The sequence below is a fragment of the Ranitomeya imitator genome, chromosome 9 (assembly GCF_032444005.1).
Source record: "Ranitomeya imitator isolate aRanImi1 chromosome 9, aRanImi1.pri, whole genome shotgun sequence".
Classification (NCBI taxonomy): Eukaryota; Metazoa; Chordata; class Amphibia; order Anura; family Dendrobatidae; genus Ranitomeya; species Ranitomeya imitator.
Genome location: NC_091290.1, coordinates 23,167,149 through 23,294,951, shown reverse-complemented (window position 1 = coordinate 23,294,951; position 127,803 = coordinate 23,167,149). Strand labels below are relative to the sequence as shown.

Below are 127,803 nucleotides of genomic sequence, written 5' to 3'. Positions count from 1 at the left end.
ATTATTTTACAATTGAATGTTATGTTTGTGTCAAGATGCAAATACTTGTGATGTGATATGATATATATACATATATACTATAGAAATCTACAGTAAGATCTGAACCACCGATTTATTTTAATTTGCTTGCTATAAAAAATACACATAAAAATGATTTATGACTATTGATTTCTGTTATTTAATACTGCTTCTCATGTGCTAATGAAAGACTTGGTTGTTAAGGGAGTTGTCAGACACTGGAGATTCCTGGGATGCTGACAGAGGTAGATTACGGAAAAAATTACGGACGGGGTAACCTGGGTCTAGAGGCCAACATTCGATCTATGCCTCTGCTGCATCAATGCTGAACAAGGATCGCATTGTGATCTGCAAGATTCCGCGACAAGCAGCAAAAAGTCTGAATCGGGTTGATTTTTTTTTTTTCACTGCTTTTTTTAATTGCAGGCCACTTGGTCTGCAAAAAAAAACAAAACAGGGATATGTAAACAGAGCAATAGTTTATAAAGGGTACGCATTCTATACTTGAGCGCACGGATAGAGCTAAAAAATGAACAGTGGATAAGGCACCAAGAAAAGGAGTTGGAGTAGGTGCCCCAAATTACACGTAATGGCAAGACCACTGGAAATTAATGATCTACATCAATATTACCCAAACATTTTTGCAATAGAAGGAGATCAATATAAGTAGTAACTACTATTGAGAGAATGTGCTCTGTTAAGGTGTTATCTGAGCATGCTCGAGTGCTACCAGTGTCTTCGGTGTGCTCGAATAACATGTTCGAGTCCCCGCGGCTGCATATCTTGCGGCTGTTTGACAGCTGTGACACATGCAGAGATTCCCTAACAACCAGGTCATCCTTGCATGTGTTGCGGCTGTCGAACAGCAGCGAGACATGCAGCCGCGGGGACTCGAACATAGTTTTCCAGCACGCCGTAGTCACTCGGTTAGCACCCGAGCATGCGGATAACACATTCCACCACGATATGTTTATAGCATAATGAGTTGAGAGATATTGTAGTTGCCCTCTCTCCAAGGTATAAGACCACCCTGCTCCTGGGCCTGTGAGGTTTGGTAGAAGTGTATTAATTCTTGCAGCTCTCATCCATTTTAATGACTGCACGTAATATTTAATTTCCTCTTATTAGTTCCAATTATTTAGTTTATAAGCGTCATCTTACATCTCAATAAGGCCGGGTTTGCGTATCTGTGCGCAGCATTTGATCCGCATGCGTCATGAGTACATATCTTTAACATGGTGTACGCAGGGACATGCGTTTGAATGCGGATGCATACGCATGCGTCGTTTTGCTGTGTGCGGCGGTGTCAGGCGAATGCAACATGTTGCATTGTTTTGAGGCGTCAATTATGCGCAGCCATTCCCATGATTGCAGATTGAGTGTGTAAAAAAATGCATTACTGTCTGAGGGAACGCATTGGTACGCAAGGACATGCGTTCGATGCGCTTGCGTACTTCAGACTGCGCACATCCAGGAACTGTTTTGCAAAAACGCATACAAACGCATGCACACGCAGCGGTTTTATTTTTTTTTTTTGCCGTCATGCATAAGCTGATGCGGATAAAAAAAACACTGCGTAAACATGCGTTTTGCCATGTGTTTGCGCATGCAGATGATACATTGCGCACATATACGCAAATGTGAACTTATCCTTACAAATGCGTGGTGGTCAAGGTACATGATTTACTTTCTCCGTTGCTTGTTTCCGGCCATCACCTGTCTGCAGCAGCCCTCTGATCAGTTTTTCTTGAGTCGTTACAATGGCAGAGTAGAAGCCGATTGCACATTATACATTTTTATTGAAAATATACAATAGATAATAAAAAGGTGAAATTGGATGGTAAGCAATTTTTTTTTCTATTATTATTATTATTATTACATTGTTGCCCCTTTTACATGCATTACTACAAAATAGACACCAGGGTGCGATCTAACTGCAGGGCAGATGTCATAATGATCTGTGCTGCTGAAATGTAACCACAAGGGGGCACCTGCCATGTAATGAGCTGGAGGCGACCGCTCAAGTCTTCTCCATTGCAGCTGAAGATTTTATTTTTCTTGCTTTTTTTTATTTTACAGTCTCTTTAAGGAAATCTTTTTTTTTTTTTTTTTCTCCAGCGTGGCCGCTGAATGGCAGAACAGTGAACCCCATTTTACCAACCAGTATCCGTGGCTTTGCCTTCTGCTCTATAGGTATCATTGTACATCTACACTCTTAAATAATTACATTGCAGCACCAAGGATGAAAAGTGATGGAAGATAGAAATCTCAGGATGGAGATGTTACTGATCTGCAAATGATGGAAAAATGCAAACAAAATTTTCAAAACCTCTGGATTTCTTCAGTCTGGGGTACGAGCCATGTGCAGTAATCTCTGGACTTCTAGCCTCGGCTGCTATCAGTGAGGTTATTAATGGTCGTCTGAGGAAGGTTCTGCCACTGAATGCACTTGGACAAATCATCAAGATCCTCTGCTGGCAGCTCCTGTGTTATCACTGACCAATGACGTCCCCGATGTGCTCGATGGGAGACAAGTCCAGATACGCTGCAGCCATGGGAGCACATTTAGGCCACGCAGGCGGATCACAGTACACAAGCAACATGCAGCCTGGGGTTTTGTTGATAACGACTCCTGAGACACTAGAGAAATGGCCGCACCACAGGTTCCACGACCAAATCAATATTACGCTGAGCTGTTAGCAGGGCCAGTTTTAGACAAAGTGGGGCCCCAAATGCTGACATATTGCACCGTCACACAGAAATACACTGCTCAAAAAAATAAAGTGAACACTTAAACAACAGAAGCTGCATGTTTTGCTTCTGTGTCACAGCACATGCATGGAGAGCCTCATTTTTGGGCTCTCCATGCATGGTTTGTGACATGAGGGGCAGCCAGTCAGGGGCTATACAGGGAGAGGGGCTCAATATGTCAGGGGTGATAGGAGAAATAAGGGAATGGGACCTTCGTTCATCCCTAAGTGACTAAGTCCTCCTCTATCGCCCATGGCTAAGTCCCCCTCCATTTTTAGTCACTTACTGTTAAGGTACCATTACACTAAACGATTTACCAACGATCACGACCAGCGATACGACCTGGCCGTGATCCTTGGTAAGTCGTTGTGTGGTCGCTGGAGAGCTGTCACACAGACAGCTCTCCAGCGACCAATGATGCCGAAGTCCCCGGGTAACCAGGGTAAACATCGGGTTACTAAGCGCAGGGCTGCGCTTAGTAACCCGATGTTTACCCTGGTTACCATTGTAAATGTAAAAAAAAACAAAAACAGTACATACTCACATTCCGGTGTCTGTCACGTCCCCCGCTGTCAGCTTCCCGCACTGACTCTGTCAGCGCCGGCCGGCGCCGTGACATCACCGCTGTGCTTTACGGCCGGCGCTCACAGTCAGTGCGGGAAGCTGAAGGCGGGGGTCGTGACAGACACCGGAATGTGAGTATGTACTGTTTTTTTTTTTTTTTACATTTACAATGGTAACCAGGGTAAATATCAGGTTACTAAACGCAGCACTGCGCTTAGTAACCCGATATTTTCCCTGGTTACCAGTGAACACATAGCTGGATCGGCGTCACACACGCCGATTCAGCGATGACAGCGGGTGATCAGCGACCAAAAAAAAGGTCCTGATCATTCCCAGCGACCATCGATCTCCCAGCAGGGGCCTGATCATTGGTCGCTGTCACACATAACAATTTCGTTAACGATATCGTTATGTGTGACGGTACCTTTAGGTTTGGCAGGGGCCTCCGTTATATGCACTGCTCTCCCTGCTGGTTCAGCGCAGGAGGGACGAGCACTGAGCAGGGACGTGGAGACATCAGGACGGACAGCGCTCTGTATACACAGAGGATGAGCGCAGTCTGCAGCATGGTCCTCCTTAAGATTGGGTGCACAGTCACTATACTTAATTCATTCATAGACTGGCAGAGACCCCCAGAGCCACAAGACCCCTGCAGCCCAGTGCTAAGACTATCGGAGACTCCTGGAGCCACAAGGCCCCTGCAGCCCAGTGCTAAGACTGGCAGAGACCCACAGAGCCACAAACCACTGCAGCCCAGTGCAGAGATTGGCAGAGACCCCCGGAGCCACAAGACCACTGCATCCCAGTGCTGAGACTATCGGAGACCCCTGGAGCCACAAGGCCCCTGCAGCCCAGTGCTAAGACTGGCAGAGACCCACGGAGCCACAAACCACTGCAGCCCAGTGCAGAGACTGGCAGACACCCCCAGAGCCATAAGACCCCTGCAGCCCAGTGCTAAGACTGGCGGAGACCCCCAGAGCATCAGTGCTGGAGCCGCAGGGGATTTATCATTTCATACTAATTATTTTTACATTCTCAGAAAATCCCTTTACACACTGTTCACCATTTTTGCTGCGGATTGATCTACAGTGTTGGCAGGAAATATTCTGCTTTTTTGCAGCCTTTTCACTAGAATTTTTGTGTCCCGTTCATTTGAATAGGGAAAAAAAACGCTGCAGAAATGCTGAAAGACGACACCAACAGATCTATATTAAAAAAAGCATCTCCTGGCCGGTGTCCGTGTCTGGCTGCTGTACTGTGATAGCGTGGAATAGTATAGTAGGAATAGTATCATAGGCTGCAGTATTCCACACAATAGTATATTAAACCCTGTTCAAACTGCGCCTCTGAAGTGCGTCCGGGGGAGGGGGCTCTGCCTGAATCCCCCTAAAATAGGATTCACTTAAATCCCTGACAGGGCCACAGACTGCACTGACACAAGCAGAGGTCAAATGGATTTGTTTTTTTTTTCTTTCTGAAATTGACCGTCTGATTTATTTTCTTAGGATAGGTGTACCCGATCAGTAATTGGCAGCAGCACATGTCCGCTGGGTCAAAAGCGCTGCCAACTATTGAACGCAGGTGATTCCGCATGTGTTCATTGAACCGTGCAGAATCACTGCGTCCAACACATTGTATGGGTGAAATGTATCTTGCGGAGGCTCGCATCTCCACAAGATAAAATGACGTGCTGCGGTCTGGAGAGATGCGCCGCATGTCTGTCTCTGCGGGTGATCCGCAGGCGTATGTGCACGCATAGTGGACATAGGATTTCTTGAAATCCCATCCACTATGCTGTAACATCTTAACATCTGGCCGCTGCACAAGTACACAGCGTCCAACCTGCAGCGATTACTGCACCTACCCTCAGAGTCTGTTTGTGGTTTTTCTTCTAGTCCCCACTTTTCTGTGGCTGTTGGGACAGACGGACAAGTTCAGAAGAAAAAAAACATCACATGTGGAATTCAGGTGAACTGCATTCCTGTCATTGCAATCTATGTTCTATGGGGGATTCAGGCAGAACCCACCAGGCACAGTAAAAGATAGTGTGAACAGGCCCTAAAGGAAAACACAGGTGTTAGACATTAACTGCTGACCCTATTATGGTGACACAATTACAGAACTATACATGCAGCACATATACACAGATATACACTATACATGTATACTTTATAAATATAGAAACACTATATACGGTATATACAGTATGCAGACACATACAGTGTGTACAAGCACATATAAAGTGTATACACACAGAAACATTGAGTTTATATACAGTATTTACAGTATGCTCACATACATATACAGTTTACACATATATTTACACAATTAGTGCACACATGCAGTATACACATATAATATACACAGACACACATACTATATACTGTATGTACATGTATATATATATATTTACACACATATGCACCACAGATATACATAATCATACTATATACTGTATATATGTACACGCATACTATATACTGTATATATATATATATATATATATATATACAGTATATATATATATACACACACACATATATATGTACTTACCAGGTTCTGCGGCTTCACTTATACAGATCCCAGGACAGTGGTGTAGGTGCAGCCATGATGAGGAGGAGAGGACACAGACGCGCAGACAGGGCTGCAGACATCTTCCTGCCCGGCTCTGACCTCTGCTGTACTGTGAGACGCCCCTCACCTCACTCAACCTGACACTGCAGGGAGAGAGGGGGTTTGGGAAAGATGATCAATGACTGCAGAGGATGCACAGCATTATTCACTGAAACTAATGCTGTACACTTCATAAAGGGGCTGCAGACACAGGGAGCCCCCATTGTGGGTGGGGGCCCTAGGCAGCTGCCTTGTCTGTCTGCCCCAAATTCTGGCCATGGGGACTAAAGGCCCCGTCACACATAGCGACGCTTAAGCGATCCCGACAACGATACGACCCGTCAGGGATCGTTGCTGCGTCGCTATGTGGTCGCTGGTGAGATGTCACACAGTGCGATCTCCCCAACGACGCAGCAGCGATGCGGCGACCTGTAAAACGATGCTATTTCATGATGATTCAATGGGACGTCCTGTCAACGAGGTCGTTGGTAAGGTGTCAAACACAGCGATGTGTGCTACCCAGCGGGACCTCAACGATCAAAAAATGGTCCAGGCCATTCCGACACGACCAGCGATCTCACAGCAGGGGCCTGGTCGCTGCTACGTGTCACACATAGCGAGATCGCTACTGAGGTCGCTGTTGCGTCACAAAACTTGTGACTCAGCAGCGATCTTGCTAGTGATCTTGCTATGTGAGACGGGGGCTTAAGGCTGCCGTCACACTATCAGTATTTGGTCAGTATTTTACATCAGTATTTGTAGCCAAAACCAGGAGTGGAACAATTAGAGGAAAAGTATAATAGAAACATATGCACCACTTCTGTATTTATCACCCACTCCTGGTTTTGGCTTATAAATACTGATGTAAAATACTGACCAAATACTGATAGTGTGACGGCAGCCTAATACAGTAGTGCGAGGACGCAGCGTTGACTACAAGTGCCACAGCGAGGTGCGCGACGGACTGATAGTGGAATATTTTGGCCCGACTAGTAGAAGTTTTTAGGAGATCCTGTCAGGTGGTTTTTGCTGCCCACGTTTTACACTTTCGTAGATTGAATGTTTCTGAGTGTGATAATACTTCGTGTGCTTTTTTACATTTCTTTTTTTTTAAAAAAATTAGGAAAATGGAGGTGATTCAAATATTTTTCCTATTATTTTTGAAAACTTTTTTTCCACGTGATTTTTTTTTTTTACTCTCCATTTGGGACTGAATTTCGTAGCTCTATGTCATTCACTGTGGTACCTCAGTGTTGAAATGTAGAGTGAAAATCACGGTCTCCCAGGAGCTCAGTCTGTTGCCGGGCTCCGCAGGAGGACCAAGATGGCGGCTTAGGCTTAAAGAGGAGCAAGATGGCGGCCTGCTGCAGGCCCCGGATGCTATGACAACCCAGCGTATAGCGGGGCGGGGCCACCGTCTCACTGATGCCTGGTGTACAGTGTACACGGCCGTGTAAGCGCAGAGAACCGTGACGGTACCGGCCAGCGCTGTGTGCGCGGCGGACGGGACAGGCAGGAATCGATCACACCAGAATCCGAGCCTGAATCTACAGCAGCGATCACATGACCGGACACACGACAGTGACGTCATCAAAGGTCCTTTACAGCGCTAGTCATAACAAATCTGATGCTGGTGGGCGGGGCCTCGATTTGCCAGAACCCAAGATGGCGCAGCACAGAGAGGCGTGTGAGTAGCCAGGATGTCACTATGGTATTGAGGGGGATATAGGATGCCGTGCTGAGACTTGTTGTTCTACAGCACATGATTCAGAAACTCTAATATATATATACATATATACAGTAGATTGCGTCACTCCTGGGTTGTGTGTACAGATCCCTGTCACTCCGGGGTTGTCAGGCACATAATACACAGCCGCACTCTGTGAGGGTTCCATCTAAATATATACTTTTTTTTATTATTCTGCACAAGTTCACCACAGTGATAAATGACAGAACAGTGAAAAAAGAAAAACATTTTTATCTAAGCGATTTCATAACGTTTCGACCCGAGCCCAGGTCTTTCTCAAATTCGCAGTGCGCTTCCAATGAGACGGTAAGTATATAAGCTAATACATTGGTCGCCTGGTAGCATTAATGGGGCCTGTGTCACCAGGCTATTTGTCTGATGCCCACACAGCGTGCCCTGCGGTCACCGTGGAAGGAGAAAGGCTCGGGTCGAAAAATTAAGACATTTCTTGGATAACATTTTTTCCTTCTTTCACTCATCTGTGTCATTTATCACTGTGGTGAACTTGTGTGCAGAGTAATAAAAAAATCGATGAATCCAGCAGCAGGAATGTAGTAAAAATCAGTAAATTTATTTCTTCATTTTTAAAAAAAGGAAAGGGTTGTATCCTATGGTACACCACTTGTAAATAAGTAATAATTTCTTACAGCATTATGCACACATGGCAGCGTTCTCCCGACGCGTTTAAATCATGATTAAGACGTTAGTCGAAACGCGTCGGGAGAACGCTGCCATGTGTGCATAATGCTGTAAGAAATTATTACTTATTTACAAGTGGTGCACCATAGGATACAACCCTTTCCTTTTTTAAAAAATGAAGAAATAAATTTACTGATTTTACTACATTCTTGCTGCTGGATTCATCGATTTTTTTTTTTTTTTTTCTGTGGACTCAGTGCTCAACTTTTCCGTGCAGGAACAGGTGTGGAATAGCCGATATTCAGGTGAGCTGACTATCTTTTGTTTTTTTGTAGAATAATAAAAAAGTATATATTTTGATGGAACCCTCACGAGTGCGACTGTGTATTATATGCCTTAGTACTTGGGTCTGATCCCAGTCTATCCAGCACCGCAACCTAATTTTTGAGTGCGCATCTTTAAGATTATCCATTATTACTACGGGGTTGTGTGCGCAGAGGTGAGATCCCCCACAGTGCCGGGGTTGTGTGCACAGAGGGGAGATCCCCCACCGTGCCGGGGTTGTGTCCGCGGAGGGGAGATCCCCCTCCCCCCCCCCCCCACCGTGCCGGGGTTGTGTGCGCAGAGGGGAGATCCCCCCCCCCACCACCACCATGCCTGGGTTGTGAGCACAGAGGGGAGAACCCCCACCGTGTCGGGTTGTGTGCGCAGAGGGGAGATCCCCCCCCCCACCACCACCACCACCATGCCTGGGTTGTGAGCACAGAGGGGAGAACCCCCACCGTGTCGGGTTGTGTGCGCAGAGGGGAGATCCCCCCCCCCACCACCACCACCACCATGCCTGGGTTGTGAGCACAGAGGGGAGAACCCCCACCGTGTCGGGTTGTGTGCGCAGAGGGGAGATCCCCCCCCCCACCACCACCACCATGCCTGGGTTGTGAGCACAGAGGGGAGAACCCCCACCGTGTCGGGTTGTGTGCGCAGAGGGGAGATCCCCCACCGTGCCGGGGTTGTGTGCACAGAGGGGAGATCCCCCACCGTGCCGGGGTTGTGTGCGCGGAGGGGAGATCTCCCCCACCGTGCCGGGGTTGTGTGCGCGGAGGGGAGATCTCCCCCACCGTGCCGGGGTTGTGTGCGCGGAGGGGAGATCTCCCCCACCGTGTCGGGGTTGTGTGCACAGAGGGGAGATCCCCCACCGTGCCGGGGTTGTGTGCGCGGAGGGGAGATCTCCCCCACCGTGTCGGGGTTGTGTGCACAGAGGGGAGATCCCCCACCGTGCCGGGGTTGTGTGTGCAGAGGGGAGATCCACCCCCCCCCCCCCCGCACCGTGCCGGGGTTGTGTGCGCAGAGGGGAGATCCCCACCGTGACGGGGTTGTGTGCGCGGAGGGGAGATCCCCTTGCCCGATCTGTTTCTGATCTGTAGTTTCTTGTCTCAGCTCTGAATGATGTTGAGTTCGAGGACGTCCCGGATCTGTCGGACGGTGATGATGATGGCGCATGGGATGATGGGGGCACTGGTGTTGAGGTCCGGTGTCTGTTCTGTGACGGGTACGTACAGTACAGAGGTCGCCTGTGTATTCCCACATGTGCTTGATATTCGGGGTGATCAGCAGCTTTTCTTCTCCGCAGGAGACACTCGTCACCAGAAGAGACCTTCTCCCACTGCCGCTCCCAGCATCGGTTTGACATCCATCAGATGGTGTCCTTGCACGGTACGCAACCTGTGCTCCGCTATTAATTTCCACTAGGGGGCATCTTTTCTGACAGTTTCTGAGAAGCCCCAGTGATGGTGAAACCATGAAACCATAAACACCTCTGTTGCAGATCTGTATACTGTGCTGTCACAATGTAAATTATAAATACGATGACATAACTTTGGCATTACCTGCCATAAACACTGTAAAAACAAACCTCAAAAGCCAAAAACTTATTTGCATTTTTTTCCATATTTTTTTGTTCCAATGCATAATAGTTCTTGTCCTGCAAAAAACAAAACAAAAACAAGCCCTCATACGACCATGCCAACAGAAAAATAAGGTTTAGCTCTTTGAAGAGGGGGTTAAAAAAAAACTGCACGGGCATAAAGCGATGGCCTATTGCTCAGGTATTTCTTTATTTTGTGAGCGGTGGGGGATGATCTCTGGGAACTGCACTGGTCGTGGCCCTGGACTAGTTTTGCATAGACCTTTAGTGTCTTTAATGTTTTACCTTCCGAATAGCCACTAAGTTGTGCAGGGAACTGCAACTTGTCACATTCACACGGATCAAGGTAAAGCATGGTTACAAGCTCTTCAATATTGAAATTAGTGAGGAGAAAACCCTTTATTATTTTATTACTATCGCTTCATTGGGGGACACCGGTAACCATGGGGTCTATGCTGCTGCCACTATGAGGCTGACACAAAAAGTTATCTACTCCCCAGCAGGGTACACCCACCAACTGGCATGAAGCCATCAGTTTTAGAGTTTTAGCTTAGAGTCAGTAGGAGGCAGACACGCTCCGCTCCCAGGCCTGCTTCCACCTTAAGTTTCATTGTGTTTTATTAATCTTTTTACTCTTTTTTTTTTTTTTTTTTTTATTCTTTTCTGATTCTTCTACTTCAGGGCAACAGAGTGTAACTGCTCACCATTTCTTCCCACCTAAGAGACTGAGAGAATAGTGTGGTCTGATCCACATCGTACCCCCTCTGGTTTGCAAGACAGGCCCCTACCCCACTAACACAGCAAGTGTCTAGGGGCGGCCAAGCCAGATGGTCCTTACCACCCCCCAACCCGCTCATCCAGTGAGATGGTGCCGTTAGGAAGACTAACATTGTTTCTAAGTGACCCTCTCCATCCGGGCCGTCTGATGCCGTCTTCTCCACTACACTGTGTGTGGAGCAAGATGTACCTATCCCAGCAATACCTTCACCTGGGCTTTTGATGCCATCTTCTGGACTGTGAAGATGGAATCTGGACCAGGTATCCCTTCATTTCACAGTTTCTTCACAGCGGTGGGGGCTCCAGGAACAGAAATCTCCAGGGAGTGCACCTCTCTAGCGCACATACCTGTCTTGACTCCTCCCCTCCCAGAACATTCACCCCTCTAATTTTGCCCACGGCTTTCCCAAGGCCTTCTTTTTTTTGACCAAGTCCCACCTTGTGTGCCCCAACCAATCAGCGTCACGAAGTCTCCTCCGGAGCTTTTCGTCTTATTGGAGCGTCCCTTGATGATTGTTCAGCACTGGCTCTCAACACACCTCTCATTGACGCCTTTTCCCCCTTGACATCGTGGTCATCACAGCTCCTAACCGCGGCTCAAGTTCGATGCACAGACTTCCTGCACAAACCAGGGACATCCTCTCCGGACCGGTTAGGCTTTGTCCAAGCCTTTTTATTTTTTTTATTTTGCCCAGGCTCTGTTCTCAACAGCAGTCCACCTCTTGTTCAAGGTTGTCTACCTATGCATAATTCCAGGTAGTGTTTCTCACGCCCCACCCCCATTATCCTTCACTACACATGTTCTTCTTGCAAGAAGAAATTGCCCACAGGTCAGGTTTTGTCCCTATGCTTCAATGGAGCCTCCTGGGATGAGAGCTCACCCGTTCTCCCGTAGTGGCCTGCTGCTCTATCACAATCAGTAGTGGGCTTTCTTCTTTTCTGGGGTGTGGCTGTCCATAGTCTACGACATTTGGGTCAGGGAGATCTTAACCACCGGTTACAAAATTGTTTTCTTCTGTCTGCCAGCGCTTCGAGTCATGTCCCCCAAGGGTCCCGGATTCTCTCAGACCATCTCTTCCCTTCTCCATCCAGACATACTTCATCATACTCATCCCTCACGTTTCTATTCAAACTTTTTTGTGGTAATAAAGAAGGACGGCTTAGTCTGCCCGATCCAGGCACCCAAAGCTCTTAAACCGGCAGGTTCATCTCCATCACTTCAAAATGCAGTCCCTGCGTTCGGTGATTGCCTATAACCCGAGGAATTCCTCTGCTCGGAGGACATTCAAGATACCTACCTCCACATTCCGATTTGCTCCGCGCATCAGAGATTTCTCCGTTTTGCGGTCCAGGGTTCCCACTACCAATTCACAGCTGCTTTCGATCTAGCCTCAGCGCCCAGAATGTCCATGAAGGTCATGGCGGCTTTCATTGCTATTCTACGCCCCAAAGGGATAGTAGTCAGATGGTTGTGGCAGTGGAAGCCGTCCATTATGCATAATTTCACACGCGCCCCTTCCAGCTGGCACTCCTGTCAGCATGGCACAAGAGAATCTCCTCCCTGCACCGTCCCACTATCCTGCCTCTTCGAGCGAGGCAGTCTCTGGCCTGGTGGAGTCTCCCTTCTTCCCTTTGGCATGGGAGATTATTCCTCCCTCTCCACTGACAGATTCTAATGACTGATGCCAGCCTCCTCGGATGGGGGCCTGTCTTCCTTCGACACAGTGTCCAGGGTTGCAGAATCTCCCATGAGACGTCTCTCTCCATTAACATTCTGGAATTCGGAGCAATCTACCTCTCCTTCACTGGCAGGACCTGCTAGTGGATCACCCAGTATGCAGTCAATCCAACAATGCCACGGCTGTGGCATACATGGGCCATCAGAGCAGAATACGGAGCAACTCCGTCATGTCAGAAGTCTCTCGGATTCTGTCTTTGGCTGAAACACGTGTCGGCAATCTCAGCGGTACACGTTCCAGTTGTGGATAACAGGGCCGCCAACTTCCTAAGTTGTTAGGGCCTTGCCTTAGGCCTTGCCTTAGGCGAGTGGTCCCTCAATACATCCGTGTTCAACCAAATCTGTCGGAGGTGAATCAACCCCAACATCCACATCTCAGATGAACCAAAAAGTTCCTCTTTTCGTGTTCCGGTCTCGCCACCCCTTGGAAGTTGGATCCGATGCCCTGGTCCTTCCCTGGTCTCAGTTCCACCTTTCGAACTTGTTCCCACCACTTTCTCTAATTTCCAAAGTCATCAAGAGGATCAAAGCGGAAAGAGATGGGGTACCAGTCATTGTCGTGGATCTAGACTGTCCACCAATTCTCAGTCTATCAACTTAACTGCATGGCTGTTGAAGGCACAGTGTTGAGAGAGGCAGGTTTCTCTTATCAGTTAATCTAGACCATGATCAAGGCAAGAAAGCCCTCTTTCTCTCGCATTTATCATCGGACATGGAAAACCTTTCGCTCGTACGAGGGCAGTCAGACTGCCCCCGTGCCCATTTCTATGCCTTCTCTCCTGGCCTTCCTACAGTCAGGCTTAGAGTCTGGGTTGTCTCAGTTCTCTCAAGGGTCAGGTCTCTACACTCTCAATCCTGTTCCAGTGGAACTTGGCCTCATTTCCCCAGGTCAAGGAAGTTGCTCGCTTGGTTCATCCCACGAGGGATCTTTAACCTTGTCTTAAGTGTCCTTCACCTCCCTTCGAATTCATTCGAGACATCTCCCTCCCTCTCTCTACTTTCCTGGAAAGTTTTGTTACTGGTTGCTATCACCTCTATCAGGTGGGTCTCAGAACTAGTGGCCCTCTCATGCCTCTCTCTCCCTTTATCGCCCTTCACTAGGACAAGTGGTTCTACGACCAGTCCCTTCCTTCCTCCCCAAGGTGGTTTCTCAGCAAGGACATAGCTCTTCCATCCTATCCATCCCCACAAGCTGGACCTGGTCAGACCCTTACGTCTGTACCTCTCAAAAACCACATCCTTCAGAAGCTACAATTCCTTGTTTTGTGATTCCCGAAGGTCGTTGCAAGGGACTTCCATCCTCCAGGTCTGCTATTGCTCGCTGGATTCGCTCTGCCATATTGGAGGCATAGCGAGTAAAGAATTGACCAACCCCACCGGTAGTGAGGGCTCACTCTGCCAGTGCGGTGGTGGATTCCTCGGCTGTTCACCACCAGGCCTCTTTAACCCAGATATGCAAAGCTGCTACCTGGTCTTCCCGTCATAACCTTTTCCAAATTCATCAGGGTGCATACCTACGCCTTGGCTGTTGCGAGCCAAGATAGCAAGGTTCTGCAGGCGGTGGTCGTCTGTCACGATACCTGATCTGGGGATGTTCTTCTGTTCCCTCCCTTGGACTACTTTTGAATGTCCCATGGTTTCCTGTGACCACAATGAAGTGATGGAGAAAAAGAGGGTTTTGGGTACTCACCGTAAAATCTTTGAGAGCCTTCATCAGCACCCTTTCTTTGCCTGAGTCACTGAGCTGACTGATTGGCTGCATCGCTATCGACGTGATGTCAGTGCTGCAGAGAATAACAACAGACACCGGCAGCAGCAATGGAAGGTGAGTAAAGCTCAGTTTGTTTGTTTTTGTAACTGGGAATAGCTTTCCAAAATCATGCCCTTTAAGCTCACAGAGGATTGTTTAGCAGCAAATTGTAAATTGATTGTCAGCAAGCATTGCTCCTAAAAGGTCAAAAATGATACTCAATGTATATATCATAAAATTGAAGAGCCTACTTCAATCAAATGAGGTTTAACAATGATAAATGTAAGGTTATACACATGGGAAGAAGGAATCAATATCACCATTACACACTGAATGGGAAACCACTGGGTAAATCTGACAGGGAGAAGGACTTGGGGATCCTAGTTAATGATAAACTTACCTGGAGCAGCCAGTGCCAGGCAGCAGCTGCCAAGGCAAACAGGATCATGGGGTGCATTAAAAGAGGTCTGGATACACATGATGAGAGCATTATACTGCCTCTGTACAAATCCCTAGTTAGACCGCACATGGAGTACTGTGTCCAGTTTTGGGCACCGGTGCTCAGGAAGGATATAATGGAACTAGAGAGAGTACAAAGGAGGGCAACAAAATTAATAAAGGGGATGGGAGAACTACAATACCCAGATAGATTAGCGAAATTAGGATTATTTAGTCTAGAAAAAAGACGACTGAGGGGCGATCTAATAACCATGTATAAGTATATAAGGGGACAATACAAATATCTCGCTGAGGATCTGTTTATACCAAGGAAGGTGACGGGCACAAGGGGGCATTCTTTGCGTCTGGAGGAGAGAAGGTTTTTCCACCAACATAGAAGAGGATTTTTTACTGTTAGGACAGTGAGAATCTGGAATTGCTTGCCTGAGGAGGTGGTGATGGCGAACTCAGTCAAGGGGTTCAAGAGAGGCCTGGATGTCTTCCTGGAGCAGAACAATATTGTATCATACAATTAGGTTCTGTAGAAGGACGTAGATCTGGGGATTTATTATGATGGAATATAGGCTGAACTGGATGGACAAATGTCTTTTTTCGGCCTTACTAACTATGTTACTATGTTACTATGTTACTTAAATATTACTTTATTTGATTGGGTGCATTTGTGTTACAACATAAGGACGTTGCGGACCCCCTCTATACTTTCCTGTGTATGGACGACCCATTGAGACCCCTGGTTTCATTTGTATTACATGTATTATTGCATTGTTTATTGTGTTGTTTTTAGGTCTCGATTTCTATGGATTCGTTAAACTCATCAACTTCATCAGATCAACGGTAAGTGTTGCCTCCAGCTTCGCGGGACTATGATGGTCCCTTTACATTTTGGGGCTTGGACTGTTCTTCAGTTGTGAGTTGTGACCAGCTTGATGGTCTTAGAGGAGTGTAAGGGGGTTTTTACTTGGCTGTCTCAGAAAGTGAAGATGTGTTTTTGGGTGCTTCCTTAGCTGCACCCTCGCACTTTTGGTTTTTCTACCGGTGATTTGCTTGATGTTTTTGTCCAGAGCTGCACTGCGGAGAGCCTCGCCAACGTAACTGGCCCTAAACCCTGGGACAAGGAAGAATTCTTCAAACCAGTCATCCCGGACGACGGATTACTTCAGTATGGTAAGTGTCTGGTACAAATACTGCATCATCATTCCCATTATCCGCCATCTAATAATCCAGAATCTCTGATATTCTGGAAAGTGGAGATAAATGCTGCGATTATGTGGGATTGTGCCATGTGATACTGGGTCAGTAAAACCATGAGTTATCATTCCTGACTGCTTGCTCTTACACTGAAGAACTAGAAATCTTTTTGAGGAGGCACAACTGTATGCCGAGCATCTGTGTCGACATCTCATTGTCAGTGGTGCATGCTCCGTCTTAGCTTAAACAGGTTGTGCAGTCCCATGTAAATATAGCGTAATCCGTATATAACACAAATATGCACCATCTTCCCCACATAACATATTAACATTTCACCTTGTGAACATTGTTTGCGTTCAGAAGCCGAAAACTTGTCCTGACGAGATTCCGCTCTGGCCGTTGCTGGCGAGATTCCGCTCTGGCCGTTGCTGGCGAGATCCTGCTCTCGATGTTGATCGTTTGCCCTGTTGTGTTGCCAACTTCTATAAACTTAAGGACAAATGGGTTTCCTCCATTTTATGTTGTCGGTCTTCTAATGTCCTTTTTACAGCCCATCATTTTCTCTCTTTTATTTTTTGTCTCTGGTCAGATTTTGAAGAAATGGAACATGAACAACAAACCCTCAACACAAGTGAGGCCACCGACCCATCGGTCCACGAACGGTTAAAGCAGATGGAAATCCGGGCAGAGGAAGCGGAGGCCAACGTGGCAAATGTCCTTCAAGAGCTCGATAGAATGAGGTTTATCCTTATGTTGAGTGGTGTTTAAAGGGGATGTCTACCCAGAATGCAGAGGGTCAAACCTGAGGCCGGGAGACCTTTACCTGAGCTGTTCTGGCATTTAAGAGGCAGTGAAATTAAATCTGTCTACGGAATAACTTGTCCCCCATGAGCTCAGTCCTGTAGGTGCTGTTTAGTGCGAGCAGTTTTTGCCTTATAAAGATCAGAATTTACAGGGGGTCTGCCCAATATTCGGTACCTGGTAGAGGGGAACTGTCGCCAACTTTATCCTCCTGAAATAAGGTATGTAAAGATGCTGCAGGCAATACTGAGGGTTGTTACTCCGCCCCATGTGGAGATCTCAGCGTTAGTGATGAGCAAATGTGCTGGGATAAGGTGTTATCTGAGCATGCTCATGTGCTAACCGAGTGTCTTTGGAGTGTTCAGATAGTATGATTGAGACCCCGTGGCTGTATGTCTCATGGCTGTTTGACAGCCGCAACATATGCAAGGATTGCAGCTGTTTGTTTGGAAATTCCTGCATGTGTTGCAGCTGTCTAACACCCGTGAGAAATGCAGCCGCCGTGATTCGAACATATTATGCGAGCATGCCAAAGTCACTCAGCACCCGAGGATGCTCAGATAACACCTTATTCAGCACGTTTACTCATCACTACACAGCGTCCACAATCTTACAAGTGTCCTATTCTGCTGGCAAATGATCACCCGGGGAGACTTCTGTCTGCCTTGATCTACTGTCCCATTCACATGGCAAAGTTTCTCACGTTTATATTCTTCAGGTACATTGTCCTTCTCCATCTCATCCTCATTCTCATCCATCTCCTTCTCATCCATCTCCTCCTCCTCCATCTCGTCCTCCTCCATCTCGATCTCCTTCTCGTCCATCTCCTCCTTCTCGTCCATCTCCTCCTTCTTCTCATCCATCTCCTTTTGATCCATCTCCTTTTGATCCATCTCCTTCTTCTGATCCATCTCCTTCTTCTGATCCATCTCCTTCTTCTCATCCATCTCCTTCTTCTCATCCATCTCCTTCTTCTGATCCATCTCCTTCTTCTCATCCATCTCCTTCTTCTCATCCATCTCCTTCTTCTCATCCATCTCCTTCTTCTCATCCATCTCCTTCTTCTCATCCATCTCCTTCTTCTCATCCATCTCCTTCTTCTCATCCATCTCCTTCTTCTCATCCATCTCCTTCTTCTCATCCATCTCCTTCTTCTCATCCATCTCCTTCTTCTCATCCATCTCCTTCTTCTCATCCATCTCCTTCTTCTCATCCATCTCCTTCTTCTCATCCATCTCCTTCTTCTCATCCATCTCCTTCTTCTCATCCATCTCCTCCTCCATCTCCATCTTCTTCTCCTTCTCCTCCTCCTCCTCCATCTCCTTCTTCTTCTTCTCCTCCTCCTCCTCCTCCTCCTCCCTCCTCCTCCTCCTCCTCCTCCTCCTCCTCCTCCTCCTCCTCCCTCCTCCTCCTCCCTCCTCCTCCTCCCTCCTCCTCCTCCCTCCTCCTCCTCCCTCATCCCTCCTCCTCCCTCCTTCCTCCCTCCTCCTCCCTCCTTCCTCCCTCCTCCTCCCTCCTCCCTCCTCCATCTCCATCTTTTCCAGGGTCTAAAAGGGATAAAAAGATGTAAACAAGGGGGCGTTTACTATTAGGCCCTTAGCTGCCATGTAATCCCATTGACCTGTTGCAGCTGTACCCCTGGGCTCATGTGCCTGCTCTGCTAGATTGATCATCCATCTATACAACTGCTTAAGGGGTCAAATACCAGGATCTGAGTTATCTCTCATCCAAACCATTACAGCTGACACCCAGGGCAGACTGTCCAGCTCCTGCTCCCTGGAGCAAGTACTGTAAGTGTACAGTAGAAGGCGCCAGGGGGTTAATGGAAAAGCTGCTCAAATATGTGGCGTAAAATGGTTGCTGTCAGAAACAGCGCCACACCTAACCGCAGGTGGTGACTGGTATTACAACTTTGCTCCATTGAATTGAGCTGAGCTGCACTACTGTGCACAACCTGCAGTCTCAGATGGCGCTTGCTTTTTACTTTTATAGAAAGAAACCAATTTTAGAAATCCACCATTTTTTCTAGAGATTATTTAATGTTCACAGTTGACTTTCTAATGTCTTGGAGTTCAGAAACGCTGAAATAAAGAACATTTTCTCCTCCCTTTATTTCATGGGGGTAAAACCAGTGACAGGTCGATAGGAGTAGTAATAGTTCACCCTCTGGCCAGCAGGGGGCGGCAGCGCTTGCACCCGTTATCCTATGGAGTCGTCCCATCTGCAGCGCTGTTTTGTCCTCATCTCTTCATTTCCACGGTTCAGTAATCTTGTCTCGGGGGGATGTTTGAAATTGATTACAGACAAGTTGCGCAGGATTTTGTGATGAACGCAGATGTCAGATGTGGTTCGTCTTCCGCTGGGGCCATCGCAGACCTGGATGAGAATGAGGACGGCGCGTACTTCGGCTCCTACGGGCACTTCGGGATACACGAAGACATGTTAAAGGTTAGAAAAGAACACGGGCGCTGGGACTTTTTTATTCCAAGAGGGTTAATCATACAACACGATGGCGCCGCTTACCCATGTGACGGGAATAATAATTCCATACCGTGCACTTAGAAAATGCGCTCCCGACAGAGGAGATGTCTGGTGTTCTCTACCTACCTGTATCTCTATCCAGTTATATCTGTGTCAGGGAAAGCTGGGTGACAACCAGTGAGGCTGAATTAGGTCTTGCAATGGTTGTCGCCCTCCGTGACCAAATCCTGCAGCGATCCGAGATGACGTATATGTCGCCAAATAATCTAGCAGGTTATTTTTTTTTTTTGCGCCATCTTTTTCTTGGAAAGTTGGGTGGCAACCATTTTGGCTGCCACTACTAGGGTTGAGCGAAACGGATCGTTCATTTTCAAAAGTCGCCGACTTTTGGCAAAGTCGGGTTTCATGAAACCCGACCCGATCCCTGTGTGGGGTCGGCCATGCGGTACGCGACTTTCGCGCCAAAGTCGCGTTTCGTATGACGCGCTTGGCGCCATTTTTTTCAACCAATGAAGGGGCGTGGGCAGAGTGATGACATAGGTCTTAGGGGCGTGGACGCCTATCGCCATGTTGTCGCTTGTGCGCTGTAGCGATTTGCACTGTGTAACACCAACTTTTCGTGTTTCGGTCGGTCCTCGACTTTTCGCCATAATCGGCCGATTTCACTCGACTCGACTTTTGAGATAGTCGGGTTTCGCGAAACACGGCTCGACCCTAAGAAAGTCAAGGTCGCTCAACCCTAGCCACTACAATTAAATTGTCACTTAAAGGGGTTCTCCGCCTCCACTCACTTCCAGATCATGACATTGCTGGATCGTGTCAGCGAGCGCAAGTATTGTATGCCCATCTTAATATGCGTAGCGTGATATGTGCCACTCGCACATGTGCCGTCATTCACCTGTAATCAAGGCATAAATGAACAGATTTGCCATTCGGGAGTCTCGGGAAAGCTGGGTTACCACCACCACAGTGGGAGCAGTAGTGAAAAGTTGGGTGGCAAATAATATGGCTGCCATTGCTGCATCTCAACATTTTAGTACAGTTGTGATGCATCTCAGAAGCTGGAAAAGCTGGGTGGTCACATCTTAGTTACAATTTTGATCGCTGAGGGTCCGACTTCTGAGACAGCCATATATTCCCTCCCCAGCAGCGCTCCCGACCATATTGCAGCGGGGCCCCATTGACTTTCTTATAATGCTCCTAAGCAGAGGAGGAACTGTGAAAGGGCTTCAGTGCTGTCCCCCGATCTTCAGGATTGGTGGGCGTCTCAGATTGGACCCCCAGCAATCATAAAGTGATGTATCCTAGAGATTAGCCATCGTCTACTGCTATGATTATACCCCTTTAATGTTGCATGTCGGACTGGCAGGAATAAGACGGTCAGGCTCTGGATAAATATGGAATTGCTATTTATGCAATTTCCTAAAACAATGCCGACACAATCCTAAAGTGGCGACGTATAATCGGCACATGAATTTCACAGCAGAGATTCCCGAAATTATCAATTATTACGTGGGCCTCGTCTCATATTCAGCAGCTTCCCTCCCGTCTCGTCAATGTGGCCGTTATCTGCACAGGAACAATAAGGAACACGGCCGATGGGATGCGCTGAAATTCCCTGTGTCGCAGCGCCGCTCCCCCTGTAGGTACAGCCCAGTGTTCTTTGTTTTCTGTCCTAGGGGGCGATAAATAACCCAAAATGTATGATCTACGGGAGCTGCAATAAGACAATTGCTCATAAATCAGGGAAAACCTTGAGCGGCGTCCTCTATCTACAGAACTCCGCTCTGAGCATTTATCCCCCCTCCCCAACAGGATCCGCAGAGCGCGGTGCAGGCGGTGCAGAAAAAGAGAACGCAACGGAATCTTCACACCCCTACAGTGTAACGGAGCGGTGCGAGAATGTAAATGTGAGGATCCGAGCTGCGGGTCATTGAGAGCCCGAATTACACTTTCCACTGCTACATCTTAATATATGTGCAGGGGGGGAGATGTATTACCGCGCCACAGAATAGTGAACATTGCCGGGTAAAATAGAAAGAAAAAAAATATATATATATATATTCCTATTTAATGTTCACTATTCTGTGGTGCGGTAATACATCTCCCTTCCCCCTGCACATATATTAAAATGTGGCAGTGGAAAAAATAAAATAATAGGTTGAATAAAAATGATAAAGATAACTAACCATAATAAATATATATATATTATAGACCTGTCTCTAATCTTCCCTTCATCTCTAAACTCCTCGAACGCCTGGTCCACTCCCGTCTTACCCGCTATCTCTCAGATAACTCTCTTCTCGACCCTCTTCAATCTGGCTTCCGCTCTTTACACTCTACTGAAACTGCCCTCATTAAAGTCTCTAATGACCTACTAACAGCTAAATCTAATGGTCACTACTCCATGCTAATTCTCTTGGATCTCTCTGCAGCATTCGACACTGTGGATCATCAGCTCCTCCTCACTATGCTCCGCTCCATCGGCCTCAAGGACACCGTTCTCTCCTGGTTCTCCTCCTATCTCTCTGACCGATCCTTCACTGTATGTTTTGCTGGTTCCTCCTCCTCTCACCTTCCCCTTACTGTTGGGGTTCCTCAAGGAGCAGTCCTAGGCCCCCTCCTCTTCTCGTTGTATACTGCCCCTATTGGACAAACAATCAGTAGATTTGGTTTCCAGTACCATCTCTATGCTGACGACACCCAATTATACACTTCTGCTCCCGATATCACACCAACCTTTTTAGAAAACACCAGTGATTGTCTTACCGCTGTCTCTAACATCATGTCCTCCCTCTATCTGAAACTAAACCTGTCAAAAACTGAACTCCTCGTGTTCTCTCCCTCTACTAACCTACCTTTGCCTGACATTGCCATCTCCGTGTGCGGTTCCACCATTACTCCAAAGCAACATGCCCGCTGCCTTGGGGTCATCCTTGATTCTGACCTTTCATTCACCCCCTACATCCGATCACTGGCTCGCTCTTCTTACCTGCATCTCAAAAACATTTCTAGAATTCGCCCTTTTCTTAATTTCGACTCTGCAAAAACTCTGACTGTTTCACTTATTCATTCTCGTCTGGACTATTGTAACTCTCTACTAATCGGCCTCCCTCTTGCAAAACTCTCCCCGCTCCAATCTGTCCTGAATGCTGCAGCCAGGATCATATTCCTCACCAACCGTTACACCGATGCCTCTACCCTGTGCCAGTCATTACACTGGCTACCCATCCACTCCAGAATCCAGTACAAAACTACTACCCTCATCCACAAAGCACTCCATGGCTCAGCACCACCCTACATCTCCTCCCTGGTCTCAGTCTACCACCCTACCCGTGCCCTCCGCTCCGCTAATGACCTCAGGTTAGCATCCTCAATAATCAGAACCTCCCACTCCCGTCTCCAAGACTTTACACGTGCTGCGCCGATTCTTTGGAATGCACTACCTAGGTTAATACGATTAATCCCCAATCCCCACAGTTTTAAGCGTGCCCTAAAAACTCATTTGTTCAGACTGGCCTACCGCCTCAATGCATTAACCTAACGATCCCTGTGTGGCCTATTTATAAAAAAAAAAAAAAAAGGTTCCTCGCATCATGTTCTCATACGCTTTGTGCAGTTATTAGCCCTCTGTGTCTGTACTGCTACATACTTAGGCAGATAACTGGTTCATGCAGCTTTACATGAACACCTGAGCCTTACACTATAGCTGGTCCGAATAACTAAAGCAATTGTTACCATCCACCTCTCGTGTCTCCCCTTTTCCCCATAGTTTGTAAGCTTGCGAGCAGGGCCCTCACTCCTCCTGGTATCTGTTTTGAACTGTATTTCTGTTATGCTGTAATGTTTATTGTCTGTACAAGTCCCCTCTATAATTTGTAAAGCGCTGCGGAATATGTTGGCGCTATATAAATAAAATTATTATTATTATTATATATATATATATATATATATATATATATATATATATATATTTATTTATTATTTTTATCATTTTTATTCAACCTTGTATTTTTTTTAATCAATGGAGCAAAAAGAAAAAACACTTGCAAATCCACTGTAACTCATGTTTTGTTTTGTTTTTTCCTTTTTGCTGCAGTTTTCCGAAATCCTGGCAAAAATGTTGCAAGGCTTTGCTATCGTTTTGAAAGGCCACTGTTGCAAAAAAAACAAAAACAAAACCCAGTGCATCTCCAAAAATTGTGACTTGATTTGTGGCTCACCCGATGCATCCATGATTCCTATTTTTGAAAAAAAAAAAAAAAAACGGAAAAAATCAACACGTTTTGCTGCAGCTATTGTAAAACCTCTGCAAGAAAATGCTTCATAGATGCGACTAAGCCTTTATAAAAATGAAATTAATAGGAACAAAAAAAGAGTAAAAAAAATTGTGAAATGCAAATTTGACTTTCTATGAATCATTCAGATGGGGGATGCAGCACAAATTGACCAGGGCAGAGGAGTGCAGGATAGCTGGGTGACACCTCCTTGTGCGTGCTGTAATGGGGGTTGGCATATTTCTTGGGGTGTTTCTCTATACAGTGTTTCTAATGCATTTATGATTGAGCATCAATCCGAACATAGATGGATATTAAAAAATTACTAAAAAAAATATACTTAATTTTATATATATATATATATATATATATATATATATACATGTTTTAAAATATATATATTTTATATATATATGTATGATGTAAAGAAGCGTGTGTGTATATATATATATATATATGTATGTATGTGTGTGTGTGTGTGTGTGTGTGTGTGTGTGTGTGTGTGTGTTTCCTTTCAACCAGTTTTATGTTTCTTTTTACATACCAACCTCTTTTTCCCCATGACCTTTGAAGACCTTGAAACTGCAGTTATTGGTGACATGTTATAGGCTGTGTTCACATGTGGTTTTGCCACAATTTTTACTTGCAAAAATCCCACAGAAAACTCCCATCAATACATGTGAGTGAAGCCTAATAACTCTGATTTTTCATTTTTTTTTTTTTTACAGATCAGAGATTTTAATTTCTTTGCACCGGGTTAAATGCTGTTTTGTAAATCCGACCAATTTGCTGACGCCATGAAAAAAAAATAGCAAAGGTTTAGGTGTCAATCGAGAAATCGTTGTAGCAGAAAATATTTGGATTTCTTCATGAACTGCGCTCCTGGCCACAGATAATCAATTAAATGCTCGCGGTTCAGCTCTCTGGTCCTGCCCACGTGGCTGGACGGGTCGTGACTATTAATTTGCCACCTCCATGTCTATTATGTGGCTCCCCTGGAGCCAGCGGGGCCATGTGCCATTGGCTGAGAGACGCTGTCTGTGTCCGAGCATTTCTACAGCACGATCGCCATAGTAAATCACATAGATGTACTGAAGGGCTCATTGAGGTCACCCAGCTTTCCTGTAGCCCTGAATGGCAGATTCTGAGTAGTGCTTCTCCACTTGTGTAACTGCGGCATAACAAGGCGCAGTTGGGCTACATCGTACATTGTGGCCATGTTGCGTTTTTTTTTTTGTGCAGTCACAATAGAACTGCAATTCTTATGCCAAAGTTTAAAAAAAAATTGCAGCAAAATGATGCAACAAAGAAAACCGCACTGTATAAACGAACCTTTACGGATCAGAAGTCTGGTGGCCGCCATATTGCTTGCACCAAGCTTCTTTAATAAACAGACTTTGAATTGTAGTGGGCTTTTTCTTTTGTAATGGGTTTTGCTACTTTTTTAACATTTTTAATTCTCTTTATTGCATGTTTAATTGGAGGTAAAAATAATTTCATTAAAATGTTGCACCATTTTTATTGCATTAAAAACAGTTGCCGTCTATATTCTCTGTTGTACTTTTAATTTCTGAGTTAACTGAGAAACTGTCAGAGAGATATGACAGTCTGAAGGGGAATCTGTAACTCCTTTATCTGTAATGTTATTAATTTAATTTTGTACTTTATTTTTTGTTTATTTAGTATTTTGTATTGTATTTTTAATTGTTGTGCATTTTCTGGGTCCGCTAAGTAGTGTGAGATTTTGCTGTTATTTCCTTTAAAGTACACTACAGTGAACCTCACCGGTGGCTGATACCAGAGAAATAGTGGTGTTTTTCTAGTTAAAAAAAACAAAAAAAACAAGTAAATTAAGCCATAAGTCTACTGACACATACTGTGGAGTACAAGATTGTTGCAGTCCCTCCATACACTTGTGATGTGACCCTGCGCTGAGAACCTATGTAATGGAGACGGGATTAAAAACACAACAATAAAATGTATTTACAACGATCGTGAAAGACGAAAAAAGTGGGAAAAAGAAAAAAAAAGAAAAAAAAGACTTTCTTAGTAGATGTGATTTCAGGCGTTTCCTTGTCATTTTTATTGATCACCTTTTGCCGAGCTTCATGCTTGAGATAGCAAACCCAATTTGCATTATATTAGTTGTAATTACCGTAGAAGATCACTTCTCGGAGGAGGAAAACCTAACAATATCGCCGGCAACAGCCGCGCTCTGGTGGGGGAAAATCATTGCAAATTAATGCAATTCATTTAGAGATTTTTTTATTTTTTTTTTGCAAATAATTCTAATTACGGTATTTCTGACACATAAAATGTTTTTTTTATAGACCTTTTACTATTTTTTTTCTGTTTTTATTTTACATATTTTTATTTTTTGGCTTTTTACAATTTTTCTATTTTTACTTACTATTTTTATTTGTTTTACTTTTATCTTTTTAGTTTTTTATTGTACTATTTTTTGTTACTATTTTTATATTGTATGTACTTGTATTAAATTTTTTTTTAAATTATAATATAACATATTATATATATATATATATATATATATATATATATATATAATTTTATTTTTTTTATTTTTTTTAATGTTATATTATAATTTAAAACATTTGTCACTCCTCCCCAAACCAAAAATATATAATATACATGCAATTACACTCATAATAAAAAATAAATTTAAAAAATTCCTTTATGCTAAGTTTTATTTTTTATTTAATTTTTTTCCCATTTTCTCAGGACGCAGTGCGGACCGAAAGCTACAGGAACTTCATGTACCAGAATCCTGATATATTTAAGGACAAGGTGAGGAACGGCAGCTCTCGGAGAGATGGAAGCTGTGACGGAGCAGGCGCTGGTCACGGCAGAGCAGGATGGCGGTGACAGCCGGTGATTTAATATGCCGGAGCAGTATAACTCCGAGGATGTTCGTCAAGTGCTGGAGACTGCTGAGTACAGATAACGCCGGATTGCTTTTATTTTCCGCCTTTTATTTATGAACAGGCGGATGAGCGTGTGCTCCGTGTATGTGAGGTAAGGCGGTCGTTTCTTGGGGGGAGAAAAAAAGCGATTAAAAAAAAAAAAAACCTTACCCCAAAATGATTACAAAATACATTGGGCTATGAATTACAAAAAAAATATAAAAAAAACAAACATTTTTGTTTAAGATACATAAAAATATGAGTATATACTCCCGTCATACCTGCTACACTTAGAACAATTAATATTGCAGTTCTGGTCATAGGAGCTGGCAATCTGTGCACCGATCGTCATCAGTCCCATTGTTTGACATCTCCATATTAAAGGATGGCTTCCTGTAAATGGATTTAACCTTTATTACATGTTTTTATTAAATTCATGTATTTGAGGCTAAAAAAAAACACTTTTAGAATTGGGTTCCATTTACAAATTAGCACCAGTCTCGCTTTTATAGTCTTTTTTTGTTACTTTGTAAGTTCTACTTTGGTGCGGTCTGTGGTCATAAATCAGCTGCAAAGCTCAGAAAAAGACATAAGAATTAGAAACTCTACATCCGGCCATAATAATGAGCTCACTGATGGATTCTCAGTTACCTCATTCTGCAGCCAGCGACAGAGCGGCTGTAGAAGGCAAACTGTGCATTGTTTTTAATGAAAGTCAACTTCAAAGAATTTGTTTTCTTAGCCTCAAATACATGTACTTAATAAAACAAATTGTCTCCATAAGGTAGACAGGCCAATAACTACATTGATAGGATTTAAAATGATTCTTCTATATATTGCCCTCTCATAATGTCCGCCAGGGTTCGGTGTTCGTATGAAATCTGTACACTTTACCCTTCGGATGCACTTGTGCCGTCCCTGTTGTCACCCTACTTTCCTATGGGACAGACAAACCCTTCCCTGCAGAGCTGACACTACACGTTGCCTTGCTGTGTGCGTGGTATAGAAGTTGTCGCGGTTCATCCCCATCTTCTGATCGGTCGCAGAGCTCAGTAGTACATTTTCTGTAAGTAATGTTCACCACCTCTGTCCGATGCATTCGCCCGGGCACGTGTCGCCAGGCCGTGCTGTGCCGTCATCTGCCGCCCTCCAGTCGCTGCCGCAGTTGGCTTGCTGCAATCCTCAATTATAAGGGGACGTTTTGCACTGCAGAGGCCGTGTCTCTGTGTCTCTCGCCCTCTGTCTCTTGGATCTTTATCCTGTGGATGCTGCCCACCCGAATGTAAAGAGCAGGCATCATTAACCCCTTCAGTTACCAGCAGGAAACCTCACAGCTTGTCTAGATGGGCCGCATGTGTTTTGATTACATTTATGACAATCGATGTAAACCGTGCGGCTACAGACTAGAAGCTCGTGTGTGTGTGTGTGTATATATATATATATATATATATATATATATAATCTTTTTCTCTTTTTATTTTTATATAGCGCTAACATATTCCGCAGCGCTTTACAGTTTTGCACACATTATCATCACTGTCCCCGATGGGGCTCACAATCTGGAATCCCTATCAGTATGTCTTTGGAATGTGGGAGGAAACCAGAGTGCCCAGAGGAAACCCACGCAAACACGGAGAGAACATACAAACTCTTTGCAGATGTTGTCCTGGGTGGGATTAGAACCCAGGACTCCAGCGCTGCAAGGCTGCAGTGCTAACCACTGCGCCACCGTGCTGCCCATTATATATATATATATAATGTGCCTATATCCTGCAAACCTTCAGTAATCGGACATGATTTCTATCAGTTTGGCTCCAGACGGGTTTGCTTCACCCTTTTGGTACAGCTGCTATTAAATCGGGCTACATGAGATTAGAAGTGGCTGCTTCTACCTATAACATCACTGTTTTTTTCTGCCATGCAGACCTTATTATGTACCCAGCGGAAAAAAAACTGCGTGAAATCCGCTGCAGGTTTTATTGCAGATTTGTCTTTGCATTGCACAAAGTGAATTGAGATCTGCAACAGCAAAGTGACCGACTGCAGAATTAAAATTTCCAGTTACTGATGCTCTCTCCAGCTTTCAGTGCTGGTACTGTAATCAGCAGCGCATTTTCCATATGCAAATCCATTCAAATTGCTCTTAAAGGTAACCTGGCAGCTACCCCAGGCTTCTCATATGATCACCATGTATTTATGGATCCCTTTATATACTTACTTATGAGACCCTTTAAGTGGCTTATTGATTTTTTTTTTTTATTTTATAACTGGGCATGTTATATGCTAATTAATGGGTGACTAGTCGAGGATGCGTATTCCCCAGACTAAAATCAGGACGCCTTATTGTTATCTCCGATGACATCGAGGGACCCCCAGACACATTACATTGATGGTCAAGTCCACCGTTAATGTGTATAGAGGCCTTATGAATCTTTGGAGATTTGCTGCTGTCATCCAGGGAAGCTGTGTTGCGGGGGTCCACGCGTGGCCATCTTCTCCGCCGTGGTCCTCATAGTTTATAACTATCCGGAGTTGTCCAGATTGTGAAGGTCTTTTTCTGTCTTTTGAGGTTACATAGAGTTGGTGCCTCTGAGCGTTTTTCCTCTTCACCTCCTTGACTCTGGAGGTAAGAGCCCCATGATGTGAAAGCTATGATATTGACATCCGATCTCTTGCACAGGTCGTACTTGACGTTGGCTGCGGTACTGGAATTCTATCAATGTTTGCAGCAAAGGCCGGCGCCAAGAAAGTGTACGGCGTGGATCAATCAGAGATCATCTACCAGGCCATGGGCATTATCCGGTGAGTGATTGTGGAGCAGCGCCCTCCACCGGACCCTAATGCCTTGTGCAATCAATATATCTATACAGCAAGTTGTGCAAAAGGTTTAAAAATGATTCCTCAGCCATGTTTATTTTCTTAGACATCAGGTTGTCTTTTGATTGCCATTTTGTGTTGTTCACTTTTATATTTTTTACTTTAAATGTATTTATTGTGGGCTAAAATAATTTTTGTAATTGGGTTTCATGAAATACTTTGCACCTTTTGGCTGCTATAGCCTCTGTGTTGTTATGTCTAATGCAGAATGAGTTAAATGCAAATCCGTCAGTGAGCTCATTCTGATGGAGAGTTTATAATTCTTCTATCTGTCTTTTTCTGAGCTCTTTAGGGTTAACAAGGAGCCTGTAGAAGCAAAATTTTGAACATTTTTTTTAAATGAAACTTGTCACAGATGACACTGGGGAGAGCCAAGAAGACGCAACTCTGCTGCCTCTAATCATCAGGACAATCACGTGATTGACCGATGAGTGATGGACGAGGCAACGGCTGCTTTCACTACTAGGCCGGGTATTGGGGAATTTACAGTTAGCGTATGGTATATATGTGTATATACCCCAGTACGGTCACTGCCAACTCCACAATAACTAAAGGAACTACTAACTGTCACTACCGATCGTTTATAGAGGCTGTTTGGACACCCGTTACAGGTAGCGTATGGCTTCCGGGTGTGGTTTACAGGACAAGAGGAATGGCACTATAAAAATGTACAGTATATACCGCATGTAATCTGGAAAGATAGGCAATGGTTATAAAAAATATACAAAGATGATAGAAAATGGAAACCAAACAATACTGCGTGTACAATCACACATCCGCATTTTTCAGTCTATAAGACGCTTCGGACCACAAGACGCACCCCAAATTTTCAGAAGAAAAATAGGGAAAAAAATTAATGCTTCAAATGAGGGTCCATCTTACAGTCTGAATTCAGCATACCGGGGGATAGGGTGTGATGTGGAGCGTGGTCACAGGAGGTGTTCGGTGGTCTGGCAGTGATCTGACTCATCCCAGGCTGGTGCGACAGGTTCGGTGGTGCAGGGTCTCTGCCATTTTGTGAAAGCCCCGAGCTCCCACACATCAATCCCAGGATGGTGCGTGGCAGTTTCACAGATTCGGTGGTGCGGGGGGTCCGCCGACATTTTGTGGAAGCCCGGAGCCCCCATACTTCCATTGCTGTAATGCTGTGGTCTCCAGGAAAATGGCTGCTGGAGGTGACTCATGCGCAGAATGAAATCTTGGCACCAAGATCTCGTCTCCTGAGATCTCAATCTCCACATGCGCCGCTGGAGACCACAGCATTATAGCAATGTAAGTGCCTGGGATGGATGTGTGGGAGCTCTGGGATTTTCCAAAATGTCGGCGGAGCCCCCGCACCACCGAGCATCTCCGACACTGCCACGCATCAGCCTGGGATGAGACTCCTGGTAAATTCATCCTGAGTTTAAGACGCACCCCCATTTTCCTCCAAAATTTTAGAGGAAAAAAGTGCATCTTATAGTCCAAAAAATATGATAATTAAAGGGATAACAAAAGTAGTGTACTAAACCTGATGTCACGGAAATGGATTAGAGCTTAGCGGAGGGAGATACTCTTTAGGAAAACGGGCAGAACCCACAGCAAGCTGTATCTTCCAAGGACTGACAAAATGCAAAAACCCAAATTCTGCTTTTTATTAGATAAGTTATGCCCACATACCTCCCCTTGGTGAGCTCATACTGGGGGCTGGCTGTGGTCTTTTTTAGAAGTTTCAGATCCCCAGCTTTCAGGATATCTTTGCCCCGGGAAGTCCCAGGTGATAGATATTGTCATCATGTTTCCTATTGCGATTTTACCTTTCTATAAAGATGAAACATGGCATGGATAGCATCATCCATCTGTCTGATTTTAAGTTGGAGCAGTTCTAATGTCCTTATTGTAATGTGAGCGAATGCATTATGTTCGTCCCTTCACTGCGACGCTGAAAATATATCTCCCATAAATATCGGATCGATGCAAACCCCAATATTCATCATTGACCACTGGCTTCAAAGTGTCTCAGACAAGCCCTTTGAACAGAGGATGCTCTTGCCTCGTAAGTGCGCTTTTCCCCTTCTGCGCAAACGAATCCTGGGCTTAAAGTCTAGTTTTCAGAGCTCATCTCCTGGTGTAATTACCTGGTCACTGCAGGAGGTCCCCACTTCAATGGAAGATAAAGTGTCAGCTCTTACTTCCCCAGTTATAATTAATCCCATATATTCAACTTGAAGGTGATATGTCCCCTCTCCGGAGATGTATTTATTAATTTAAATTTTTCTCTATTACAAAACTCCATTCATGAAATGATTTTTAACCCCACACACATGCATTGGGTAAAAAAATAAGTGTCCAATGGTGGACAACCTCTTTTAAAGGTGAATCTCCTTGTTCCTCTTTCTTTTTTTGTGAATCGCCTCTTCCATTTACGTACAGCATTTTTTTTTTCGTGATTTAGTACTCATTACTTTAAAGGGTCATTCCCTAAAAATCAAATTTTTTCCATAGCATAAGGGATAACTTGCTGATCGACGAAGTTCTGACCGCAGGGACCCCCAACAATACCAAAATCGGGGCTCTGCAGCCCCCTCTGGAATGGATTGGGGGTGCACATCCTCTGGATACTTTCCAGCTTTCAGCGGCTGATAACAGGGAGTAGTAGATTGCACTCGTCTGCACAGGAGGGATTGCTAAGCTTGTTACCCTGCGTTTATTTGCAGACGCCGGCTTTTTGCAGAGCTCTTGGTCGGTGCGGTGCCTGGAGTCGTGCAGGTGTTCGGGGGGCTGACACCAGAGTCCTTCGCGCTATTGATTTTGGATGGGAGGCAGAACGCTCTGCTGGACTGTGCGCGGAGCGGCTTGGCTTGCAGCCTGACTTGGAACAGACCCTGGTCATGCATGGTGTCCTGAGCTGAGCTGGCGCGGTCAGCCTCCCCGTCCATCCCTCTACACTGCCAGTGTCTGCTGAAACGACGCAGGGTAGATTTTGTTCCTTCAGGGTTTAAGGAGCGGCTCCATCTGTTTTCCAGTCTGATGTCCTCGCAGGTGCTCGGTGTTGTAAGCTGACATTGGTTTTCTTTGTCTTCTGTGTCTGCCTCGTGTCTCGGCAGATCCAGGAGCACCAGTCCCTCCTAGTCAAAGCAGGAGATGCCTGAAAACAATGGGGTGGTGTAGCTGGTCATATAGGGCCATGTAGGGGTTAACCGCCAGCAATCATCAATACGCCTCCTTAGGGCTTTATTCTGCTGCACCGTGTTCTTCCAGCACTTTATGTGCTGATTTTTCACTGCCGAAATGGCCGGTAGTGAAGGAATCTCCGATCACGGCCGGTTAATTCTCAAGATCAGTGGGGTCGCCCTCCCCTAAAACCAGATCACTGGGGGTGCCAGCAGATTAGGGGCAGGTTCTGCACGGCTCTGGACTACTAATGTGGCTTTAGGATGATTAACTCTTCATATCCCCTCCAGCACTGTGGAGTAGGTGCCATGAGTGACTCCAGCTTGGCCGCATTGTCTGTTGGAGTCTGTGGTTGTCTGGAATCCACTACCTGTCTCATCCAAGGCTCAGGTTGTTTCTGCTCCTTTTATTCTCCCCAGTGCTTTACACTGCAGCTCTGCTTGTTCTGCTTGTGGGTACTGTAATTCCACCCATCATTCTTGCATCCCGTTATTTAAACATTCATGGAAGCCAAATGTCGTGTGTAGTAACACTGCGGCTTCCTTTTCCCTCAGCCGTGACGTTCGCTCCATTTTAGGATCCAGTTTTTACTGCGGTCATCAAAAATGGCTGAAATTGATCTTTAAAGGGAAACTTAAAGGGCTTGTTCAAACAAAAATTAGTTACCCAGGAAGTTGGATCTTTAAAAAAGTATATTAGAATGGGTACCCCCCAACTGGAACCAGCACATTCTGCTTCGTGACCGGTTTTGGAAAAAAAAAATGGAGAAGTCAGCAGTTCACCAGCCTCAGAACTGTTGCGGTTTATGATTGGCTGCAGCGGTCAAATGACTTTTTAAAGAAAAATATCTGTTCATATCACCTGACCGCTGCAGACAAACACATCACTGTGGTCTTGGCACAGCAGCGACTCCTCCACTTCCTGTTCCGACACAGAACGCAGCACCGCATGCGATGCATCGAGGTGGGTAATATTTTTGGAAGTCCAAGCCCTGGGTACATTTTTTTTGCCGGATAACCCCTTTTAGGAAAAAAATGAAGTACAGTTCATGTAGTTTAATAAACAAGCAATCTCTGCATGTGTTGCGGCTATCACACATCCGCGAGACATGCAGCCGCAGGAACTCGGGCATATTTTTCGAGCACGCCAAAGACCGTTGGCACTCGAGCATGCTTAGATAACACCTTATCCCAGCACATTTGCTCATCGCTATCCATAGGATATTGAATAATTTACTGGTCACTGGGGGTCGGAATGGTGGGATGCCCAGAGATCCCTAGAGCAAGGGGCCCATCAGAATGGAGCGGAGATCAAGCACGCCCACACTGCTCCATTCACTTTCTATGGGACTGCTGGGTGTAATGCTCGGGTATCTCAGTGCCGAGACCCCTATTCTCAGGGTAGGTGGGGGTCCGAGGCCTTCAGACCCTCAGATGATATTAAAACTTGCCACAAACAAGTGTAGTATAACAGTGTAGTAATAATCCATTGCACAAAGTGTTTCGATGATCTTGCAACTCATCATTCTCCAATCGTATCCTATAATAGTTATTTCCATATAATCACTATAAAATATAATCTTTTTTTTTTTATTGTCGTAATTGATATTTTATTCTCTCTGTCCAGTTCAAGAGTTCACAGCCCCCCCGCACCCTGAGCGGTTTCTCATCCTTTTTGTTTTGCGAGGTCGTCTTTTTCAATTACGCCTTTAATGAGATTCCCGGGTTGCAGCGGCTGCCGGCAGGCAGAGATAGCGCGGAGAGGACGGAGATAAGGGCAGGGGCTTCGGCGCAGGGCATAATTCTAGTGCTGGCAGTAACGTTAGCTTTCATGTTGATGGGACGCGGACGGAGATGGATACTCTGCGGTGCAACGAGGGCGAAATCTCAGCCCCGTCGGCTGCATTTATCTAACTTTTTGTGTGTTTTTGTAATATAAGTGCCCCCCACATGGACAGATGCCTGAATTCACCCAACCAGCACTAAAGTGCCCAGCTGCACCTTGCACAAAAATGGAAAAATGTGCAATAAAAAGATGAAAAATTTAGTTATTGGTCAAAATTTTTGCCAAAATACGCACGGTCGCCTCCCACGTCAAGGGTCATTATACAGTGATATTCTGACCTGGTGTTTGATAAGGCTTATTCTTTTTCTTTGATGTTTTTTTGACATAGTGGAGTAGATCCGAAGTGTCATGGTAGTGATGTAGTTGAGCTGGGTTTGTCAGGAGGCGCATAGTCACAGTGCAGCAGAGCACGGTGATGGAGCATAACCGGGTATGTCAGGAGACACACCATGACAATATAGTAGAGCTGGTTATGTGACGAAGCAGAGATTGACAGTGTTAAATAGCGGAGTATCTCGGGAGATGCTCAGTGACTATGTAGAAGAGCCCAGTGATGTAGCAGAGCTGGGTGTGTTAGGAAACACAGCCTATACAGAGTGGTAAAGGTTCGAAATAGTGGCATGGATGCCAACTACTTGAAATCTCAGGCAGCATCTCGCCACCTGCGCTGGACTAAATGGCCTTGGTGATTATATTCACGGGCGCGCAGAGGGAGGACGGAGCAACCTGCACTGGATCCAGGAGAGGCGAGTATCATTGCTGATGTGCAGAACCATAATATACTCTGTACTGGATCACTGCAGAGCGTTGCGGCACTTTATGAAAGTTGGGTGACATGCCCGGAGGGGGTCTGTCATGCGGACCCCATTGCTTGTCTCCCATATTTCCAAACAAATGATTACTTAATTTTTATATATCTGGGATGGAAGGTGATTTAATGTTTCTGGTGAATGTCCTGAATTCCGTCACTCCAGAAATCCGGTAGTCTCCGCAGACCCCGGGGATTGTTGGATGTAGTAGTGCAGGGATGAAACGCGTCGGTACAAGATGCTGGCGTGTGATTGTACGTTGTGTCTGGACGCGTCGCACTTTACAATGTTCGTCTCTCGCTTTCAGCCTGAATAAGTTGGAAGATAGAATCTCGCTGATTAAAGGAAGAATAGAAGAGATTGATTTACCGGTGGAGAAAGTGGATATAATTATATCTGAATGGATGGTAAGTCGCAGGCCGCTGGGGATGGCGGCATTATTCATGCCGAGAAATAAATGACATTTCCTTACTTGAGATTATTTAAAGGAACAATGTCAGTAAGAGACATTTAGTTTTTTGTTGCTTTTCACATCATTATTAAAGGGACAGTAAATATGAAATTTATCGATTTGCATCAGAGTTAAATGCAGTTCTTTGTTATCTGTTATTAGCCAACTCATTATGGGATGTGGTTATTAGGAAGACAGATGAATATATGTCACTGATATCTGGCGCTCCTCTTATATCACTGCTGGACTGTAAGAGGTCACTGATATCAGTCGCTCCTATCACTGCTGGACTGTAATAAGAGGTCACTGATATCAGCCGCTCCTATCACTGCTGGACTGTAACAAGAGGTCACTGATATCTGGCGCTCCTCTTATATCACTGCTGGACTGTAATAAGAGGTCACGGATATAAGTCGCTCCTCTTATATCACTGCTGGACTGTAATAAGAGGTCACTGATATCGGCTGCACCTCTTATCTCACTGCTGGACTGTTAAGGTTCCTTCACACATAACGATTTCGTTAACGATATCGTTGCTTTTTGTGACGTAGCAACGATATCGTTAACTAAATCGTTATGCGTGACAGCGACCAGCGATCAGGCCCCTGCTGGGAGATCGTTGGTCGCTGGGAATGATCAGGACCTTTTTTTTGGTCGCTGATCACCCGCTGTCATCGCTGAATCGGCGTGTGTGACGCCGATCCAGCGATGTTTTCACTGGTAACCAGGGTAAATATCGGGTTACTAAGCGCAGGGCCGCGCTTAGTAACCCGATATTTACCCTGGTTACCATTGTAAAAGTAAAAAAAAAAAAAAAACAGTACATACTCACATTCCTGTCACGTCCCCCGGCGTCAGCTTCCCGCACTGACTGTGTCAGCGCCGGCCGGCCGTAAAGCAGAGCACAGCGGTGACGTCACCGAAGTCTTTCCCCTGATCGTTAGTCGCTGGAGAGAGCTGTCTGTGTGACAGCTCTCCAGCGACCACACAACGACTTACCAACGATGACGGACAGGTCGTATCGCTGGTCGTGATCGTTGGTAAATCGTTTAGTGTAACGGTACCTTAATAAGAGGTCACTGATGTCAGAAGTCCTGAATAAGCCCCTCTATATTCTATTCAGGGTCCTACTATGATCTAATAGGGGCAGCAGTTGTTGATGGGGGGCCTCAGCACTTTCACCCTCTAATTTCTATTGGTAAGTTACTTCCCGGTCTCCATAATTTCTGCCTCCTGAGATGAGCACCGGTTTACAGTCTGTCTTCTAGGTTACATTGTAGCCGTATCAATGGGCTTCAAACATGATCTCCCTACCAAACCATTGCCTTTTTCAGCCATTTTCCCGGTTAAATACTTCCTTCCTGACCTTTCTATCCATTGTTCTCGATGATTATTCTTCTCGAGGCTTCTTCCAGCTCCCCGTCTATTCTGCAGTGAGTCTTTTTTTTTTGCTGAGGCCATTAATCTTCTTATCATGGGGATATCTGATACCTTGTTGTGTCAAGGTCTGCACTCGCTGTGGATAGATTTGCATTTTCCTGCACCTTTGATCATTGCAGTAAAGTCGGCCGGCTCTGTAGTGCGAGTCTCGGTCCTCATCCCGCTCCCTGTCTGCCCGTTATCGCCCGCTCTGCTGCATTACTTAGCGGAATCTGCATTTATAAGATGCTTGGAAGAAAAGACGTCCGAGCTAAATACTTTCATCTGAAGATCTTACAGCCGACAGTAAAGGACGTTTGCAGTCCCATGTAAATAAATCTTAAGTTAAGAAACTTTCTAATCTTTTTTTTTTTTTCTTTCAATTTCAAGATCTCCGATTGCTGTCAGCTGTTAAATCCATTCTGATTTAATCCTGCTGAGGGTTTGTCACAGTGTATCAGTCCTTCAGCATTTCCATTGCTCTTAATTAAAACTCCAAACATGCCCTGACTGCCTGTGGTGATCTGGCAATGCTGGGAGTTGTAGTTTTTAGAACTTCTGAAGGTTGCCGATACTTGTGCAAAGCACAGCCGCACCTCAAACTTCTCTCCTGTCCTGGACTGTAACAATGGATGAAAAATGCTGAATGATTCTATAGCTGTTTTATATTCACTGTGTTTTTTTTTAAATGGTGAAGTATTTCTACCAAAAGGTTTATCTAAAATCCAAAGAACCTTTTGCCATGCAATAGTTAAACTTTTAAGACTGTGGCTTCCAGCATCTCAACGAGCTCCTCGCCTGCAGAATTCGACCTAGTACGGGACTTATGAGACGTCTTTAGAGGACATGCGGGGAAGTCTGCCTCCCCTGCAGAATACAGGCTGCCACACCAGAGAGATCTGCACTCCAGTAACAGTAAAGACTCCACAAACCCAGTAGAGAATGATTCGCCAACATAATAAGTGTGTAGATCACTTTAAGAAGGAGAGATCTGTACTTTTGTATCAGTGAAAAATGCATCTTTGTTTCGTCATGTCCATATTGCTAATTGCGTTTATTTTGGTGATTCACCGCTGCTTCTCCGCCACAGATTGCACATTTCATGTTCCGTTTTTTTTTTTTTGGGGGGAAGGGGATTAAAGCTGAAATTAGATCCTCCGTCTATGTGCTGGCAGCTGTTAATGTGAAGCGGTGCAGTTTTAACTCTTTCCTGCCCCCCCAATCCAAAAATTAGTGATCAAATGTTTGTATGTTTTTATGCAGTTTTTATTTGGACTAAGGGTTTGGACCACAACAAAAATACAAGGCGATCACCTAAGTGTTATGTTAATTAATTAATTAGCCTGATTAATAATAAATTAACCTGGTAAAGCAGCATGTATAGGAACAGTAAAGAGAGGGGTGCAGGAGAGTTGGGGATGGCTATGTATCATCCCGACATCTTGTCAGTCCACATCTGGAGCGGGGAAACGGGCAATGGGTAATTGTTGCCCTTCTTTAATGTCAGCACTGTAACTATATAGTTACATATTAAACAGCAGAGTCCTGTTTTAGGTTAGTAGGTATACATTGTAGCCGTTTTCAGTTTATAGGGATACTTTGTAAAGGGTAATTGTTGCCCTTCTCCAATGTCAGCGCTGTAACTATATAGCTACATACTAAACAGCAGAGTCCTGTATCTCTATGGGGGAGGTAGAGATGCATTGTAAAAGTTTCTGGGTAGTAGGGATACATTGTGGCCGTTTCGGGTTAGTAGGGATACATTGTGGCTGTTTTGGGTTAGTAGGGATACATTGTAGGCGTTTCGGGTTAGTAGGGATACATTGTGGCTGTTTTGGGTTAGTAGGGATAAATTGTAGCCGTTTTGGGTTAGTAGGGATACATTGTAGTCGTTTTAGGTTAGTAGGTATACATTGTAGCCGTTTTCAGTTAGTAGGGATACATTGTAACCGTTTTAGGTTAGTAGGTATACATTGTAGCCGTTTTCAGTTAGTAGGGATACATTGTAACAGTTTCAGGCTAGTAGGGATACTTTTTAACCGTTTCGGGTTAGTAGTGATACATTGTAGCCGTTTCGGGTCAGTAGGGATCCATTATAGCCGTTTCGGGTTAGTAGGGATACTTTGTAACCGTTTCGGGTTAGTAGGGATACATTGTAGCCGTTTCGGGTTAGTAGGGATACATTGTAGCCATTTTAGGTTAGTAGGGATACATTGTAGCCGTTTCGGGTTAGTAGGGATACATTGTAGTCGTTTCTGGGTAGTAGGGATACATTGTAGTCGTTTCTGGGTAGTAGGGATACATTGTAACAGTTTCGGGTTAGTAGGGATACATTGTAACAGTTTCGGGTTAGTAGGGATACATTGTAACAGTTTCGGGTTAGTAGGGATACATTGTAGTCGTTTCTGGGTAGTAGGGATACATTGTAGCCATTTCGGGTTAGTTTGGATACATTGTAGCCATTTTAGGTTAGTAAGGATACATTGTAGCCGTTTCTGGGTAGCAGGGATACATTGTAGCTGTTTCAGGTTAGTAGGGATACATTGTAGCCATTTTAGGTTAGTAGGGATACATTGTAGCCGTTTCGGGGTAGTAGGGATACATTGTAGCCTTTTCGGGGTAGTAGGGATACATTGTAACCGTTTCTGGGTAGCAGGGATACATTGTAGCCGTTTCGGGTTAGTAGGGATACATTGTAGCCGTTTCGGGTTAGTAGGGATACATTGTAGCCATTTTAGGTTAGTAGGGATACATTGTAGCCATTTTAGGTTAGTAGGGATACATTGTAGCTGTTTCGGGGTAGTAGGTATACATTGTAGCCGTTTTGGGGTAGTAGGGATACATTATAGCAGGAATACATCGGAGCAGAATTATTGGGGTTATCAGACGACTCAAAAAAAAGGATTCAGTCAAAACTGAGAAAAAATAGATGTAAATGCATATCAACATTTTCATCAGATGACAAATCCGCTTAAAGAAAACAAATGTAAAGGAGGGTCTCCAGTTTGCTTTTCGTTTCCATCGGATTATTTAAAATTTGTGTGGTTTCCTCGTATTCACATAGCCTTTTGGTACATGGACACAGGCTGATCAGGAGCAGTTGTTCCCCTTGTGTCCCTATAATTAGTCTAAAAAGGGCCGGCGATCATCCGATTCCAATCATCAGGTGAAATGACTTTCTGCGGCACATGATCCTGTGTAAACCAGAGATGTACTGCCGAGAACAATTATATTCAGTGCTAATAGATCGATCGTTCTGTACACATGGTAGCACGGTCGGCGTGTCTAAACAAACTATTGGCTTACATGCAGCCATCTGACAGCCATGGCCGGCCAGTATAAATAGACATTTACAGTGAATCAAAAAGTTCTTTACATCTAGACTGGGTATATTTGTTACAAACCGTCAGCTGTTAGAAATGACCCCGATTCCAGTGATGTATCATTTACTAGGCTGTGTTTTTGCTTCATCAATACAATTAGTGTTTTATCAGCAGGAGATTATCAATAGAGGACTAAGTGTCCTGTGCCATCTGGTCCAACGATGTCCCCACCAATGATTGGCAGCTTTTTAAGCAGTATTTAGAGCTCTGCTAGATCTGTAGCAGAATAAACAGGGATACTATCACAACTGCTGCACCCAGTAACCTTAGTGACACATCGCTAGAATCAGGGTCTCTACCCCTACCTCATGCTACTCCTAGATTACATAGCAAAAACTACTGACCGATTCCATTTTAGCTTCTAGATATAATCAAGAATACACTCGAGCAAGGAGGGTTTCCGGAAATGATAACATTAAGCAAAGTATGTTGCAATGTTACTAGTCAATTAATCTTTTAAGGGGTTAGTAATTAAAGGGGTTATCCAGTTCTGTCTAGCACTGTATTCTTCGGGGTCGGAAGTGAGTGGTGCCGATGACATTACGACCCCACGCTAGTGCGCAGGACATCCGCATGATACTTGCCACACGTGCAGATGTCATGACATGAATACAGGGTCGTGATATCGTCAGGGTCGTGATATCGTCAGCACCGCTCCCTCTCACCGCGCAGGATAACCCTGTTTTCTTCCCTGCGTTATTGTGGTGCAGGGGCTCATGGAGCAGCTCTTTGCGTGCCGCCCCGATGCCCCCCGTGTGTCACCGCCATGAGTCCCGCTTCACTTTAGAATCCTCTCTGGATATTTTCATTGACGATTAAGTTGTTACATTTGTTTGAATTGTTTCATGTGACGCTGATGTGCTACATTGTCGCTCGGCTGACTCCTGCACGCCGGGTGACGCTGGGCTCTTTTGCAGTAATTAATTTTGAAGGTGGTGACTGGGGGCTAAAGGAAAAAAAAATCCAGAATGTTGTCCATGAGCGTTGTGGGGAAGGTGTCAGGTATAATTCTCCTCCAGATGGCTCCCCTACAGGTGGAGCAGCCGACCGGGAAATTACATTCTAAATGGCCCTGCATGGGAATAATAAGACAGGACCATGGACAGCGCCGGCCGCCCTCATTGTGGAGAGCTGCAGGCTCCTACTGTCATCTGTAAAACTACAACTCCCAGCATGCCATGAGAGCCCCTGCTGTGGAGTATCAAAGGCTCCAGTGTCGAAAGACGGCGACTGCACCTGTATGTATAATGACAATAGGGCACACAGTGTTCGCAAATAGTTTTAAATAAATATCTCGTACAATTTTGTGCATCCAGCTCCCGTGCAGAGCAATGTGTCTCCATCGTTACAGACTGCAAACCTCTGCTTTATCACATGAGGATCAGAAACAGTTTGTCCTCCATCGAAGTACAGAATATATGTTTCTACAACATAAATCACGCGAGCAACTACTATGGAGGCACTGATCAAGCGGAGTATACCGAGAGATTTCAGCTCTGAAGCTGCAAAATATTGAGTACAGATGCAAAATATAACACTGGCTGTAACTGGCTGTGTAATGTATGTACACAATGACTTGACCAGTAGAATAGTGAGTGCAGCTCTGGAGTATAATACAGGATGTAACTCAGGATCAGTAATGTAATGTATGTACACAGTGACTGCACCAGCAGAATGAGTGCAGCTCTGGGGTATAATACAGGATGTAACTCAGGATCAGTAATGTAATGTATGCACACAGTGACTGCACCAGCAGAATAATGAGTGCAGCTCTTGGGTATAATACAGGATGTAACTCAGGATCAGTAATGTAATGTATGCACACAGTGACTGCACCAGCAGAATAGTGAGTGCAGCTCTCGAGTATAATACAGGATGTAACTCAGGATCAGTAATGTAATGTATGTACACAGTGACTGCACCAGCAGAATAGTGAGTGCAGCTCTGGAGTATAATACAGGATGTAACTAAGGATCAGTAATGTAATGTATGTACACAGTGACTGCACCAGCAGAATAGTGAGTGCAGCTCTGGAGTATAATACAGGAGATTACTCAGGATCAGTACAGGATCTGTAATGTATGTAGACAGTGACTGCAGCTCTGGAGTATAATACAGGATGTAACTCCGGTTCAGTAATGTACAGGTCCTTCTCAAAAAATTAGCATATAGTGTTAAATTTCATTATTTACCATAATGTAATGATTACAATTAAACTTTCATATATTATAGATTCATTATCCACCAACTGAAATTTGTCAGGTCTTTTATTGTTTTAATACTGATGATTTTGGCATACAACTCCTGATAACCCAAAAAACCTGTCTCAATAAATTAGCATATTTCACCCATCCAATCAAATAAAAGTGTTTTTTAATAACAAACAAAAAAACCAACAAATAATAATGTTCAGTTATGCACTCAATACTTGGTCGGGAATCCTTTGGCAGAAATGACTGCTTCAATGCGGCGTGGCATGGAGGCAATCAGCCTGTGACACTGCTGAGATGTTATGGAGGCCCAGGATGCTTCAATAGCGGCCTTAAGCTCATCCAGAGTGTTGGGTCTTGCGTCTCTCAACTTTCTCTTCACAATATCCCACAGATTCTCTATGGGGTTCAGGTCAGGAGAGTTGGCAGGCCAATTGAGCACAGTAATACCATGGTCAGTAAACCATTTACCAGTGGTTTTGGCACTGTGAGCAGGTGCCAGGTCGTGCTGAAAAATGAAATCTTCATCTCCATAAAGCATTTCAGCCGATGGAAGCATGAAGTGCTCCAAAATCTCCTGATAGCTAGCTGCATTGACCCTGCCCTTGATGAAACACAGTGGACCAACACCAGCAGCTGACATGGCACCCCACACCATCACTGACTGTGGGTACTTGACACTGGACTTCAGGCATTTTGGCATTTCCTTCTCCCCAGTCTTCCTCCAGACTCTGGCACCTTGATTTCCGAATGACATGCAAAATTTGCTTTCATCAGAAAAAAGTACTTGGGACCACTTAGCAACAGTCCAGTGCTGCTTCTCTGTAGCTCAAAAGTGGCTTTACCTGGGGAATGCGGCACCTGTAGCCCATTTCCTGCACACGCCTGTGCACGGTGGCTCTGGATGTTTCCACACCAGACTCAGTCCACTGCTTCCTCAGGTTCCCCAAGGTCTGGAATCGGTCCTTCTCCACAATCTTCCTCAGGGTCCGGTCTCCTCTTCTCGTTGTACAGCGTTTTCTGCCACATTGTTTCCTTCCAACAGACTTACCATTGAGGTGCCTTGATACAGCACTCTGGGAACAGCCTATTTGTTGAGAAATTTCTTTCTGGGTCTTACCCTCTTGCTTGAGGGTGTCAATGATGGCCTTCTTGACATCTGTCAGGTCGCTAGTCTTACCCATGATGGGGGTTTTGAGTAATGAACCAGGCAGGGAGTTTATAAAAGCCTCAGGTATCTTTTGCATGTGTTTAGAGTTAATTAGTTGATTCAGAAGATTAGGGTAATAGGTCGTTTAGAGAACCTTTTCTTGATATGCTAATTTATTGAGACAGGTTTTTTGGGTTATCAGGAGTTGTATGCCAAAATCATCAGTATTAAAGCAATAAAAGACCTGACAAATTTCAGTTGGTGGATAATGAATCTATAATATATGAAAGTTTAATTGTAATCATTACATTATGGTAAATAATGAAATTTAACACTATATGCTAATTTTTTGAGAAGGACCTGTATGTACACAGTGACTGCACCAGCAGAATAGTGAGTGCAGCTCTGGAGTATAATACAGGATGTAACTCCGGTTCAGTAATGTATGTACACAGTGACTGCACCAGCAGAATAGTGAGTGCAGCTCTGGGGTATTATAGAGGATGTAGCTTAGGATCAGTAATGTAATGTATGTACACAGTGACTACACCAGCAGAATAGTGAGTACAGCTCTGGGGTATAATACAGGATGTAACTCAGGATCAGTAATGTAATGTATGTACACAGTGACTGCACCAGCAGAATAGTGAGTGCAGCTCTGGGGTATAATACAGGATGTAACTCAGGATCAGTAATGTAATGTATGTACACAGTGACTCCACCAGCAGAATAGTGAGTGCAGCTCTGGACTATAATACAGGATGTAACTCCGGTTCAGTTCAGGGTCAGTAATGTAATATATGTACATTGTGACTGCACCAGCAGAATAGTGAGTGCAGCTCTGGAGTATAATACAGGATGTAACTCAGGATCAGTAATGTATGTAGATCGTGACTGCACCAGAAGAATAGTGAGTGTAGCTCTGGGGTATAATACAGGATGTAACTCAGGATCAATACAGGATCAGTAATGTAATGTATGTACACAGTGACTGCACCAGCAGAATAGTGAGTGCAGCTCTGGAGTATAATACAGGATGTAACTCAGGATCAGTAATGTAATGTATGTGCACAGTGACTGCACCAGCAGAATAGTGAGTGCAGCTCTGGAGTATAATACAGGATGTAACTCAGGATCAGTAATGTAATATATGTGCACAGTGACTGCATCAGCAGAATAGTGAGTGCAGCTCTGGAGTATAATACAGGATGTAACTGAGGATCAGTAATGTAATGTATGTGCACAGTGACTGCACCAGCAGAATAGTGAGTGCAGCTCTGGAGTATAATACAGGATGTAACTGAGGATCAGTAATGTAATGTATGTGCACAGTGACTGCACCAGCAGAATAGTGAGTGCAGCTCTGGAGTATAATACAGGATGTAACTCAGGATCAGTAATGTAATATATGTGCACAGTGACTGCATCAGCAGAATAGTGAGCGCAGCTCTGGAGTATAATACAGGATGTAACTCAGGATCAATACAGGATCAGTAATGTAATGTATGTACACAGTGACTGCATCAGCAGAATAGTGAGTGCAGCTCTGGGGTATAATACAGGATGTAACTCAGGATCAGTAAGGTAATATATGTACACAGTGACTGCACCAGTGGAATAGTGAGTGCAGCTCCGGAGTATAGTACAGGATGCTCTTGCCTCCCTGGCCTTTACATATACTGCAGCTGTTATACAGAGTATCTCTCTCATTGCCCGTCCCCTACTCTTGGTGCTGATACAGCTTCATGTTTGCTGCATAGAAAGGTGAAATATAAAATTATTCTGTTCTGGCTGAATTATATTGCAAAGTTTAATGGGTAATATGAAATTATCCTTGTGGAGATGGCATTTATTTTTTTCTTGTGCCATGAACAGATTGCCTGGAGCCGTTGATATTTCTGCAGTGAGCCAGCGCCTTATGCTGTGGCCTTGATGCCATAGGATGAATGGTGCACAATTCACACCGACACTTGATCTTGAAATTGGATTCAGAAATGTCAAACTTTGTTGCAGGTTCCTATAAATGTAGATGTCTGCAGGACGGGCGACACGTGAAATCTGTTTTGCAGCAAACATAATGGAAAGCGATAAAACTCGAACCAGCCAGAGGTTTTGTGTGGGGAGCAGCTATTACCTTGCGGAAATCTATTACAGTGCCCCCTGCTGGGGCTGATAATGAGGATGATCTGCGGCGTCAGCCACCGAGAAGGTTATAGAGACCGAAAATAAAATCACCAGGAAATAGAGATTCTCAAGTACTTCTTGGTTCTTTTTCTGGAAAAGTGTGGATTGTGTCTGCTATTCCTACTCTGCTCCATTTAGATTAATGACCTGTAATACCCAACACAACCTGTATGTCGGTGTGGCGCTGTTTCCGATTGATGACAGCCGTGTTTTTGCAACCCTTTTAAGGGCTTATATTATAGGATGTTTTGATGGAATACATTAAAAGATGTAACAAGATTCGTTTACCACAAGACAGGGCACAACTTAAAGGGTTATTCCCATCTCCATAGATGACAAAAATGCTTCTATATACAAGCACTTTCCATTTACTGCTTAAATTGTCAGCCGTTCTTGAGATATTAACTTACTATTTACAGCTCGTTGCCTAGGAAACCGACCATCGCTGCTCTCTACCCTTTAAGCACTGCACCAAAGCTGGCCAGGATTTGGAGGTAACGTGGTGGGGGCTCCAGTGATCCTGGAAGCTTCAAAACCGTGCTTACAGGCTCAATAGAGAAGAGCTTGTAAGCACTGTACTTGTACTGCTGTCTGGTTTTTGTGGTCGGTCTCCAAGGCAACGATCTGTAAACAAAAGAAAAGTGTAAATATCTCAAGAACTGCTGAACATATAAATAAGTATTAAATTGCAAAAACACCTATGCGATAATATCCATATAGAAAGACTGGAATACCCCTTTAATGGTTTGCTTCGGGCCAACTGGATGGACACCCACTGATCGCGAGAATGGGGTTCTACAGAGCCGCTCGGACCTACAGATGTCAGAAAGTTTTCCTCTTTCCTATGTATTGCAGACCACATAGATAATGAGAAGTTGCTGCGTATTTCTCGGGCCCCGTCTCGGCTCTTTCCGTGCATCTTGATGCCATCTTACCCTTTGTTTTCTGCTCTTTCCTCAGGGTTACTTCCTGCTGTTTGAGTCTATGCTGGATTCCGTTATTTATGCAAAGGACAAGTATCTGGACGCCGGCGGAGCAGGTTTGTATGGAAATTTCCATAGTTTACGGGAACATTGCGGGGACTGTGTGAACCCTCAGCTGTAGATAGAGTTCCGCTCGGCTGGGAATGTTCCCTCCACAGATGAGCGATGGTGCCATTAGTACTCGCTGCAAGGCGTTCATTCTGAGCACTTGTATTCTGCTGGCCTTAAATGGGTTATTTAAATCTAGGGTGTAACCCCTTCAGGTCCTGATCTCCCCAGTGATATGTGTAGAAAGTGTAAGAGTGGTGCCGGGCACAGGAACCGTACCCATTGTCCTCATTGCAGATTGGGTGCAGTGCCCGATGCAGAGGGCGCTGACAGGGTAAAGGTGTCTGGCAGCGGCTTATTACCCTCTTTGCATTCACAAACCTGTTTCTAAGGTTGAAGGGAGACTTAAGCAGACACTAATCGCTCCATATCGGGGGAAAAATCCCTTCCTGACCCCACTTTTGGCAATCCGATAAGATCTCCGGATCAACGCCCCAACACAGAATCTAGTACCCATAACCTGTAATTTTATATTTTTAAAGAAAGGCATCCAGACTTTTCTTGAGTTTTAGTAGAGAATCAACCATTACAACATGATGTGGCAGATTCCATAATCTCACTGCTCTTACAGTAAAGAATCTGCGTTTGTGATTATGATTAAACCTTCTTTCCTCTACACGAAGAAGATGCCCCTTGTCCCCATCGCAGGCCTAGATGTAAAAAGATCAGTAGAAAGATCTCTGTACTGTCCTTTCATATATTTGTAGATTGTAATAAGATCGCCCCTTTGTTTTTCCAAATTGAATAGCACAAAGTTTAATATCCGGTCTGGATTTTGTAGTCCACGCGTTCCCTCAATAACCTTGGTTGCTTTTATCTGCACCCGCTCTAGTCCAGCTTTGTCCTTCTTATACACTGGAGCCAAAATTGTACATAATGTTGTAAGTACGGTCACACCAGTGACTTGTATAGAGGCGAAACTATGTTCTCATCATGAGCATCTTTGCCTCTTTTCATGTATCCCATTATTTTAGTAGCCTTGGCTGCAGCTGCCTGACACAGGTCATTAAAGTGGAGTTTGCCGACCACTCATACACCTGTCTGTTTCATTGATCGTGTTGCCCAGTGTTTTACAATTTAGTACGTAATTGTACATTTTGTTTCCTCTGCCCAAGTGCATGACCTTTATCAAAATTAAACTTCAATTGCCATTTTTAGCCGAAGCCTTAAGCTTTTATAAATCCCTCTGTAATAGTAAATTATCTTCTGTGTTGAGTACCTTGCAGACATTAGTATCATTTGCAGATATTGAAATGTTACTCTGTATGGCTCCTACAAGGTCATTTATGGTAATAAATATCTTGAAAAGAGGGCCCAATGCTGACCCCTGTAGTACCCCTCTGATAATTGTAACCCAATCTAAGTGTGTCATTATTAGCCAATCTCTGATTTCTATCCCTAGATCAGTTTGTTAACCTATGATAAACTTGCATACTGAATAATGAGCGTAAGGGAGAAACAAATCCTATAGACAATAATAAAACGTGTAAGGCTATGTGCACACGTTCAGGATTTCTCGCAGAAAATTCCTGAGGAAAAACGGACATTTTCTGCAAGAAATCCGCAAGAAATCTGCATGCGGTTTTGCCGTGTATTTTTCTGGACACTTTCCAATGCATTTTGTAGTGGGAAATCCGCAAAAAAAAACGCAAAATTAATGAACATGCTGTGGTTTTTACCGTGATGCGTTTTTTTCGCGGAAAAAAACGCATCATGTGCACAAAACATGCGGAATTCATTCTAAATGATGCGATGCTTATTGTATGCGTTTTTTTTGCGGTTTTATAGCATTTTTATCGGGAAAAACCACGAAAAAACCACAACGTGTGCACACAGCCGAAGACAGCTGATGAATAGACCTGAAATATAGACTCCATGAGACAGATTTTTAGAATAAGTCAATAAACAAGGTACAGTTAGATATAATAAATACAATAGTATAGTATGCAATATATAGTCCTAATATTACAGACAGATACCAGTGCATAGAGAATATCATGAAAAAACAAAGTCGTAAAACCCATAAATATGGAATGTAAACAAGCACAGTGGCATAGAGAAATCTCAACAGTCCATGAAAGAACTGTACCCGACTCACGTTTTGCACCTATCTTCGTCAAGGGGTGGCGAAGGTTTCGCACTCTTGACGAAGCTAGTCGCGAAACGCACAATCCCTCATAAACCCGTGTTGTGGTTGCATCATGAGGTTATTCTTATTGAGATACTCCAGGATAGCATCTTTTTGGAAACCCTCCAGGATTTTACTCACAGCCGAGGTTAAACTTATCGGCCTATAAGTTCCGGGTTCAGAATTTGTCCCCTTTTTTGAATGTTGGCACCACATTTGCTGTGCACTGGTCCTGTGGTAGAGACCCTGATAAATTATAATTAAATCTGTGGAAACGTGGGTTGGGCATGTTCTTTTTTTTTTTTTTAAATAAACCCTTCACCCCACCCCATTTAAGATGGATGAGGAATGATGATTTTTACGTTAAAATGGTTGTTGGCTGTCGCCAAATTTACACCCTTTAAAGCGTAAACTTATCAAAGATTGAAAATCTTAGATTGTGTGGTTTCCACTGAGAGGCAGAACAGTCTTATGACCAGGAAGACCTGAATGGCCGCTGCTTTGCAGATATCGGAGAGTGAGGAACATCAGACCCCATTCTGACCAACAGTAGATGTTCCAGTGGGGGGATCCACATACAGATCTGTGATCACCTAACCATTGAGAAACTAATAGTTTGTCAAGGTTCCATCCCCTCTAAGAATCCATCATTGTAAATAAAGTAGGTGTGGAGGTGATCTATATATATTCTGACCGCTGCTTTGCTTGGCTGTTTACATCACTCCCATGAATAGATGATAAATGGTTTTTAGCCGGTATACCCTTTAATTCCAACCTTTTCTTACCTTACGCTGTTAAGCTGCAGGTCGACCCTAAAGTTTTAGTGGACATGACTGGGTTCTCTTTTAATAGTTTTTTTAAATTTTTTATCAATTACCAAACTGCTAAGTGGTGAACGAAAGAGAAATCAATATCAAATTCATATTTGGTGTGATCACCCTTTACCTTCAAAACTGCATCAATTCTTCTAGGTACACTTGCAGACAGTCAGGGATTTTGTAGGATTGTGGTAAGGTGGATGAGTAAACCGATACACCAAACAGGTGATAATATTCATTTTCATATGTAGGTTGAAACAGAAACATCTGTGTAAGAGGCTGAAAACTGGGTGAGGAACTCTTAAGCTCTGTTACAAAGGTGAGGTTGTGGGAGACAGTTCCATGTTACAGGTTATACGCTCTATGAAGACTTGAGCACCGCAACAAGACACAGGGTAGTTATACTGCATCAGCAAGGTCTCTCCCAGGCAAAGATTTCAGAGCAGGCTGAGCTTTCAAGAGCTTAGCATAAGGTTTTTTGAAAATCTACAAATAAATGGGCAACATTATAGATGCCATGGTTATCTAAGGAAACTTGCAGCAGACGATCGATGGATAGAACATACTTCCTTTTCAAAATCAGAAGATGTCCAGCAGTGCCATCAGCTTAGAAATGACAGCAGCCATATGGGACGCAGCTAATCCCATCTACTGTTCCGACAAATTGGGCCAGCAGTGGTTTTCATGGAAGAATTATGGCCGAAAACTATACCTGCGACGTGCAAACAAGGCCAAGCGACTCGACTATGCACGAAAACCTAGAAACCTGGGTTGCAGAAAAATAGCAGCAGGTACTCTGGACTGATAAGTAAAATGTGAAATATTTGCCTGTGACATAGAAATTTGTTCACTGAAGGGTTGCAGAGCTGCACAATAATGAGGGTCCGCAGTAACAGTAAGGCATGGTGGAGGATCCTGTAAGTTTGGGGATTTGGTCAAGATTAATGGTGTCTTTAATGCTGAGAAACACAAGCAGATACTTATCCATCATGTAATACCATCTGGGAGGCGTCTGATTGGCTCCAAATTTATTCTGCAGCCGGACAACGACCCCAAACATCCAGCCAATGTCGTTAAGAGTGAGGAGTCCGGGAAGTGATTATCCTGCCCCCGCAGAGCCCCGATCTCATCCATTGTGTCTGGAATCACATGAAGAGACAGAAGAATTTGCACAAGCCTCATATCCAGGAGATCTGTGGTCAGTTCTCCAAGATGTTTGGAACAACCTCCTGCCGAGATAATTTACAGACTGTGTGCAAGTGACAACTGTATGTAGAAGAATTCATGAAGGCAAAGGGCTCTCGCCAAATATTGATGGGATTTAATTTCTCATTTATTTATTCACTTTGCATTTTCGTAATTAAAAATAAACTATTAACACTTCTATCTGTGAAAACATTCTTACATTTGCAGCATTAATGCAACAACTAATTATAAAACTTTTTCACACGACTATAGGTTTAGAAAATATATTATTTACCCATAATGTGAAAAAGTTTTAGGCAGATGTTGAAAAAATGCTGCAAAGTTTTTTTTATATGGACCCCCTCCCTGTCCTCTGCCGTACACGAGTCCAACTTCTATAATGAATTCTCTGCTAGAAGGTCGTTAAATAATCCTAATTACTACTGAGCGTTCTCTATAATTACTGTGATTGCTATGTTTCCCATCTTTACAAGCTGGAATCGATACAATGTAAATGCAGAGTGAATTCTCAATCCAGAACCATCACCTCCCCCATCCCTCTATCCCGGCGCATGTTCCATTTCTGCCGGTTGGGCGTCTTTACGAGGCGGAGGGGCTGGCTGTCTTTCATTTAATGCTGACACGTCTCAATGCAGTTCTTCCATTCCCTCAGCACGGCTCCCAGTCCATTGTACCACGTTCCACTGCATTGCTTTAATGACTCTCGGTGCTCGCTCATCACTGCAGCGCCATTGTGCTGTAATGTGCTCCCAGGCAACGTCAGAACAAAGGCAGCCGACTGGAATTATGTGAGAAATTCAATTAAAGCCGTGAACAATCACACACAAGCTCGTAATTGGCCATTGTGATTCTCCGTTCTATCAGTCAGCACCATGTGGAAGGTCTGAGACGAGGAGCGGCGCTCAGGTGTGGGCTCCGCCGGCTGCAAACTGCACGCACAATGGTGCTCATGTATAAAAACCGCTCAGTGGGCGAGAGTGGAGGCTGCAAAAATGTCTCCGGATTCAGGAATAATGATCCGAAATCCGACATGGGTCGTTCTGTGGTTGGTAACACATTCTTCTGCGTAACAATGGCACTGGCACTTTACTTTTATCTAGATTTTTTGCAGAGTCACAGATCTCAGATGCTTGTCCCTTTCAAAAAATAATAGTAAAAATCCTTTAATTTTAAGGCTGAATCAGTGTACTGTCATAGTACTCTTTTAGTGCCCCTATAATGAGTCCTCTTGACCAGTCAGGGCTCCGGCGAAGCAAACATGTCCTCTGTTCCCCTCATTACTACTATTGGGCATTTCTGAGTCTTCCTGTGATTAACTAATCAGCTGAAAGCTCTGTGTAGAAACAAGAGGTCAATTTTCCCTGTAGGAGTCCTAATTCACTGCAAAAGTCTATGACAGGGGAAGGATTGAGCAGCTGGGTCAGGAGTTGAAGAGGGGGATGATAAATATAGGGACAAGAGACTTCCTGTTTCTACATAGATCAGAGAAAAGAGAAGAATTAAATGGGTAGAAAGGCCAAATGAGCAATTGTAAGTACACAGTGTAATATAGTAAGAGGATAAAAACTTTGATGGGAGGAGGAGGAGTCCTATCAGAAGTGGCAGTACCGGTCTGTCTCCTGCCATCAACTTCCGGGCTGAAAGCACTTATTCTCATTAATGCAAATCTGAATATAGAGACAAGTGTTGGCATTCACTGACAGCTATCGGACGTATTGAAAATATTGTAACAGAATAGGCATCATATCCAAATAGCGGAGTGTCATATAGATACAATAGCTACATAATATCTAACTATAATAATATCCTTCCGTGACTGTTACATTATAAAAATAATTTCCAGTTGTTCTAATATCCAGTAATTGTAGTATCTGCTATATAGAACATATAATAATATGTTCTATAATCTCCGGCTGCTACATAGCGCACACATGATGACAATAGGTCACTTCGTTACATACACATTGTCTCCAGGATGGAGGTCCAGCTTTGTGTTGGGAGAGGTTTTTTCTGGATGTCCTCTTAGCCTTTTTTTATGGCTGGGGATTTGTAATCGGCTGGGCCTCGTCCTGGGTCTTCCTCCACGTGAGTTGTTACCGGTGACAAATGATTCCGGAGCAGTGAATCGAGAAGGACACAGATGTCAGAGCCATGAATCCTCTGATGGACGATGACGAGCGATTTCTGTCCAATCAGCAGTTTGTTAATTTTACCTGCGAGGGAGAATAATTATTCATCTTTTCTCATCGGTTTCTGCAGTCGTTCTAATTGAATCACAGATACGGGACACGGACATCCGGCTACGAGCCCCGAGAAATTCAGCGACCTACTCCGAACATACAAGCCTAGGACTGATCTCCCATTCACTAGAATGAGACTAGTGCCCCCTGTTATCAGCCATTACAGGGAGGGACGAGGCCGACCGTGGGACAGGTGGAAACAGTCTATTGCTCATTGTTTTCAGCCATTTGATCTATGTGCAGATTGTTTTCACCTCTTCTATAGACAATATTATTCTCTGTTATCAGCCACTTTGTGTGTATAGATTATACTTCCCAGAATTGAAATAATCAGAATGAGCTCTATGCAAAAATTAAGCAAGCAAGAAGTATTGAGCGATTTCAGCTGTGAAGCAGAAGTGCAGCTCTGGAGTATAATACTGGATGTAACTCAGGATCAGTAATGTAATGTATGTACAGTACAGACCAAAAGTTTGGACACACCTTCTCATTTAAAGATTTTTCTGTATTTTCATCGCTATGAAAATTGTACATTCACACTGAAGGCATCAAAACTATGAATTAACACATGTGGAATTATAAACTTAACAAAAAAGTGTGAAACAACTGCAAATATGTCTTATATTTTAGGATCTTCAAAGTAGTCACCTTTTGCTTTGATGACTGCTTTGCACACTCTTGGCATTCTCTTGATGAGCTTCAAGAGGTAGTCACCGGGAATGGTTTTCACTTCACAGGTGTGCCCTGTCAGGTTTAATAAGTGAAATTTCTTGCCTTATAAATGGTGTTATAAAAGTAAAGAAAAACGAGTGGCCATCATTACTTTAAGAAATGAAGGTCAGTCTGTCCGAAAAATTGGGAAAACTTTGAAAGTGTCCCCAAGTGCAGCTGCGAAAACCATCAAGCGCTACAAAGAAACAGACTTACATGAGGACCGCCCCAGGAAAGGAAGACCAAGAGTCACCTCTGCTTCTGAGGATAAGTTTATCCGAGTCACCAGCCTCAGAAATCGCAGGTTAACAGCAGCTCAGATTAGAGACCAGGTCAATGCCACACAGAGTTCTAGCAGCAGACACATCTCTATAACAACTGTTAAGACGAGACTTTGTGCAGCAGGCCTTCATGGTAAAATAGCTGCTAGGAAACCACTGCTAAGGACAGGCAACAAGCAGAAGAGACTTGTTTGGGCTAAAGAACACAAGGAATGGACATTAGACCAGTGGAAATCTGTGCTTTCGTCTGATGAGTCCAAATATGAGATCTTTGGTTCCAACCACTGTGTCTTTGTGTGATGCAGAAAAGGTGAACGGATGGACTCTACATGCCTGGTTCCCACCGTGATGCATGGAGGAGGAGGTGTGATGGTGTGGGGGTGCTTTGCTGGTGACACTGTTGGGGATTTATTCAAAATTGAAGGCATATTGAACCAGCATGGCTACCACAACATCTTACAGCGGCATGCTATTCCATCCGGTTTGCGTTTAGTTGGACCATCATTTATTTTTCAACAGGACAATGACCCCAAACACACCTCCAGGCTGACCAAGAAGGAGAGTGATGGGGTGCTACGCCAGATGACCTGGCCTCCACAGTCACCAGACCTGAACCCAATCGAGATGGTTTGGGGTGAGCTGGACCGCAGAGTGAAGGCAAAAGGGCCAACAAGTGCTAAGCATCTCTGGGAACTCCTTCAAGATTGTTGGAAGACTATTCTCGGTGACTACCTCTTGAAGCTCATCAAGAGAATGCCAAGAGTGTGCAAAGCAGTCATCAAAGCAAAAGGTGGCTACTATGAAGAACCTAGAATATAAGACATAATTTCAGTTGTTTCACACTTTTTTGTTAAGTATATAATTCCACATGTGTTAATTCATAGTTTTGATGCCTTCAGTGTGAATGTACAATTTTTATAGTCATGAAAATACACAAAAATCTTTAAATGAGAAGTTGTGTCCAAACTTTTGGTCTGTACTGTACACAGTGACTGCACCAGCAGGAAAGTGAGTGCAGCTCTGGAGTATAATACAGGATGTAGCTCAGGATCAGTAATGTATATACACAGTGACTGCACCAGCAGAATAGTGAGTGCAGCTCTGGAGTATAATACAGGATGTTACTCAGGATCAGTAATGTAATGTGACACAGTGACAGCAGAATAGTGAGTGCAGCTCTGTGGTATAATACAGGAGGAGGTAACTCGGGATAAGTACAGAAAAAAATATAATGTAGATTAATTCTATATAGTAAGTGAACTAGTGGCAGACTTTGGGCCTCACTGCCTGACGAGAATACAACCCTTTTTGTAGCTGCCTGTTTTTTGTTAGAGCCACAGGTTAAGATTTTTTTCCACTTCTTTCATTTTATTGCTCCCAGTAAATTCAGTTATAAAAGTTTATTGAAGCATTTTTAGATGTGTAATTGCTGAGCAGCCACACGTTGGTTGACCTGTGATTTATAGAAGCAGAACCCGCCTTACCTTATGCTTTCTATATATTGACCTATTCTACTGCCATTTTCTCAGATTTGACATTAAGGATTTGATCTTTTAGTTCAGAGGTCCCCAACCTTTTTTGCCCCAGGGACCGGCTTTAAGCAAGACCAGTTTTCCATGGCCCGGTGGGGTGGGGGTGGGGCAGGGGTGGGGCTCTGGTCATATGGGGGTGGAGTTATGGAGGGGTGGAGCTTAGTGCATACTTATCATGTAATTATGACATTTATAATGAGAATTTGATTCACACATTCACACACACACACACATTCTCACACACACACACACACATTCACACACACATTCACACACACACTCTCACACACACACATTCACATTCTCACACACACACATTCACACACACATTCACACACCCCTCTCACCTCTCCTCGCACTCTACCACAGCATCTCATTGCCTTCCTCTGACACAGCCGGCCGCTGAATGATGACGTCATCCAGCGGCGTGTCTGTGTGAGAGGAAGCAGGAAGACAGATCGCTGGGCAGCGGAGCTGCAGGGATTTCTCCCTGCCTGCCGCAGCCACCCTGCAGGGGCTCCCCTCCACCTCTGCACACATTGGGATCCGGCGCTCTGCAGCTTCTCTGTGCCGGCTGTCAGCTTGACAGTCGGCACAGAGAACAGCTGACTCCCTGACCGGGGACGGCAGAATGCAGCCGCCGGGGGGAGACACTGCGGACCGCCGAATGAGGCGGCCCGACTGCGCCCCTCCCTGCCGGCTGCACCCGGGGCAAATGCCCTGGCTGCCCCCCCCCTAGATACGCCACTGGGCGTGTCAGTGAGGAGAGCCTGCCGCCCCACCCCATCAGGAACACACCATGCTGCGCAGGAGGGCTGCCCCCTCGTCCTGCATAATGTTCTCTGCCGGGAGCTGCGAGCTGTCACAGAGCGTGCTCTGACCAGGCGCAGGGCCGCGAAGCTAGCTGTCAGCGGCGCCGCGGACCGGCTGAAAAACCTCAACGGCCCGGTCCTGGTCCGCGGACCGGCGGTTGGGGACCTCTGTTTTAGTTGATATAAAGTCTGTTTTGACTTTTCTTCGTCTTTGCATTTTTACGATCTTTCACTCTAGAACAATCAGGAGTTACAAATGTGATAATAAAGTGTTTATGGAGCAGAAAATACAAAATATTACAGACTGAGACTAGTGCAGAACGCGATTCCTCACTCGTTACTCTGAGAACCATCTGCCAGGTGTCCTTCCCTTGTGAGAATGACAGATATCTCTGTAAGCAACTCAACATTACCTGCAGAGATAACGACCACCTGACCGTAGAAGAAGCCGTAACCTCCGACCACCAGGTTATATACAGAATTAATATAACATCAGCAGTAGGTGACATTACTTATAATATAGGATGTAACTCAGGATCAGTAATGTAATGTATGCACACACTGACTGCACCAGCAGAATAGTGAGTGCAGCTCTGGAGTATAATACAGGATGTAACTCAGGATCAGTAATGTAATATATGTACACAGTGACTCCACCAGCAGAATAGTGAGTGCAGCTCTGGAGTATAATACAGGATGTAACTCTGGATCAGTAATGTAATGTATGTACACAGTGACTGCACCAGCAGAATAGTGAGTGCAGCTCTGGAGTATAATACAGGATGTAACTCAGGATCAGTAATGTAATGTATGTACACAGTGACTCCACCAGCAGAATAGTGAGTGCAGCTCTGGAGTATAATACAGGATGTAACTCAGGATCAGTAATGTATGTACACAGTGACTGCACCAGCAGAATAGTGAGTGCAGCTCTGGGGTATAATACAGGATGTAACTCAGGATCAGTAATGTAATGTATGTACACAGTGACTGCACCAGCAGAATAGTGTGTGCAGCTCTGGGGTATAATACAGGATGTAACTCAGGATCAGTAATGTAATGTATGTACACAGTGACTGCACCAGCAGAATAGTGAGTGCTGCTCTGGAGTATAATACAGGATGTGACTCAGGATCAGTAATGTAATGTAATGTACACAGTGACTGCACCAGCAGAATAGTGAGCGCAGCTCTGGAGTATAATACAGGATGTAACTCGGGATCAGTACAGGATCAGTAATGTAATGTATGTACACAGTGACTGCACCAGCAGAATAGTGAGTGCAGCTCTGGTGTATAATACAGGATGTGACTCAGGATCAGTAATGTAATGTAATGTACACAGTGACTGCACCAGCAGAATAGTGAGCGCAGCTCTGGAGTATAATACAGGATGTAACTCAGGATCAGTACAGGATCAGTAATGTAATGTATGTACACAGTGACTGCACCAGCAGAATAGTGAGTGCAGCTCTGGTGTATAATACAGGATGTAACTCAGGATCAGTAATGTAATGTATGTACACAGTGACTGCACCAGCAGAATAGTGAGTGCAGCTCTGGAGTATAATACAGGATGTAACTCAGGATCAGTAATGTAATGTATGTACACCATGACTGGACCAGCAGAATAGTGAGTGCAGCTCTGGAGTATAATACAGGATGTAACTCAGGATCAGTAATGTAATGTATGTACACAGTGACTCCACCAGCAGAATAGTGAGTGCTGCTCTGGAGTATAATACAGGATGTGACTCAGGATCAGTAATGTAATGTACACAGTGACTGCACCAGCAGAATAGTGAGCGCAGCTCTGGAGTATAATACAGGATGTAACTCGGGATCAGTACAGGATCAGTAATGTAATGTATGTACACAGTGACTGCACCAGCAGAATAGTGAGTGCAGCTCTGGTGTATAATACAGGATGTAACTCAGGATCAGTAATGTAATGTATGTACACAGTGACTGCACCAGCAGAATAGTGAGTGCAGCTCTGGAGTATAATACAGGATGTAACTCAGGATCAGTAATGTAATGTATGTACACCATGACTGGACCAGCAGAATAATGAGTGCAGCTCTGGGGTATAATATAGGATATAACTCAGGATCATTAATGTAATGTATGTACACAGTGACTGCACCAGCAGAATAGTGAGTGCAGCTCTGGAGTATAATACAGGATGTAATTCAGGATCAGTAATGTGATGTATGTACACAGTGACTGCACCAGCAGAATAGTGAGTGCAGCTCTGGAGTATAATACTGGATATATTTACACTGTAAAATACTTTTTATGTAGATTCTGTTCATATATAAATGATGCTCACGGATGTTATAAATCAATCATTTTCCCCTGAAATCCCAGAGAGTTCTCAGTACCTATTAGTTCTTTCCGTCTCATCATCTTTTGCTAAACTTTGTTAGACATTACTCTGATCTGTTTCTTAGCTATGTGTTCTGAGAAAGCTGCAGTCTCCTGTAGATCGCTATTACACTACTTGTTTTTTTTTTAAATTTCTCTACATGAATCTGGAAAAGTGAATTCTCCTTAGTTATGTCATACTTGTAGGGCGAATGTATTACTTTGATATCGAGCAGATTTTCCTCTTAATATGTTTGTGCTAATGTTTTTTTTCTAATCTTTGTGTCCTTCAGTTTATCCAGATCGGTGTAACCTCAGCATTGTGGCTCTGTGTGATCCGGAGAAGCACAGCGGAAAGCTGGCGTTCTGGGACGATGTCTATGGGTTTAACATGTCGTGCATGAAGAAAGCCGTCCTACCTGAAGCCATAGTGGAGGTTGTCAGTGCAGATACTGTGATCTCCGAACCGTCCATTATCAAGGTAATAATCACCAGTATCTAATCATTAAAACGTGGGAACAAACAAATATACTTTGTAGACTTGCTGATTATTTTGCTTAACACTTTTAAGATCTCTGCTTGCTGTCAATGAAAGGAAACATTCTGCGGAAGCTCCTTATTACACTTGCTCCAATTATAAGCAGCCTAGAAAATCCTCTGTATAATTCCTTAAACATGTGTTATACCTTTATTCTATGTTATATAATAATATGAAAGGGAGAGAGATTTGTGCTGGGGTGAATGTGCAGTGCCCAGAGGGTTGTTTAGATGGGAGAGAGTGTACCAAACCCTCAGCTGTGGGTGGTATTAAGTCTGGACAGGTTTTAAGTAATGATGAGCGAATATACTCGTTACTTGAGATTTCTCGAGCACGCTCGGGGGTCCTCCGAGTATTTTTTAGTGCTCGGAAATTTAGTTTTTCTTGCCGCAGCTGAATGATTTACGTCTGTTAGCCAGCATAAGTACATGTGGGGGTTGCCTGGTTGCTAGGGAATCCCCACATGTACTTATGCTGTCCTAACAGATGTAAATCATTCAGCTACGGCAATAACAACTAAATCTCCGAGCACTAAAAAATACTCGGAGGACCCCTGAGCGAGCTCGGGAAGTCTCGAGTAACGAGTATATTCGCTCATCACTAGTTTTAAGCAATTCAATTTAAAAAAAATATATATATGTATATTTTGTCTTTCAGTGACAGCAAGCAGAGATCTTAATTACCAGAATATGTAATACAAAGTATTTTAGAAAATTATAAAACTTTTCATGATACATTGATTAAACTAATTGGTATAAAACCCAATAACATCTGTCCCTAATTAATGAAAAAAAATTGAAAATCTGATCTTTCTTCCTGCTCTGCTTTTTCTTTTAATTGGAGCTAGTCTGCACTTCTTTTACTTTTTTATTTCATTTATTTTTTTTACATAAGGCAGTGGTTGTACGTTTGTATAGATGCTTGTCCCCCAATAAAAAATATACCTTTATTGTAGAGATCCGATGTGCTAGTCATGAGAAATCTAGTGTAGACGCAATAAGAAAATCAGACGAAGTACAGTTCTTTGGGGGCATGTCAGGTACATTGTTCCGCCCCCAAGGAACTGCTGTTCCAGCCCCATTTGCATATGGCTTCTACTCCAGATTTCTCATGACTGGCACATCGGATCTCGACCATTAGAGTATAATTTTTATTAGGGGACAAGCACATCCTTACCATTAGTCTAATTACTTGATTTTATCAAAACAGCCAGCAGCCTATTAAGTGACACCGCTCGAATCAGGGTCTCTGCCCCTACATTATGCCCCTCTCAGATTACATAGCAAAAAATCCTGCTGACAAATTTCCTTTAATAAATCTGGATCAGAGATTTCTCTGATCCCAATTCTTACAGTGGGATCCTGGATGCCCATCCCCTAATAAGCGATTGTGACCACTGCATGTACATCCGTTGCCTGAAAAAGGCAAAGTGTGACGTGTGTACCAATCAACATGGCATATATACCTTGTATACTCGAGTATAAGCCAATATTTTTTTAGGCTGAAAGTGCCCCTCTTGGCTTATACTCGAGTCATTGTCCCAGGGGGTCGGCGGGGAGGGGGCGCGGCGGCTGTCACATACTCACCTGCTCCTGGCACGGTCCCTACATCTCCGATGGTCTCCGGGCGCCGGCAGCTCTTCCTGTGTTCAGCGGTCACGTGGTACCGCTCATTAAAGGAATGAATATGGACGCGACTCCACTCCCATAGGGGTGGAGCGCATATTAATTACTTTAATGAGCGGTACCAGTGACCGCTGAACCCCGGGACAAGCTGCCGTCTCCGAGACCATCTGTCAGTGAGAAACAGGGACCGCGCCAGGAGCAGGTGAGTATAACGGGGGAGGTGAGCATTGCACGATATTCACATTTCCCCGTTCCACCGCCGTGCGCTGCTCCGTCTTCCGCGTCCTCTGCCTGTGACGTTCAGGTCAGAGAGTGCGATGACGTGGTTAGTGCGCGCCCTCTGCCTGAACGGTCACTGCAGAGGATGCGGAAGACGCAGCGGCGCACGGCAGTTGAACTGGGACTGGTGAATATATATATATATATATATATATATATATATATATATATATATATATATATATATATATATATATATATATATTTGTTGGGATTTTGCTTTTTTTGGCTGCGTAACTAGCTACATATCAGGAGCGTCTGTGACCACAATGATGCCTCCCGCGACGCACGTCGTAGCCTCTCGCAGGCTGCAGGTTGCGTCTTATCTTCTCCATCCAGGACATGGACTCTACTTCTGTACATTAAGTTTTTCCTATTATTTCCCCCACCCCATTTTAGGACATTATCTGCCGGACGACCACAGTGAAAGATTTGGATTTCTGCGCAGACTTCTCGCTGCCGATCACCAGGGACGGGGCGTGCACGGTGAGTGGTGGGGTCTGCGTAACTGGGATCGTGACCGAGCTGCAAGGGCGTCTGATATTCCTTCTCCGCAGACCTTCAGCCACACTGACAAGTGTGACACCGGGAAATGTCAGTGCTGTAAAGAAAGAGTTTAAAGGGGTTTTCTGAAACTCAACCAATGTGTCATGAACAATTCTGTAACTTTCTAGAATACTGGTTGTTTCACTTCATTGCCAATTACTGAATTCAGCGGCTGATCTACAGGTTGGAAGGGTAGAATCGAATCTTTTATCTTCACTGTAAGTGACGCAGAAGTTAGGAGTCTGCACTGAGCTTGGCCGCGGACTTGTTTTTTTGTGTCGTCTTTACACCTAGTGATAAAAAGTCATCTGATAAAGGAAAAACTAACTTTTCCTCTCTGGTGGAGAAGGCTAGTTAAGCTATTTGGAGTCTACTCACATGCTTGCAATTTCCAAAGAATAAGAAGCAGAACAGTGAGTGCAGCTCTGGGGTGTAATACAGGATGTAACTGGGGTTCACTACAGGATAAGTAATGTAATGTATGTACACAGTGACAGCACCAGCAGAATAGTGAGTGCAGCTCTGGGGTATAATACAGGATGTAACTCAGGATCAGTAATGTAATGTATGTACACAGTGACAGCACCAGCAGAATAGTGAGTGCAGCTCTGGGGTATAATACAGGATGTAACTCAGGATCAGTAATGTAATGTATGTACACAGTGACTGCACCAGCAGAATAGTGAGTGCAGCTCTGGGGTATAATACAGGATGTAACTCAGGATCAGTAATGTAATGTATGTACACAGTGACAGCACCAGCAGAATAGTGAGTGCAGCTCTGGGGTATAATACAGGATGTAACTCAGGATCAGTAATGTAATGTATGTACACAGTGACTGCACCAGCAGAATAGTGAGTGCAGCTCTGGGGTATAATACAGGATGTAACTCAGGATCAGTAATGTAATGTATGTACACAGTGACTGCACCAGCAGAATAGTGCTTGCAGCTCTGGAGTATAATACGGGCAGTAATTTAAGTACAGGATTATATTGATTATATCCTTATTTAAGCCTTACTTTTGTGCTCAGAGGTCGGCCTAGCCTTTTGTTTCATATGAAATTCCTCTCTTGTTGGAAGGATTGAGTTACCTTGCAAAATAGTCCTATGGATCAGAACCAGAACTGAATATAAGATGGTGCAATTAGTGGTGATACTTTCTCATGTCTCATTTATATATAGGTGGTGGTTTTCTGTGGAGTTGCCATTTAATTACAAAGCAATGCATTCTAGAAAAAGACGGAGAGGATCTTGGTGTTTGTCTTCACACATATGTAGAATTTATGGTCTCCTACCAAGAAAAAAGCCTCTGCTCAGTGGGGATAATGTGGTTTATTGTTCATTTACTGCAAGGTTGGGCAGCAGGAGATGATAAATGAAGTGTCAGACACTAACTAAACCTATCCCCTCCATCACCCCCCTCGCCAGTAATAGCCGGGATCTAGTACAATAGATTTCTATGTATCTTGTAGTCATGCTCGGGCGTTTTATTATAATAACCGCGGCCCAGTGCTAATTCCATGACTGTTGTCTGTAAAACATTTTTCGGTGTTGCCGTTCCGTTTTGCGTCCCCTTCTCATTATGGGGGTCCTGCCGGGAACTGATGGAATGAGAATTGATCTGGCGTTGTGTAATTTCAGGGCAGAAAAAGATTTATATTACTTGTAGACCGAGAGCAGGACTCTGCAGACAATGGAAAAATCAAAATATCGTTGCCTGGAATACAAGGAGAATAATAATTCATTCCATGTCCTCTAAACATTCATGGGGTGGGGATATTTAAGAGGGGGCCCTCAGCGTGTGCATGATTGGTCGGTAAACATGGGGGAGACTAGACCTTATTTTGCCTTGTCCCCCATAATTAAAGTCTTATCCAAACCCCAATATTTTGATAATTGATTAGGCCAATATGTCTTAATGGTAGACGTCCCACTAATCAATAACCCATACCACTGCTGGTGGACAATAGCATGGTGTGTCTGCTCTGGTATATAACACCATGTATATGCTCTGGTATAACACCATGTATATGCTCTGGTATAACACCATGTATATGCTCTGGTATATAACACCATGTATATGCTCTGGTATAACACCATGTATATGCTCTGGTATATAACACCATGTATATGCTCTGGTATATAACACCATGTATATGCTCTGGTATATAGCACCATGTATATGCTCTGGTATATAACACCATGTCTATGCTCTGGTATATTACACCATGTCTATGCCCTGGTATATAGCACCATGTATATGCTCTGGTATATAACACCATGTATATGCTCTGGTATATAACACCATGTATATGCTCTGGTATATAACACCATGTATATGCTCTGGTATATAACACCATGTATATGCTCTGGTATATAACACCATGTATATGCTCTGGTATATAACACCATGTATATGCTCTGGTATAACACCATGTATATGCTCTGGTATATAACACCATGTATATGCTCTGGTATATAACACCATGTATATGCTCTGGTATATAACACCATGTATATGCTCTGGTATATAACACCATGTATATGCTCTGGTATATAACACCATGTATATGCTCTGGTATATAACACCATGTATATGCTCTGGTATATAACACCATGTATATGCTCTGGTATATAGCACCATGTATATGCTCTGGTATATAACACCATGTATATGCTCTGGTATATAACACCATGTATATGCTCTGGTATATAACACCATGTATATGCTCTGGTATATAACACCATGTATATGCTCTGGTATATAACACCATGTATATGCTCTGGTATATAACACCATGTATATGCTCTGGTATAACACCATGTATATGCTCTGGTATATAACACCATGTATATGCTCTGGTATATAACACCATGTATATGCTCTGGTATATAACACCATGTATATGCTCTGGTATATAACACCATGTATATGCTCTGGTATATAACACCATGTATATGCTCTGGTATATAACACCATGTATATGCTCTGGTATATAACACCATGTATATGCTCTGGTATATAACACCATGTATATGCTCTGGTATATAACACCATGTATATGCTCTGGTATATAACACCATGTATATGCTCTGGTATATAACACCATGTCTATGCTCTGGTATATAACACCATGTCTATGCTCTGGTATATAACACCATGTCTATGCTCTGGTATATAACACCATGTATATGCTCTGGTATATAGCACCATGTCTATTCTCTGGTATATAGCACCATGTCTATGCTCTGGTATATAACACCATGTATATGCTCTGGTATATAGCACCATGTCTATTCTCTGGTATATAGCACCATGTCTATGCTCTGGTATATAGCACCATGTATATGCTCTGGTATAACACCATGTATATGCTCTGGTATATACAGTTAGGGCCAGAAATATTTGGACAGTGACACAAGTTTTGTTATTTTAGCTGTTTACAATAACATGTTCAGAAATACAATTATATATATATATATATAATATGGGCTGAAAGTGCACACTCCCAGCTGCAATATGATAGTTTCCACATCCAAATCGGAGAAAGGGTTTCGGAATCATAGCTCTGTAATGCATAGCGTCCTCTTTTTCAAGGGACCAAAAGTAATTGGACAATGGACTCTAAGGGCTGCAATTAACTCTGAAGGCGTCTCCCTCGTTAACCTGTAATCAATGAAGTAGTTAAAAGGTCAGGGGTGGATTCCAGGTGTGTGGTTTTGCATTTGGAAGCTGTTGCTGTGAGCAGACAACATGCGGTCAAAGGAACTCTCAATTGAGGTGAAGCAGAACATCCTGAGGCTGAAAAAAAAGAAAAAATCCATCAGAGAGATAGCAGACATGCTTGGAGTAGCAAAATCAACAGTTGGGTACATTCTGAGAAAAAAGGAATTGACTGGTGAGCTTGGGAACTCAAAAAGGCCTGGGCGTCCACGGATGACAACAGTGGTGGATGATCGCCGCATACTTAATTTGGTGAAGAAGAACCCGTTCACAACATCAACTAAAGTCCAGAACACTCTCAGTGAAGTAGGTGTATCTGTCTCTAAGTCAACAGTAAAGAGAAGACTCCATGACAGTAAATACAAAGGGTTCACATCTAGATGCAAACCATTCATCAATACCAAAAATAGACAGGCCAGAGTTAAATTTGCAGAAAAACACCTCAAGAAGCCAGCTCAGTTCTGGAAAAGTATTCTATGGACAGATGAGACAAAGATCAACCTGTACCAGAATGATGGGAAGAAAAAAGTTTGGAGAAGAAAGGGAACGGCACATGATCCAAGGCACACCACATCCTCTGTAAAACATGGTGGAGGCAACGTGATGGCATGGGCATGCATGGCTTTCAATGGCACTGGGTCACTTGTGTTTATTGATGACATAAGAGCAGACAAGAGTAGCCGGATGAATTCTGAAGTGTACCGGGATATACTTTCAGCCCAGATTCAGCCAAATGCTGCAAAGTTGATTGGACGGCGCTTCATAGTACAGATGGACAATGACCCCAAGCATACAGCCAAAGCTACCCAGGAGTTCATGAGTGCCAAAAAGTGGCACATTCTGCAATGGCCAAGTCAATCTCCAGATCTAAACCCAATTGAGCATGCATTTCACTTGCTCAAATCCAGACTTAAGATGGAAAGACCCACAAACAAGCAAGACCTGAAGGCTGCGGCTGTAAAGGCCTGGCAAAGCATTAAGAAGGAGGAAACCCAGCGTTTGGTGATGTCCATGGGTTCCAGACTTAAGGCAGTGATTGCCTCCAAAGGATTTGCAACAAAATATTGAAAATAAAAATATTTTGTTTGGGTTATGTTTATTTGTCCAATTACTTTTGACCTCCTAAAATGTGGAGTGTTTGTAAAGAAATGTGTACAATTCCTACATTTTCTATCAGATATTTTTGTTCAACCCTTCAAATTAAACGTTACAATCTGCACTTGAATTCTGTTGTAGAGGTTTCATTTCAAATCCAATGTGGTGGCATGCAGAGCCCAACTCGCGAAAATTGTGTCACTGTCCAAATATTTCTGGCCCTAACTGTAGCACCATGTATATGCTCTGGTATATAACACCATGTATATGCTCTGGTATATAACACCATGTATATGCTCTGGTATATAACACCATGTATATGCTCTGGTATATAACACCATGTATATGCTCTGGTATATAACACCATGTATATGCTCTGGTATAACACCATGTATATGCTCTGGTATATAGCACCATGTATATGCTCTGGTATATAGCACCATGTATATGCTCTGGTATATAACACCATGTATATGCTCTGGTATAACACCATGTATATGCTCTGGTATATAGCACCATGTATATGCTCTGGTATATAATACCATGTATATGCTCTGGTATATAGCACCATGTATATGCTCTGGTATATAACACCATGTACAGTGGGGCAAAAAAGTATTTAGTCAGTCAGCAATAGTGCAAGTTCCACCACTTAAAAAGATGAGAGGCGTCTGTAATTTACATCATAGGTAGACCTCAACTATGGGAGACAAACTGAGAAAAAAAAATCCAGAAAATCACATTGTCTGTTTTTTTAACAATTTATTTGCATATTATGGTGGAAAATAAGTATTTGGTCAGAAACAAAATTTCATCTCAATACTTTGTAATATATCCTTTGTTGGCAATGACAGAGGTCAAACGTTTTCAGTAAGTCTTCACAAGGTTGCCACACACTGTTGTTGATATGTTGGCCCATTCCTCCATGCAGATCTCCTCTAGAGCAGTGATGTTTTTGGCTTTTCGCTTGGCAACACGGACTTTCAACTCCCTCCAAAGGTTTTCTATAGGGTTGAGATCTGGAGACTGGCTAGGCCACTCCAGGACCTTGAAATGCTTCTTACGAAGCCACTCCTTCGTTGCCCTGGCGGTGTGCTTTGGATCATTGTCATGTTGAAAGACCCAGCCACGTTTCATCTTCAATGCCCTTGCTGATGGAAGGAGGTTTGCACTCAAAATCTCACGATACATGGCCCATTCATTCTTTCATGTACCCGGATCAGTCGTCCTGGCCCCTTTGCAGAGAAACAGCCCCAAAGCATGATGTTTCCACCACCATGCTTTACATTAGGTATGGTGTTTGATGGATGCAACTCAGTATTCTTTTTCCTCCAAACACGACAAGTTGTGTTTCTACCAAACAGTTCCAGTTTGGTTTCATCAGACCATAGGGCATTCTCCCAAAACTCCTCTGGATCATCCAAATGCTCTCTAGCAAACTTCAGACGGGCCCGGACATGTACTGGCTTAAGCAGTGGGACACGTCTGGCACTGCAGGATCTGAGTCCATGGTGGCGTAGTGTGTTACTTATGGTAGGCCTTGTTACATTGGTCCCAGCTCTCTGCATTTCATTCACTAGGTCCCCCCGCGTGGTTCTGGGATTTTTGCTCACCGTTCTTGTGATCATTCTGACCCCACGGGGTGGAATTTTGCGTGGAGCCCCAGATCGAGGGAGATTATCAGTGGTCTTGTATGTCTTCCATTTTCTAATTATTGCTCCCTCTGTTGATTTCTTCACTCCAAGCTGGTTGGCTATTGCAGATTCAGTCTTCCCAGCCTGGTGCAGGGCTACAATTTTGTTTCTGGTGTCCTTTGACAGCTCTTTGGTCTTCACCATAGTGGAGTTTGGAGTCAGACTGTTTGAGGGTGTGCACAGGTGTCTTTTTATACTGATAACAAGTTTAAACAGGTGCCATTACTACAGGTAATGAGTGGAGGAAAGAGGAGACTCTTAAAGAAGAAGTTACAGGTCTGTGAGAGCCAGAAATCTTGATTGTTTGTTTCTGACCAAATACTTATTTTCCACCATAATATGCAAAAAAAATGATAAAAAAACAGACAATGTGATTTTCTGGATTTTTTTTTCTCAGTTTGTCTCCCATAGTTGAGGTCTACCTATGATGTAAATTACAGACGCCTCTCATCTTTTTAAGTGGTGGAACTTGCACTATTGCTGACTGACTAAATACTTTTTTGCCCCACTGTATATGCTCTGGTATATAACACCATGTATATGCTCTGGTATATAACACCATGTATATGCTCTGGTATATAACACCATGTATATGCTCTGGTATAACACCATGTATATGCTCTGGTATATAACACCATGTATATGCTCTGGTATATAGCACCATGTATATGCTCTGGTATATAATACCATGTATATGCTCTGGTATATAGCACCATGTATATGCTCTGGTATATAACACCATGTATGTGCTCTGGTATATAACACCATGTATATGCTCTGGTATATAGCACCATGTATATGCTCTGGTATATGACACCATGTATATGCTCTGGTATATAACACCATGTCTATGCTCTGGTATATAACACCATGTACAGGTGCTTCTCACAAAATTAGAATACATGTTAAGGAGCTGAAACTCCTAAACCCTTCATCCAATTTTAATGTGGATACCCTCAAATGAAAGCTGAAAGTCTGAACTTCAACTGCATCTGAATTGTTTTATTTAAAATTCATTGTGGTAATGTCTATAACCAAAATTAGAAAAATGTTGTCGCTGTCCAAATATATATGGACCTAACTGTATATGCTCTGGTATAACACCATGTATAAGCTCTGGTATATAGCACCATGCATATGCTCTGGTATATAACACCATGTATATGCTCTGGTATAACACCATGTATATGCTCTGGTATATAGCACCATGTATATGCTCTGGTATAACACCATGTATATGCTCTGGTATATAACACCATGTATATGCTCTGGTATATAACACCATGTATATGCTCTGGTATATAATACAATGTATATGCTCTGGTATATAACACCATGTATATGCTCTGGTATATAACACCATGTCTATGCTCTGGTATATAACACCATGTCTATGCTCTGGTATATAACACCATGTCTATGCTCTGGTATATAACACCATGTCTATGCTCTGGTATATAACACCATGTCTATTCTCTGGTATATAGCACCATGTCTATTCTCTGGTATATAGCACCATGTCTATGCTCTGGTATATAGCACCATGTCTATGCTCTGGTATATAGCACCATGTCTATGCTCTGGTATATAGCACCATGTCTATGCTCTGGTATATAGCACCATGTCTATGCTCTGGTATATAACACCATGAACAGTTAGGTCCATATATATTTGGACAAGGACAACATTTTTCTAATTTTGGTTATAGACATTAACACAATGAATTTTAAACAAAACAATTCAGATGCAGTTGAAGTTCAGACTTTCAGCTTTCATTTGAGGGTCTCCACATTAAAATTGGATGAAGGGTTCAGGAGTTTCAGCTCCTTAACGTGTGCCACCCTGTTTTTAAAGGGACCAAAAGTAATTGGACAATTGACTCAAGGCTATTTCATGGAGTGGTGTAGGCAATCCCTTCGTTATGTCATTCTCAATTAAGCAGATAAAAGGCCTGGAGTTGATTTGAGGTGTGGTGTTTGCATTTGGAAGGTTTTGCTGTGAAGTAAACATTCGGTCAAAGGAGCTCTCCATGCAGGTGAAACAAGCCATCCTTAAGCTGCGAAAACAGAAAAAACCCATCCGAGAGATTGCTACAATATTAGGAGTGGCAAAATCTACAGTTTGGTACATCCTGAGAAAGAAACAAAGCACGGGTGAACAGTGGTGGATGATCGCAGAATAATCTCCGTAGTGAAGAGAAACCCCTTCACAACAGCCAACCAAGTGACCAACACTCTCCAGGAGGTCAGCGCATCAATATCCAAATCTACCATAAAGAGAAGACTGCATGAAAGTAACTACAGAGGGTTCACTGCACGGTGCGAGCCACTCATAAGCATCAAGAATAAAAAGGCTAAAAAACATCTACAAAAGCCAGCACAGTTCTGGAAGAACATTCTTTGGACAGATGAAACCAAGATCAAACTCTACCAGAATGATGGAAAGAGAAAAGTATGGAGAAGGCGCGGTACAGCTCATGATCCAAAGCATACCACACCATCTGTAAAACACGGTGGAGGCAGTGTGATGGCCTGGGCATGCATGGCCGCCAGTGGCACTGGGTCACTAGTGTTTATTGATGATGTGACACAGGACAGAAGCAGTTGAATGAATTCTGAGGTCTTCAGAGCCGCAATACTGTGTGCTCAGATCCAGCAACATGCAGCCAAACTGATTGGTCGTCGTTTCATACTATAGATGGACAATGACCCAAAACATAAAGCGAAAGCAACCCAGGAGTTTATTAAAGCAAAGAAGTGGAATATTCTGGAATGGCCAAGTCAGTCCCCTGATCTCAACCCAACTGAGCAGCATTTCACTTGTTAAAGACTAAACTTCAGACAGAACGACCCACAAACAAACAGCAACTGAAAACCACCGCAGTGAAGGCCTGGCCGAGCATCAAAAAGGAGGAAACTCAGCGTCTGGTGATGTCCATGAGTTCAAGACTTCAGGCAGTCATTGCCAACAAAGGGTTTTCAACCAAGTACTAAAAATGAACATTTTATTTAAAATTATTGAATCTGTCCAATTACTTTTGGTCCCTTTAAAAACAGGGTGGCACATGTTAAGGAGCTGAAACTCCTAAACCCTTCATCCAATTTTAATGTGGATACCCTCAAATGAAAGCTGAAAGTCTGAACTTCAACTGCATCTGAATTGTTTTATTTAAAATTCATTGTGGTAATGTCTATAACCAAAATTAGAAAAATGTTGTCGCTGTCCAAATATATATGGACCTAACTGTATATGCTCTGGTATATAACACCATGTATATGCTCTGGTATATAGCACCATGTATATGCTCTGGTATATAGCACCATGTATATGCTCTGGTATATAGCACCATGTATATGCTCTGGTATATAACACCATGTCTATGCTCTGGTATATAACAGCATGTACAGGTGCTTCTCACAAAATTAGAATATAATCAAAAGGTTAATTTATTTCAGTTCTTCAATACAAAAGTAAAACTCATATATTATATAGAGACATTACAAACCGAGTGATCTATTTCAAGTGTTTATTTCTGTTAATGTTGATGATTATGGCTTACAGCCAATGAAAACCCAAAAGTCATTATCTCGGTAAATTAGAATAATTGACAAAAAAACACCTGCAACGGCTTCCTAAGCATTTAAAAAGGTCCCTTAGTCTGTTTCAGTAGCTCCACAATCATGGGGAAGACTGCTGACTTGACAGATGTCCAGAAGGCAGTCACTGACACACTCCACAAGGAAAGTACATTTTGCATTTCATTTGTAAATCAAGGTCCCAGAGTCTGGAGGAAGAGTGGATGGGCGAACCCCCTGATGATCGGGATCGGCGGGTTCGCCCAAGTTTTTCTGTAAAGTTCGAGATTGGGGCCTGAGATGACGCGAACTTGCGTCCGAACCCCGAACTTGGACTTTACAGATATGGGATGGGAGGGGGGGGGTCTGCAAAAGAAAGCATAAAATTAATAATAAACATTATAATTATACTTACCTGTCCAACGACGCATCCTCCCGTCCTGCTGTTTCCCGGCCGCATCTGCTTTCGGGGCCGTTCATTACCTTCCGGAGGTATTCTCTGCACTCCGTAGTCTTCAGCTTTCTCCGACATTGTTCGTGCTGAAAAAAGCCTACGATTTATGGGTCAGGAGTGAACCAGCTAACTAATTAAAATCACCTGTGGCTCTTGGGACTGGGAGTGCACATGTCCAGAAAGGCTTAATACAAATAGAGAACAAGACCAGCACATCCAAGCTAGTGTGAACAGACGCTAAAAAATCATATAAGTTGAAAAACGATAAAGGTTGCACCATTATTTACCAAGAATGATTACTCTAGCATATGGAAAATGCATTACTGCCATAGAAAATAGGGAAAAAAGCGCTATATAATGTACACATGAAATATTTATCTGCAAAAATTGCTATGAAAAAAGGAAGGTACTTCACGCATAAATTGGCCAATGTATGTGTGTATAACATGTATCGGTGCTGGTGTATAATAACCCCATGTATCAGTGCTGATATATAGCAGGTGTCTGTATATAACATGTATCGGTGCTGGTATTTAATAACCCCGTGTAGCGGTGCTGATATATAGCAGGTCTCTGTGTATAACATGTGTCGGTGCTGGTATATAATAACCCCGTGTAGCGGTGCTGATATATAGCAGGTGTGTGTATATAATAACCCCGTGTATCAGTGCTGATATATAGCAGGTGTCTGTGTATAACATGTATCGGTGCTGGTATATAATAACCTAGTGTATCGGTGCTGATATATAGCAGGTGCCTGTATATAACATGTATCGGTGCTGATATATAGCAGGTGTCTGTATATAACATCTATCGTGCTGGTATATAATAATCCCGTGTATCGGTGCTGATATATAGCAGGTGTCTGTATATAACATGTATCGGTGCTGGTATATAATAACCCCATGTATCGGTGCTGATATATAGCAGGTGTGTGTATATAACATGTATCGGTGCTGGTATATAATAACCCCTTGTATCGGTGCTGATATATAGCAGGTCTCTGTATATAACATGTATCGGTGCTGGTATATAATAACCCCTTGTATCGGTGCTGATATATAGCAGGTCTCTGTATATAACATGTATCGGTGCTGGTATATAATAACTCCGTGTAGCGGTGCTGATATATAGCAGGTCTCTGTATATAACATGTATCGGTGCTGGTATATAATAACTTCGTGTAGCGGTGCTGATATATAGCAGGTGTCTGTATATAACATGTATCGGTGCTGGTATATAATAACCCCTTGTATCGGTGCTGATATATAGCAGTTGTCTGTATATAGCATTTATCGGTGCTGGTATATAATAACCCCGTGTAGCGGTGCTGATATATAGCAGGTGTCTGTATATAGCATTTATCGGTGCTGGTATATAATAACCCGTGTAGCGGCGCTGATATATAGCAGGTGTCTGTATATAACATGTATCTGTGCCTGTATATAATAACTCTGTGTAGCGGTGCTGATATATAGCAGGTGTCTGTATATAACATGTATCTGTGCCTGTATATAATAACTCTGTGTAGCGGTGCTGATATATAGCAGGTGTCTGTATATAACATGTATCGGTGCTGATATATAGCAGGTGTCTGTATATAACATCTATCGTGCTGGTATATAATTATCCCGTGTATCGGTGCTGATATATAGCAGGTGTCTGTATATAACATGTATCGGTGCTGGTGTATAATAACCCCATGTATCAGTGCTGATATATAGCAGGTGTCTGTATATAACATGTATCGGTGCTGGTATTTAATAACCCCATGTATCAGTGCTGATATATAGCAGGTGTCTGTATATAACATGTATCGGTGCTGGTATATAATAACCCCGTGTAGCGGTGCTGATATATAGCAGGTGTGTGTATATAACATGTATCGGTGCTGGTATATAATGACCTAGTGTATCGGTGCTGATATATAGCAGGTCTCTGTGTATAACATCTATCGGTGCTGGTATATAATAACCCCGTGTATCGGTGCTGATATATAGCAGGTGTCTGTATATAACATGTATCGGTGCTGATATATAGCAGGTGTCTGTATATAACATCTATCGTGCTGGTATATAATAATCCCGTGTATCGGAGCTGATATATAGCAGGTGTCTGTATATAGCATTTATCGGTGCTGGTATATAATAACCCCGTGTAGCGGTGCTGATATATAGCAGGTGTCTGTATATAGCATTTATCGGTGCTGGTATATAATAACCCCGTGTAGCGGTGCTGATATATAGCAGGTGTCTGTGTATAACATGTATCGGTGCTGGTATATAATAACCCCGTGTATCGGTGCTGATATATAGCAGTTGTCTGTATATAACATGTATCGGTGCTGGTATATAATAACCCCGTGTAGCGGTGCTGATATATAGCAGGTGTGTGTATATAACATGTATCGGTGCTGGTATATAATAACCCTGTGTATCGGTGCTGATATATAGCATGTGTCTGTATATAACATGTATCGGTGCTGGTATATAATAACCCCTTGTATCGGTGCTGATATATAGCAGGTCTCTGTGTATAACATGTATCGGTGCTGGTATATAATATCTCCGTGTAGCGGTGCTGATATATAGCAGGTCTCTGTATATAACATGTATCGGTGCTGGTATATAATAACTCCGTGTAGCGGTGCTGATATATAGCAGGTGTCTGTATATAACATGTATCGGTGCTGGTATATAATAACCCCGTGTATCAGTGCTGATATATAGCAGGTGTCTGTATATAACATGTATCGGTGCTGGTATATAATAACTCCGTGTAGCGGTGCTGATATATAGCAGGTGTCTGTATATAACATGTATCGGTGCTGGTATATAATAACCCCTTGTATCGGTGCTGATATATAGCAGGTGTCTGTGTATAACATGTATCGGTGCTGGTATATAATAACCCCTTGTATCGGTGCTGATATATAGCAGGTGTCTGTATATAGCATTTATCGGTGCTGGTATATAATAACCCCGTGTAGCGGTGCTGATATATAGCAGGTGTCTGTATATAGCATTTATCGGTGCTGGTATATAATAACCCCGTGTAGCGGTGCTGATATATAGCAGGTGTCTGTGTATAACATGTATCGGTGCTGGTATATAATAACCCCGTGTATCGGTGCTGATATATAGCAGTTGTCTGTATATAACATGTATCGGTGCTGGTATATAATAACCCCGTGTAGCGGTGCTGATATATAGCAGGTGTCTGTATATAGCATTTATCGGTGCTGGTATATAATAACCCCGTGTAGCGGCGCTGATATATAGCAGGTGTCTGTATATAACATGTATCTGTGCCTGTATGTAATAACTCTGTGTAGCGGCGCTGATATATAGCAGGTGTCTGTATATAACATGTATCTGTGCCTGTATGTAATAACTCTGTGTAGCGGCGCTGATATATAGCAGGTGTCTGTATATAACATGTATCTGTGCCTATATGTAATAACTCTGTGTAGCGGTGCTGATATATAGCAGGTGTCTGTATATAACATGTATCTGTGCCTGTATGTAATAACTCTGTGTAGCGGTGCTGATATATAGCAGGTGTCTGTATATAACATGTATCGGTGCTGATATATAGCAGGTGTCTGTATATAACATGTATCGGTGCTGGTATATAATAACCCCATGTATCAGTGCTGATATATAGCAGGTGTGTGTATATAACATGTATCGGTGCTGGTATATAATAACCCTGTGTATCGGTGCTGATATATAGCATGTGTCTGTATATAACATGTATCGGTGCTGGTATATAATAACCCCTTGTATCGGTGCTGATATATAGCAGGTGTCTGTATATAACATGTATCTGTGCCTGTATGTAATAACTCTGTGTAGCGGTGCTGATATATAGCAGGTGTCTGTATATAACATGTATCTGTGCCTGTATGTAATAACTCTGTGTAGCGGCGCTGATATATAGCAGGTGTCTGTATATAACATGTATCTGTGCCTATATGTAATAACTCTGTGTAGCGGTGCTGATATATAGCAGGTGTCTGTATATAACATGTATCTGTGCCTGTATGTAATAACTCTGTGTAGCGGTGCTGATATATAGCAGGTGTCTGTATATAACATGTATCTGTGCCTGTATGTAATAACTCTGTGTAGCGGTGCTGATATATAGCAGGTGTCTGTATATAACATGTATCTGTGCCTATATGTAATAACTCTGTGTAGCGGTGCTGATATATAGCAGGTGTCTGTATATAACATGTATCTGTGCCTGTATGTAATAACTCTGTGTAGCGGTGCTGATATATAGCAGGTGTCTGTATATAACATGTATCTGTGCCTGTATGTAATAACTCTGTGTAGCGGTGCTGATATATAGCAGGTGTCTGTATATAACATGTATCTGTGCCTATATGTAATAACTCTGTGTAGCGGTGCTGATATATAGCAGGTGTCTGTATATAACATGTATCTGTGCCTGTATGTAATAACTCTGTGTAGCGGTGCTGATATATAGCAGGTGTCTGTATATAACATGTATCTGTGCCTGTATGTAATAACTCTGTGTAGCGGTGCTGATATATAGCAGGTGTCTGTATATAACATGTATCGGTGCTGATATATAGCAGGTGTCTGTATATAACATGTATCGGTGCTGGTATATAATAACCCCATGTATCAGTGCTGATATATAGCAGGTGTGTGTATATAACATGTATCGGTGCTGGTATATAATAACCCTGTGTATCGGTGCTGATATATAGCATGTGTCTGTATATAACATGTATCGGTGCTGGTATATAATAACCCCTTGTATCGGTGCTGATATATAGCAGGTGTCTGTATATAACATGTATCGGTGCTGGTATATAATAACTCCGTGTAGCGGTGCTGATATATAGCAGGTCTCTGTATATAACATGTATCGGTGCTGGTATATAATAACTCCGTGTAGCGGTGCTGATATATAGCAGGTGTCTGTATATAACATGTATCGGTGCTGGTGTATAATAACCCCTTGTATCGGTGCTGATATATAGCAGGTGTCTGTATATAGCATTTATCGGTGCTGGTATATAATAACCCCGTGTAGCGGTGCTGATATATAGCAGGTGTCTGTATATAGCATTTATCGGTGCTGGTATATAATAACCCCTTGTATCGGTGCTGATATATAGCAGGTGTCTGTGTATAACATGTATCTGTGCTGGTATATAATAACCCCTTGTATCGGTGCTGATATATAGCAGGGGTCTGTATATAGCATTTATCGGTGCTGGTGTATAATAACCCCATGTATCGGTGCTGATATATAGCAGGTCTCTGTATATAACATGTATTGGTGCTGGTATATAATAACCCCTTGTATCGGTGCTGATATATAGCAGGTGTCTGTATATAGCATTTATCGGTGCTGGTATATAATAACCCCGTGTAGCGGTGCTGATATATAGCAGGTGTCTGTATATAGCATTTATCGGTGCTGGTATATAATAACCCCGTGTAGCGGTGCTGATATATAGCAGGTGTCTGTATATAGCATTTATCGGTGCTGGTATATAATAACCCCTTGTATCGGTGCTGATATATAGCAGGTGTCTGTGTATAACATGTATCTGTGCTGGTATATAATAACCCCTTGTATCGGTGCTGATATATAGCAGGGGTCTGTATATAGCATTTATCGGTGCTGGTGTATAATAACCCCATGTATCGGTGCTGATATATAGCAGGTCTCTGTATATAACATGTATTGGTGCTGGTGTATAATAACCCCGTGTATCGGTGCTGATATATAGCAGGTCTCTGTATATAGCATTTATCGGTGCTGGTATATAATAACCCCGTGTAGCGGTGCTGATATATAGCAGGTGTCTGTATATAACATGTATCGGTGCTGGTGTATAATAACCCCATGTATCGGTGCTGATATATAGCAGGTCTCTGTATATAACATGTATTGGTGCTGGTGTATAATAACCCCGTGTATCGGTGGTGATATATAGCAGGTCTCTGTATATAACATGTATCGGTGCTGGTGTATAATAACCCGGTGTATCGGTGCTGATATATAGCAGGTGTCTGTATATAGCATTTATCGGTGCTGGTATATAATAACCCCGTGTAGCGGTGCTGATATATAGCAGGTGTCTGTATATAGCATTTATCGGTGCTGGTATATAATAACCCCTTGTATCGGTGCTGATATATAGCAGGTGTCTGTGTATAACATGTATCTGTGCTGGTATATAATAACCCCTTGTATCGGTGCTGATATATAGCAGGGGTCTGTATATAGCATTTATCGGTGCTGGTGTATAATAACCCCATGTATCGGTGCTGATATATAGCAGGTCTCTGTATATAACATGTATTGGTGCTGGTGTATAATAACCCCGTGTATCGGTGCTGATATATAGCAGGTCTCTGTATATAGCATTTATCGGTGCTGGTATATAATAACCCCGTGTATCGGTGCTGATATATAGCAGGTGTCTGTATATAACATGTATCGGTGCTGGTGTATAATAACCCCATGTATCGGTGCTGATATATAGCAGGTCTCTGTATATAACATGTATTGGTGCTGGTGTATAATAACCCCGTGTATCGGTGCTGATATATAGCAGGTCTCTGTATATAACATGTATCGGTGCTGGTGTATAATAACCCGGTGTATCGGTGCTGATATATAGCAGGTCTCTGTATATAACATGTATCGGTGCTGGTATATAATAACCTAGTGTATCGGTGCTGATATATAGCAGGTCTCTGTGTATAACATGTATCTGTGCCTGTATATAATAACCCCGTGTAGCGGTGCTGGTATATAGCAGGTGTCTGTATATAATGCATCGCTGCCGGTTCCTCCTTCTTCACGTGTCTGATGAGCTCCGGTGAGGACACCGCTGGTTGTCTACATACAGAAACATTAGTTCTCCTGATTAATGGAACCCTCCTGCGTAAAGTAAATTGCTCCGGAGTTCCGGGCGGCTCGGGATTACATTTCCTCCATTTCTTCCTAGAGAATTTCCAACTAATCTGCAGCCATATAGAGGTGTGACCCATGTGGACAAATTAAAGGTACAGTACATGGACAGTGGCTACCCGCCTCGGGCGCTCCTCTGCTGTGAAGGTGTCGGAAGTTCGGCTCCGCCATTTCTTAGCTCTGTGTTCAGTAAAGTATGGTGATGATTAATGTATTAACTATTCGAGGTTCACCCTACTTTCCCAGACTCTGATCTTCATATACCGGTGACGTACAGTGGAGTCCAATGCACGAGAGTCCAATGTGATTATAGCAGTCCGGTAAAACGTAGTGACGTCGATCACTGCAGATGTGACAGTGGCCATATCGGATGGCTCCCAGGCTGCCCAGAGATTATCTAAGAAGCTCCAATTGATTTGGGCAACTAAAATTTCCGTGAATATCTTCTCCCTCCGTCATCTGCGCCCAGAACGGGCCACCGTATTGTGAGCGCTGCGTCCTGTACCGTCCAGCCCATAAATCTGTGCCCCCCACACTGTAGCGGTGATCCTCCGTCAGGTCTGCGGCCTCGCCTCTGTATTCCAGGCGCGTCCTCGCACTTCATCCCGTCCTCCATCATCCCTGCTGTTCTCATTACCCACAGAGCTCATTCTCGCAGGAAAATGGCTTTCTTGTTTCTGTCAATGGAATTATACAGAGCGCACCGCGCACAGCTTGGGCATGAAATGTGCCAATCGTGCCGCACTTTCTGAGGGTCTTTAGTCGCATTGACCTGGTTTTCACCCTGTAAATTGAATCCACTAAACTAACCGGCCCTAAAATTGCTTCTTTTCACGGAAATGACAAGTTTTCTATTGAAATAAAATACGTCAGGGCTGAATGTGATTAAAAAGTCCAACTCCAAGATTTGTCTTCATTACAAGAGAACCGATTGTTACAGACGGAGATCCGATTGTTCGGAAACATGATGGAAACATGAAATCCTTCCCTCATGCAAGAAATCGACTTAAGTGTAACACTTTGTAAATGTATGACTTATACAGTGTATTCTTATACACTATACAATATATATATATTTATATATATATATGTATGTGTGTGTATATATATATATATATATATATATATATATATATATATATATATATATATATATATATATCTATACTGTCGGTATACATTACATTACTGATCCTGAGTTACATCCTGCATTATACTCCAGAGCCGCACTCACTATTCTGCTGGTGCAGTCACTGTGTATATACATTACATTACTGTTCCTGAGTTACATCCTGTATTATATCCCAGAGCTGCACTCACTATTCTGCTGATGCAGTCACTGTGTATATACATTACATTACTGATCCTGAGTTACATCCTGTATTATATATACTCCAGAGCTGCACTCACTATTCTGCTGGTGCAGTCACCGTGTACATACATTACATTACTAATCCTGTATTGATCCTGAGTTACATCCTGTATTATACTCCAGAGTTGCACTCACTATTCTGCTGGTGCAGTCACTGTGTACATACATTACATTACTGATCCTGAGTTACATCCTGTATTATACTCCAGAGCTGCGCTCACTATTCTGCTGGTGCAGTCACTGTGTACATACATTACATTACTGATCCTGAGTTACATCCTGTATTATACTCCAGAGCTGCGCTCACTATTCTGCTGGTGCAGTCACTGTGTACATACATTACATTACTGATCCTGAGTTACATCCTGTATTATACTCAAGAGCTCGACTCACTATTCTGCTGGTGCAGTCACTGTGTACATACATTACTGATCCTGAGTTACATCCTGTATTATTCTCCAGACCTGCACTCACTATTCTGCTGGTGCGTGCAGTCACTGTGTACATACATTACATTACTGATCCTGAGTTACATCCTGTATTATACCCCAGAGCTGCACTCACTATTCTGCTGGTGCAGTCACTGTGTACATACATTACATTACTGATCCTGAGTTACATCCTGTATTATACTCCAGAGCTGCACTCACTATTCTGCTGGTGCAGTCACTGTGTACATACATTACATTACTGATCCTGAGTTACATCCTGTATTATACTCCAGAGCTGCACTCACTATTCTGCTGGTGCAGTCACTGTGTACATACATTTCTTGCCTTCTCCTACGTGGCTTATGATTAGTGTGGATGATACCTCACAGCAGGAAGCCATGATTGGGCATCGCTATGTAGGGGTCGTCCCGCAGAACCCTTCAGGACCCCATTTATTACCACCACTGATTGTATTGTGCAGGTCTTTGCGGTGAAGTGTTGGGGGAATAATGCCGGTGATATGAGATCACCTGGTCCAGGTTGACAATCAGAAATCTTTTTGAGTCCATCATGAGCATGGCTGACATAAATCACTCTCGGATGAGAGTCCCCGCTGTGCCAGAAAATCCCATCAGCTTTCCTGCAGAACATGTGAGGATTGATGGCCGGACCTCGGGTCTTCAGCTTCCCTGAGAATCCCATCTTTCTAGGCTCCTCACGAGTGATAACGCTCTATCGCGCTTTGGTCCCGCTGTTCCTTTCCCACTGAGCTGACAATCATTGATTTCTTTTACTGGTTACAGCGGTGATCATTCAGTGCAGGACCCCCGCACCCGAGTGCAGACCCCGGCCCCCTCACCCTGTCACGTCTATAATATTCGTTTCCCTTCACATCATGTTATGTGCTTATATCTATATATTGATTTGAGCCATTGCACTTAATTATTCGTCGTGATGACTTGTTCTGCAGGTTGGATTTCACAATATTTGTGATTTCTTATTTTCTGATACATTGTATTATGTATCACTCTCTGGAGACCGTTTCTAAAGCAGAACTCTGTATAAATCTCATTTTACACCTTTCTCCGTGTAACATTGAACAACATCAAAGACACTTTATATTTCCCTGATGTTCTATTACATCACGTCTTCTAATCCAGGAAAATCTGCCTTGAGTTGTCTATTAATGACACCATTTTTTGGGTACATAAAACGTCTGTAAAAAAATGTATTAGTTTTTTAGTGGTGAGGATGGGAAAAAAAAAACAGCAATTCTGCAATTTTATTTTTTTTAATTGATATTTTGTGACTGTAACATGACAAGTATGGATAAGACTTTATTCTGTGGTTTTGTATGTTTTTGGCCTGTTTTTGTGGGATCAGCTGTTCTTTTCATTGTAACTCTTTTGGATATATTTGGGGTTTTATCACTTTTCGTTTACATTATTTGAGGGTGGCTGAACGAAAACAGAAATGTTGGCTTTTTTTTATTTATTTATTTTTTTAACGTTTTTCCGGATTGGTTGTATTATGTGATATTTTTGTAGATTGGGTCATTATAAACAAGTTGATACTATTAGAGCATTTTATTAATTAACAGTTATTTTACATAAAAAAGCAACTTATGAACGGGAAAAAGTTTTTGGTGTGTTAATTTATTTTTTTCAATTTTCTAAAACTTTCTTCACGTTTTATTTTATACCCACAATGGGACTATAGAACATGGTTGACTCATATTGGTTATTATAATATTTTTTTTTACTTTACTCAGTTTTATAGCACCATTATTTCCCCAGCACTATACCAACCTCATCACTGGAATATTTGACAGGTACCTGTGTATTCCTGCCTCTGGACCTAATAGGAGGACCAAGATGGTAGCTTTGGTTGGGGCCATTGTTGGGCCACTGGTTTCCCTAATAATGCATCACCACCCAGTGACCATCTCCCATTTTTGGCAATGAGTAAGCAGATTCCACAGTCGCTATTGACTTAGACAACTGAGGATTAAAACTGTGAGGATTGAAGTTCCCACTAATCCACGTGTTTATGTGTTGAAATGTAGCTCCTACCGGTGATCTTGTGGCTACAGCAGCAGAACTTGTGAGATCAGCATGACATAGATATTTGTTATGGGGCTGGCATGAATGCCTGGTCATTGCAGATGTCATTGTCATAGAGCCCACTGACATAGTATTAGCTGTATCTGCATCACCAAAAGGAAGGGGCAGACCCATCTGGACTTCCGTCACCAACAGGGAGAGGCAGCGCCATCTGGACCTGCGTCACCAACAGTGAGAGGCAGCACCATCTGGACCTGCATCACCAACAGGGAGTGGCCGCACCATCTGGACCTGCGTCACCAACAGGGAGTGGCCGCACCATCTGGACCTGCGTCACCAACAGGGAGGCAGCACCATCTGGACCTGCGTCACCAACAGGGAAAGGCAGCGCCATCTGGACCTGCGTCACCAACAGGGAGAGGCAGCACCATCTGGACCTGCGTCACCAACAGGGAGAGGCAGCGTCATCTGGACCGACGTCACCAACAGGGAGAGGCAGCGCTATCTGGACCGACGTCACCAACAGGGAGAAGCAGCGCTATCTGGACCGATGTCACCAACAGGAAGATGCAGCGCTATCTAGACCGGCATCACCAACAGGGAGAGGCGGCGCTCTCTGGACCGGCGTCACCAACAGGGAGAGACGGCGCTATCTGGACCGGCGTCACCAACAGGGAGAGGCAGCACCATCTGGACCTGCATCACCAACAGGGAGAGACTGCACTATCTGGACCGACATCACCAACAGGGAGAGACTGCGCTATCTGGACCAGCGTCACCAACAGGGAGAGGCAGCACCATCTGGACCTGCTTCACCAACAGGGAGAGACTGCGCTATCTGGGCCGACCTCACCAACAGGGAGAGGCAGCACCATCTGGACCTGCTTCACCAACAGGGAGAGACCGCTATCTGGGCCGACATCACCAACAGGGAGAGGCAGCGCTATCTGAACCGACGTCACCAACAGGGAGAGGCAGCGCCATCTGGACCGGCGTCACCAACAGGGAGAGGCAGCGCTCTCTGGACTGGCATCACCAACAGGGAGAGGCAGCACCATCTGGACCGACGTCACCAACAGGGAGAGACGGCGCTATCTGGACCGGCGTCACCAATGGAGAGGCTGCACCATCTGGACCTGCGTCACCAACAGGGAGAGACGGCGCTATCTGGGCCTGCGTCACCAACAGGGAGATGCAGCGCTATCTGGACCGACGTCACCAACAGGGAGAGGCAGCGCTATCTGGACCGACGTCACCAACAGGGAGAAGCAGCGCTATCTGGACAGACGTCACCAAAAGGGAGAGGCAGCGTCATCTGGACCGACGTCACCAACAGGGAGAGGCAGCGCTATCTGGACAGACGTCACCAACAGGGAGAGACTGCGCTATCTGGACCTGCTTCACCAACAGGGAGAGACTGCGCAATCTGGGCCAACATCACCAACAGGGAGAGACGGGGCTATCTGGACTGGCATCACCAACAGGGAGAGGCAGCACCATCTGGACCTGCATCACCAACGGAGAGACTGCACTATCTGGACCGACATCACCAACAGGGAGAGACTGCGCTATCTGGACCAGCGTCACCAACAGGGAGAGGCAGCACCATCTGGACCTGCTTCACCAACAGGGAGAGACTACGCTATCTGGGCCGACATCACCAACAGGGAGAGGCAGCACCATCTGGACCTGCTTCACCAACAGGGAGAGACTGCGCTATCTGGGCCGACATCACCAACAGGGAGAGGCAGCGCCATCTGGACCGGCGTCACCAACAGGGAGAGGCAGCGCTCTCTGGACTGGCATCACCAACAGGGAGAGGCAGCGCTCTCTGGACCGGCGTCACCAACAGGGAGAGACTGCGCTATCTGGACCGGCGTCACCAACAGGGAGAGGCAGCACCATCTGGACCTGCGTCACCAACAGGGAGAGGCAGCACCTTCTGGACCTGCGTCACCAATAGGGAGAGGCAGCATCATCTGGACCGACGTCACCAACAGGGAGAGGCAGCGCTCTCTGGACCGGCGTCACCAACAGGGAGAGACGGCGCTATCTGGACCGGCGTCACCAATGGAGAGGCTGCACCATCTGGACCTGCGTCACCAACAGGGAGAGACGGCGCTATCTGGGCCGACATCACCAACAGGAAGAGGCAGCGCTATCTGGACCTGCGTCACCAACAGGGAGAAGCAGCGCTATCTGGACCGACGTCACCAAAAGGGAGAGGCAGCGTCATCTGGACCGACGTCACCAACAGGGAGAGGCAGCGCTATCTGGACCGACGTCACCAACAGGGAGAAGCAGCGCTATCTGGACCGATGTCACCAAAAGGGAGAGGCAGCACCATCTGGACCTGCGTCACCAACAGGGAGAGGCAGCGCTCTCTGGACTGGCGTCACCAACAGGGAGAGGCAGCGCTATCTGGACCGACGTCACCAACAGGGAGAGACTGCGCTATCTGGACCGGCGTCACCAACAGAGAGAGGCAGCGCTATCTGGACCGACGTCACCAACAGGGAGAGACTGCGCTATCTGGGCCGACATCACCAACAGGGAGAGGCAGTGCCATCTGGACTGGCGTCACCAACAGGGAGAGGCAGCGCTCTCTGGACTGGCATCACCAACAGGGAGAGGCAGCGCTCTCTGGACTGGCGTCACCAACAGGGAGAGGCAGTGCTATCTGGACCGTCGTCACCAACAGGGAGAGGCAGTACATTTGTACCTTCATCACCAATAGGAAGTGATGGGGAGGCAGTAAAGTGTGCACCTACTTCTTTTGTAGGGGAAAAAACAAGGAGGTAGCGCTATATATACCGCACTTACATAATTGACAGTACACGGAGAGTCGGGATATAGTTACATCTAATACTACATCCGGGTAAGGGAGAGACAGAGGCACAGTACTTTCTGCACCCACACGTGAATAGGATTAATATGTACATTTATTATATGGCTGGATAAAGGTGAAACTGACTCCCTCCATATTTTACATGTAGAACAATGGATGCATGCATTGTACAAGGAGACAGTATTATTTGTGTCCACATTGTTTACATGGAGAGGCAGTAATACCTGACCCTTTGTAATTTGGTGGGAGAGACAGGGAGGCAGTACTATCTGTGCATGCATCATGATGCACGGTCATCCTCAGCAAGGTGACTCCCACCCTGCCCTCTTACATGAGCGGTGGCTGTGCAGGGGTTCCCAGCTGGATGCACAGATTGCGGGACAATAAGTGAGGCCGATTATTGGCTCCATCCTTCAATTTGCCAGATCCTAGGGTCCTTTTAAAAGTGACAGTCCAGAAGTTTTGAGTGCGAGGTCTAGGAGCTGAGACTTTAATCACTAAAAGGAAAAGAGCGATTCTGAGGATTTAGTGGTGGATTATCCTCCGGCCTCGTGCGTCCCGCTGCAGGGTGTGGGACCGATGCTCCTTCATGCCTGGCTAAACCCCATCACAAGAACATTATCCTCCTGCTTTGTGTTCCCAACTGGTCCATTGTATCTTCAGTGATACGCACGAGGCCGGCACTATCACAATGATAAATGACCCCCTCCGGATAAAAACCGCCATGACAACATTTAATTTCCTTTCTTCTTATTGAATAGATCATTTTCCTGTTGTGTATTTTTCCTTTTCTATGAACGGCTTGTAAAGTTTGTGTTCACGGTCACCAAGAAAGAGGCAGAACAGTCGTCGTTATTATCAAGGCTGCATGTCTACTGGAATTTTATTCAATCAAGGTCAACAGGCGATATCACAATAATTCTTGTTTATGGTTCAATTGGAAGAACATTGCATCCTTGTTTTAGAAAAAAGACGACTGAGGGGCGATCTAATAACCATGTATAAGTATATAAGGGGACAATACAAATATCTCGCTGAGGATCTGTTTATACCAAGGAAGGTGACGGGCACAAGGGGGCATTCTTTGCGTCTGGAGGAGAGAAGGTTTTTCCACCAACATAGAAGAGGATTCTTTACTGTTAGGGCGGTGAGAATCTGGAATTGCTTGCCTGAGGAGGTGGTGATGGCGAACTCAGTCGAGGGGTTCAAGAGAGGCCTGGATGTCTTCCTGGAGCAGAACAATATTGTATCATACAATTATTAGGTTCTGTAGAAGGACGTAGATCTGGGGATTTATTATGATGGAATATAGGCTGAACTGGATGGACAAATGTCTTTTTTCGGCCTTACTAACTATGTTACTATGTTTTGTGTAACCGCAGCAGCAGTATCTTATTTTTACCTATATATATATATATATATATATATATATATATATATATATATATATATATATATATATATATATATATATATATATATTTATTTATTTATTTGTACATAGGAACAGTATTATAGTGCTTATATTCTTATGTAAAGGAGCAGTAATATAGTAGTTATATTCTTATATGGAGGGGCAGTATTATAATATTTATAATACTGCCGCTCTGTACAAGAACATAACTGCTATAATACTGCCCTATGTACAGGAATATAACTACTATAATACTGCTCTTATGTACAAGAATATAACTACAATAATACTGCCCCTATGTACAGGAATATAACTACTATAATACTGCTCTGATGTACAAGAATATAACTACTATAATACTGACCCCTATATACAAGAATATAACTATTATAATAGTGCTCTTATGTACAAGAATATAACTACTATTATACTGCCCTATGTACAAGAATATAACTACTATTATACTGCCCTATGTACAAGAATATAACTACTATAATACTGCTCCTATGTGCTAGAATATAACTACTATAATACTGCTCTTATGTACAAGAATATAACTACTATAATACTGACCCCTATATACAAGAATATAACTACTATAATACTGCTCCTATGTACAAGAATATAGCTACTATAATACTGCCCCTTAAGTACAAGAATATAACTACTATAATACTGCTCCTATGTACAAGAATATAACTACTATTATACTGCCCTATGTACAGGAATATAACTACTATAATACTGCTCTTATGTACAAGAATATAACTACTATAATACTGACCCCTGTATACAAGAATATAACTACTATAATACTGCCCCTATGTACAAGAATATAACTACTATAATACTGCCCCTATGTACAGGAATATAACTACTATAATACTGCCCCTATGTACAAGAATATAACTACTATAATACTGCCCCCTGTGTACAAGAATATAACTACTATAATACTGCCCCTATGTACAAGAATATAACTACTATAATACTGCCCCTATGTACAGGAATATAACTACTATAATACTGCCCCTATGTACAAGAATATAACTACTGTAATACTGCCCCCTGTGTACAAGAATATAACTACTATAATACTGCCCCCTGTGTACAAGAATATAACTACTATAATACTGCTCCTATGTACAAGAGTATAACTACTATAATACTGCTTCTATGTACAAGAATATAACTACTATAATACGGCCCCTATGTACAGGAACATAACTACTATAATACTGCCTGTCGCTATGCTTGTATGGAAATGACCATCTCATATTTCAGCTTTTGTTTTTTTTTCCCCCATTTATTTTTTTTGTTTTGTCTCCTGAGGATTTTCCATCTCATGTAAATTTTCTCCTAGAGAAATAAATAAAACCTGTGAAGTCCATTTCTATGACAATCGATGTTGATGGACCTTGATTGTGTTTTATGCTGGTAGGAAACCGCTCTTGTGGCTGACTGAAAATCAATCCAGCAAGTCAACCATAGCTGAGCCAAGCATAATCTATTACTGGTTTTGGGAGAACATCCTGACGTAAAGCAAATAGCTAATTTCTTTGCAATGGGAATCCATAGGGGGTTGGGCAATCGGTGGCCTTTGTGACACCGTCCTGAACTTTCTGGCTTTCTTTAGAACCCTTTATAAAGTCATTCTGCAGAGATCTTGGTGTATGTAGATGGACTCTCACTTTTGAACATATTTTTAGTTTTACTGGCTTTTTTTCCGGAACAATGGTTCTTGGTGGGTTTTTTCTTTTGTGTCCTGACTAATTTTTGATGTGCATCCATCTTTACAATTCTTGTTGGTTCTATTTTTTTCAGAGAAAGAAAAAAAAATTATCGTAGCTTCTATTTCTTCGTAAAATGCAAACGTTGATGTGCTGTTTATTTTATTATTTTTTTATTTATATTTTTTATTTTTTCACAAGTTAATGACTTGCATTCTCGAAATTGATCTGGAACACGGAACAAATAGTCATGTCAACTTTTTTTTCTTTCTTTTTTTTAACAATCTGCAAAAAAGAATGAAAAAAAGCCACATTTTTGGCAATGGGTCTGTGATGTATCCGTAAAATAGCGGATAGCGAATGTACCAAAGAAAAACTAATGCGTAAAAACATCCTTAAAGGAATATATCCTAAATACACTTGTGTCTTCAAAAGCCTTTAGTAACCTCCATTACTGAGTTAGTGATCTTCCAGAAGTTGTCTGTCAACTTTTCCAAAAAAAGGGAATATAAGTCATTTACGTAGAATTTGGAACAACCACAAGAAAAGGACGACTCTTTGCTCTCAATATTTTCTGGTGATTTACCCAAAATTACGGTAAAATTGTACTTAGAATTGAGAGTCCTCAGTGGTTGATACCTTTTAATGGCTAACTGAAAAGATGGTAAGAAATTGCAGCTTTAGAGACTACACAGGTCTCTTCATCAGGCAAAGACTAATAGAAATTATCCACTGAGTAACACGGTACCAAGATATATATCTTTCCTGTATCAAAATGGAGGATACCAGAATGTACCGCATCTTTATGGAACGAATTCCTATTAGTCTTTGCCTGATCAAGAGACCTGTGTAGTCTCGAAAGCTTCCAATTTGTTATCTTTTCAGTTAGCCATTAAAAGGTATCATTAACCACTGAGGACTCTCAATTCTAAATGTTTTTCTATCCACTGACTAACACGGTACCAAGATTATATATCTTTCCTGTAGTAAAATTGTAGCAATTTTGCAATTCTGGAAAATCAGAGCAGCAAAAATATCCCAAAAATGTTACAATTACCCGGAACGTTACGAATGGGGTGTACGCATGAGAGTTGCAGCCAAAAATAAAAATAAATCGACAAAAAGCGAGCGCTGTAAATGCCCCCATAAATCCGGTCCCTGCTGCAGATTGCAGATTTTTATTTATTTTTTTTTGACTCATCTGGATTTTTTTTTTTTTTTGTGGATACGTAGGATTTTGTGGAGTAAAAGTAATTAGTTCCATCCGAGCGGCTTTAACGAGTCAATGATTTTACAAGTGGCAGGACGCTGGTAATGGAGGAGCAGGTTAGGCAGTAATGCGCCGAGGGATGAGTCGCGCGGTTTCTTCCCCGCACCGCGTTGGATCACGTCCTCTCTGTCATTTTGGTTGTAAATGGCCTTTTGATGCAATACTCTGAGACAATGCGCTCCGACTGTAGCGCCATTAAATTCCCTGCGCCCGCCCAGAACACAGAAGCCTTTACAAACCGCAGTAATTACTTGGCAGAGGGAGCGACGCTTTTGGGATTTGCAGAGTCAGTTTCTTTTTTTTTTTTTTGCTCTCTAGCAGGTTCTTGTTTCACCTGCACAGCACTGATCACGGTGTACGTACTGGCGAACAAAGAGCTCGCGCCACGTGTACAAATAGCACTAGAATTTTTATATAGGGGGTCTTGCTTTGCAGCCTTTCCCTTGCTCATACTGAGCCTCCTGTTTCATTAATAGAATCCATAGTAATAAGCAAGAGGCTGAGGTCCATTCACATTTCATTTGAATGCAGCAGAATATTTTCCATGTAGATGATGAACGCCCCCAGAGACCCTTTTGGGGTCCAGTAAGAGCTTCTATACAGTCATCTACCAGAGACAAATATACATTGTTACTGCGGTATATATACGTTACTTTTCAGTTGTGATCAATGTGACCTAAATAGGGTGTGTAGATTGTGAGCTCCTGGAGACACCAAAGATAGGGGTGACTATGGTCTGCATACAGTAAAGTTACATATTATGGCTGATAAGTCCCATCTAGCCCACCTTAATACCCGCACAGCAGAATATGTTGGTGCTATATAAGCATATGACCAAGTAGTAAATATGGGGCGCAGCAGCAGAGGTGCAACATAGTGGAGGGTATGTGTTTTCAGAAAATGACCTACCTCTTAAATCTGATTTTTATGATTAATACATTTTTTAAAATATGATTTTTTTTTACATTATCTAGTTTTTCAGTTTGAAGATACTCTATTAGCACTCGAGCATGCTCAGATAACACCTTTTTTTCAGCACGCTCGCTCTTCACTACAGGGCACTCATCTATCTTGTTCCATTTATAACATTTTGGTCTTACATATTCTTTACTAGTCAATTTGGCACCAATATCCAGAACTGTACTGGTCAGACTGGTGAAAGGATCCATATACTATGATGTGTGTGAGGGGGGTGTCCTGATGAAGAATAGGCGCTTGTATTATTAGACGGGGTCCAGTTACCGTCAGCCACTGATTATCTCCTGTTTCCCTCTTCCAGGCCGTCGCAGGATATTTTGACATGTTCTTTGAGAAGGATTGTCATACACCAGTAAGTACATCAGACACCAGTGTAAATTAATTATAGCGTGGTTGTGCTGTGCCGCCGGCCCCGGGCTGTGTGCGGATGAGGGGCATTTTGTTGTTGTAAGCATTTCATGTAATAAAGTAATGTAGCATGATATTACAACTACTGCTCCCAATCTGCGTCATTAGGTGTCATTTTCCACCGGCCCCACATGTGCCAGGACCCACTGGAAGCAGACGGTGTTCCTCCTGGAGAAGCCGGTGGCGGTCAGTGCAGGTAAAGCGGCAGTGGGTCATGTCTTACCCCGTCATATCAAAACCTGCTCCTCATATCCACAATTACATTATAACCAATCATCACTAAAATAACTCTGTGGCAATTTTATCTTTTGCTAATATCACATCTACCCTTATACATTGTGCCCTCATACCCTTATACATTGTGCCCTCATACCCTTATACCCTTATACACTGTGCTCTCTTACCTCATACCCTTATACATTGTGCCCCCTTACTTCATACCCTTATACACTGTGCCCCCTTACCTCACACCCTTATACATTGTGCCCTCTTACCTCACGCCCTTATACATTGTGCCCTCTTACCTCACGCCCTTATACATTGTGCCCTCTTACCTCACGCCCTTATACATTGTGCCCTCTTACCTCACGCTCTTATACATTGTGCCCTCTTACCTCACGCCCTTATACATTGTGCCCTCTTACCTCACACCCTTATACATTGTGCCCTCTTACCTCACACCCTTATACATTGTGCCCTCATACCCTTATACATTGTGCCCTCATACCCTTATACCCTTATACACTGTGCTCTCTTACCTCATACCCTTATACATTGTGCCCTCTTACTTCATACCCTTATACACTGTGCCCTCTTACCTCACACCCTTATACACTGTGCCCTCTTACCTCATACCCTTATACATTGTGCTCTCATACCCTTATACATTGTGCCCTCTTACCTCACACCCTTATACATTGTGCCCTCTTACCTCACACCCTTATACATTGTGCCCTCTTACCTCACACCCTTATACATTGTGCCCTCTTACCTCACACCCTTATACATTGTGCCCTCTTACCTCACACCCTTATACATTGTGCCCTCTTACCTCACACCCTTATACATTGTGCCCTCTTACCTCACACCCTTATACACTGTGCCCTCTTACCTCACACCCTTATACACTGTGCCCTCTTACCTCACACCTTTATACACAGTGCCCTCTTACCTCACACCCTTATACACTGTGCCCTCTTACCTCACACCCTTATACATTGTGCCCTCTTACCTCATACCCTTATACACAGTGCCCTCTTACCTCATACCCTTATACACTGTGCCCTCTTACCTCATACCCTTATACACTGTGCCCTCTTACCTCACGCCCTTATACATTGTGCCCTCTTACCTCACGCCCTTATACATTGTGCCCTCTTACCTCACACCCTTATACATTGTGCCCGCTTACCTCATACCCTTATACACTGTGCCCTCTTACCTCACACCCTTATACATTGTGCCCTCTTACCTCACACCCTTATACATTGTGCCCTCTTACCTCACACCCTTATACATTGTGCCCTCTTACCTCATACCCTTATACATTGTGCTCTCATACCCTTATACATTGTGCCCTCTTACCTCATACCCTTATACATTGTGCCCTTATACATTGTGCCCTCTTACCTCATACCCTTATACACAGTGCCCTCTTACCTCATACCCTTATACACTGTGCCCTCTTACCTCATACCCTTATACATTGTGCCCTCTTACCTCATACCCTTATACATTGTGCCCTCTTACCTCATACCCTTATACATTGTGCCCTTATACATTGTGCCCTCTTACCTCACACCCTTATACACTGTGCCCTCTTACCTCATACCCTTATACACTGTGCCCTCTTACCCCATACCCTTATACATTGTGCCCTCTTACCTCATACCCTTATACATTGTGCCCTCTTACCTCATACCCTTATACATTGTGCCCTTATACATTGTGCCCTCTTACCTCATACCCTTATACATTGTGCCCTTATACATTGTGCCCTCTTACCTCACACCCTTATACACTGTGCCCTCTTACCTCATACCCTTATACACTGTGCCCTCTTACCTCATACCCTTATACACTGTGCCCTCTTACCTCATACCCTTATACATTGTGCCCTTATACATTGTGCCCTCTTACCTCACACCCTTATACACTGTGCCCTCTTACCTCATACCCTTATACATTGTGCCCCCTTACCTCATACCCTTATACATTGTACCCTTATACATTGTGCCCTCTTACCTCATACCCTTATACATTGTGCCCTTATACATTGTGCCCTCTTACCTCACACCCTTATACACTGTGCCCTCTTACCTCATACCCTTATACATTGTGCCCTCTTACCTCATACCCTTATACATTGTACCCTTATACATTGTGCCCTCTTACCTCATACCCTTATACATTGTGCCCTTATACATTGTGCCCTCTTACCTCACACCCTTATACACTGTGCCCTCTTACCTCATACCCTTATACACTGTGCCCTCTTACCTCATACCCTTATACACTGTGCCCTCTTACCTCATACCCTTATACACTGTGCCCTCTTACCTCATACCCTTATACACTGTGCCCTCTTACCTCATACCCTTATACACTGTGCCCTCTTACCTCACACCCTTATACACTGTGCCCTCTTACCTCACACCCTTACACACTGTGCCCTCTTACCTCACACCCTTACACACTGTGCCCTCTTACCTCACACCCTTACACACAGTGCCCTCTTACCTCATACCCTTATACACTGTGCCCTCTTACCCTTATACATTGTGCCCTCTTACCTCATACCCTTATACATTGTGACCCTCTCCTCCTCAATTCATACCATCATTGTACATTTTGACAGTCCTTCCTGTACCATCTCTGTTTCACTCTTCTGGTCTTTGACGCACATTTCCATTTTTTGGCTGCCTCTTTTACTCCCTTATTCTCTTCTCCTTCTCCTCCTCATCCTCTTGCGGCCTTCTCTTTAGTACCTCTCATCAATGCTGCTGTCAGGAGCATAAGCCAAGTTTGTCTCTTTTTATTAATTGGGCCGTCCCTCTCCAAGAAGCCTAAAATACTCTCACAATATATTAAGCGCCACGGAGGGGGCTCAGCATTAGATAAAGCACTGGTGTCGTGTCTGCCTGTCACCGTGAGCAAGGAGAGTGATATGTTCTGGAACTTTATAGACTATGCCGGGGGAAACATAATGTGTTCATTTCACATGCCGTCTCCGCATTGCAGTCCTAGCGATGCTCGGCACAGACTGTCCCTGCTCAATCCCTGATTTTACATTCTTTAGATGGTATCTGGTTAGAGAAAACCTGCCTTGAATACACTCTCCTCATCAATACATGAACCTCCTGCCAGCTCATATCTTCTCATTGCAATGTGTCACTCATTCACCCACAACATCTTAGCCTTACAAGACGTGTAATCCTACAGTACGCTCTGTCTGATACTTCATTCCTAGATGCCGATAGAAACGTTAAGGGACTTTGGTGGTACATCTAGGTAAAAATATGACCATCCTCTTCTATATAGCTATGTAAATTAATCTTGAAAAAAATAGGACATGGTTAATTAAAGGCCATACAACCTGAGGTTCCCCGATGCCGCTGCCTTGAGGTTCCCCGCGCCCTGAGGTTCCCCGCGCCTTGAGGTTCCCCGCGCCCTGAGGTTCCCCGCGCCCTGAGGTTCCCCGCGCCCTGAGGTTCCCCGCGCCCTGAGGTTCCCCGCGCCCTGAGGTTCCCCGCGCCCTGAGGTTCCCCCACGCCTTGAGGTTCCCCGCGCCTTGAAGTTCCCCGGCACCGCGCCTTGAGGTCCCCCAACCTTATTAATTTTTTTTCATTTGCAGTATTAGACTGAAAGGCCTGAAGCAGAACCTTAGACTTTGACTTTCACTGTCCATTAAAGACTTCCATCTTGCTCTTTACCATGTAACCAACCTGCAATCATTACAAGCTTGGCTGATTTTGCCCTGCTACGTCCCATCTTTTCTGCGGCCGTATAGCCCAATCTGCCCCAGTCAGACTCTACTTATTGACTCTAGTGACCTTAGCACAAGGTGGTGCCAAAAAGATTCAGATATAATGCATTATTACGGTGTGACCCCACTGATAATATTTCTGGGGCTTGTGTAATTTGTTTACTTGAAATGAGCCCAGACAAAATCAGTATGCAATAATGGCCTTGCGCTGACCAGGAGGAAGTATGAGGGAATTAACCTCTGATCAATGCTCGCCTTCGGATCCCGACAGGGTACAGCACTTATTTGTTGTAACGATGGACGCAGCTGTCGGAGAACGCACTCGTTCTTCAAAAATAGACGAGATTGCAGAAATGTTCCATTGGAGAGAAAATATTTGCATACTCGGTCCGATCACATCAGAACCGAAGACGATTAATCATGTATTACAGATCTGGTTTCTCTGGTATAAATCGTTTTTATTAATTATTCCATTTATCCTTTAGGATGGACACCAATGCAGCTATACCCTACTGGTGGGGGCTCTTCTCACCCTCCAGACGCTCTGATTTGCAGGGGGCTTTTCTCACCCCTCACACCTTGACTGCAGGGGGTGAGGGGGGGAAATGGTTGAGACGAGCCCCCTGCAGTCAGAGCATTGGGGGGCAATGCTCTGACTGCAGGGGGCTCGTCTCAACCAATTCCCCCCCCCCTCACCCGACGCTTCAGCTGCAGGGGGCTATTCTCACAAAAAAATCCTGCTGACGCTCTGACTGCAGGGGGCTCTTCTGGCCCATCCCCGACACTTTGCAGGGGGCTCCTCTCACCCCCTTCCCTGATGCTTTGAGTGCAGGGGTGCTTTTCTCACCCCCAGTGTTTTGACTGCAGGGTACTGTTCTTATTCACAATAGTCTGACATAACTGAGCATTACCCAGACTGCCCCTTAATACTCTGATGTCAGGGAACTGATCTCAGCCCCCCACTACACTGCCTGGAGACTGAGTGCTCTCATTTTTTTTTTTTTTTAACTTTAACAACTGAATGTGTTCTCACTCCCTGTACTCTGATTGCAGGGGGTGTTCTCTCACTCCCAATATTTTGACTACAGGAGAAACGGAAAAAATTATCAAACCTGCACTTCAACATCAATCCATTGTGGAGGTGGTTTTATTGTATGGGGTGAGTTTCCCCTCAATTCTCTGACCGGAAGGAGCTGTTTTTACTGCCAGTGCTCTGCCTGCAAGGTGCCATTCTCAACACCATTGCTCAATCTGCAGAGACTGGTTGCACTCCCAGTACTCGGACTGCAGAGAGGTTGTTCTCACGCTAATTACTCAGACTGCAGAGGTTGTTCTCACTCTGTATAGTTCCGTCTGCAGAGGCAATTCTCACTCCATATTCTTCCGACTACAGAGGTTGTTCTCACTCCCTATACTCCCGAATGCAGAGGTTGTTCTCACTCCGTATCCTCATGACTGCACAGGTTGTTTTCACTCCATATACTCACGACTGCAGAGGTTTTTCTCACTGCCTATGCTCGCCACTTCAGAGGTTGTTCTCACTGCCTTTACTCCCCACTTCAGAGGTTGTTCTCACTGCCTCTACTCCCCACTGCAGAGGTTGTTCTCACTGCCCATACTTCCCATTGCAGAGGTTGTTCTCACTGCCTATACTGCCACTGCAGAGGTTGTTTTCACTCTGTATACTCCCGACTGCAGAGGTTCTCGCTCTGTATACTCCCCACTGCAGAGTTTTTTGTCACTGCCTATGCTTCCCACTGCAGAGGTTGTTCTCACTGTCTTTACTCCCCACTGCAGAGGTTTTTCTCACTGCCTATACTCCCACTGCAGAGGCTGTTTTCACTGCTTATCCCCACTGCAGAGATTGGTCTCACTTTGTATTCGCCATCACTCCAGAGGTTGTTCTCACTGCCTATACTCCCTACTGCATGGGTTGTTGTTACTGCCTATACTCCCCCCCCACAGAGGTTTTTCTCACTGCCTATACTCCCGCTGCAGAGGTTGTTTTCACTCCATATACTCCCGACTGCAGAGGTTGTTCTCACTCCGTTTACTCTCCTCTGTAGAGGTTGTTCTCTCTCCTTATACTCCAGACTGCAGGGGCTATTCCCAATCTGTATTCTTCCAACTGCAGAGGTTGTTCTCACTCTGTATACTCACAACTGCACAGGTTGTTCTCACTGCCTATACTCCCCACTGCAGAGTTTGTTCTCACTCTGTATACTCCCCACTCCAGAGGGTGTTCTCACGCCGTATACTCCTCACTCCAGAGGTTGTTCTCACTGCCTATACTCCCCACCGCAGAGGTTGTTCTCACTGCCTATGCTCCCTACTGCATGGGTTGTTCTTACTGCCTATACTCCCCAATGCAGCTTTTTCTCACTGTCTATACTCCCCACTGCAGAGGTTGTTCTCACTGCTTATACTCCCCACTGCAGAGGTTGGTCTCACTCCGTATACTCCCCACTCTAGAGGTTTTTTTTCAATGCCTATACTCCCCACTGCAGAGGTTGTTCTCACTGTCTATACTCCCACTGCCGAGGTTGCTTTCACTCTGTATACTCTAGACTGCAGAGGTTGTTCTCACTCCGTATACTCCTGACTGAAGAGGTTTCTTTCACTCCGTATACTCATGACTGCAGAGGTTGGTTTCACTCCATATACTCCCTACTGTAGAGGTTGTTCTCACTGCTTATACTCCCCACTGTAAAGGTTGTTCTCACTCCATATACTCCGACTGCAGAGGTTATTCTCACTCTATACTTCCGACTGCAGAATTTCTTGCGCCATATACTCCTCATTGCAGAAGTTGTTCTCACTGTGTATACTCCCACTGCAGAGGTTGTTCTTACTCTGTATACTTCTGACTGCAGAGGTTGTTCTCCCTTGGTATACTCTCAAATGCAGAGATTGTTCTCAATCCATATATTCCCGACTGCAGAGGTTTTTTTCACTCAATATAATCACGACTGCAGAGGTTGTTTTCACTGCCTCTACTCCCCACTGTAGAGGTTGTTCACTGCCTATACTCACCACTGCATAGGTTGTTCTCACTGCGTTTACTTCCCACTGGTGAGGTTCTCCCTGCCTATACTCACCACTGCAGAGGTTGTTCTCACTGCCTATACTCCCCACTGTAGATGTTTTTCTCACTCTGTATACTCCCCACTCCAGAGTTTGTTCTCACTCCTTATACACCCGACTGCAGAAGTTGTTCTCACTCTGGATACTCCCCACTGCAGAGGTTGTTCTCATTCTGTATACTCCCTACTGCAGAGGTTGTTCTCACTGCCTATACTCCCCACTGAAGAAGTTGTTCTCTCTCAGTATTCTCCCACTGCAGAGGTTGTTTCTCACTCTCTATACTCCCCACTGCAGAGGTTATTCTCACTCCGTATACTCCCCACTGCAGAGGTTTTTCTCAATCCGTATACTCACCACTGCAGAGGTTGTTCTCCCTGTCTATACTCCCCACTGTAGAGGTTTTTCTCACTCCGTGTATTCCCCACTGCAGAGGTTTTTCTCACTCTGTATACTCCCTACTGCAGAGGTTGTTCTCACTCCGTATATTCCCCACTGCAGAAGTTTTTCTTACTCCGTATACTCCCCACTCCAGAGGTTTTCTCATTGTCTATACTTTCAACTGTAGAAGTTGTTCTCACTCCGTATACTCCGACTACCGGGGGATGTTTTGAGCTCAGTGCTTGGACCGCTGGGAGAAATAGTAAAAATGATGAAAGCAGCACTTCAAAACAATCCTGTGTCAAGGTGATTTTATTATATTTGCAGTGCAGCTTTCATTATATTTTCTTCTTTTTCGATATTCTGGACTTTGGAGCTTAACCCTGTGGAGGCTTTCACATACCCATATTGGACATCTTACAGTACTCTTTCCCTACTTTTTTCCTGTCGTAAGGAGTTCCTTTCACCCCACACACTCAAGCAGCAGAGGGCGTCTCGTCTCCTTGTTCTGAGCGTAGAAGATGACCTTCTAGTGATATCTGTCCTTGTGTTTTACATGTTCTATATTGTAGCTGCCTATAGTATGCTTCTAGTTTATAAAACCTGTTTTTCTTGCCCCTTTACCATTTTTGCAGTTTCCAATTTGACTTGAGGGGTGTATTTAGAAAATGACCATCGCTACTTAGATGCCAACCACAAGCAGTTATCAGTTATCTGTGGATTAATCCTGAGATGCATATGATGGCGAGGAAGGAGCATTAGAGATTGCTGATGAATCTGTCAATTCCTAAAATGACCATTCATTAAACTTTAATGGCCTAGAGAACAAGTTGATCAGAAATATAGACAAGATGATTGTACGGAGGGGGGGAGAGGGAGTCCCGCAAGGAGCATAAATTACAGTTAGCGACCTTCAGTGGTCCGCATGTAATAGGATTCATGGCCTCTCTATCCTGAGTCTCATTCAATCTCTGCTAAAGAGTAAAATCCCAAATATTCCAACTTTTTAGATAGAAGTAAAACTTTCCCTGTAACCCCCCCTCATTGATAAAACAATTACTCCTCAATGGTAACTTTGCCTTTCCATGCCCTCAGTGGTAAGTTTTCCTCCCACTCCCCGGTAGTATCACCCTTTAGATACATGTGGGGTACGACTTTGGATAAATAAAGGGGCAGTGTGGGGTAATAAAGGGATCAATTCCCTCCTAATCTGCAGGCAGCGCCCCTGAGCTGTGTCCTGGGAGTCCGGAGGGGGTTGATAAGGATGGGGTGAAGTGGATCTATTCCTCGGAGACGTTCTCTCCAGCGCCGGGGCCGTCCAGACGCTGAATACATCAGTCATTAGATATCTGCACGACACTGATTAATTGTGGCGATCAGCCCGCGTGTTACGAAGCACCCGGCTCAGCTCAGCAGCGAGGAGAATACTCCACAAAGCAGATGGAGGGTTTAGCTGCCTCTTACAGCCAGCAAATTATACATTGATTACCTCTCTCCGGTAAAGCGCTGCGACTTGACGACGGAGATTTAAAGGGAATTTATAATGGATGTTCTGGAATTTCTTGTAAAATTTCTAGTTCTTCACTGGGGTAAGAGGATCGATAAATGGAGATCCTACAACTTTATGGCTGCTGGAAAGTTATCAAAAGTAACATTTGATGCCTGATAGAGAACATTTTGCCAAATATTTGAAAATAACAAATTAAAGCTGTACTCTGTAATGCTATAGTGTGCAAAGATGGAATATATGAAATTGAAATTGCATTGCTTTAGTAAAACAGAAGTTAAAATGAATATACTTGGCGCATAAATTGGCAAATTCATGTATGCCCAACAGCCATGACAAGGCGACCTTATTTGCTGGGAATGTAACCTGATATGATACCGCTCCTGGGGATCCCTGCAAAGAAGGTCACCTTGTTGTGGCTGTTGGGCAAACATGAATTGGCCAATTTATGCGCTAAGTATCTTCATTTTAACTTTTTTTTTTTTCTAGAGAAGCAATGCAATTCCAATTTCATATATTCCATGTTTTCATACTATGGTGTTACAGAGTGAGCTTTAGTGTTAGTTACATAGAGAAGTGGCTCTCTTAGCTTGCACCTGTTCACCTGTATTTCTCTATGGAAGTGACGGTCAGTCTTTGATATACCTATCATACCTATCATACCTATATGAAAATGTCACATATGGCTTGATAAATTTGACTTAAAATCAGTGCTGAGGGAATGTGCTTGATTAAAGTGTTATCTGAGCATGCTGGAGTGCTAACCAAGTGTCTTCGGCGTGCTCGAATAATGTGATTGAGTCCCCGCGGCTGCACATCTACCGGCTGTTTGACAGCCACAACACATGCAGGGATTGCCTAACAAACAAGAAATCCGTGCATGTGTTGCTGCTGTTGAACAGCTGCGAGACTTGCAGCTGCAGGGACTCGATCATGCTATTTGAGCACTCCAAAGACACTCGGACAGCATCTGAGCATGCTCAGATAACACCTTATCCCAGCACATTCTCTCATCACTAGTGATAATTAAGTGATATGTGATATGCATGGATTTAAAGGTCCCTCCTTCTCTTTGCAGGTAAAACTCTGGATGGCAAGATAACGGTGCGTAAGAACAGGAAGGACCCCCGTTCCCTTATTATAACACTGTCTGTAAATGGAGTCACCCAGACCTACATGCTGCAATAAAGGCAGAAGTCACTGTGATGTACAGCACTTATTTTTCTATCTATTTGAATAAAGTCATTAAAAAAAAAGTTTCCTGAGGTTGTTGGGTACGGTCTGTCCAGGATGGATGGATGGACGAACGGATGGGCATTCAGTGTCTGACTGATCTATTGTGCAGACAGACGTGTCGTAGCCAGCACTAATATTACTAATGGTCAATCATTGACTGATTTCATAGTTTACAATATTGTTGTTTTTTGATTTTCCATTGAATACGGAGATCACAAATTGATGGCCTTGAAACAAGTCTGTGCAGCTTTGAGAGGGAGTATGTTGTATAGCAGATATTTAAAAATGTCTGTGGCCACTTTCGTCTACATAGCAAGCGTTCTAAAATGGTGGTCACCCAGACAGGAAGAGAAGTGGATGTTTAGCTTTTTTTTTTCATGAGATTGTATCTTTGTGATTCTGAAATGTAATGGTATGTCGAGGCTGTGTGCCGCCATATAGCAGTAGACTAAGGGAGGGAAGAAAAGAAGAGCTGTAAATAACTGGAAATGGTGATTTGTTGAATTTGCAGGATTAAGAGATCACATTTACTGAAATCAAAATAATTTTAAATCTAAAACATCCTAACAGTCCGAGTTACTTGCAATATATTACCCTTCTTTGATGTCACCTTCACAATTCTTGCATTCATTGAACTTGTGAGTTTTTGGAGAGTTTCTGCTTGTATTTCTTAGCAGGATGTTGAAATCGCCTCCCAGGGCTGTTCTGATGTGAACGGCCTCCCACCCTCAGATATTTTGCTTAAGGATACTCCAAAGGTTCTCAATAGGGTTGAGGTCAGGGGAAGATGGTGGCCGCATCATGAGTTTATCTCCTTTTATGCCCATAGCAGCCAATGACTCAGGGGTGTTCTTTGCAGCATGAGATGGTGCATTGTCAGCATGAAGATGATTTTCCTACGGACGGCGCGGTTCTTCTTTTATTATCATGAAAGAAAGTGGTCAGTCAGAAAATCTATGTACTTTGCTGAGGTCATTTTCACACCTTCATCAGAAAAGACAACTGTTTTAAAATTTAGACTTTATGTATGTCTGAGCCCACGGCAACCATTTCTGCTTGTGAGCACTGCCTTACTGTTGGCTGAATAGTAGGATTATGCACAACTGCAGCGTCTGGAGGATCCTACACCTTGATTAACGCGGGACTCCAGAGGCACCAAAAACCTATTTTCTGCTTTGTATTGGTATTTTAGCAGCTGATCTCTTTAATACAACGAATTTGGCAGAAAGCTTCCTCATTATGCCTTTATCTGCACCAACCATTCTGTGTTCTGTATCAGCCACAAATCTTTTCACAGTATGATGATCACACTTAAGTTTTCATGAAATATCTAATGTTTTCATACCTTTGGCAACAGAGAGATCCTTTTTTCTTTCCCATATTGCTTGAAACCTCTGGCTGCTCAATAATGCGAAACGCCCTTCTTATGTAGTTTTCCTTTAATTGGACCTCACCTGGAAAACTAAATCACATGTGATTGAGATTGATTTTAGTGATCCAAAGATCTCGAGACGCAAACCATCCATGAATTTATATAAAAAAACAAAAAATCACATCTTTGTGACACATAAAACTAATTAGCATAATAATATGGAACGCGGTGTAACTGATTGCTCAGGCTGCTGACACGTGTGGATACTGTATACAGTACATGTATGTTCTCGGCACGTGTGGCACAGACAGCTCCCATCATTAGAGCCGTCTCCCCCTGTTCATTAGCTTACAGTTCATGCTTGTCTATCTCTCGCCGATCCCCTGCTGAGACACAAAACTGGATTTCCTACAAGCCACCTTAGGCGTTCATTATTATGCATTGTAATTAAACTGTTCTGTTTCATAAACTGCAGACTTCCCATTCGGCACGTTAGGGTCTGTTGTTTCGGGAGTCGGGTCCTGAGATAAAAGATCTTTCTTCTTCCATGATCTGTCTCTATAATCAGCGAACAGTAATCTCCATCTTTAGGAGTCAGTCTATTCCAAAATAATGCAGGAACCCCCCACACCATCCGAAAAAAACATTAATAAAGGGATGGGGTCATGTATCTAAAAACTAAACTGATCCAACAGCTATGTATTAATTTGCACCATCATTTTAGTTATGCCGCAGACTAACCAGGGCTTGATTGAGTCCTCCATTTGGTGGTAAGATACAACCTGCCCATTGATGTAAGATAATTGTCCAGCAAGTGTGGACAGGAGCAGATCATAGATCGTATTCCTTATTTTGTGGTGTTTAGTAAAAGTCAAGTGGTGCCAGGTGACATCTGCTTATCTCCCCTTTCCTCCAGAAATGTTGACCACATTTTCGCTTATGGAATCTGCTAGGTCATGGGCAGCCCAATCACTTCTCGTCTATGTTTATGACTAATTGAATTGATAAGAGGGTCTACACAACTGCTTTATCCTTTCATTTCCTGTTGGGCATTTAGAGATGGTAATTGATGCCACGTGGGACTATTCCATCCGACAACCACCAGGTATCTGTATGACCCAGCATGCAGTAGAATTTTTCAACACCTGAAATAAAAGCCTCCTCTGGAATGGGGTTATTCTAATAGATACTTCACCATTGCCCATTTCTCTGGATCGCGTAGATCCAAGTGGATCAAACCTGGCAGCATCCTACATGGCCCAGCTGGTAACTAAACAGGCCGATATGCAACAGCGCCTCCCAATATCTGACACTGCATTGATTCAGACAACGGGACTCTGGAGTTACCAAATTGACATTGGCGATAGTCAAACATGTCTACCACTGGCCGAACTCCTCCATTATTGCCAATGTAGTGGTGGTCCTGTGCATGCCCAACCATTACTACATTCACATGAGGCTCTAGGACTCCATTCTCTTCATTGGTGATGGTCCCAATGCAACTTATCAAGTGAGTAGGTGATAGTGTTATGGTGGGCTGAACACTAGAGATCATAAAAAGATGAAACTTACAAAGCCATCCACAACCCGTCTCCTCCATACATCTGTGACCTCTTCTCCCGATACTAACCTGCATGCAACCTCCGATCCTCACAAGATCTCCTTCTCTACTCCCCTCTTATCTCCTCTTCCCACAATCACATACAAGATTTCTCTCGTGCATCACCCCTACTCTGGAACCCTCTACCACAACACATCAGACTCTCACCTACCATCGAAACCTTCAAAAAGAACCTGAACACCCACCTCTTCCAACAAGCCTACAACTTGCAGCAACCACCGATCGACCAAACCGCTGCACGACCAGCTCTATCCTCGCCTACTGTATCCTCACCCATCCCTTTAAGATTGTGAGCCCTCGCGGGCAGGGTCCTCTCTCCTACTGTACCAGTTATGACTTTTATTGTTTAAGATTATTGTACCTGTTTTTATTATGTATACCTCTCCTCACATGTAAAGCACCATGAAATAAATGTGGCTATAATGATAATACTTTCCATCAATTCTTGGGACCTGAGTCAATTTTCATCCAAAATTTGAAAACTTATGGACACCATGTCGAAACGTAACAGACCATTCTGAAAGGCAATGGGTTCGTTTGACCATCATGTCATCGGAGAAGAGTGTGTTCCACCACACAGATGTGACTAGAGAAGAATTAGGAGGACTACTGATTTCTCTTCAGCGCTAGATGCAAATTTTGGGTGTTTTCTATAATGCTTTAAAATCCTTTCTTGTACCGTTCTCCCTGCGTTACACGTTCTCTAAGATCGGTGGATTCACGACATTGAGATGAATTGCGATAATTGTATCTGCCTGATGTGAATAAATACAGAAGTCCGGTGACAGCAGCAGAAAAGCCGAGTGACAGTGAAGTATCGGGACGATTAATGCTCAGAGGCAATTAAGAATCTAATCAATTAGCTGCTGCCAGAACTGGTTTGTTCTCAGTAAATGAGGTGAAGTTGGAAAAGTTTCTGTCCAATGTCACAGAAGTTGATGACACCAAATATGAATGGCAAAAAGTCATATCTGGAGAATGACTGCTGGAATCAATAGCAGAAAGGAAACTATTCTGTTCATACTGTATACTGCTAATAAGGATACAATGTAGATATGGAGCAGTATTATAGCAGTTATTCTTGTACATAGGGGCAGTATTATAGTGGTTATAGTCTTGTACATAGGTGCAGTATTATAGTAGGTATATTCTTATACATAGGGGGCAGTATTATAGTAGTTACATTCTTATACATAGGGGGCAGTATTATAGTAGTTACATTCTTGTACATAGGAGCAGTATTATAGTAGTTATATTCTTATATACTGGGGGCAGTATTATAGTAGTTATATTCTTGTACATAGGAGCATTATTATAGTAGTTATATTCTTGTACATAGGGGCAGTATTATAGTAGTTATATTCTTGTACATAAGGGCAGTATTATAGTAGTTATTAGTGATGAGCGAATATACTCATTACTCGAGATTTCTCGAGTATGCTCGGGGGTCCTCAGAGTATTTTTTAGTGCTCGGAGATTTCGTTTTTCTTGCTGCAGCTGAATGATTTACATCTGTTAGCCAGCATAAGTGCATGTGGGGATTCCCTAGCAACCAGGCAACCCCCACATGTACTTATGCTGGCTAACAGATGTAAATCATTCAGCTGCAGCAAGAAAAACTAAATCTCCGAGCACTAAAAAATACTCGAAGGACCCCCGAGCATGCTCGAGAAATCTCGAGTTATGAATATATTCGCTCATCACTAATAACTACTATAATACTGCCCTTATGTACAAGAATATAACTACTATAATACTGCCCCCAGTATATAAGAATATAACTACTATAATAATGCTCCTATGTACAAGTTATGTTCTTGTACATAGGAGCAGTATTATAGTAGTTATATTCTTGTACATAGGAGCAGTATTATAGTAGTTATATTCCTGTACATAGGGGCAGTATTATAGTAGTTATATTCTTGTACATAGGAGCAGTATTATAGTAGTTATATTCTTGTACATAGGGGCAGTATTATAGTAGCTATATTCTTGCATATAAGAGCAGTATTATTGTAGTTATATTCTTGTACATAGGGTAATTTTATAGTAAAAATGTAATATCTTTGTGATGGGGCAGGATGTGAATGTATATATGCCTCTAGCACGGAACCTGCAGTCAGGCCTCCTATACTTTAATGGTGACTTCTTACTGAAGGTTGCCGAAATCTCCTCCTAACCAGGTTTTGATGCCTCTGACTGACCTATTAACCGCTCGCTCCATCATTGACTGAACTTCTTGCACTCATAGGATTGTGATCAGTCTGTATTTTATTATTTCGGTACATTTGATAGAAGCCGGTAATTCAGTCATGAAGCTTTTGTTCATCTCAAATTCTAATGAGCGAGACCTACATTTATGAGTTAATCTGCTTTTACACACGAGTGCCCAGGCGATGGTGCAGAAACTGGCACACATGCTACATTGTCCCCCAGGACTGTTTTGCCATTATCACTGATGCTCCGGGAATCATCTTTGTGACATGGATCCTTTTATCAGACCTACAGCAAGCCTTCCATAATGTATCATACAAGCTGGGGTCCCCGGAACTTCATGTTCCTTTATAGGCACAAACTCTATATTTTTATTTGGGAAATTGGGAAGTGTTAGTTGTGTAATTGCTCATTACAGTATTAAAGATAATTGCACAAATTACTAATTTCATAATTAAATTGTTAGAACGAAAGAAAATACTGATCCAACAAGAGGAGAGGCGATGGCATCCATGATCTACAGACCGTAGCTGACAGAGCAGCTCTGGGTCAGGTTGGCTGCATCATGTGCAGATTGGAAATATTAAGTACATAACAATTGCACTGTACAGTGAGCAGCACGGTGGCTCAGTGGTTAGCACTATACAGTGGGCAGCATGGTGGCTCAGTGGTTAGCATTGTACAGTGGGCAGCACGGTGGCTCAGTGGTTAGCATTGTACAGTGGGCAGCACGGTGGCTCAGTGGTTAGCATTGTACAGTGGGCAGCACGGTGGCTCAGTGGTTAGCACTGTACAGTGGGCAGCACGGTGGCTCAGTGGTTAGCACTGTACAGTGGGCAGCACGGTGGCTCAGTGGTTAGCACTGTGCAGTAGGCAGCACGGTGGCTCAGTGGCTAGCTTTGCAGCACTGGAGTCCTGGGTTCACATCTAAGCAAGGAAAACATCTGCAAAGATGCATGTGTGTCAGTCCTCACTGCTGTTCTGGCATTTTAATCCATGAAACCTGCTGCTCTGTATGAACTATGTTAAAGGGAATCAATCAGCAGGTTTTGTTATGTAATCTTACAGCAGCATGATGAAGGGACCTAGATTCTGATTCCAGCGATTTATCACTTAGATTACTGGATGAAGCAGTTGTGATAGAATCACCCAGCACACTGATTGTTAGATATCTGTGTACCCTGTATATTGACAGCTGGTAATCAGTATTGGGGGTGGAGATGGACCAGGAGGCACGAGACACCTAGTCCTGTAATGATAATCTGCTGATAAAACACTAATTTTATTGAAACAGCGGAACAGTCCAGTAAGTGACACATAGCTGGAATCAGGGTTTATGCCCCTGCATCATGCTGCTCTCTGGCTATATAGCAAGAACATGATAACCGATTCCCTTCAATTTAAGTGTTTTTTCATAATATTGTTTTATAATTTAGAATAGGACATAAAATATTGGTTGTGATAGTTACAGCACTAAGACCCTTAATTCCTTTTCAAAGCAGTGTTTGTTGATTAAATATTTTATAGAATTTTCTTATTAGGGAACACACTGCTTTGTTGCTATTCATTTGATGGCTGTACCCTCATAGTTCACATAACTGCGTGCCTCCTAATCTAGGGTAAGTATACATAGATCATATACAGATGCAGCACTGTTACTGATAATTACATATAGGTTGATGACCTATTAAAAATCTTTTCTTACAGTAGCTCTGCCCACCCTGAGATTGCAAGTGTATGAATTGATTGTGACAATTGTAGTCCAGATTGACACAGAAACCAGACAGAAGTTAGTGGTTTTATTCTCTTGTTCCTAAAAGTGCTTCTTTGATGACCTTTAAGAAAATGCAGCAGCCTCTGAACATATCTTTACTGAACTGCAACCCAGCTTTCCCAGCTTCAGCAGCAGTTTCAGGACAGATTGTCACTGAACTTCAACCCAGCTTTCCCAGCTTCAGCAGCAGTTTCAGGACGGATCGTCACTGAACTTCAACCCAGCTTTCCCAGCGTCAGCAGCATTCTCAAGACAGATCGTCACGGAGCTGCATTCCAGCTTCAGCAGCACTTTCAGGATGACTGCAACTCATCTTTCCCAGTATCAACAGCAGTTTAAAAATGCATCATCAGGAAGATGTAACCCAACATTCATCTTTTCAGCAGCAGCAATCTCAGGACTTACTATCAGTGAGAAGTAGTCCAGTTCTCAGTGTCAGCAACAATTAAAGAAGCACTCCTCTTCCCATCAAAGTTTTTATCCTCTTAATATATTGCAGTCATCATATTATACAGCCCTGTATACTTACGTTACGATTGCTCATTTTCCATACCTCCCAACTTTTGAAGAAGGCAAAGAAGGACAAAGGTAGGGGCGCTTGCAGCGCACGCCGGAAAATTTTAGGCCATGCCCTGACCACACCCATTCCACAACTATTCACACCCATATCCATGCCCCAACCACACCCATTTAACGCTGCTGATCACATTGTATCATAAACAGTGTTCCATACTATATAATGGCCACACATGATGCTCCATACTGTATAATGGCCACACAGTGCTGCATACTGTATAATGGTCACACAATGTTCCATACTATATAATGGCCACAATGATGCTCAATACTGTATAATGGCCACACAGTGCTCCATACTATATAATGGCCACACATGATGATCAATACTGTATAATGGCCACACAGTGCTGCTTACTGTATAATGGTCACAAAGTGCTCCATACTGTACAATGGCCGCACAGTGCTCCATACTGAATAATGGCCACACAGTGCTCCATACTGTATAACGGCCACACAATGCTCCATACTATATAATGGCCACACATGATGATCAATACTGTATAATGGCCACACAGTGCTGCTTACTGTATAATGGTCACAAAGTGCTCCATACTGTATAATGGTTACAATGATGCTCAATACTGTATAATGGCCACACAGTCCTCCATGCTGTACAATGGCCACACAGTGCTCCATACTGTATAATGGTTACAATGATGCTCAATACTGTATAATGGCCACACAGTCCTCCATGCTGTATAATGGTCACACAGTGCTCCATACTGTATAATGGTTACAATGATGCTCAATACTGTATAATGGCCACACAGTCCTCCATGCTGTACAATGGCCACACAGTGCTCCATACTGTATAATGGTTACAATGATGCTCAATACTGTATAATGGCCACACAGTCCTCCATGCTGTATAATGGTCACACAGTGCTCCATACTATATAATGGTCACACATGATGATCAATACTGTATAATGGCCGCACATGATGCTTACTGTATAATGGTCACAAAGTACTCCATACTGTATAATGGTCACACACAGTGCTCCATACTATATAATGGCCGCACAGTGCTCCTCTTACTGTGTAATGGCCACAAATGATGCTCAATACTGTATAATGGTGAAACAGTGCTGCATACTGTAGAATGGTCACACACACAGTGCTGCATACCGTATAATGGTCACAAAGTGCTCCATACTGTATAATGGCCACACAGTGCACCATACTGTATAATGGTCACACACAGTGCTCCATACTATATAATGGCCGCACAGTGCTCCTCATACTGTGTAATGGCCACACATGATGCTCAATATTGTATAATGGCGACACAGTGCTGCATACTGTATAATGGTCACACAGTGTTCCATAGTATATAATGGCCACACATGATGCTCCATACTGTATAATGGCCACACATGATGCTCAATACTGAATAGTGGCCACACAGTCCTCCATGCTGTATAATGGTCACACAATGCTCCATACTAGGGTTGAGCGAAACGGGTTGGCCACTTTCAGAAGTCGCTGACTTTTGGCAAAGTCGGGTTTCATGAAACCCGACCCCTGTGTGGGGTCGGCCATGAAGTCGGCGATCTTCTGAATGTGGTATCGGAATTCCGATCCCGATTTCCGATATGTTTGCAATATCGGAAATCGGTATCGGAATCCATATTTAATGTAAAATAAAGAATTAAAATAAAAAATATCGCTATACTTACCCTCTGACGCGCCCTGGTACTAACCGGGAACCTTCCTTCCTTCGAATCAGCGCTTCCAGGACCTTGCGGTGACGTCGCGGCTTATAATTGGTCGCGCGGCCGCCCATGTGACCGCTCGCGCGACCAATCACAAGCCGCGACGTCACACAATGTCCTGCAAGCGCTGATTCTTAGGAAGGAAGGCTGCCGGAAAGAAGCAGGGCGCGTCCGAGGGTGAGTATATTCCTATTAGGTATATACTCACCCTCGGACGCGCCCTGCTTCTTTCCGGCAGCCTTCCTTCCTAAGAATCAGCGCTTGCAGGACCTTGCGTGACGTCGCGGTGACGTCACGGCTTGTGATTGGTCGCGCGAGCCGTCACATGGGCGGCCGCGCGACCAATCACAAGCCGCGACGTCACCGCAAGGTCCTGGAAGCGCTGATTCGAAGGAAGGAAGGTTCCCGGTTAGTACCAGGGCGCGTCAGAGGGTAAGTATAGCGATATTTTTTATTTTAATTCTTTATTTTACACTTAAATATGGATCCCAGGGCCTGAAGGAGAGTTTCCGCTCCTTCAGACCCTGGGAAACATTGGAAACCCAATGCACTGCATTGGGTTTCGAGTTTCGGCCGACCCCGACTTTTTTATAGGATCGGCCGATTTCACTCGACCCAACTTTTGAAAAAGTCGGGTTTCGTGAAACCCGACCCGATCCTATGAAAGTAAAGGTCGCTCAACCCTACTCCATACTATATAATGGCCACACATGATGATCAATACTGTATAATGGCCACACAGTGCTGCTTACTGTATAATGGTCACAAAGTGCTCCATACTGTACAATGGCCACACAGTGCTCCACACTGTATAATGGTCACACACACAGTGCTGCAAACTGTATAATGGTCAAAAAGCACTCCATAATGTATAATGGCCACACAGTGCTCCATACTATATAATTGCCACACATGGTGCTCCATACTGTATAATGGCCACACAGTGCACCATACTGTATAATGGCCCCACAGTGCTCCATATACTGTGGAATGGCTACACGTTATGCTCAATACTGTATAATGGCCACACAGTGCTCCATAGTGTACAATGGCCACACAGTGCTCCGCACTGTATAATGGTCACACACACAGTGCTGCAAACTGTATAATGGTCAAAAAGCGCTCCATAATGTATAATGGCCACACAGTGCTCCATACTATATAATTGCCACACATGGTGCTCCATACTGTATAATGGCCACACAGTGCACCATACTGTATAATGGCCCCACAGTGCTCCATATACTGTGGAATGGCCACACATGATGATCAATACTGTATAATGGCCACACATGATGATCAATACTGTATAATGGCCACACAGTGCTGCTTACTGTATAATGGTCACACAGTGCTCTATACTGTATAACGGCCACACAATGCTCCATACTATATAATGGTCATACATGATGATCAATACTGTATAATGGCCGCACATGATGCTCAATACTGTATAATGGCCACACAGTGCTGCTTACTGTATAATGGTCACAAAGTGCTCCATACTGTATGATGGTCACACACAGTGCTCCATACTAAATAATGGCCGCACAGTGCTCCTCATACTGTGTAATGGCCACACATTATGCTCAATACTGTATAATGGCGACACAGTGCTGCATACTGTATATTGGTCACACAGTGCTCCATAGTATATAATGGCCACACATGATGCTCAATACTGTATAATGGCCACACAGTGCTCTATACTGTATAATGGCCACACATGATGCTCCATACTGTATAATGGCCACACATGATGCTCCATACTGTATAATGGCCACACATGATGCTCCATACTGTATAATGGCCACACTGTGCTCCATACTATATAATTGCCACACATGGTGCTCCATACCGTATAATGGCCACACATGATGCTCAATACTGCATAATGGCCACACAGTGCTCTATACCATAAAATGGCCACACATGATGCTCAAAACTGTATAATGGCCACACAGTGCTGCATACTGTATAATGGTCACAAAGTACCCCATACTGTATAATGGCCACACAGTGCTCCATACTATATAATTGCCACACATAGTGCTCCATACTGTATAATGGCTACACATGATGCTCAATACTGTATAATGGCCACACAGTGCTCCATACTATATAATGGTCACACAGTGCTCCATACTGTATAATGGCCACACATGATGCTCAAAACTGTATAATGGCCACACAGTGCTCTATACTGTATAATGGCTACACATGATGCTCCATACTGTATAATGGCCACACAGTGCTCTATACTGTATAATGGCCACACATGATGCTCCATAATGTATAATGGCCACACAGTGCTCCATACTATATAATTACCACACATGGTGCTCCATACTGTATAATGGCCACACAGTGCTCCATACTGTATAATGGCCACATACTGCTCCATACTGTATAATGGCCCCACAAGATGCTCCATACTGTATAATGGCCACACAGTGCTCCATACTGTATAATGGCCACACATGATTCTCAATACTGTATATTGACGACACAGTGCTGCATACTGTATAATGGTCACAAAATGCTCCATACTGTATAATGGCCACACAGTGCTCCATATTGTATAATGGACACACATGATGTTCCATACTGTATAATGGCCAGACAAGATGATCAATACTGCATAATGGCCACACAGTGCTCCATACTGTATAATGGTCACATAGTGCTCTATACTGTATAATGGCCACACAATGCTCCATACAGTATAATGGCCACACATGATGCTCAATAGTGAATAATGGCCACACAGTGCTCCATACTGTATAATGGCCACACATGATGCTCAATACTGTACAATGGCCTCACATGATGCTCAATATTGTATAATAGCCACACAGTGCTCAATACTGTGTAATGGTCACACAGTGCTCCATGCTGTATAATGGCCACACAGTGCTCCATACTGTATAATGGCCCCACATGATGCTCAATACTGTATAATGGCCACACAGTGCTCCATACTGTTTAATGGTCACATACTGCTCCATACTGTATAATGGCCCCACATGATGCTCAATACGGTATAATGGCCACACAGTGCTTCATACTGTATAATGGTCACAAAATGCTCCATACTGTAAAATGGCCACACAGTGCTCCATATTGTATAATGGCCACACATGATGCTCCATACTGTATAATGGCCACACAGTGCTCCATACTGTATAATGGCCCCACATGATGCTCAATACTGTATAATGGCCACACATGATGCTCAATATTGTATAATGGCCACACAGTGCTCCATACTGTGTAATGGTCACACAGTGCTCAATACTGTATAATGACCACATAGTGCTCCATACTGTATAATAGCCACAAATGATGCTCAATACTGTATAATGGCCACACAGTGCTCCATACGGTTTAATGGTCACATACTGCTCCATACTGTATAATGGCCACACAGTGCTGCATACTGTATAATGGTCACAAAATGCTCCATACTGTAAAATGGCCGCACAGTGCTCCATACTATATAATGACCATACATGATGCACAATACTGTATAATGGCCACACAGTGTTCCATACTGTATAATGGTCACACACTGCTCCATACTGTATTATGGCCCCACATGATGCCCCATACTGTATAATGGCCACACAGTGCTCCATACTGTATAATGGTCACACTGCTCCATACTGTATAATAGCCCCACATGATGCTCCATACTGTATAATGGCCACACATGATGCTCAATACTGTATAATGGCCACAGTGCTCTATACTGTATAATGGCCACACATGATGCTCCATACTGTACAATGGCCACACAGTGCTCTATACTGTATAATGGCCACACATGATGCTCAATACTGCATAATGGCCACACAGTGCTCTATACCATAAAATGGCCACACATGATGCTCAAAACTGTATAATGGCCACACAGTGCTCTATACTGTATAATGGCCACACAGTGCTCTATACTGTATAGTGGCCATACATGATGCTCCATACTGTATAATGGCCACACAGTGCTGCATACTGTAAAATGGTCACAAAGTGCTCCATAATGTATAATGGCCACACAGTGCTCCATACAATATAGTTGCCACACATGGTGCTCCATACTGTATAATGGCTACACATGATGCTTAATACTAAATAATGGCCACACAGTGCTCCATACTATACAATGGTCACACAGTGCACCATACTGTATAATGGCCCTACAGTGCTCCATATACTGTTGAATGGCTACACTTTATGCTCAATACTGTATGATGGCCACACAGTGCTCTATACTGTATAATGGTCACACAGTGCTCCATACTGTATAATGGCCACACATGATGCTCAATGCTGAATAATGGCCACACAGTGCTGCTTACTGTATAATGGCCACAAAATGCTCCATACTGTACAATGGCCACACAGTGCTCCAAACTGTATAATGGTCACACACACAGTGCTGCATCTATATATATAATTGTCTAAGGGTTTAATTGTCTGTCTGTCCTGGAAATCCCGTGTCGCTGATTGGTCGAGGCCACCAGGCCTCGACCAATCAGCGATGGGCACAGTCTGCCGCGAATTCTGGAATCATCATTGTCCTCCACTGCTGTCAAGTGCCGCCATTGTGTTGTCTAAGGGTCTAATTGTCTGTCTTGGAAATCCCGCCTTGCTGATTGGTCGAGGCCAGCCGGCCTCTATGGGGCCATAACTGCATGGAGTATTATAATACGTGACTGGGCAAAATACTACGTGACTGGGCAATATACTACGTGGACATGCATATTCTAGAATACCCGATGCGTTAGAATCGGGCCACCATCTAGTACTGTATAATGGTCACAAAGTGCTCCATACTGTATAATGGCCACACAGTGCTCCATACTGCATAATGGTCACACACAGTTCTCCATACTATATAATGGCCGTACAGTACTCCTCAAACTGTGTAATGGTCACACATGATGCTCAATACTGTATAATGGCCACACATGATGCTCAATACCGTAAATGGCCACACAGTGCTGCATACTGTTTAATGGTCACACATACAGTGATACATATTGTATAATGGTCACACAGTGCTCCATAGTATATAATGGCCACACATGATGCTCCATACTGTATAATGGCCACACATGATGCTCAATACCGTAAATGGCCACACAGTGCTCCATACTGTATAATGGATACACATGATGCTCCATACTGTATAATGGCCACACATGATGCTCAAAACTGTATAATGGCCACACAGTGCTCTATACTGTATAATGGATACACATGATGCTCCATACTGTATAATGGCCACAGTGCTCTATACTGTATAATGGCTACACATGATGCTCAATACTGTATAATGGCCACACAGTGCTGCATACTGTATAATGGTCACAAAGTGCTCCATAATGTATAATGGCCACACAGTGCTCCATACTATATAATGGCCATACATGATGCTCAGTACTGGATAACGGCCACACAGTGCTCTATACTATAAAATTGCCACACATGATGCTCAATACTTCATAATGGCCACATAGAGCTATATACTGTATAAGGGCCACACATGACGCTCCACACTGTATAATGGTCACACAGTGCTCTATACTGTTTAATGGCCACACATGATGCTCCATACTGTATAATGGCCACACAGTGTTCTATACTGTATAATGGTCACACACTGCTCCATACTGTATTATGGCCCCACATGATGCTCCGTACTGTATAATGGCCACACAGTGCTCCATACTGTATAATGGCCACACACTGCTCCATACTGTATAATGGCCCCACAAGATGCTACATACTGTATAATGGCCACACAGTGCTCCATACTGTATAATGGCCACACATGATTCTCAATACTGTATATTGACGAAACAGTGCTGCATACTGTATAATGGTCACAAAATGCTCCATACTGTATAATGGCCACACAGTGCTCCATACTGCATAATGGACACACATGATGTTCCATACTGTATAATGGCCAGACAAGATGCTCAATACTGCATAATGGCCACACAGTGCTCCATACTGTATAATGGTCACACAGTGCTCTATACTGTATAATGGCCACACAATGCTCCATACAGTATAATGGCCACACATGATGCTCAATAGTGTATAATGGCCACACAGTGCTCCATACTGTATAATAGTTACACAGTGCTCCATATTGTATAATGGCCCCACATGATGCTCAATACTGTATAATGGCCACACATGATGCTCAATAGTGTATAATGGCCACACATGATGCTCAATAGTGTATAATGGCCACACAGTGCTCCATACTGTGTAATGGTCACACAGTGCTCCATACTGTATAATGGCCAGAAATGATGCTCAATACTGTATAATGGCCACACAGTGCTCCCTACTGTTTAATGGTCACATTCTGCTCCATACTGTATAATGGCCACACAGTGCTGCATACTGTATAATGGTCACAAAATGCTCCATACTGTAAAATGGCCGCACAGTGCTCCATACTATATAATGACCATACATGATGCACAATACTGTATAATGGCCACACAGTGTTCCATACTGTATAATGGTCACACTGCTCCATACTGTATTATGGCCCCACATGATGCTCCATACTGTATAATGGCCCCACAAGATGCTACATACTGTATAATGGCCACACAGTGCTCCATACTGTATAATGGCCACACATGATTCTCAATACTGTATATTGACGACACAGTGCTGCATACTGTATAATGGTCACAAAATGCTCCATACTGTATAATGGCCACACAGTGCTCCATACTGCATAATGGACACACATGATGTTCCATACTGTATAATGGCCAGACAAGATGCTCAATACTGCATAATGGCCACACAGTGCTCCATACTGTATAATAGTTACACAGTGCTCCATACTGTATAATGGCCCCACATGATGCTCAATACTGTATAATGGCCACACATGATGCTCAATAGTGTATAATGGCCACACAGTGCTCCATACTGTGTAATGGTCACACAGTGCTCCATACTGTATAATGGCCACAAATGATGCTCAATACTGTATAATGGCCACACAGTGCTCCCTACTGTTTATTGGTCACATTCTGCTCCATACTGTATAATGGCCACACAGTGCTGCATACTGTATAATGGTCACAAAATGCTCCATACTGTAAAATGGCCGCACAGTGCTCCATACTATATAATGACCATACATGATGCACAATACTGTATAATGGCCACACAGTGTTCCATACTGTATAATGGTCACACTGCTCCATACTGTATTATGGCCCCACAAGATGCTACATACTGTATAATGGCCACACAGTGCTCCATACTGTATAATGGCCACACATGATTCTCAATACTGTATATTGACGACACAGTGCTGCATACTGTATAATGGTCACAAAATGCTCCATACTGTATAATGGCCACACAGTGCTCCATACTGCATAATGGACACACATGATGTTCCATACTGTATAATGGCCAGACAAGATGCTCAATACTGCATAATGGCCACACAGTGCTCCATACTGTATAATGGTCACACAGTGCTCTATACTGTATCATGGCCACACAATGCTCCATACAGTATAATGGCCACACATGATGCTCAATAGTGTATAATGGCCACACAGTGCTCCATACTGTGTAATGGTCACACAGTGCTCCATACTGTATAATGGCCACAAATGATGCTCAATACTGTATAATGGCCACACAGTGCTCCCTACTGTTTAATGGTCACATTCTGCTCCATACTGTATAATGGCCACACAGTGCTGCATACTGTATAATGGTCACAAAATGCTCCATACTGTAAAATGGCCGCACAGTGCTCCATACTATATAATGACCATACATGATGCACAATACTGTATAATGGCCACACAGTGTTCCATACTGTATAATGGTCACACATGATGCTCCATACTGTATAATGGCCACACAATGCTCCATACAGTATAATGGCCACACATGATGCTCAATAGTGTATAATGGCCACACAGTGCTCCATACTGTATATCAGTTACACAGTGCTCCATACTGTATAATGGCCACAAATGATGCTCAATACTGTATAATGGCCACACAGTGCTCCCTACTGTTTAATGGTCACATACTGCTCCATACTGTATAATGGCCCCATATGATGCTCAATACGGTATAATGGCCACACAGTGCTGCATACTGTATAATGGTCACAAAATGCTCCATACTGTGTAATGGCTGCACAGTGCTCCATACTGTATAATGGCCACACATGATGCTCCATACTGTATAATGGCCACACAGTGCTCCATACTGTATAATGGCCACTCACGATGCTCAATACTGTATAATGGCCACACAGTGCTCCATACTGTATAATAGTTACACAGTGCTCCATACTGTATAACGGCCTCACATGATGCTCAATACTGTATAATGGCTACACATGATGCTCAATATTGTATAATGGCCACACAGTGCTCCATACTGTGTAATGGTCACACAGTGCTCCATACTGTGTAATGGTCACACAGTGCTCCATACTGTGTAATGGCCACATAGTGCTCCATACTGTATAATGGCCACACAGTGCTCCATACTGTATAATGGCCACACAGTGCTCCATGCTGTATAATGGCCCCACAAGATGCTCCATACTGTATAATGGCCACACAGTGCTGCATACTGTATAATGGCCACACATGATGCTCCATACTGTATAATGGCCACACATGATGCTCCATACTGTATAATGGCCACTCATGATGCTCAATACTGTATAATGGCCACACAGTGCTCTATACTGTATAATGGCCACACATGATGCTCAATACTGTATATTGATGACACAGTGCTCCATAATGTATAATGGCCACACAGTGCTCCATACTATATAATTACCACACATGGTGCTCCATACTGTATAATGGCCATACATGATGCTCAGTACTGCATAACGGCCACACAGTGCTCCATACTGTATAATGGTCACACAGTGCTCTATACTGTATAATGGCCACACATGATGCTCAATACTGCATAACGGCCACACAGTGCTCCATACTGTATAATGGTCACACAGTGCTCCATACTGTATAATGGTCACACAGTGCTCCATACTGTATAATGGTCACACAGTGTTCCATATTGTATAATGGCCACACACTGCTCCATACTGTATTGTGGCCCCACATGATGCTCCATACTGTATAATTTCCACACAGTGCTCCATACTGTATAATGGCCACACACTGCTCCATACTGTATAATGGCCCCACAAGATGCTCCATACTGTATAATTGCCACACAGTGTTCCATACTGTATAATGGCCACACATGATTCTCAATACTGTATATTGATGACAGTGCTGCATACTGTATAATGGTCACAAAATGCTCCATTCTGTATAATGGCCACACAGTACTCCTTACTGTATAATGGATACACATGATGTTCCATACTGTATAATGGCCAGACAAGATGCTCAATACTACATAATGGCCACACAGTGCTCCATACTGTATAATGGTCACACAGTGCTCTATACTATATAATGGCCACACAATGCTCCATACAGTATAATGGCCACACATGATGCTCCATACGGTATAATGGCCACTCATGATGCTCAATAGTGTATAATGGCCACACAGTGCTCCATACTGTATAATAGTTACACAGTGCTCCACACTGTATAATGGCCCCACATGATGCTCAATACTGTAAAATGGCCTCACATGATGCTCAACATTGTATAATAGCCACACAGTGCTCCATATTGTGTAATGGCCACACAGTGCTCCATACTGTATAATGGTCACACAGTGCTCTATACTATATAATGGCCACACAATGCTCCATACAGTATAATGGCCACACATGATGCTCCATACGGTATAATGGCCACTCATGATGCTCAATAGTGTATAATGGCCACACAGTGCTCCATACTGTATAATAGTTACACAGTGCTCCACACTGTATAATGGCCCCACATGATGCTCAATACTGTAAAATGGCCTCACATGATGCTCAACATTGTATAATAGCCACACAGTGCTCCATATTGTGTAATGGCCACACAGTGCTCCATACTGTATAATGGTCACAAAGTGCTCCATACTTTATAAGGGTCACACACTGCTCCATACTGTATAATGGCCCCACATGATGCTCCATACTGTATAATGGCCACACAGTGCTCCATACTGTATAATGGTCACAAAATGCTCCAAACTGTAAAATGGCTGCACAGTGCTCCATACTGTATAATGGCCACACATGATGCTCCATACTGTATAATGGCCATACAGTGCTCCATAATGTATAATGGCCACTCATGATGCTCAATACTGTATAATAGCCACACAGTGCTCCATACTGTGTAATGGTGACACAGTGCTCCATACTGTATAATGGCCACAAATGATGCTCAATACTGTATAATGGCCACAGAGTGCTCCATACTGTTTAATGGTCACAAAATGCTCCATACTGTAAAAATGGTCGCACAGTGCTCCATGCTGTATAATGGCCACTCATGATGCTCAATACTGCATAATGGCGACACAGTGCTCTATACTGTATAATGGCCACACATGATGCTCAATACTGTATAATGGCCACACAGTGCTGCATACTGTATATTGGTCACACAGTGCTCCATACTATATAATTACCACACATGGTGCTCCATACTGTATAATGGCCACACATGATGCTCAGTACTGCATAATGGCCACACAGTGCTCTATACTATAAAATTGCCACACATGATGCTCAATACTGTATAATGGCCACATAGAGCTCTATACTGTATAAGGGCCACACATGATGCTCCACACTGTATAATGGTCACACAGTGCTCTATACTGTATAATGGCCACACACTGCTACATACTGTATAATGGCCCCACAAGATGCTCCATACTGTATAATGGCCACACAGTGCTCCATACTGTATAATGGCCACACATGATTCTCAATACTGTATATTGATGACACAGTGCTGCATACTGTATAATGGCCATACATGATGCTCAATACTGTATAATGACCACACAGTGTTCTATACTGTATAATGGTCACACACTGCTCCATACTGTATTATGGCCCCACATGATGCTCCATACTGTATAATGGCCACACAGTGCTCCATACTGTATAATGGCCACACTGCTCCATACTGTATAATGGCCCCACAAGGTGCTCCATACTGTATAATGGCCACACAGTGTTCCATACTGTATAATGGCCACACATGATTTTCAATACTGTATATTGATGACAGTGCTGCATACTGTATAATGGTCACAAAATGCTCCATACTGTATAATGGCCACACAGTGCTCCATACTGTATAATGGACACACATGATGTTCCATACTGTATAATGGCCAGACAAGATGCTCAATACTGCATAATGGCCACACAGTGGTCCATACTGTATAATGGTCACACAGTGCTCTATACTGTATAATGGCCACAGAATGCTCCATACAGTATAATGGCCACTCATGATGCTCAATACTGTATAATGGCCACACAGTGCTCTATACTATATAATGGCCACACATGATGCTCAATATTGTATAATAGCCACACAGTGCTCCATACTGTGTAATGGTCACACAGTGCTTCATGCTGTATAATTGCCACACAGTGCTCCATACTGTATAATGGCCCCACATGATGCTCAATACTGGATAATGGCCACACAGTGCTCCATACTGTTTAATGGTCACATACTGCTCCATACTGTATAATGGCCCCACATGATGCTCAATACGGTATAATGGCCACACAGTGCTGCATACTGTATAATGGTCACAAAATGCTCCATACTGTAAAATGGCCGCACAGTGCTTCATACTGTATAATGGCCACACATGATGCTCCATACTGTATAATGGCCACACAGTGCTCCATACTGTATAATGGCCACTCATGATGCTCAATACTGTATAATGGCCACACAGTGCTCCATACTGTATAATAGTTACACAGTGCTCCATACTGTATAATGGCCCCACATGATGCTCAATACTGTATAATGGCCACACATGATGCTCAATATTGTATAATGGCCACACAGTGCTCCATACTGTGTAATGGTCACACAGTGCTCCATACTGTATAATGGCCACATGGTGCTCCATACTGTATAATGGCCTCAAATGATGCTCAATAGTGTATAATGGCCACACAGTGCTCCATACTGTATAATGGACACACATGATGTTCCATACTGTATAATGGCCAGACAAGATGCTCAATACTGCATAATGGCCACACAGTGCTCCATACTGTATAATGGTCACACAGTGCTCCATACTGTATAATGGCCACACAATGCTCCATACAGTATAATGGCCACACATGATGCTCAATACTGTATAATGGCCACACAGTGCTCCATACTGTATAATGGTCACAAAATGCTCCAAACTGTAAAATGGCTGCACAGTGCTCCATACTGTATAATGGCCACACATGATGCTCCATACTGTATAATGGCCATACAGTGCTCCATACTGTATAATAGTTACACAGTGCTCCATACTGTATAATGGACACACATGATGTTCCATACTGTATAATGGCCAGACAAGATGCTCAATACTGCATAATGGCCACAGAATGCTCCATACAGTATAATGGCCACACATGATGCTCAATACTGTATAATGGCCACACAGTGCTCCATACTGTATAATAGTTACACAGTGCTCCATACTGTATAATGGCCCCACATGATGCTCAATACTGTATAATGGCCACACATGATGCTCAATATTGTATAATGGCCACACAGTGCTCCATACTGTGTAATGGTCACACAGTGCTCCATACTGTATAATGGCCACATGGTGCTCCATACTGTATAATGGCCTCAAATGATGCTCAATAGTGTATAATGGCCACACAGTGCTCCATACTGTATAATGGACACACATGATGTTCCATACTGTATAATGGCCAGACAAGATGCTCAATACTGCATAATGGCCACACAGTGCTCCATACTGTATAATGGTCACACAGTGCTCCATACTGTATAATGGCCACACAATGCTCCATACAGTATAATGGCCACACATGATGCTCAATACTGTATAATGGCCACACAGTGCTCCATACTGTATAATGGTCACAAAATGCTCCAAACTGTAAAATGGCTGCACAGTGCTCCATACTGTATAATGGCCACACATGATGCTCCATACTGTATAATGGCCATACAGTGCTCCATACTGTATAATAGTTACACAGTGCTCCATACTGTATAATGGACACACATGATGTTCCATACTGTATAATGGCCAGACAAGATGCTCAATACTGCATAATGGCCACAGAATGCTCCATACAGTATAATGGCCACACATGATGCTCAATACTGTATAATGGCCACACAGTGCTCCATACTGTATAATAGTTACACAGTGCTCCATACTGTATAATGGCCCCACATGATGCTCAATACTGTATAATGGCCACACATGATGCTCAATATTGTATAATGGCCACACAGTGCTCCATACTGTGTAATGGTCACACAGTGCTCCATACTGTATAATGGCCACATGGTGCTCCATACTGTATAATGGCCTCAAATGATGCTCAATAGTGTATAATGGCCACACAGTGCTCCATACTGTATAATGGACACACATGATGTTCCATACTGTATAATGGCCAGACAAGATGCTCAATACTGCATAATGGCCACACAGTGCTCCATACTGTATAATGGTCACACAGTGCTCCATACTGTATAATGGCCACACAATGCTCCATACAGTATAATGGCCACACATGATGCTCAATACTGTATAATGGCCACACAGTGCTCCATACTGTATAATGGTCACAAAATGCTCCAAACTGTAAAATGGCTGCACAGTGCTCCATACTGTATAATGGCCACACATGATGCTCCATACTGTATAATGGCCATACAGTGCTCCATACTGTATAATAGTTACACAGTGCTCCATACTGTATAATGGACACACATGATGTTCCATACTGTATAATGGCCAGACAAGATGCTCAATACTGCATAATGGCCACAGAATGCTCCATACAGTATAATGGCCACACATGATGCTCAATACTGTATAATGGCCACACAGTGCTCTATACTGTATAATGGCCACTCATGATGCTCAATACTGTATAATGGCCACACAGTGCTCTATACTATATAATGGCCACACATGATGCTCAATATTGTATAATAGCCACACAGTGCTCCATACTGTGTAATGGTCACACAGTGCTTCATGCTGTATAATGGCCACACAGTGCTCCATACTGTGTAATGGTCACACAGTGCTCCATACTGTATAATGGCCACATAGTGCTCCATACTGTATAATGGCCTCAAATGATGCTCAATAGTGTATAATGGCCACACAGTGCTCCATACTGTTTAATGGCCACATACTGCTCCATACTGTATAATGGCCACTCATGATGCTCAATACTGTATAATGGCCACACAGTGCTCTATACTGTATAATGGCCACACATGATGCTCAATACTGTATAATGGCCACACAATGCTGCATACTGTATAATGGTCACAAAATGCTCCATACTGTAAAATGGCCACACAGTGCTCCATAATGTATAATGGCCACAAATGATGCTCAATACTGTATAATGGCCACACAGTGTTCCATACTGTTTAATGGTCACATACTGCTCCATACTGTATAATGGCCACTCATGATGCTCAATACTGTATAATGGCCACACAGTGCTCTATACTATATAATTACCACACATGGAGCTCCATACTGTATAATGGCCATACATTATGCTCAATACTGTATAATGGCCTCACATGATGCTCAATAGTGTATAATGGCCACACAGTGCTCCATACTGTATAATGACCCCACATGATGCTCAATACTGTATAATGGCCTCACATGATGCTCAATATTGTATAATAGCCACACAGTGCTCCATAGTGTGTAATGGTCACACAGTGCTCCATGCTGTATAATGGCCACACAGTGCTCCATACTGTATAATGGCCCCACATGATGCTCAATACTGTATAATGGCCACACATTATGCTCAATATTGTATAATGGCCACACAGTGGTCCATACTGTATAATGGCCACAAATGATGCTCAATACTGTATAAAGGCCACACAGTGCTCCATACTGTATAATGGTCACACAGTGCTCAATATTGTATAATGGCCACACATGATGCTCAATACTGTATAATTTCCATACAGTGCTCCACATGTTGTATAATGGCAACACATGATGCTCAATACTGTTTAATGGCCACAGAATTCTCTCTACTGTATAATGGTCACACAGTGCTCCATACTGTATAATGGCCACACAGTGCTCCATACTGTATAATGGCCCCACATGATGCTCCATACTGTATAATGGACACAGTGCTCCATACTGTATAATGGCCACACATGATGCTCAATGCTGTATAATGGCCACAGAATGCTTCATGCTGTATAATGGTCACACAGTTGTTATGATCTGGTGGTTTAGGAGCAACATGGAACGAGCTCTGAAGGAAGTGGTATCTGTACTGACCGCAGTCCCTAAGCTCAACACAACACTAGAAGTAGCCGTGGGATGCTCCTAACACTCCCTAGGCACCTCGTCACAGCCTGAGAACTAACTACCCCTAAAGATAGAAACAGGAAAACTATCTTGCCTCAGAGAAAATCCCCAAAGATAGATAGCCCCCCACAAGTAATGACTGTGAGTGGAGAGGGAAAAGACATACACAGAATGAAACTAGGATGAGCATAGGAGGCCAGTCTAGCTAGATAGATAGGACAGGATGGAATACTGTGCGGTCAGTATAAAACACTACAAAAAATCCACACAGAGTTTACAAAAATCTCCACACCTGACTAAAGGTGTGGAGGGTAAATCTGCTTCCCAGAGCTTCCAGCATAACTGAATTAATTCATACTGACAAGCTGGACAAACATAGAAAGCACAGAACGGATAAGTCCACAACCTGTGGACAGAAAAGAGCA

The 127,803-nt window shown here is 43.5% G+C and overlaps 1 protein-coding gene across 1 annotated transcript; it reads left to right on the top strand.

The window, feature by feature from the left end:
* The first annotated feature begins 7,345 nt into the window (after positions 1 to 7,345).
* PRMT3 (protein arginine methyltransferase 3) lies at positions 7,346 to 102,526 on the top strand. Its single transcript, XM_069740250.1, has 16 exons — positions 7,346 to 7,633; positions 9,770 to 9,881; positions 9,963 to 10,045; positions 15,765 to 15,814; positions 16,042 to 16,144; positions 16,758 to 16,908; positions 19,273 to 19,417; positions 26,467 to 26,532; positions 29,329 to 29,450; positions 35,640 to 35,739; positions 47,090 to 47,168; positions 59,608 to 59,795; positions 62,156 to 62,242; positions 92,219 to 92,269; positions 92,434 to 92,521; positions 102,358 to 102,526. Exons 1-16 carry the CDS (start codon positions 7,510 to 7,512, stop codon positions 102,465 to 102,467), a joined length of 1,659 nt encoding a protein of 552 aa, XP_069596351.1. The 5' UTR covers positions 7,346 to 7,509; the 3' UTR covers positions 102,468 to 102,526.
* The last annotated feature ends 25,277 nt before the right edge of the window (positions 102,527 to 127,803 follow it).

Coding starts and splice junctions, on each gene's coding strand:
- PRMT3 (XM_069740250.1), top strand. CDS start 7,510: ATGACCGGACACACGACAGTGACGTCATCAAAGGTCCTTTACAGCGCT. Junction 47,169..59,607: donor TCTGGACGCCGGCGGAGCAG/GTTTGTATGGAA, acceptor TGTGTCCTTCAG/TTTATCCAGATCGGTGTAAC. Junction 59,796..62,155: donor CCGAACCGTCCATTATCAAG/GTAATAATCACC, acceptor ACCCCATTTTAG/GACATTATCTGCCGGACGAC.